The following is a 144,179-nucleotide window of genomic DNA, read 5'->3' on the forward strand; positions in this document are numbered from 1 at the left end:
GTACGAGGCTCGCTTTAAACTCAAACTGTCAAAAAAATATTAAATGAGGGACTATGAGTGTGAAGGCGCTGGAGTCAAACGCACGAGCGGAGAAACACCAAGTAGCCATAAAATGCCTTCAGCGGACACAACCAATTAGTGAGTTTTGTGCCTCACCCCTGCCGTCTTCCTCCTCAATGCCGGGCCCCTCCGTTCTCCAGCGCAATATTGCTGCTCCCTCGAACGACCTTCGGGGTACTTTTGGATCGACTGACACGTCGAAAGCCAAGGTGCTGTGGATACTGCACACAGTGACATCACTCATTTAATAGCAACAGTGAGATTGGCGATCTCTTCCGAGCAAGGGCTAAACCATGGTTTAGACATTGGGGGGGTCCAAATGAATATTCTTCCCCATATTTTTTCAGGGGTGCTAAATCATCAGGGATGAAAAAGCTGACAAGGATCCAAACCCCCTTGGGAGTCCGGGGCATGCTTGTCGGGAATATATATATATAAAATAATATATATGCATAGTCAGTGAACACTGAAATGAATTTCGGGTTTATAGGTCACATGACCAAAAAGCTATTGAAGTTTGAAGGTTTATTTTGAATAAATAATTTGTAATAACTTGAGTTGATAATGAACAAATAAAAAGCCTTTGCAGTATGAATGCATACATCTTCAACAGTTTAACATTATTTTGACGCTCCTAGTTCATGTTGTTGAGAAGCTATTGACTTTTGAAACGTGTAATTTGTTAATGGTCCCTAAACATACGCGTTGTTTAGGCATTGGCTTAGCGGCCGGTGTTACAAGCCAACTGGTTTCCCTACGCGTGCGCGTGCTGTGTTCCCTACACATCTGCGGCAGTTGTCTGTCTCGGTCACCAGATTCGTCACACATTCACAAACATAACTGGATGATTTGATAGGTTTTGATTTAGTCTTTAGACGAAAATGCTTATTAGTTTTAGTCACATTTAGTCATTTCAATCCTTCTTAGTTTTAGTCTAGTTTTCGTCGATGAAACCTCAAAACATTTTAGTCTAGTTTTAGTCGACGAAAACTAATTACATTTTAGCCTAGTTTTAGTCTAGTTTTAGTCACATTTAATAGCCATATTAGACTCCTTTTCTTCCCTTCTCAGTAGGGATGTGCATCTCCATCACTGAGGACGATGCAATACACATCTCGATGCACTGCTAACGATCCGATACATTAAAGATACATAAAAGCAACTACTAATCCGATACAATACGATTCACCCCTATTGCGATGCAGTGCGATTTGACAAGATGTGATTCCATGAGATGCAAATGAATATGATGCTATGCAATTTAATATGGTAGCCTACATAATTATGTATTTCTTTGTCAGACAGCAAATCATCAATTAACTAAACAAGTTAAAGTTTTACTTCACATATTAAACAAAGTCTCTGACAAAATACATAACATCAGACCTGGACCTTGCCTTAAACTAGTCCTTCTTTCCTGTTGTAGGCTATGTGTTCTCTGAATGTAAAAAATGGTTACATTTTACATACACTATTACTGGCAGTCACAAGCTGCTGTAAACCAGTGGCGTTTCTAGGATTCAAAGAAAGGGGGGGCTTTGCCCCAAGAGGAGTGGCATGTTTGTGTGCGGCAATTATTATTTTTTTAAATCCTCTTTTTTCAGATTGATGCTATAGTGCTTGGCAAGCTCATCTAAGTGTGATTCACTTAAGAAGTTCTGAGATTTAAGGCTGCATGCCTGGATGAAATGTTTGGCGCAGACATGCAAAACTTTGGGAAGTTGTGTCGGAGCATTTCCAGCGAAAATAAAATTGAGATATTGGTTGTGCAGAGGCTCGGATGAAGGAATTAAATAAAGATTTGTGCTTGCATTTGTACATCCAAGCACTGAGCAACTGTTGTGCTTTGTTTGTTTGCTCCCCATGATGTCTCTCCAGGAAAAACCGATATCGCACTTGCCCTTGCACGGTGGTAGCTCAGTTTCTCATGGGCGGGCCAGATGATCTGGGCGGGCAAAGCAGAGAGAGGGGAGGTAACCTTTCTCGTATCTACGTCACGTGGAGGAGATTTTTAAACAGAGCGTTTGAGCCTTCATTTTGTCAAAGGCGGAGAAGAACACCAAGGGCTTTGTTTAGACCTATCGAAAATTCTAGCCACTGGGGGACCAAAGGCAGGCTAGGGGAACTCATATTAATGTTAAATAACCTCATAAAATGACGTTTTCATGTCATGTCACCTTTAAGATAAGTTCAAACATTGAAACATAACTGATCGAAATCTAGAAGCCAATTTTATGACTTGGCAAAAAAATATCATGTAATAATCTAGTTTAGGCTATGCCTTGAAGTAGCCTAGGCCTGACAACAAATGCCTATACATTTCTACCACAGTAGAAGAAAATAAAAAAAACTCAATTCATTTTCTTCTAGACCTGTAGACCGCTAACCTCCGTCACACCGGCTCCTTCAGCCCTGTCAATCTCCTGCTTCTCTCTCTCATCTGACTGGGTGGAGCTGCCACCTCTCCTAAAAAATGTTCTTATATCCATCTTGTCAATGAATTGGATGATATACCGGCACAATAGCGTTATGAGTGATACTATGACATTTAGTTTTCACTAGCATTAACTGATTATAAATAACAACATTCTATAGGGACTGATAATATTGTTTTGAAATACTAGAGAGATATATCAATGCAAAGAATAGAGAGATGTTGGTAGTTATTTCTTGTATTTCGAATTCGCTTGTTTACACTCTTGCTAACTGGGGACAGTTTCTAACAAAGTAGTAAGCTAGCTTAGTTTTAACATAGCCCACTACAATATTCGCTTTCATTTGCCTCATATCAAGTAAACCTAAAGCAGGTAACACTCGTTAACAACTACAGATAGCCACATTCTGTAACTCCTTGTACTTACAATTTCACTCCGTGCATCATTTACTTTGAACTCCTTGGCTATAATACTGGCTGTTGACGTTGAGTCGGTACTAGTGCCCGGGGTTTGTATCGAAAAGTATGATGACAGGCTATTGGATTATAATTTGTTAGAGTTATAAATAACTTGTCCGTGTGAGAAACAATAGTTTAATTATTATTATTTTTAAAAATTAAGCCAATAATGCCAAATGATTTGGGGGGCCCCTAAAATAGGCCTAACGACGTCCCTGCTGTAAACACTCATTTAACACCACACACTAAATTGAACTCATGTCTTACTTTCAGGTTTTTCTCAATGACTCAGCCATCTCTCGTCTTACTTTGTCGTACACAACAGGGATTTGTTTTGTCGGAGAATAGCTTCCTATTCTTGCTAAGGGTACCGGTGGAGCTAGCCACTAACTGTAGCCATAGCTGAATCCGAGGGGAGGCAGACGTCTCCACACAAATACCATGTAGCCTCTTCAGGTGACTACCTAAATCAGCCGTGCTGCCTGTGTACGTTATAGCAGCACCGTGCACGACATATCTTGCCAATTGCATGGGTCGATAACACTCGCGAAACTTGGCCGAGAGACTTCACGAGAATCGGCCACTGACAGCAGTAGAGATGAGAGCGCGCTTAGTAAAACAGAGAGAAGGAATCTATCTAAATATAAAAACATTGGGAAAAAAAGTGTTGTGACTTTGTCAACTACCAACATTTCCGTCTCGTCTCGTTAACTAAAGTTATAATATATTTAGTCATAGTTTTTATTTTCAGAGATCCGTTTTCGTCACGTTTTAGTCTCGTTTTAGTCAGGGGGAAAAAGGTCGTTAACGAACATTTTTTGTCATAGTTTTCGTCGACGAAATTAACACTGCTTCCAAACATATTTAGCAGTTTCTTTCAAATATGTTCAGATTTTAATAATATAAATCAAATAAAAAAAACATTAAATAAAGGTATTACAGAAACTACGCCTTTAATTGACAATTAACAATCATGCAATTAACGTAAAGTAAAATGTGGCAGCTAATGCGACACTTCGTTTGTAGAAATAGGTTATTTCGCCAAGGACCAAAGAAAGAACGAAAGAAAGAAATATGGATCCCCGAAAGGTGGAAGAATTGCTTGCCTACAAGCAAAATACACCACATTTCACCAATAAAGAACGGTATGTGTTGAAAAGACGGGCACGGAGTTACCAACTGATAGTTAAGTCACTACTATCTTTTCCCAAACAAGTGTGTATAATAATTGAGGTATGTTGCTCTTGCTCGCTCTCAAATCATCTCTTAGATTATTGCAAATATTCAAATGTTTTCGATCATCCTTAAAATAACAAGGATTTTTGTTTAGATGTTCAGTTAAATAGTAGTTTCCCTTTTCAGTATTTACAGATTTTGTATTTAATATTTCAGCATTTCTAAACATTAAGCAAAATAAGCATTTCCTAGTTTCAAATGTTGACAATGTAATTCCTAGATGGCCAACTGTACTACATGTGCAGACGCAGGCAGGATGAGCAGAGACACCATTTCTCAAAGGTTGTGCTTACACCGGAGGAAGCCAATGCAATTTTCTGCGTGTTTCATGACAGTGCAATTGGGGCTCACTGTGGCATCGACAAAACGCTAGATGCCATTTTACAGAGGTACTACTGGCCTGGTATGAAGGCAGACATACAAAAATGGGTAAGTGTTTTATTGCTCCATTTTTATGGTGAGCTTATTATTTACATATTCAATATTAAAGTGTTGCACATGTTTTCACTTTCTTAGATTGCCCAGTGTGTTGCATGCCAAAAAAAAGAAGAGCTCCATCAAGGAAAAGATACAATACAAACCCATAGAGGTAATAGAATCAATTTAACATGTTAAATGGAAGTATTGTTAGTGTTTAGCTTTGGTCTGCATTCTAAAGGTGACTGAGCCCTTTGAATTGGTTGGGATGGACTTGGTGGGCAAGCTCAAGTCCACAGAGAAGGGCTATGTCTACATCTGCGTGATGGTGGACGATTTCACGAAGTGGGTTGAAGTGTATCCTCTCAAAACTAAAACGGCTGAAGAGGTTGCAGAATGTGTTATGGATTTCTTCTATAAATATGGTGCACCTAAAAGAATCCTAACTGACCGTGGCAAAGAATTTGTCAATAAAGTAGGTCCATAGTAGTATTCCTGTCTTTTTGGTCACATCAATGGAAAATTCACCATGGTATTCAAAATTAATTATACTCTCAATGAATATTCTAGATCAACCATGACTTGTGTGAGAAGCTAGGGATAGCCAGAAGCCTCTGTGCGCCCTACCACCCACAAACGAATGGCTTAGTGGAAAAACTCAATGGCACCATTCAAGGGTAAAAAAATATACACTTTTTTCACTAAATGTATTCTGATAACATATGGGGAATGACTGATTTCCTTTTTTCAATTCAAGGGTTAAAAAAAAATGGTGCAGGACCACCCCAGTAACTGGGATATTTACATCCGGTCGACTGTTTTTGGCCTAAGAACCAAAATGCAGTTAACCACTATATACAGCCCATACTACCTGATGTATGGGAGGGAGGCCCATTACCCCTCTGAAATTCCCATCAAGTGGCAGGTATGATTGTCTCTTCCTGCACTCAGTATGCATTTGTCTATGCCATAATTTGTTTCATTTTCTACACCAATGTTACAGATAAATGAGGACCACATTACTGCCCTTGCAAATAATGAGGATGTGAGCAGGCTCACCCAAAACCTACCTGATGTGTATACAAAAGTGGTGGAAAACATCAGAAAGGGACAAGAACGGGTGAAAAAAAGAAAATTGGCTAAGGGGGACAATGACAACTTTATGGTCGGAGACAAAGTGTTGCGCAAAAACATAAGGGAGGAGCAACGGAAAGGCGGGAATGTAGAGGCTGAGTGGTTGGGCCCGTAAGTAATTAGCAACATCGATGGGAAAAGTGCAGACCTGAAAAGTGCCAAAGGATCCACTGTTTCGAAAATAAACATTGATCATGTAAAGCAATATGTGGAACCCCAAGAGAAGATCCCTGCAAAATGGTTGACTTCCACACCTCAAATGCAGCAGCACAGCCCCATCGCACCTCCAACACAGCAGCACAGCCCCTTGAAGTCTCCTGCCAAAGGTGCACCATCTGACACCTTGACCGCACCTGCCTCCACAGAGGAATGTAAGTATACTGTAGATGTCAATACAAAGACAATTTAATGCTGGTGAGATTTTGGAACTGGATACTCAAATCACATCAAATCACAGATGAGGTATCGGTTAACAACTCTGTCATCTGATCTCAGTAATAGCTGACATATGGGCCGGGAAGCTCAGAGGGGTGCTGTGGAGCAAAGTGGGGCCATTTAAATGTTTTGCCAGCGACAGAAAATTTGGCTCCCGCAAGGGATCTAGAGAGTGAATGACAGGCATTTAAAAACATGCAGTCTTTTTGTTTGTTGTTTTTTTCTGGCAATTCTTTTTTTAAATAACACACAATTATCCCCTAAGGTTTTGAATGTATTCATTCATTCAATAATCACCAGCCATGCACTGGAGAGGAAGGTGTTCCAGGTGGACTCGTTCCAAATGACCGCCATGTGGCAAAGGTCGTTCAAAGGGTTAAAAAAGGTAACACATTTTGAAATAAGTTCAGATAGGATTAAAGATACAAGTCGCATTTTTAATTGTGTATGTTCTCAGCTGGACCCAATTGCCTTTGACATAATCATTGGACCAGTTTGTGACCAACGGCACTGGAGACTTGTGGTTAGTAGACCACCATAAAGAATTTGAGGACAATGTTTGTCCAAACTTCTGTGTGTAGTAATCTAGCATGATGATTGAATGTGATCATGAATCCTCTTTTATTGTATTTTGAAGGTCATTTATCCAAAGCAGACTCTCTAGGGGAAACCCCTGCTCTGCAGAAGAAATGCAAGGACATGACGATGCAAGTTTTGCATCAGCTGATATGTCATAAAATATGATTTGTTACAAATAGATCAAGAGCTTCATGAGACACAGGAATGTTAAAATTTCTCGGTGGACTTCTTTGAAAATAAACCATCCAAAACAGCCAGACTCAATATCCTGTGGGGTTTTTGTCTGCAAGGTAAGAGTGCAGCTGACATTTTGTCGCACACTGAATGTTGATGAATAAACATATCTTGTGTAGTTTGCAGAGCTAATACTGACTGGTGGGATGCTGGATTTTCCCACTGATGAGGCGGCCATCATTCAGTTAAGAAGAGAAATAGCTTCCAAACTGGTCACTGATTCAGGTTTGTCTTTTTTAATGTAAATGTTTTGTCATCATTTAATCATAAAAATATTGATGACACTTGTGTATATGTTAGAAAACCAGTCAGAACTATGCAGGGCATGCGGCAAATCAAGTCCAGGGAGACAAAGCGATGGCCATGATGACTGGGTAAGATTAAACTAACAGGTATATAATGTTTTAGATATAATATAGTAATCTACAGGCATGCTTCTCCTCAGATCCAATGTACAAAATGTCAGTTGTGGTTCCACTGGGTGTGCATTGGAAAACCGCCTGTGGAGCAGGACTTCGGCTGTCCAGCATGTTTTCTTTGATTTGTCTTGCCCGTCATGTTATATTTTTATTTATTGATTGCTGCCACATTTACAATTGAATTTTTATTTATTGATTTAGCAGACGCTTTTATCCAAAGCAACTTCCAAGAGGGAGCTTTGCAAAAGTGCATAGGTCACTGATCATATCAACAAGATAGCCCCAAAACATGGAGCATACATTGTGAACAACTACAATAAGTGCCTAAGGGAAGAACCATTAGAGCATGCAGTTAAACAAGTTACAATTAAACAACAAGAAAAAAACACGCAAAAAGTGCAAGAGTGTGCCTGTAGAAAAGCAAACAACAGTTTCAAATATTTCACAGCGAATACAATAATTTAAATCAGTTACCACTAAGCAAGAGTCATTGTGATCCTGGAGGAAACAACATTGGATCCAGCAATGAATTCTTAAGTACCGTTGTACTCCCCCGGAACAAGTGCACATGACATTGGATGTGTCGACAAAGTACACAGCCTGTCAAAGTAAGTTATCCTTCAATAATGTGTATTTTATTATTATCTAACTACAGAAAATGGTGTTTGTGTCTGTCTGATCTTTTTCATAGGTGAGCTTGTTGGCGTTTACTTGTTGAGTGTGACTGGGCAACCCCTTAAATTGCTCTCCGACTCAGAGAAGACAGACCATATGCTGTCACTGACTACAGCCCCCTCCCAACCTGTTGCGTCCTGGTTCCAGCCTGCTAAATACAGTTTATCATTGTTTTTATATTATTAAAATCTGAACATATTTGAAAGAAACTGCTAAATATGTTTGGAAGTGTTTTACTGTAATATTCGCCTGAGGAAACCAGTTGTCTCAGCTCACCTAAACCTAAAGGTGTCTTGGACACAGACGCGATGTGAAGTGATGGGTATTAGCCTATATGACTTGACATGCTCCAATATTTGTTGGCTCCACAGTACAAGCCACCGACCTGCTTATAATTACCATTTTGGTCGACAGGGTTCGAATCCAGGTCATTGCGATCTTTCTAAAAATGTATTTTCTTAAATGTGTTTCTTTATACATGGTTGTGATGTAGTGCTCACTTCTACAGTCATGATCGCGTGGCTTGGAGGTCTCCAAAAGTTGCTTCCCATTGTTTATGGGTACAACATTACTAGTATTTCACTCGTCCTGTGGCTAACGTGTTCACAATGTTTGTAGTATCCTTTCACAGTACGATCATTACTGTTTATTGGTCACACAAAACGCACATTTGTTTTCGTAAAAAGCGTCAATGGTGTCTGGTCGCAGCCTCGGTAAAAAGCCTCGCTAAATATGTTTGGAAGTGCTTTATGATCCGCCCGAGGAAACCAGTTGTCTCAGCTCACCTAGACCAAAAGGTGTCTTGGACACCGACGCGATGTGACGTCATGAGTAATACCCTAAATGACTCCACATACTTAATTCTTCGTTGGCTCTATAGGATAAGCCACCAACGGGAATCGAATCCAGGTCGTTGCTATCTTTTATAAATATATTTTCTTAAATGTGTTTCTTTATACGTCGTTGGGATGTAGTGCTCACTTATACAGTCATGATTGCCGCCATGGATATGAAATGTAGCTTAAAGAAATCCAGTAATATGTTTGTGAATGTGTGACGAATCTGGTGACCGAGACAGACAACCGCCGCAGATGTGTAGGGAACACAGCACGTGCACGCGTAGGAAACCAGTTGGCTTGAAAACCAGTTGGCTTGTAACACCGGTCGTAGCGGTGCTAACACCGGTTAAAATAACAAAATACTGGGCGTCCGAATATCTGTTGAAATCCAACTTCAAATTAACTTTCCCACGGTCATTCACCAGCCTATAATTCAATACAATCATCTCTGTCCATGACTGCACCTTTAGCATGCTCTGGGTAGCCCCACACAGGTATAGCAGAACTGCCCGCAATATAGTTAGGCTACGTCGTTATCCCCAAAATTGCATTTCGTGGCCACAAATTAGAATTTCCTGACCACAAATTTCGGAAGTCATGTTTGGGGCTCTGGGAGTTACAGATCCGAAGACTCGAAATGAAAAGCGTATGTCATGTTGACATATTGGTTGGCCAAACAACAAGCTTGGAAAAAAATATTCATGACAGTTGGCGTTCGCAGAATAGGCTACTTGGAGGAACCCATTTTTTTATTGCAGATCTACACAAATCACATAAATGACCTATTTTGGATCAAAAACAGCAAATTTCGCCAAAAAGTGACGAGTTTGCACTTGTTTTTGTTGTTGTTATGTGCATTGCCTACAATTTATATAGGCCTAGGAAAATGTGCACATTTAGAACATATTTTAAAGGAGTACATTGACCATTTGAATTCACATTTAAAGGAAGAGTGACATTTCTCTGAGACAGTGCATTGCAGTGCCTGCATTGTGATCACATGACATTTTATCAGAAAAACAGCGACATGCTTTTATGAGGCTACTGGTTTTACTTGCTTACACATTTAGCTAGGTATCAAGTTACTTACTGTCTGAAAAACGCATATACTTGGCTGCTGGTCAAGTTTTTTCGCTAACCTCAAATCCTTAATAAGCCTACTCTACGTCCTCTCCAACAAGTTAACTAACGTTACTTTCTTTGCGCTCAACTGACTGACAAAAAAGTTTTAGGTAACCATGACAACGCAGAACGACGCAAGGTGGATGACAGAAGTGTACAATTTAGGAGGGGGGGATTCACACACTTGTTTTTCTTAACAAACGGAAATACATTGAAAATAAATAAGACATAAGACTGATCCATTGACTGGATTCATAAAAAGAGAACATATATTTTACATATTTTCTGCTGTATATTGGGGGGACACAACCCCCCCAAAGAATGCGTGGTTACGCCCTTGCTTCCTTGCAAGCCCCTCGGCTTGAAGCAACGGCCCCGGTGGATGTAGGTGGTATTGCTTTTAGGGTGAAGTTTCCAACTCTTCCGGTCGTTTTTATTCTATTAACTCCAGTCAACATTTACAAAACTATCTCCCCCAATAATTTGTGTTCGATTTTCGAATCTGGCTCATACATAGCTTTTTCATAGAATAATTTTTCCAGATTTTTGCTAAGTGTGAAACCAATCCAAAATGTTTAAACTGGAACCCCATTTATTTGCCTACGTCAATAAAAGTTGCCTGCAAATGTGCTCGCGGATACTAACAGGGCATGAGCACAAAAGTTCACATTGGCCGATAGCCGATTAACATTGAGCTGAATGAGCCATAGACTTTTATTGAATGAGCACAGGGAGAAATGGCTTGAGTTGCCTGCTTTGTTGTAGCAAGTTTAGCAAATCGTTGTCACGCATACATGAAATGTTGTTAATATAGTTTATTCCCGTTAATTTAAAACAGATTCGATTTTTCGTAAAAACGTTCATGACATGATGGCAAATATATTATGTTAAGCGCGAGCATAGATTGTTGACATGTCTATCTGGAACAAAGACGAAGACGAATACTTAAACTGTTAACCACAATAGGACATGATATATATTTAAATAATCTTAGTCTTGCCTTCAGAAGCTTTTGTTAAACGGCTCCGGAACCGCAGGTTGCCGACCCCTGGTGTAGTGTGAGGGGGAAGGCTAAACACATACATTGTTGTCTTTCGTCCAATTCAGAAATTCAATGTTGTACACATGGGAGGAGTGGCCATCACCAAGGAGCAAATGGGGTCGTGGATCATCTTTGGGCAGGCTTTGGAGAAAAAACTTCCCCCATTCAGTGAATAATTCAGTGTTTATCCACCCGTCAGTGAATAATTCAGTGTTTATCCACCCGTTATCTGAAATCCTGAGGAAGGTATTCTCGGGAGCCCCAAAGACCCATTCTGCCTTCATTCTCTTTCCCTTGAAGATAATCAGGTTTGGCCCATACCCACCACCAGCGTTGATGCTGGAAAGGCAGGTTGACGTTTCTCCTTTCTCCCCAGCAGTGATTTCAAAACAAGGTTGACCCAACCTCAGCAACCACCCTGGTAGAGAGGAAGTGATCTTGGAGCCCAGTCTCATCCCAATTCTAGATATGATCTGGGACATTCTCCAACCCCAGTCTTTCAATTGTGTCCTGATATTTCTTGAAACATGTATTTACAACAATGGGGTTGAATCCAGCAGCTCTATTGGCTGAGAGACCTCGGGTTTCCTGATCCGGAGATTCCGGTTGTGTCTCAAAAAAAACCCAAACCGTTTGTAACTAGCCTTTTCCTGTACTGTACTGAATCCCCCGATTCCCTTCTTGGTGGCAAACTGGTAGGCCAGTTGCTGTATATCACCCATTCTCAGGGGAAATCCTTGTTTTCCTAATAAGATTATCATCTCCTCAAGCTCTACCTCATCCTCACTGCTGATGATTGGCTTATTGCCTATTGTATGCTCAGAGTGACCATTACCTTTTACCCTGCGCTGGAGAGTAGACTTGGGTACGTTCCATGCCCTAGCAAGCAGTCTCATGTTAGGGACCCCACCATCGTCAACGAACTGCCTGTACTCCTCTATTGCTCCTTTCATCCTGTCCTGCTTCCACTGATTTAGTTTCCTTGTCTTATCCTTGCCTGCCTTTCTCTCTGTGTCTGATGATCTATTTCTGTCTTTTTCGCCTTTGCCATTGTGATCTGAAATACATTTTATTAAAGTCAACACTATACTTATAACAAAAATGAAAGGGCCTTATTGACGTGCTATTTCTGCTCTTTTCTTTAAGAATCACAGGGTTTCCCGCAGAAAATGTGTTAGTTAAAGTGGTAGAGTGGGTAGGTTGTGCGACAGCCTAATGAGGGGAGACTGGCATTTTGGAATGGAGTAAATGGAATAAATAAAGAACATTATGCTACATGTTTTGCCAGGATAACTGGCTAGAGCTACACCATTGAATGTTTATGATGTTTGACTGGATACAACAACGCAATCAGTCAACCGACTATAGAGGGTTTTCACGGCGCGTCATCAGACAGGAAGTCGCCATATTGGAGGCACTCTGCATCACAACAAAGCACAGGCACTGAAGTATATACCGAACGTCGTCAAGGAAAATGGTTAATTATTGCCGTGTTTCAAGTTTTACCAATAGGACAGATCAAGAAAAACATTTGCAATATTATCGACTTCAAAAAGTTATTAAGAACCAGGGAGAGGAGTGTCAAAGATGATCAAAGTAAAGGAGGCGCTTGTGGTTGGCAATGCTCAACCAAGATCTATCAGGGGAAAAAAACCACGATTGAGTTACTTGGCTACACCTCGAGTATTGCAATGATATCATACAGTTAAGGTTAGGTTGGTTAAAGACGTTATTGCATTACTTACTTTGGCCTTCACAACACAACGGTCATTGATAACTTGGTACTGCGTCTCCCTCACCCATCCACACACCATCTGGTTATAGGCCTCCAAACCTTTGTAGGATTTAAGGTCTTCCGCTGTGTATGGGCTCGGCGAGAAAACCAGGTAGTTGACTATATCGGGATATGCAACTGAAGGAAGAATTACCGGGTTGTCACGGATCCAAGAGGGAGCTAACGCTAACTCGTAGGGATCTATACCGCTAATAAATCGTAATTTCTAGAAATATTGCACATTTTCTTGTGGTGCAAGACCTTCCCTAAATGCTTTTGCATCTTGGATGCGTTTTGATGAGCTTTTCGGTTGTTTGGACATGGCTACATTCACTTAAAGTATCCAAAGCGCTTAATACTCCACTGTAGTCCGTTCAGTTATTTACACGAGTGCCTCCACAATGGCCGCGCATCCGGGTTACCACCCAGAACGTGACGTCGGTGAAAACTCTATAATTAAGCAATAAGCCCCAAGAGGCCGTGGTTTACGCTGATTTTAGAACAGGTATGGGGAGTTGTTAGGCACGACACTAAGCGGAGTGCCGAAAACCCCTAGCCTGACGTTGTCACTCATAATTCTAGTCAGAATATGAGTCTGAAAACTCTCTGTTGGGCTGTGACTGGTGCGTGTTTCAACCGAACTTGTAAAACAAATGCCTCTTCGCTCAATTGGATAGACCTACAACCAATCAGAGCAACGTATTATGTTGTTTGTTGAAAACAAATTCAACCTAAGGGCTCTTTCGTGACGTAGTTGATTAAGTTACTGATGATCATCTGTCCATCATCGTATAAAGCCCACCCTGGTCCGCCCAGATCCTAGTTTTATATAGTTGTTCCCAAGACGAGACCCTCTGGACCCAACATCCCGACCAAATTATTTGTGGGCGGGGCGAAGTTGGGCTGGCAGCCAGGCTAGAAAACCCCCTTACCTGTTCCAAAATCAGCGTAAACCACGGACTCGCGGGGCTTATTGCTTTTCTAAAACTGTTACTACAAATATTTGATATGGTTTCATCAATAAAACCAATTAGAAACAAAATAGTTTAATAATAAACCGTCATTCTTCCGCTCCTACAAAGTTTAGTTCCCACATAAATTGTTGCCACGCAACAGCCAGATGGACATCTTTGCCGTTTTTTTCAATTTGAAATATCCGATGCGCAGTAATATGGAATGTTAAAGAATGTTATGAGGACAACCTGTGAGGTTATGCTGGATTTTACAACGGGATGGAATGCGATATAGCCAATCACAATCAAAAATGGGGAAAACCAGTTTTAGAAAACGTTTTTAATGACGGGATAGCATATAGCACAACTTCTGTCTGATAAGTACGTGTGTGGAATCCTTAGACAAATAATTAGCCTACATTTTGCTGAGATTGAAGGGCTAGACAACAAATGTTCTAGTGAATCATAGACTAAAGTCATCTTATGACATTGCCTTTGCTCCTATTAAATCTCCAAAATGATGAACTGTCATAAACGTTATAACTATAAATTTACTCTAAAATGTAGGCTACTTAAAAGTATGGCAACGACGTAGCCTACTTATCCAGAAGTAGTGGCGACGACGTATGCAACTTATCCAGAAGTAGACGTCACAAGACGTCTCCCTAGGCAGGTTCTCCATGTCCCTTTCCGCACCCCATAGCGGGTTACCAACTGAGCACTTACTGGCAACGTTGCCGCAACGTTGTGTGTTAGCTGGGAGGATTGATGAGATCCAGAAGAACAATGTTAGTCAACCAACAACGTGTACACCATCAAAGGCATCAAAAGTCTTACATGTCGGTGTCAGTCTATGGTTCTACTGGGTGGTTTTGCTGGTGGTAATAGCACTGGGCTGCGTTTCCCGATAACGATGGATCGTAACAACTATCGAGCAAAAAACTAAACGATCGATATTTTCTTACGTGCGTGTCCCAAACATGCTTGTAAAGAAGTAGGCTAATCTATGCGCTTTCAAGAGTTACACATTTTCAAGAGACACTTTAGCTACGATGTCTTTGGGAACAGCCCGTAAAACTAAGATTTGTCCTACGATGGATTCTACGATCAATTTAGGCTAACGACGCTTTAGGGAAACGCAGCCCTGATGGGTACCAGTGTTATCTCCACACATAAAAGCTGACCGTGGGCCTGGTAACCTACAGTACATAGAAAAGGTCTCAACTTGTCTCAGTCGTACAACATCTTGGGTTAAGAGCTAATACAAAACAAGCAAACATGCAATCAAAAGATTTGAGCAAAACTATAATTTTATGAATGCACAATAAAACCTTCCACATTTATTCATCTTTTTTCAAACATGATAGGTAGTGGACAGATAGTTATACATAACATACTCAGTTCTTTGTCTGGCTGTGTACACGGCAAAAAGTGTTTCTTTTCACATTTCCCTGTTAAATGAACACATTTCTAAATAACAGCAAAAATATGTATTGTGTAGACATAGAATTCTGACAGCTGAAAACAACAAAATTGTACTTTCATCCATTTTGCAGGTCCTGTGATGTACGGAATATGAAGAAAGTAATATTTTGTCTTTAGAAAAATAAAACGATCACATGAAAGGAGACATGCTTGAGGATAATCTCTGCGGCAATAAACCTTATAGACCATTCACTCTGTTATGTACAAACTCTCATTAACTTTGCCAATACTTTACAAACCACCAAATGACACTTAAAGAAGGGCAGGTAGATAAAATATTTTGGTTTGTAGCCAAACATGAAGACAATAAGCCTAGCAGTATAAATATAATTTTCACAATTTATATTGGACTTTCTATAATGCACAATATTTGGTTGAAATGTCCATTTCAGGCATTTTGAAGTGACAATATCCATGTGACAGGACGTAGCACTCCTCCGTGTAAACCAGGTTAGCTGTGAAGATAAAAAAAAAATAATAATAATTATAACAAAAGTCAATGGTTATCTGATCTGTTCTTAGTCTATACCCTGACTTGTGTGCGTGTATATATATATATATATATATTTTTTAACATAACACTTTTTTTTCCTTGCATCTTTTGCACTCTCTCACTACATGCAATATATTAGCTGCAACAGACCAGTTAACATCCTTTTGTCAAACTTCAAGTACCATGTGTCTTTACCTCAGTATTGACTCTTCTTGTTTGGTTGGAAGAGAAGTGGAAGTTTCAAGTTTGAGTTTCAAACCACAAAACCACAAAAACTTTGCACATTACAAGATTGTAGATCATTTCAAGAGGTTATACTATCCAAGCAACTCAAACATGCAGGCCTCAAGGCCTATGCATCACGCAAGCACTGCTGAGTTACCCTCAGTTTCCTTCTTTAGAAGTCAAACACATCGTCATCATCGTCCTCATCCAGTGACCAATTCCAGTCCTTAAGGCCAAACTCAAGCAACCTGAAACAGTCCATATTCACCCTGATCTCAATTTACTGCACTGGTTCTCAATCCTGGTCCTCATGCCCCTTGCCCTGCATGTTTTAGATATTTCCCTGCTACAACACACCTGATTCAAATGAATGGTTCAGTATCAGGCTTCTGGTGAGCCTGATAATGAACTATTAATAGGAATGATGACACAGTTCATGCGCAGACAACTTGATGGCAGGATTGAAACATTGTGGTTTGTTTTTTTACCAGTGAATACACTGGTATACACTACATACAACATGACGTTAAAGCTCACAGTAAGAGATGAGGAAAAGATTGGTTGGTTAAAATATAATACACAGCAGCAAATGAACAGGCAGACAGACAAACAGAAAGACAAGCAGGCAGGCAGACAAACTGAAGTCTGCTACTTACTTTCTGCCACAGAAACACAAGAATGGTGAGTGGTCAGTGAGATGAGGTTGTCAGTGCAGGATAATTCGGAGCATAGGGCCACAGCTGGGTGGGGGGGGGGGGGGTGACAGAGTTAGACTAGCTCTCTATGGAAGCAGTTAAGAGTACGGAGCAGCTAGTAAAGCTGTGTTGTCTACGGCATACAATGTTGAGCACATTGTCCCGGAAACTGAGAGAATGTATTTTATGTTCAGCCACATACATCAGACTGCTTGGTGTATTTAGCTTTCATGGTAGAGGTAGAGGGATATCTACAGTCAACAGATGTGTTAAACAGATGTGATGTAATGTGAACGCTGAATAATCAACGTGGCCATGACGTGCAATATTGGAGTGCTGAGTTGAAAAACATGGTGAGTCACTACCGTTAAAATTACAACATTACAACCCTTGTGTAGTCAAAACATTCTGTATACTCCTCATGTCCTAAAGGACATTTGTCAGGTAATTTTGAACACATTTTTGACTTAGGATAACATAACATTTAGTCATTTAGCAGACGCTCTTATCCAGAGCGACTTACAGTAAGTACAGGGACATTCCGAGGCAAGTAGGGTGAAGTGCCTTGCCCAAGGACACAATGTCATTTTACACGGCCGGGAATCGATCTGGCAACCTTCAGATTACTAGTCTGATTCCCTAACCGCTCAGCCATCTGACTCCCTACACAAAGATCAAATAACCACCCACTTTGAAAACCAACCACAAAGCCCTTCCCCTCACCTGGGCTTCTCTACAGGTTGTTGTCGGCTGGGCTGCAACTTGATAGCCATGCGGTGGGTGGACAGGGCAGGGGAGTTCCTGGGGGAGGGCCGGGGTGAGACCCGGGGAGATGAGCGGGCTGCCGGCTGCAAGGGGGATCTTCCGCCCGCCGAGACGGTGGTGGGGTGTTTTCGAGGTATGCGTTTGATCAGACGGCTGACCCATCGCTGCTGTTCCTCTTGGGAACCCGCCAACAGGAGGAGGTGTTTGGCTGTTGACATGTCGTAGTTCACTGAGGAGGAATGAGAGGATGAGAGTAGGAGAAGAGGTAGCCACGGTGAGAGAGGTTTTAGGGTTCAGGTTTGCATCATTGACGATAAGCTCACAAAGCTGTTCCACAATATTGGTTTTACATACTGTGCATGGATAGGTGTTATATAATGTCTCTATGCTAGAAGAAACATGACAAAACATAATTATTCATATGAAAACATGCTGTAAAATAAATTGGATTTTCTATGTGCTTATGTTAATTACAATCAGTATGTCAGCTGATATTACCTTATTAATTCATATATTCTCTCATTCCATTTATATGTTTTCCTACTGTAACCTACTGTGCTCTGATGACAGTCACTGTTCTAGGGTGCAGTATCTGCTTGCCTATAATAACAAACACCTATTGGCTGTATGTTATCTTGGTTTTTCTCTATCCACTCAACACCGAACTCTGGCTTTCAGAGCTGAGAGACATGATTGACTAAAGCCTGGTGTTGTGTTGTCATTTATTGTCAGAGGTCTAGTTTCCTAGTTGCAATCTGCAGATTGCTAATACTTACAAAACCTAGAACTCATTGAGCTTAGTCACTCTGTTAATAAAGAAAAGGAACACTCAATTGACTCATGTTCTGGCTGCTGCCAATGCCTCAAAATCATCATATCCTCGTGTCAAAAGCCACCGGACTATCTGCGTCGTGGGTACTTACCCTTACAGGGGGCAATGACCTCCTCCTTTCTGTCCAGGTGGTCTTTGTGGCACTTGGTGTGGCAGCGGCGGCACTCGAGAGCAGGCGGAGGCTTGAAGACATTCCAGAGGGGCCGTGTGCATGCCTCGCAGCTGGAGGGGAAGTGGTAGAGTGTGGGGATGAACTCGTGACCTTTGTGGCCAATGTAGGATGCACGCTCACTCGGAGGCAGGGGCTCCACTGCTAACTCCTGCTCCCGCTTGCTCTCACCCTCGTTGGCATACAGGATCTGAAGGGGTGGAGAGTGGAGAGGATGGGATCAGGTGTTAACAAGCTGGTTCTGCAGATGCTGATCGCGTTAGATCCTGGGCGAAGAATGTTCTCTAAACCATATATTTTTTACCCACCTGAAATATCCTTGGTATCTCTCGAGCATCAGCACGGTAAACATCTGTTTGGGTGACTGGTCGAACATGGAACAGCTTACTGTAAGAAATAGAGTAGTGACAATGTACAAAAAGAGGAGAGACGGAGTAGTGTGTGAGAAAGTACACACACACACACACTATACAAACAGCTCAGACTTGAACGTGAGGGATTACTTTTCTACTTTTGAACCTTAATTTTTGAATGCATTTTCTATATGCACTATTTTTACTGTATATTGCTTTGAAGAAAAGAATCTGCTAAATTAATAAATATAATAAGATCAAATGTAAACGTTAAAACAGCACAGGATCAGCAGTGTGATGCATTCTTAATGTACGCAGTGAGATCTAAAATTGTCAAGACCACTTGTCAAAATACTTCCATTTTACTTTCATTAAATATTTCATCTTCATAACTTCTTATGTTTTGAAATGTTTCTGTGGTACTCTGAATTATTTTCAGGTTAATGTGAATTCTTTTTAGATTTTCACGTGGTCTCAGAATTTGACCCTTCTGTACATAAGTGCACATATATACATGTGTGTTTGTGTATATTTATGTATGATGGGGTCAGAGGACTCACTCAATATCCAGGATCAAGAAGGGGTTGGACTGCTCTCGGTCTACCTCGCTGTTGTAGAACAGAATCTTCCTACTGCTCATAACCACGTACTTTAGAGCAACAGACCAACACGAGCTGTTAGTGTTACGACCCCACACATCATCCACCTCAGGGACAACCCAAGAGCAATTCTGGCCTTATGAGTTACTGCTGTTACCTTTCTTTCCCAGCCAAACCTCTTGGTGTTCTTGGAAGGAAGTGACAGCCAGCCTTCCAACCTGGCATCTGGAAAAAAAACACAAAAAAAACAGGAAGCGTGATGGTCTGTTTGATGCTGAGAAAGGATTCACAAAGCACACATTACTCTGGAACATTGTGCAACATATTACTCTAGAACAATTATAGTCCACTGACGAGGTAGTACGTTTTGCATATGCATTTCATGTTAACAATGCCATACAACATTTGAAGTGTGAGGGTTAACACACACAAAAACAACAAGCATTTGCAAGCTCACAAATTCACTCATTTGCGTGCATGCACACACACATACAGACATACACACACACAGTCCGAAGGGGGCGAGCAAAAGTGAGTGTGAGAGGGGACGAAGGGCATAGGTTCCACTGTTGCATCTGAGCCACCATGCTGGGTCACCTGCGTGCTGAGGCTCAAGGGATTGGTCATGGGTGAGGGCCAAGGGTAGGTGACCATGATCTAAGCGGCTACCCCCTCCACACTCTTCCTCATCATCAGAGTCAGATTCAAAGAGGGTGTGAGCGGCTCTGAGGTTGGGCCGGGTGTCGATGCAGACAGATTGGTGGGTGCGCTGGTATTTGAAGGACATGGACTCAGAGGTGTGGGAGTGAGTGATACGCACTGCACCACCCCAGAGGGAGGGGAGGAAGAAAGCAAAGTGGAGGGGAAAAGAAGAAGGAACAGTCAAAGCAGAAAGGTTTAGGGACAACAAAAGTCAGTGAATGGAGTGTGCAAAGAGCACAGAGAAGAGGTGGCCAAAGAAAAGGAAAAGGTCTTGAAGTTTTGACATGTATGTCATCATGGAGTTAAGAAACTGATTTGGATTTGTCTATCATTATGTTTAGTATGTATGTGTGTGTGTGTGTGTGTGTGTATGTATACACAAGTAAGCAGTGTGTCTGTGTACTGTAGATGTTGACAGTAAGTGTTTGTACATTGTTACCTGGGTAGGTGTCGTCCATGTCCAGGTCGTTACCACTGCTGATGCTGGTGGACTCCATAGAATGGACACTGAGAGAGCTGATCTGACAGCGAAGCTGTTCAATATCGCTGTCCTTACTGTCCAGAGCCATCTGCAGCTCCAGACGGACCTGGCTGTCATCTGAAATCAACTACAGAACACACACACACGTTCAACTAAGTTAATTTACTTTGCTTCAACAAAGTCGTTCAATTCATTTGGTGTACGTTGGGTCATAAGTTGGGTCATGTGACACAGGAAGTAATATACATATTTAAAGTGCAAGTAACCTTGCCAATTTAGGCTTTAACCTGCCCCTTAATATAAAACAAATGGGTAAATAATTTATTTTGGAGCTTCCCTTAAGTGCTCAAAGTATTACACAAACAGGACCAAATAACACAACCTGAGATGCAAATTTCATCAACTGTTTTTTGACCACTAGAAGCAAAACGTGCCAGGACTTACCACCAAAAATCTCAAATAACATCTTTGCAAAGATTTGTTTTTGCATGGGTATGGGGTTACCTCAATAAAGAGAGTTTGGAGTTTATTTACAATTTAAAGACAGACCCACTTATAAAAACTTCACTTTCAAACATGTGGAGGGGCATACACCAGATAATAACTAGAACTTATACTGTCAGTACCTGTGGAAATAACTTATTAAAAACAAAAGCATGGGCCAACAGACTCATTGGTAAGTGTACAGCATGTTTGGAGGTGGGTGTGTTAATACCGACCGCCTGCATGTCGTTGATCTCTTTCTGGTATTTGATGATGGTGCTGTTGAGTTTCTCACGCTCCGACCTCAGCTCCAGCTGCAGCTTCCTGTTCTCCTTCTCTTTCCTGTGGACGTCCGTGTCCACGCTGCTGACTCGGTGACCGCCACGCACCCCCTCCTTCCGGTTCATGACCTCCGCCAGCTTGTTGATAGCCTTGAAGGCATAGACAGAAGATACAGCTGATGAGTCCATACACCTGCAGTGTAGGCCTCAAACACAGACAGACACTCTCATACATACATATCTGTGCAAAAGTTACAAATTCAAAAATGTATACTAAAGTTAAAATGCTTTAAGAAATAAGGAAATGAAAAGACTAAACAAAAGGTTTCTCAACATTGCACTTTTGTACTGCAGCACAAACACAGAAGTCAAAAATAAATATTTAAGAACATTAAATATAATATAAAAAACCTTGGCTGCCTAAGACTTCCTTACAGTACATACATATGCACACCTGTATTTTGAGGGTCCTCTCATTCTGTAGCTGCTTCTCAAATGAGAGTTTCACAGAGTTCATCTGCCTCTCCTCCTCCTTGGACTTTTGGAGCTCTGTACCCAACAAAGGGAACAACTATCACCAAACCGAACCCCGAACATACTTCCACCACCCCTGTTCTAGATGGATAAACTAAGACAGCTCGAGGATGGATGAAAGCTAGGAAGGAAAGGTGATCCCAAAAAGCGAGAGGACACATGGAGAGAGAGGTAAATTCACAGAGTAAGGAGCAGAATGAATAGAGGTGGAAGAGAAGAGACTCACGCTGCTGCATCTCCTTCAGCTGGTTGTTCAGCTCTTCTTTTTCATTGGCCAGGTTGGCCACGTCCACTGTCAGCGTGCGGTTGGATTCTTCCAGCTGTAGGGGGCAGCACAGGACAAAAGAGTTGAGTGTAGGGTGTAGGGGGCAGCACAGGACAAAACAGTTGAGTATAGATCAACTATTTGTTTGTAAACATTCGGGATGCGCGTGCAATGTGGCTGCAGAAAACTGGGAAAGGATAGTATTTTAAATGGCAAAAGGACCACACGGATAATACAAATAGTTTGATTTAAAAAGACCAAAAGTGTCGAGGAGGACAGCCTTTAATGGGAGAAAGCGATTACCCATTGATCTGTCGCATCAGAATTTTGATTGGGTCACGAAAGTCTTGAAATTTGAGTGATAATGTCGCCTGGTACAGACCACATAGTCGAGCGGCAACCATGTATTCACGTACATCATGTCACAAAGTTCATCATTTTACAGTTTTACAGTCAATTCTACATCTAAAAAGTCGAGCAGGGCTTTCAAGAGATATGGGAATCCTGCTTTTAGCCAGCTGGTCCGATTATTTTTCAGATTTGTTTAAACTGGCAATCTGAGTGAGACTGCATCCCCGTTACACTGTTTTGACATTAGCCTCAGTCAGACTGGCTCACTTCGTTAGCCAGGCTAGTTTTGCCCGATCACTTGGTCAGGCTATTTAAGGGTATCGGGGTCAAGTGACTTTTGTACATAGACAAGTGAAACGTAAATGTATTTGTCCAAAGGCCAAGAGCCTCAAAAAGTTAATATCAAACCCTGCAATCCAGTGGCCAGAGATATATGATGACCTGATCGACACTCCAAGTGTAATAGACCGGGGAAAAGTTTGTCTTTTGCAACCGACATGCGCAGTTGAGCCTCCTTGACAGTTGTGTGACGTAGGTTAATAATTGGTCTATAGGGTGAATAATCTGTTTGCCTAATCCAGATGTACACACTGCACAGGCAGACATCATACATGTTTGAAATGACTACCAATGCAACTCTAAAGGCAGGTATCTCTGTCTTTCTGTGTGCGTGCCTGTGGCTCAATGATCTTGAGAAGCGGGCACCTGTGTGAAGTTGAAAATGGGACCCAAGGACATGCAGTGTGAAGTGGTTTGGATGAGCGCTGAAATGTGTTCAACACCATGTTGAGCTGCAATAATCCATGGAGCCTTTATGACTCATGAGACATAAATATGACAGCATTGAGCTGCACTTAGAGACAGATCCATGGATGTGGCGAGCCATCATCGGACACTGCACGAGCATTGGCACATGGCCACTACAAACGGGCATTGCACTCATGAGGTAACTTCAAGAAAAGCTCTTCAATCTCACGTCAATGTTTGTATCCCTAAAGTGGAGGACACCTTGTCTTCCAGTCTTTCTCTCTCAGACCAGATTTATGTCCCACACTCCCTTTGCATTGTTGCTTGCTAATATGCCGCTCTCACAGGCTTTTAATTACAACCTTTTTCTACCTCCCTTCCTTCTCTCCTGCATTCCTACTCCCAAGCCCCCTCTCCCTGTGTGCTTCCTACAGAGCTGATGGTGGCCTCCTTGTCTCCCAGCTCCTGTCGGTGACGGGCCATCATATCCTTGATCTCCAGCTCCTTCATGATCTTCTCCTTCTCCAGGTCTGAGTATTGCTCCTCGGCTATGGAGCGGGCAAGCTGCTCAGAATCTGCCTTGGTCAGGCTCACCTCCAACTGGGCAGCCAAGGAGTCCCTGTAGGCAGAGGAGAAAAATCCCAGTTCACTAGGATAAACCAGGAACGTGGCCAATCTGGGATTGATTGTGCACAGGAGCTGAACTTCAATATATTGCGCTAAATTCCATTACAATCAATGCAACTACTAAAAAGTTCAGGAGCAAGCTCTTGATGATCACTGAAAGTATCAAAATAATAATCACCTCATATATATTTATTATTATTTTCCCACCCTTAGAACGATGTAAATCTTTGCACTGCATATACAATGTCGGTATCAAAATGTTCGCCTTGGTCCCGATTGGGTTGCTTGTATCTCCTTGAATGATCCATTTGACGGTTTAGGCGTTTAGGCTAAGGCGTTTTCAGTTTTTGTGGCGAAAACTGAAGGTAACGGTAGCTAACTAGCAAAACAAACGTCCCTAACTTCACAACGTCACAAACCCATGTGCGATAACCTATAGTAAAACATCAGTTTAGTAGCTGTTAACTTCTGGGAGATCTTCTATCCTATGCAGAAGATCAGTTAAGTACACCCGTTGAAAATTCTCCAAATGTTTGGACATTTGGACATGTTTGGATATTAGCCTAAACAATAGGTTTGGAGGTGAAAAAAAAGAAAGAAAACTGCCCCAGGTGCAACTGATGCAACCACACCTCACAACTTCCCCAGAAATGATACCCTCTCTAGTTTTCCTTATTTTAGCATATTCTGCAGATTAAAATAAAACTCAAGCTACACAAATAAACACAAAGACAAGAGACCACAACAAATGTTGGACCCAGTATAATTTGAGCTCCTATTTATCTAATAACACCAAATCCTTCTTACTGGCTGTGAGGTGATTTACTTATTAGTGTAAGCTAATACCGAAGCTAGCTTTTAAAGACAAATCATGTTAGATCCTTAAAGTTTCTGTGGAGATTTTGTCAACTGCCAAGGTACAGTAACACTTCTAATCCTTGATCATCAGCTGTAATTTCTATATGCACTATTTGTATGTGGCTTTGGATAAAAGCATCTGCTAAATTGTAAAAGATTATATCAAATCTGATACAGCTGGCTATTCAAGTACACCCCCCACAGCACAGAAAGCCACTGTGAAGTGCCAAGCAGAGCATTGAGTCATTTTAACATGGATCATTTTTCTATGACTCCCCTACCTTTCAATGTCAGTCCTGTGAGTTGGTGACAGTATAACTGCTGAAGTATTTTGGGCACGCAGTACGTCTTGGATATTGCTAGTTTCTTACCTCTCCTCCTGATACTCTTCCAGTCTTCGCTGGGCGTCCTTATACAGTTTATTCTTCTCATCACAGTCCTCCTTTAGCTCGCGGATCTGAGTCTTATACAGGGTCTGGAACATAGAAACAACTGGGCTTCAACATGCTTCCAGTGAATACTAACTATTACACACACAGTAGGACTGTACGTTATTGACAATACACTGCTGTTAAATTACTGAATTGATTTGCTTTTGTAAAACGTAGCACCAACCAGTGTCAATGATATTTCAGATGTGTTCTCGGATGCTTTGCCCATCGATGATATAGCAGGTACTGCATGTTTATGCATTCATTCATTACTGCATTCATTTATGAAAAGTGAAAAGTACCGTGAAATACTGCTCTGCCTCCAACTGGTCTTTTAGCTCCTTCAGTTGTCCGTCAGCCTCTTGCCTCTTCCTGGGATTGGATAAGCCTGCCATCAATCACTGTCATCGACTAATTGTAAAGAACAACTAACCAACCAGTATCGCAAACAACAAGAGAAGAAATGTGTGTCTGTGAAGGTGAGAGTACAAGTGAGTAAGTGATTGTGTGTGTGAATATCCCTGTAGGACCCCTTGTTGTAAAATTACAACGTCACTTTTATCTCTTTAATTGCTAATTTCTTTTTTTTGAAAGACTACATTTAGCCAATAGCATTGCAAGACAATAGGACCTATTGGCTATGTAAATATGGTCTTTCAAAAAAAAATCTTATTGTAAATGTGTTTTTTGGAGGGCTAAAAGCTATGTTGTAATTTTAAACCGAAGTGATTAAAACAGACGAGAGAGTGAGAGATTGTCTGTGCTTATATATGTGTTCTCCATCTACCCTGACCTGCGTAGCTCCTGGTTCTGTTTCTCCAGGCTGTGCTTCTTGTCCAGCAGGTGATTAAGTTCCTGCTTCAACTGCTTCTCAGAGGAGCGTAGCACTGTGGCCTGCTGGGTCTGTACCTTCAGGTCAGTCTGGGTATGTCTATATTTCTGCATCTCCTGCTCCAGGAGCAGGGTCAAATTTGATGCCTGGGGAGATGGGCAGAAGGCCGGGGAGCCAAAAAAAGGTTGGGTTGAAACAAGAATGTGAAGGAAGCTATATAACATTTGAGAGAATGAGAAAGAAAGGGAGAAAGAAAGAGACAGAAAATGGTGAGAATACAGACAGACTCACAAACACAGAGATATGCACTGATACCCCCCCCCCCTTCCCCCACCTCCTCAGTGAGCTTGTCCTTGGTTGTGTGCAGTTCTTCCAGTTTGTTCTGAGCCTGCTTGTAGTCACAGACCAGCAGGGAGTGGTCTTTCTCAAGCTGCAGAAGTTGGCCCTCCAGCTGCAGCTTGGAGTTATGTTCCTCATGTAGGCTCCTCTCCATTGCTGCTCAGAGAGTACAGTTTACACATTTTATGTAGAGATATATGTTGCATATAATAATACAAAAAACATTTGACAGACACACATCCTTCTTTACTCCCTCTCATACTTTCACTCTACATATCACATGCTTTCACTCTACATATCAAACACTATCTTGAAGTATTTATGGTCCAATGTACTTCTCTCACCTTTGAGAGCTTCAGATTTGGCCTCCTCAATTGATTGGTTGATCTGGCTCTTGTCTGCTAGTTTTGCCTTTGTGGCCTTGTGCTCTGCCTCTTCCTGCTCCAGACATTGTTGGAGTGACTTGAGCTTGAAGGTCAGGTCGATTGCCTGGTTGCTTTTTGCCTGAGGATCCACCAGAGGTTTGGACACATTTGCTCATGTATGATCTCTCAGTTAAGGCAGGTGGATAAAACTGGTGATTCAGATGTTTTAAGTATTTCCTTTTCCAGGTAATTCTGCTGCAGCTTTATATTGACTTGAATTTGCCATGCCATGGTTATCAAATTATAATTATTTGAAGTTACAAGAAGGAAACAATAGTCTGAACCCTAACCCCAACTATTACTGTTTAACGAGAGGGGTTATGTTATTTAGGTATATAAGAAGATGATATGATTAAGGAGGCCTAACTCAGAATTGTTCTTACTCTTTCCAGGTCTGCAAGCTTCTGCAGTAGCCTTTTCTCGTCGGTCTGGGCCAGAGAAAGAGAGATCTTCATCTGCTTAACCTCATCCTCCTGAACTGATAAACGCCCTGTAGGACAGAGAAAGAAGTCACTCACTATTTGTCAAAACAACAAGCATCAATGTTTATTTTCACTGCCACCAACCACCAACTCCAACAAAAAGATGCTTGTTCAAACAAGCAATGTGCCTATTAGAATATGTGTTGAGTTGTGAGAGCAGGCCACACATTGTCCATGCAAAATGTTCAAATGTTCTCACAGTGGCTAACACCTATATGTATTGCAAAACAGGAAAAAGCTTTACTTTAATGAAAACTTGCTTTTTGTCAAGGCTGCAGTAGTCATGTGGCTCTTTGTGACAAGACATTTCCAGCTTTGATGCAATCTTTATCTTGTGCAAGACCAAACAGTGAGTCTCTAAACTTGTGTGTTTTTGTGTGCATTCTACTGTAGGGAACTAAATATTTTATTCTACATGTTAATCCAAGTTTATATCTGGTCTCATTCTTCTCCATAGTTCAATCCATAGTTCTGCTCTAAAACCTAGTCCTTTTTAAAGGGTCATCTTTTTATTCTGAGAAACGTTCTACACTCCCTGTCTAAACTCAGTTATACTGAAAGTTAGCCAGGGAAACAGACCAATCTGCAAGCGTATGGTTTACTTGCTCTGGCAGATAGGTATGGCTACCTACCATTCAAACTGATTTCAGGCATGAAACGTGCGGACCAATTGCAACCATGTTTGATATGGGCAGGTTTCATGCAATGACTGTACAGAGGAGCGCCACTGAGGCATTTTGTAAACCACCAAGATGATGTGTTGTTGCTCTGATTGGTTGTATTTATCAAAATCTACAATTGTGTCCAGAGGCATTTTGGTCAGCGCCTGTTGATAGTGCCCCTTGGATCAAGAAACAAACGGAGAAGTTCCAGATAAATATGCGTTTTCTATTTAGTCTATTTAATGCCAGGCTCACTCATTGAGGTCTGGACATTTTTATTTAAATGCCAGATTCAAAGCGTCAGGCAAACCTCTAGTCCCCCGACCTAAACTTGAATCCCCAGACTCACCCTGCAGGTCAGCAATGATCTCCGACCCTTGGCTGTGGTCTCTCTTCTCTGCCTCTAGGGCTGCCTGGAGGCTGATCAGCTGCTGCTCCAGTTCCATCTTGCTGTTCTCCAGCAGGCTGAGCTTATCCTGGTGATCACGGAGACTGAGCTCCAGAACTTGGGTCTGCTTTTGAGCCTCCATCTGGCTCTTTTTCAGCCTCTCACCGGCCTCCTGTTCCCCCTGGAGCAATGCTGTAGCCTCCTCCAGCTGGGGTTCGATTAAAAAGAAAAAGGGACGAAAAAGGAGGGACAGGAGATAAATAAGGGGGAGAGGGAAGAGTGGCAGAAGCTCTAAATAACCGTAATACTGTATGGTTCTAGAATAATGGATAGTTTGTCTGAAGTCTCGTTCTGTTTGACATGTAAGCAGGGCTTCCCTGAAAGCTCAGTCTGAATGGAACTACATCGATCAAGAAAGTAATAAAGTTTCAACAAAGATGTAATTCAAATCTCGTCAAAGTGTTTCTATCAGGGCGGACTGACCTGTCTCTGCAGTTGGATGTTTTTCTCATTGAAGACCTGAGAGCTGTGATTCCTCCTCTTTAGCTCCTCTAGCTGGTCTCGCAGGCTGTTGACTAAATATTGAGATACTAATGAGTTGGAATCAGAGTTGACAAAGAGATAAGATGTTCCTACATTGACCTGTGGAGTCTTAGCATGACCAGAATCAAGAGAGATCAAAACTCCTTTTCTGGTGGATATAATACAAATTTAGGATTATTACTAAGAACCTGCTTATTGGTTAATAAAACCTACTAATGTGAAACTGAATTGTGTTAAGTACGTGCAACTGTGGAGCCAAACCTTCGTTCTCTAGGGTGCGTTTGCGTTCCGTCTCAAGCTCAACCCTGCGGAGGTTCTCTGAGCTCTGGTGCTGCAGTAGGGCTCTCTCTCTCTCCAGCTGCCTCAGGGACAACTCAACCTTCTGTCTGCTACTCATCTGGGTAAGAGGATAAGGTAAAGATCGTAAGAATCCCAAAACGACAAATAGAACATTAATGAATGAATCTTGTAACTTATATCCATTCAGTGGTCTGTCCTTGCCTCCTCGTCAAGTTCTCTGACCAGTTTCTCTAAACGGCTGGTGGCATTTCTGGGGGACAGAGAGGGTGTATTGGGAGTTCAATGAGTAAAAAAAAGTGTGTGTTGAGTTGGACTTTATTTTTAGCAGTTTCATTCTTCAACTAAATACAGATGTTAAAGTGGATATGTATGTGATTCTTTAAGCATCTGTGTGTGTGTGTGTGTGTGTCCTATACCTGCACTTGAGCTCCAGATCGTCTTTAGCCTGCATCTCATGGTTGAGTTGTTCCTCAAGATGATGACATTTCTTCTGCAGATCAGGCTTTGAAAGTGTCATAATCAAGTCATATTTTATTACAAATTATATTCAAAAACACAATACAGAGTTAATTTACAGCATCCCAGATACAGTAGAAAATGTAATAAATGACGCATGTTGATTACTATACCTACCACTCACCCAAACTGAAGTAAACAATACCAGCATACGCAAGGACTAAGCAAGGAATAGTTGTGTATTTACCTCTTTGTCTTCAGAGAGGTCCTCTTGTTTCTTAAAGCAATCCACAACGTTATCCGTTTCTTCTAAAGTGCCCCCTATTTTTCCTCTTAGTAGCCTAAAAGACAGAAAGAGAGAGAAGACCAAAAATGAGAGAAAGAGCACGAGGGAGTGCAAGAAGTAGAGGGAAAACATGAGTAAGAAGTGGGTTCATCTGAGGAGCCCTGCCAACCCATGCCATCTCTCACCTCCTGATCTGATTGCTACTGCCACTGCCTGTATTCACATCCTTCCCAGCCCCATGTCTACTACAATCCCCATTCACTGGTCTCAGTCAGGCCTAGGACCAGTCCTGGGTATGCGACTGGGGATCTTAGTAAAAAGCCTCATCTGAACAAGGTGGCAGTGTAGGACTAGAACAGTCTTTCAGTGTCTGGCTGACTTCACAGTATTACAGGTTTTGGGAGTGAAGCAGTCAGACTCTACTGTAGCTCTCTCCTTCTCCTCACTGCGAGCATAGGGCCTGTGCAGAACACGTTTCCTGTACTGCATAAAGAGTCTAACAATTCCAGTTCAAATACAGATACACATAGAAACAAACACATTTATAGAGCTAATTTTTCCTCGCCATGAAACCTACAAGAAAAAAAAGAAAACAAATGCAGAGGTTTTGATAGGCCTATAATACATTCCCAGGACCAAAACATGCCAGAGATGACTGTTCCAAAGAAAATGTCATGCATGAAAACTGATTACATAGACATACGCCAATAAAATAAATTAAATGACATCTTACTCGTCTTCCTTGAAGTAAGTAAAGCCCACGAAAGGCAGGTGGTTTCCCACAAAGGCTCTGGGAGGAGGGAAGGTCTCTGCGTCTCCTTTATCATCCTCAATCTCATCAAAGTTGCTGGTGTCTATGTCACTGTTCAGCTCTGGCACCACTGGAGCCACCGCTGAGTGCGGCAAAGAGGGAGAGAGGGAAGAGGGAGAGAAGTATGAGTGAGCGAGAAAGAGAGGGAGAGAGGAGTGAGATGGAAAGTGAACGGGAATGAGAGGGTGAGAGGAGAGGGAGAGGTAGAGACGGGAAAAGAGAGTGATCGAAAGAGAGGAGTGAGATAGAAAGTGAAAGGGAATAACAGAAGGTGAGAGACTAGGAGAGGAAGAGGTAGAGAAGGGAAAAGAGAGAAAGAGACACAGAGAGAGAGAAGTGAGATGGAAAGTGAAAGGGTGAGAGACTGGGAGAAGAAAAGGTAGAGAAGGGAAAAGAGAGAAAGGGAAAACGAGGTAGAGTATGCGAGAGGAAAGAGTGGGTTTGGGAAAAATAGTCCTCATGTGACTCTCTAATACTTGCACAGTCCACGTGTGATTAAATCTAAGTGTGTGTGTCTTTTCCAAGCACCAGCTCCCAGGTGTGTATGCTGAGCCAACATAGGCACAAGCAGCAGGAGAGGTAGCAGTGAACAGCAAGCTGACGACACTCCTCTCCTCCTTCCCACAGTACACGCTTTGTGCCCTGCACACACTGTGCCTTTCAGACACACACCCACATACACTCAGAGAGAAAACTATCCTATTTGTCCCCACTCAAAAGTAACAGTGTATCTTTAATGGCGTTTCAACTGTAGACTTAAATGTGTCAAAGGTCCAGAGAGCAGAGATATGTTTTGGACCCAAATTCTTGTTAGTCCTGGGGTCAAATATCAAATTCGATGTTCATTCATTCATTAACGAATGCATAAGGAAAAAACTGAAAAACTGTCCATTAAGGTTTTTGTGAGATTTATAAACACAGCATACGTGAACGGTATGCCCATTTGTCTTCATAGATCCTTGTCCACAACCCTGTCAACTTCGATATTTTACACATGGTTGTTAAAACAGCCATAATTTGTCTGATTTAACAAATAACTGAACTGGTTCTGAACAATGAGTGATTCATGAGTGAAGACAAATTATTGAAGAAAAAAATTTGCAAAATAAAAAAATTTTGGGATGTGAAAAGTTGGAGAAGTGTCTTGTTTGGGGGCCTTAGGGTCACAAACAACATCAAGGAGATTGATTGACAAAAACTATTGCAGAAGTAAAGTTAACTATATGAAAAACAAATAGTACATTGGAAACTGGCATCGGCGCAATCGGGCAAGTGTTACGTCCACTGGTGGTCTATCTTCCAGGGAAATGGTATGTCCACCATTCTAGATGTGTGCCATTCTAGACAACACCGTTATCAGTGGAATAGTGGGAAAGGAGAGAATATTGCACCTTTACACACTGCCTTTAATAAATGACACGCTATAGAGCAGGTGCTTTTATCCAAAGCAAAGAGAGTACTGCACCTTTAAGTGCTGTATATGGTGCCATGCTAATCAACTGATACGTCTATCATTTTCAGAAGACTTCATTCTACAACTGGAAAGCAAGGATGGAGGAGGATCCCAGGGTGGATGAGTGGGAACCCTTCTTTCCCTACATGAGTGCAAATTAATGTCAATTCATTTGTCGTATTTAGTCATAATTCACCAGTGGCCCAAATGAACAAGAATTCTTTCATACTGTAAAAATAAATAGCTTATCACTATGTATGTTTTTAGCAGTGGCTTTATCGATACATTAACAACTAATCAGTGTGGACATAGTAAACGTATCTCTATTAAGCAATTCTCTCTTCACTTTTTGGCCATAGTGTCGTCTTGACACATGCGTGGAGTTTAACTGTGTCGAAGTAAGCAGATTCTTGCACCGTCATTGCATTGGGTAAAATACTTTTTTTTTTTTACACATTTGAAACTGTGTAGAAACAGCATGTTTCGGAGGATTTTTTTTGCAAACGCTGCTTCATACATTTGACCCATGCCCTCTTCATGTAAATGCTAATGCTGTCTACGAGACATCATTGGGATCTAAGTATCTAGGAAACCAGAAGCCATTTTTGATTTCATCTATCTAAAGTGGCTCCATCTGTCTCTGTCTGAAGACTCAAAGTATTCACGTAACTAAACGTCAATAACGTAATTTAAAATGGTACAACAGACTTGATACGGATTGGGGGAATAAAAGAAAACAGAATGAAGGGGAAAGAACTAAGAGATGCACAGTGTGTGGTGAGACAGAGAGATACAAGCCACTCCAAGGAGGCCCCTTGTGGCTCGGCTTTTCCCAGCATGCTCTCTGATAGGGGCTCGCTAATGACAGGCAGCTGTGGCCACAGTGAGAGTGAGGAAGAAGGACCAGCTCTCAATCTGAAGCACCCTTTCTCATTTTGCCAATCCACAACGCCAGCCCCACCCGCCACCCTCGCCGTCTCTCACTCACTCACTACCCAGTCACCCACATCCGAGGGCTTAATTTAGAGCAATAAGGAATGGGCTGGTTTACCCCGGCGAATGAGAGGACTGGGTTGCGAGCACCGTAGGCCTCTGTTGTTGGCTGTGGCAGGGCCAAGCTGTAGGCACCAGACACGTTCACAGGTGTGTGCGTACACATGTGCGCATGCAAACGGATAACATGTGCTTCAATAGTTGTTGGTTCTGTTTGAAGCACATTAAGAGAAAGTAATGATGAAAACAGTGGGGTTTGATAACACACACACATACATACAGGGGTTCAGTGGTGGTTTAGTGTTACGCCCGCCTTGGCAATGGTCTGGAGTTATGACTCGTTCTTAATCAGAGCCAGGTGAAAGAAAGAGAGCGCAAGAGGGAGAGAGACCAAAGAAATATACACTTCCTTTACCCTGTCCAAGGTGGCATGAGGTATTTTAAATAACAGGAGTAGAGCAGGCAATGTCTCCACTGCGGATCCCTGGTGTGCAATGATTAAAATAGGCAAACAACTAAGTGACGTAAGGAAAGAATGAAGGACAAAAGAAAGCATGAAAGGAAAGAAAGAAAAAAAGAAAGAATAAGTAGGGAACTGATTCAAACAATCCTACACCTTCATGTGCGTTATTGTAAAGATTTCAAGTATGTTTTACTCAGGGTGTACATAGTATCTATACAGTGCTGAGCAGTCTGGTAGGCATTTTTTTTTCGTCAATGGCCTCACTGGCTCCAGCATTGGGAATGAACTACGTGCAAAGTAGAGCAGAAGAAGAAGGTGACTGGTAGGAATATATGGAAACATGCGCAAACACCTGCACCCACATACGAACAAATGCAATACGGTCATCAGATTAACTGGCGTGCAGAGTTTATACATGCATAGAAGTACATAGACACACAAGAACACACACAAACGCATACTTACTCTCTCGGATGGTCTCGAAGGTCCACTGGTCGTTCCTGAAGAAAGGGTGTTTCTTGATCTCATCCACACCGTTGCGACCCAGACGCACCTCCCTGTACATAGCAATGGGACGGACCGGTCAGACAGTCCTAGCCCAACCGGCTCTGCAACCTTGACACAAAGAGCACTATCCCCAAGGCCAGTATAACCACTAGGTTCTGACCATTGACCAGGCTGGGCAATCAAATCAACCACACAATTGCAGCAATGGCAGTGAATGACAGCCCCTAGACTGACCTCTGTGTCTACTGCACAAACCAGGAAAGAGCAGGGAAACGAAAATAGATTTTTGATCCGAGAAGATGTTGAGAATAGATGCCAAAGGCTGGAGCAAGGGTAAGGTAGTGAGGCAGGACTAAGACAACATCAACACCACTGACTCTCTCTCTCTCTCTCTCTCTTTTTCCTCCTCCCTCCTCTGCATTGGGTAAAAGACTGAAGGGGTGCGGCAGTTTGGGCTGCCACGTGTGGGACATTCCAGCCCCAGCCAAGAGGAAGAGAGGATAGGGGGTGCGGGGGCTGCACAGAGCAGAAGAGAGTAGGGGGGGGTGTTATCCAGCTCAATAGAACTAAATCTGAACACCCAAGGTAGACACGGACAACTGAGACAGCGAGAGAGGGAGCAAGAGGAAATGAGAATAGGATAGTAATGAGTGAGTGTGTGAGTGAGTGAATGAGTTTGAGACAGAGATACAGAGAAAGGGTGAGAGAGCGAGAGAAATAGAGGAGTGGAAAACGGAAAACTTGAACACATTGAGAGGCAGACCAGAAACAGTAAAACCAGAAAAAGTTGAAAAAGAGGTGCTAAAACACAAGTCTTCTATAAGTTTAGAATACACTAAAGAACTGAATGTATGAAGGAGTGAGTCAGTGAATGAGTTTTTGCAGGTTCTGTTCTGAGAGTGTGTGGTGGGGGTGACTGAGCAAGTCACAATGTACACTAAATTAATACATTTGATTATTTTTACATTTACAAAAAGGTAAATGTACACTGTGTGTAGGAACAGATAGTGTGTGTGGGGGGGGTGTGATGAGTGATGGTGGAGTGAGTAAGAAAGTAAATAAATGGAGAGAGAGCGAGTAAAAGGCAGGCTTGTGCTGCAGCAGAAGGGCTCAGTGTTCGACCTCTCCAGTAGCCCTCCCACTTCCTCTCCTGGGGCGGGGCTACTAACGTAAACAGGAAATGGGCTCTACCTGAGGGCAGGGCTCCTGACCTTCCCAAACACCCCATTCAGTCTTCCTGTCTTCATTAACCTATAGCTGCTTCCAACACTACTGCTAGAAATACAGTTATCACAACATTTATTAGTAAACCATCTCTATCTTCACTACTATCACTAATGTGCACTACTAATAATCTACTATAACTGAAATTCAATTGATACAATCGCAGTCTTTATTTGATAAAACATTTTGTAATGTCACAGAACATACATAGCAAAAAAAAACTATTTTGGCCAGCTTTCCTTTCATCATCTGACCCTCAACTTTTCTCTCACGCACACCTCACTCTCCTTCCCCCTCACTTCAAGAAGAGTACTATGACTTCACAGGAAGGTGTGACTAAGGTCATCCTGCCGGTGAGAGAGGTCAACCAGGATGGAGCTATGGTATGCCATGTGAAAGTATTAATCTGTCCTAATTTGTTCTCATCTGGCACAACAGGACCATTGTGCAAATCTCTGCAGACACAAACTGTCACCTATGGTGCTTAACAGCCACCGTTACTCCAGTAACGTAAGTAAGTGCAATGAACCAGTAAGGATTTCAAATTGTTTTAGTTTTGTCCTGTACCTGTCAGATAGGAAGGCACAGATGAGGTCCTTGGCATTCTGGGACATCTCCATGTCTTCTGGGAAGTAAAGGGAGTTCTGATGGTCCATGATCTTTCCGTAGGTTCCCACCAGTGAATCTGCGTAGAACGGAGTTTCACCTGAGAGAGATGGAAAGAGAGAAAGTCTTATAGTAAAATCAAACAATCAAACAGGAAGCAATCATATCTCTAATCCATCTAACACAGATGATTTGGGACACAATATACAAGTCTTGTGACAAGAGGTGGAAGTGAAATCACTCACCGACTAGCATCTCAAAGATGAAGACACCCACAGACCACCAGTCACACTCACGGCCGTAGTACCCGTCACCACCCTGAGACTTCAGGACCTCTGGTGAAATGTAGTCTGGTGTGCCCACTGCCGTGTCACAGTGCACCATGCCCGCCTGAGACAGAACACACATACCCCAGCTCATTTGGTACTCCGTGTTGGTCTTGTTACTGGGTCATTCATACTGCTACGCACATTTTTTTTTAAATATTTTGACATAGTTTGTCCTGAATAGCTGTTATATGTTGTGTATGTGTTTTATGTTCATGGATTGTTGGCTGTCAGTCAAATTGGCCCATTGGGAAAAACAAGACTATCCTGTCTAAACACACATCGAAGGTACAGCCAAGGCTTAAAGCTATTTGCCATTACCTCTGTAAAATCAAATTTAACTTAAATGACATAACATAATTATGGGGTAAAGTAATGAGTATAGAGTAATTTCCAAAACACAACACAAGGGGGTAACCGGGAGCACTGGGAACCTGAGTTTACGCCTGAGTTCTCTACCCCCACGTGGGGGAGAGAAATCAGGCGTAAACTCAGGTTATATAATATATATATATATATATATATATATATATATAAAAAAAAAATCTAAATGCAAGGAATCCGCTGTGTCCTTTCAGAACTAGAAATTATATTAATATAATGTATATTAATAATATTCTAACAAAAGCTTTTGCCAAGTAGTACATTGAAGAGTTAGTTTAAAATGAAATCCTGTTATTTTTGTAAATGTTCTCTTGCGGCTGGTACTACGTCTGTAAAAGTGTAACTTGCCCCCCAATATCAGTCAAGTTTGATTAAAGTCTGCTCTACTCTCTCAGCATTTTAATATCTGGGGCCTGCCCATATATATATATAAAAGATACATTCTGAATTCACTCAGTTTTATTTCTGACCCCAAATAACTCACTGAGTCCATCTTCATGCAGGTACCGAAATCGGCCAGTTTGAGGTGTCCTTTCCCATCCAGTAGCATATTGTCTGGCTTCACGTCCCGGTGGATGAAGCCCATGGAGTGGATGGCGTCCAGAGCTAAAACCACCTCAGCAAGGTAGAAGCGAGCCCACTTCTCTGGCATTTCATAGTTCATCGTCAAGGTGACTAAGTCCCCGCCGGGCATGAACTCCATGACCATGTAGAGATAACGGTCATCTTGGAAGGCACAGCACAGCTAGGGATGGTACAGAAATGCTGATTGACTCCAGTCTTAGTTATATTATATGAAGGTAGATACTGTGTTGGGATATGTGTGTGTGTGGGGGGGAGGGGGAGGGGTACATCATGTCCCACCTGGACTACCCAGGGACTGTTGGAGAAGGCCATGATGTATCGCTCCTCCCAGAAGAAGGCAGAGTCGGAGCGTTTGATCATCTCAAACTTGCTGAGTTGTTTCATTGCGTACACATTTCTGGAGGCCTTGTGTCGTACCTGTCGTCAAGGCAGAGAGACATGATGAAACGCACACATACACACCCAGACAATGACAACATGGATCACAAACATTCACATGCCAGAATAGCAAAAACCCACATGGAGGACAGGCCCCCCCAACTCCACCACTCTTTCACGGAACACTTCAAACAAGGAATGAATCTCTCTTTTCTCCTACGTCCGAGGCCTGTTCAAACTAGTTTTGATTACAAGGAGAGACACGGCAGAGGAAAAGCAGATGCCCATGGCTCTACACACAAAAACAGGAACATGTCTCCTCCTCCACAATCATTTCATCCCTTTAAGAAGCTCCTTTAAAGGAGCTTATGATACTGAGAAAAAAACTCACCAGTTGCACCTCCCCGTAGGCTCCTCGGCCTATCAGCTTCACCCTTTCAAAGTCCTCCAGTTTTACCTGCAGCTCGCGCAGGCGACCCACCACCTTCTCATCTATGGGAAAGGAGACACACTGTGTCACACAGGTTACAAAACAAATGCATCCGCAAAATAAATGTTGGCCACCAACAACATACAAAGTAAGTCAATATATATTATTTCTTCAAAGAGCTTTGTTAGTGTGTGACGCTTTGTCAGATGGTATTACATATGGCCATTTAGAGGTCAAGAATACTGTAATCGTAGTTCAATACATCCTACTTCAGTACATATATATAGCCACAAACTGAGCACAATCACTATCTATATAAAGGCCGAGCTAGAAAGACTCCACTACATGCCCCCTTTCAGTCGAGCCAACCCATTCCATTTAAAATAAATGTCTTGTTTTCTACAAACTTGTTGATAAACAATGCCTATGTACTTAAGCCCCTGGAAACATTTGTGTCAAAGTTTTTTTGGGGGTAAATAGATTATGGTAATCTGCAGTTAGGGCTACTTCTGAAGCAGTGTAAATATCCTTAACAGTCTCTGAAGAATCTATGTAGACATGTATTTACATCTAAACATTGACATTGAGCATCTAAAATATGCTTAGGGGCAATACAAAATTAATGAGAAGAGTTACATCTGTTCAGAAAGGCCTCTATGTTTTTGTTTTTCCGTAGCGCTGGGTAGTCTAAGTCCACAGCCAAGGCATTCATAGAATCCTGAAAGAAAACAAAATAAAATGGACATGATCAGACTTCATACACTCACTGTGGTGTGGTAGGTCATGCATGCTGAAGGTGCCGTCATAACTTGGAATGCAAATGGAAGTCAGGGCTCTGAGAAAATCGCTCTCCCCTACACGACAGCACGATACGATAGTACTTACCGTGCAACAGTCTATCCAGCCTAGCACATCTATGCACGTTGTATCTAATGCATCGTTGCTAATGTGCCAAAGTCGTGACGTAGGCTAGCACTGAGTACCCTTCGTTGACATAAGGCACTTTTTGCTACAAAAACATGGTAACCTCCTAAACTGTGCAACGGAACGTAAAAACAAATAGAAGCAACGCAATCGGGACCAACACAAATCCTTTGACACTGGCATTGTCTATGTAGTCCAAATATTGACGGATCCTTAGGGGTGGGAAAATAATCAAAATAAATATAGCTGCAAGCAGCAATGAGGTGGCCAAGCAGTCAAATGACCCATAAAACATTTTAGACATCTTCAGAAGAGGGTAACGAGTAAATACAGCAAGTTTGGTATGAATCCATCAAAGATTTGCTGAGATATGACCCAATTTCCTGTTTGCTGGCTTAACTGTACATTTTGATTGCCTGTACCGGGCAAACGGATTCGAAAATCAAAATACCATGTTATACTTTTGTGAGGCTTGGTCTGAAGATAATCTGGTGAAGATTGGACAACGTGTGTAGGAGGAGTAGAGAAAAAAACGTTTTTCAATTAATTCCAAATGGGGCCCGCATCAATTCAGCTATTATCACAAATTATTGAGTCTCACATGGGATGTCCCAAGATATCATTAGACAAAGGAATCACTTAATAGAGGCAAACAAATCAATAATTATTGGCCAAAACTGATTTTTGCCTCCTGCGGCCACGCCCAGTCATCACATGACACCAAATTGTGTGGACATCCTCAGAAGAGGATTCCAAGTCATCTTACCAAGTTTGGTGTTGATATCTCAAAGATCTGCTGAGATTTCATCCAACTTCCTGTTTGGTTGCTTTGTTGCCAATTTTGATTGGCTGTACTAGACAAACGGTTATGAAAATCAAAAATCTTTATAACACCTGAGTTAGTATTTCTCTGAAGATGATGTGCGCCAATTCTAAGAAAGATTGGCCAACAATTGTAGGCGGAGAAGCAACAAAAACGTGTTCCCTTCAAATTCAAAATAGCGGAAAATCTATATAACCGGAAATTGACGTCATATGGTATGTTGGACTCGTCTTGATCCAGGAAATCCAACGATACCTCATTTTTGAAAATCGGTCATACGGTTCAGAAGTTACGTGTGTAAACGCTAGTCCACTTTGACCCGTTGGTGGCGCTAGAGTGCTCCAATGGGAGACATGAGACTTGGTGGAAATCAGATCAGCACGTACACACATGGACATGGGACACGCCCACATACACACAAACTTTTTAAGAACATTAAAAACACCCTTTGAAACAAGCAAACCCCCTTTGAAACAAGCTACTGTAACACCTAGGGTTGCAAAGAGGCGGAAAGTTTCCGTCAGACTTTGAACGCTCCGAGCGAGCTGTGCTGTGGTAAACATGAAGATGTAGCCTCAAGTTGCTAGTTGTTGAATGGTAAGCTAACTCTAGCTTACACACTACTTTAGCTGTAGGCTCAACAAATTCATCATCAACTGATCAAAATCCGAAATATTTCTAGACATCACTCTTTAGATATTTTGGGGTTACAATCATTTTCTCTGCTGCGGTCATAGAATTAATATTACTAGAGGAAGCAACTTTTGTCTTCCTAGATGGCATCCCCATTCATTTCTATGAAAAGTGCTCAGTGGCGCAGTGAGGCAAGAGAGAGCGCGAAACCGGACCGCGCCATCTTTCCACTTCCAGTCTAGAGTTAAACATTAGGTGCGGTTACGTTAGTAAAGAGGCGGAGTAAAACTTTTTCTTGTACACATTTTTTATTCAAATAAACAGTTTGGTCCGGATTTGAACATTGGTGTAACTGAAGGTGTCAGAATAATTACAAAACACGCATCAAAGTTGTCGCGTGTGAGTCTGGCCAATCATGAAATAGCTGTGTCGTCATTAGAACCTGTGAAGTTGCTCTTGACAAAAAAAAATTTGCTCCGCAACACAGCTGGCAGTTCTCGAATCAATCGCACGGTATTTTGATGGTGACGTCACAGTGACCTAGCCTCGGTGCCGTCTCAAGTTGGACAAAAAGTCTAACCAGAATTTACTGTTTCAAGTCGGCCGCCTGCATCCGGCTGCAGGGCTGCATGAAGTCAGTCCATGTCGAACACACCTATTGGTTCGCTTTTTTCCCTAGCTAGCTAGCGGTACACGTCATACTTTGCGACAACCAGTCGCTAGCATAGACTGATATGGTTGTGAGCGTGTGAGCTAAGGCATTGCAATGGCAGATGCTGTCACTTTGTATAGTATTCCTTTCACTTGGTTTTTAGAAATAGGCTTTAGGGCTAAATATAGGGCTATTGCAGATGGAACTCATCACATATGTTGTTTTTTTTCTTTGTGATTTGAGTATGATTTCCAACGCATTGTATCGGATTAAATAAACTGTTAACCTGAACACCTCGCTCCGTCGTTGTTCTCGCAGGGGCGGATCTACCGGGGTGGCAGGGGGTGGCAACTACCACCCTAAAAATAGCCTTGCCACCCCAGCTGCCACCCCAGTTGGCAGCTTTGAAAACAAAGAAAAGTTGTGGCTCATCTGACATTTGCCACAGCAAATTTCTAATATCCCACTGCAAGTGAATGCAGCACTACACGACTCAAACCCCCTACCCACTCGTACATTTGCGAGAACGAATTTCTATACAAGCCTCAATCTTTTTTTTTTTTTACATTTTCTGCGGTTATTCAGACTAAAAAACTGCGGAATTACGATAGCCTTCCTGTTCTTTTGTCGGAGCGATCGAAGCTGTTCCACAACAGTTTGTCGCGGAATAGGCTATGGTCGATTGAATGTTGACAGACTTTGCAGGAAAGTATTGCTCAATCCTCGTAAAGATTGCCTGAACACTCACTGTCCCTGTGTAATCCTATAATTTTGGTTGATAAGTGTGTCCGTGTCAATTCTTCAGGGCTGAATCTGAGCATTTTTTAATAAAGTTTTAATATTGGCCATAGTCTGACATAAACGTTACTGTATCAGTTTTAGGGTTGACAGATATCCTTTGATTGCTATCACAGACCTAGTCTACTACCTACGCTGGTGGAAATGGTCTCTGTTTACAGGTTAAACATTTTGAAAAGAATACAGACAATGAGTTGACAAGCTTATTTCAATTTTGCCTCAGACCAATGCATTCTATTTGAAATTCCGCGGGTTTTCGTAAAACGTAATTCACTTGTGAATTTTGGGCTTGCTAATATCCCACTGCAAGTGAATGCAGCACTAGACAACTCCAAACACCCTCCCCACTGCGCCGACTGAGACCGAAGTGAAATCAGTTTTATATTCGAGATTCAACAGACATTCATATTTGTACCTCTTTTCAGGCTCCGTGTCATATTTAAGGACAGGGGTAAAAGAGTAGATAGCCTGAACGCCGGAAATCTAGCAGCCATTTGAATACACACCATTTTCAGTGTTTCTTCAAAAAAATTGTCAATATGGACCATACAAACTTCAAACTTGTGGCACATTCTTCTACTACTAGCCAGCCAAGTTGTCCAAACTTTGGCTGGATGATACAGTTTATTTTGGATTAGCCAATAAATCAATGAAAACACTTTAGACATTTTTGTTCAGTATTTCCTCAATATCTTTGCTTTAATAATGTGCCATAATAATGTAGCCTTATGTTTTTGAGTTCAAATGTCTTAATTTGGGGGCATTCCAAATAAACATTGATTCCAAAAAACATTGATTAATACGACTGCGATTAAATCAGCAGCTATACTTCTGCCACGGAGGTGCCACCCGTCAAAATCTCCTGCCACCCTCTTGCCACCCCATGAATATTTTTCTAGATCCGCCCCTGTGTTCTCGCCAGCCAAAGAAAGCTTAATAGTTATTTTTGTATCAGAAATCTTCCATAATGCTGACTTACCATGGCTTACTGTCAACTTTATATTCAAACGAAATGCCACGAAATTCACACTGCCTTCAATTTAACATCAGTGTAGAAATGTGGCCTGTGTTTTATATGTTCAACCTACAAAACCAAACGCCTATTGATGGATTTAACATGATCTAACAAGACTTGGTAATAATGTAATAAATAAAAGCTTGAGAAGTGTATCTAAAATACACTTTATTTAACATTTGCCTTTGAAAAGGGCACAGAACTAGGCCTATATACAAGACGTTTAGATATAAGTGGGGGTGAAACATAGTCACTGAGGACCTTCGTTGTCCCACAAAAGCAAGCTTGATGACACAATAAAAAAATAATAATGGGTGTGTTCACCAAAAGCTTCTGAAGGCAAGACTAACATTATTGAAATATATATCATTTCCTATTGTGGTTATCAGTTAAAGTATTAATCTTCGTCTATGCTCTAGATAGACATGTCATGTCGGGAATAAACTATATTAACAACGTTTCATGTATGTGTGACAACCATTTGCTAAACTTGCTACAACGGGGCAGGCGACTCAAGCCATTTCTCTGTGCCCGGTTCATTCAGCTCCAAGTAAATCGGCAATCGGCCAAAGTTAACTTTTGTGCTCGTGCCCTGTTCGTATATGCGAGCACATTTGCAAGCATCTTTTATTGACGTAAGCAAATAAATGGGGTGCTAGTTTACCCATTTCAGATTGGTTTCAAACTTAGTAAAAATCAGGAAAAATTATTCTATGAAAAAGCTTGTAGTATGAGCCAGGTTCGAGAATCGAACAAAAATTATTGGGGGAGATAGTTTTGTAAATGTTGACAGGAGTTAATAGAATAAAATGACCGGAAGAGCCAGAAGTCTAACAATAATTGCAATACCACTTGTATTTATCGGGGTCGTTGCTTCAAGCCGAGGGGCGGGGGCCTGCACCCAAGCTGGATTCTGCACTTTTTGCCATCTTCCATGCAAGTCAACTGTCAGCAGTGACGCTCAGGTGCGCGCCCACCCGCAAAGCAGACAGATGCGCTGCTGCGGTTGTTTTTTTGTTTTGTTTTTTACATTCAAATATTAATTTTCACATTCGGAATTCTGTTTTTAACCACTATTCGAATATATATTCGAAGACCCTGAACCAGCTCGAATGAGTGGAGCAGGAAGGGGTTTATATTATTACCCCCGGATAGGGCTTAACTGGAATCAACCCGGGGATGTTGTATCGGCATGTGAGGGTCTGACCCTCATCGCAGGCAAGGTGAGAGTTTGTCCCTGGCATGTGGAACAATTCTGAGCTTTTAAATAGAGAGAGTGGAAGCCAGAGCTGGAGAGAGAAAAGACAGCTGAAGAATAATAAAGATTTAGGGGAAAAAGAGGGATGATTAGAAAGGGAATTGGAGATAAAAAATAGGAGAGAGAAAGGTCACTTGGTAATGGTGGCAGTTGGAAATAGACTAAAGAATCTGTGTCTAAAATGGGACAAACAGCTTCTCAGAGTCCAGACTTTACTGGGCATTCTGTTCTGGGAGATCTGGAATAGGATCCGTTTATGTGTGTGTGTGTGTGTGTGTGTGTATGTACATTCTCCACACAAATCCTGATTAAGTTACCTCCCAAATTCATACAAATATGAACAGTTTGACCTCCAGAAAACAGAAGACAAAAACAAACTTGAACAAACAGGAAATAGTATAGTGATGTCATGGGAGGTGGTGTTATCTACCTCAATTCCAGGATGTGATTTCAACTTCCTGTGGTAGTGTGTGTGTACAGTATGGGAGTGAGTGTGTGTGTGTGTGGGGGGGGGGGTTGTTTTTTCATTGTTAGACCCTTGTCTACAAAGGAGCTTTGACACTAACTCCTTATATCTCCTCAATCACATCTAACATCACTACGAATACATATTTCGCTTTTTGTCTCCATCTATGGCTACATTAGGTACAGTGGTTGGGTAAAGAGACGGAACAGAGTGATGATGATGATTAGCGGCTTTTGAGGTAGGGATAGCAGGCCTTGGCTAAAGAAGATCGTTTTACTGTCATAGTCACCACTACTGACTACGGAGGGCAATCTTTTCAGAGCATCACTGGTTTATTCTAGAGGGTTCTCTTGGCCTCTCTCAAGCAGTGACTCATGATGTCCTTTAATAACCAAATAGTCAGCTGTGTATTTTTGGAGGAAGACTTGTTTTCACATAGGACCCACATGCGTGAAGCACCATCTCAGCCTGACTCATCGTGTAAGAGTCCTCTCTAAGGTCAGCATGAGTCAGAAGTTGTATGACTATGGTGTTAATCTAGTTGGTCAGTTTCTGACTTGAATCCCATAACAATGTAATCTGTCTGACAATCTGTTTAACATTTTAATTTATAGCACCTATTTAAGATCCTTGAGAGCATTAATGGGGACTGAAGACATATTTAGCCTGATTACTTTATCATTACCTCAAGTCCCTTTTGTGCTGACAGAAACATGAAGTGAGGGGAACGATTTCCTCAAGTATTAGTATATTTGCAGACAAAGGCAGGAGAGTGACTACAGTGCAGTTCCGTACGGTGCAGTACATGACTGGCACTCGAAAATCACGTTTATCCAGTCTACATTTTTGTTTGTGGATTATTTCAAAAGGTATTTACAAAAACGTATGTTACAGGCCCCACAACAATTGCAGATGATAGAGCAAATACACACAGGGTTTTGTCCAAACTATGTAAATAGAGACAAACATAAAGGTTGACTTTAATGTGGCTGTGCTATTTGACTTCAGATTAAAACATATAGCTAACTCTAAACAAACAGAGCCTACATATCAGACAAACCCTGTTTGTTGTCAAAGCCTTCCAAAGCTGCACATGGGGTAACTTTGCTATTGGGACATTCTTTGAGGGGTCATGACTTTAAACAGCAACCAGCTTGGTATGCATTGGAGCAAGTCCACCCAAAGAAGGTATGTCTCTCAAAGATAATGTAGGTGCCAAACATATAGGGCTATTGTGTTTTCTTGTGTTTTCTTGTTTGAACTGTATAACTGCTGATCTAGGAATACTTTGGAATGAATGGGGAAGTTGTGGTTTGGTTGCTCTCAAATTATAGTTGCACTTGAAGTTTTTACAGTTGCTTTAAATCTTTTACCATTATTCTATGAAGTTCATTTATTTTACTTGGAAAGGTTTTCACTTAAAGACTGCCTGTCCTAATCAATACCTTGAGCGTTCATTAAGCTATCCTGAACATACATAAAAACTTACCAGAAGGCTTTCCAAATTCAACACAGACTTCGGATCAGTGATTATCGATTCCAGCTTTCTTAGCCGGCTTTCTAGTCTCCTCTCCGCTCCAGACGACATTGCAGCAATTTGATGAATCCAGGTCTTTCAACTGTCGACTGTAAAAATGTCAGAGAACAGCTTGGCAGTACCTGTAATCAACAGACGAGGTCTGTGTTCCTGTTTCACAGCTTGCTACGAGATTTGTTTAATGAGCAATACCACCCCCAAACGCGATTTATGACGGTTTAATGAACACATTCGGTTCTTATGCACCGGTCTCCACTGTAATGACCTAATCCGTTTTTGTTTGAGTCCTGGTATAGAATTGATTTTTCTCAAGTCAATTTCAAATCCAAGCTCTTCTTTTCACAACGTTGCCAACCTGAGTTCCAAATACATACAATAGCACTAGATCAAGGCAATTACACTTTATCTTTTCGAAACAGGTAGACTATATGGCGGTCGTAGGCTCAATATCGGTCTCACTCACTCACACCTCTCCCTAACAACTCCGCACATTGCTACCCACAAACCTTAGCGGGAGCAGGAATTCCTCTCCTCTTATCTCATTGATCTCTTTCACCGTCGGCTCGCCACAAGTCAGTATTTTTGGAACGTTGATGCGTTGCTTTTACTGGTCGCCACTCCGACTATAAATAGAGGATTGGTCTACATTGCAGAGCAAACAGATATTTCCTCCAGTAGCCTGTCCTATTGGTGGCATCGGTAGGCTACTTTTCATTTCTTACTACTGATGAATTTATTGATAACTACAGTGGCTATTTAGCATTTGTATCCTGGTCTAGGGATTATGCTGCCGTCAAGTTCATCTCAGATATATGACATCATTTGTACATTTACACAAATTAAACACAACGTGTGTTGCTCGTAACCTTTATTTACTTTACAAACGGTTCCCAGTTGAATTATTATTTAATTATTATTCAAAAATACAAACAATCTGTAAATGATCATACAATAGGATAAATGTTCAACAAGTCTTTAGAGATCGTACTGGTAACGTAGGTTGGACAAAGTGGATACGCTGGCTAATGGCGATGGCGATTAAAGATCGGTGCGCCACATGATAATGGCAGTTTGTGTAGTTTTCGGCCACATGAGGCATAGTTAACGTACCATCTTCTTACACTAGATAGCCTACAGGTATGGAGGAAGTCACAAAAGTCACTCCCCCAGACTGTGTTGTCTGGAATGAGCTGGGCTATAATGAAGTGTGTTGAATTCGCCGTCGCATTTCATGCATTTTGCCTGAGCTTTTGGAATGCGTTTTTTATAAGGTGAGAAATTGGATCTATTCTAGATCATGACTTGAGCACCGAGGACACCAATAGGCCTATGGTCACTTTTCGTCAAAGACCCGAATACACACGAACATGCATTTTCCGGTAATGTTGGAGCAATGTTTTATTTTGTCAAGACAATGGCAACAGATGGTATTTTTGGTGTTGGATCAAGGTGTATAAAACGTAATCACCTAACTGTCAAAGAAAAGAAGCAAATGTTGGCACTGAATGCAACGTTTTTGCATATGTGCATAAATGTCTACATTGGCGTGTATGCATGGTTTTTCAGACAGTTTGCCATTCAGGCAAAGTGCTGTGCTCCAAACTAAAGCAAACACTGCCTTCTAGTGTACACATGGTACTACAAGCAAACATTTTGACACTGATAATAAGAGCTTCGGCACTCATGAAATATAATCCTAAAACAACAACCACTTTGTAAAAGATCTTACAAAGGCATCGTCCATAAGTTAATACAGTAAAAGTAGTATCTTTGTGTAAGAAAACAGAAGTTAAATCTTGGGCTTTGTAACATGTCTTGGCAAATGCCTCTAGAAGGAATCTTGTCATACATCCCCATGCTAAGGGTATCTGTAATACTGATGGCCTTTGATGGTTCAAAATCATAGTAATACCATGAATGGTAAAATTACTACCCTGTTGTTGATAACCCTCAGGTGGGGTACTGGCTACATATTCTCTATAAAAGGTTTGGTGCAAGAAAGGTGAGAAGGATTGTGTATGCTCCCTCTTGTTCAAAGGCAGACTGCCAGTGTCACGGAATTCAGTACAACCTCTCATCTCTGCTGTCACAGGTTCACCCACTCCCTAAAGTTTTGGCATGATTGTTTGGGGAGTGGCAGGGATCTGTCTTGCACTCCATTTATCCTCCTCTTTCTCACTGTCTCTCTCTTACTGATCGTTTTTTACAACTTAATTTTCCCTCTGTTCACCCCAAGTGAATCCTCCCTACCACCGAACATCCTGGATGTTGTCTTCAACATGAAAGGGTAAGGGTGTGAGAGGGGACGGGGAGAAGGAATTGGGAGAAAGACGAGGGGAGAAAGTGTGTGTCTATGTGAGGGGAGGGGAGCAGGGGCAAGGGAGTACATATATTCCTGGCCTCTGCAAAATAAAACTTAAAAAAGAGCTCCTGAAGCCTGAACCCCCATTGGCCAGGCAACCCAAAACCTGGAGTGGGGAGTCAACGTGGGATATGTGGAGAGGAACAATGTAGCTCTTTGTGTGAGCCAGGCAGAGAAAACAAACCGTTTCCCCTGGAAAGAGATCATGTTCAGTCTCCATCTGAGAAGACCACACAAGGTTGATCAGAGTCTTGTCTGTTGCTACTGCTTGACAGAGGAGCGCATCTGGGAAGTCTTGTCACCCAAACACAAACAAAAAGATGCAGACACACAACCACATAAAGTCACACATATGCACACACAACACACTGGCTTTCTCTCTTTCTCTCTCACACACATACACAGAAGCACACATTCAGAGTGACTGGATGGCAGAGATACTGAGACATAGACAATGGACCTCAGTGGTGAACATAGAGGACAACTAGTGTTTTGGTCCTAGAATATATGCTTGTCTGGGTTCCATCTGACTTGTGCTGGATGTCCTTCTTGTTTCTTGATGATATGACTGGTGGAAGTGCTTCCTGGATTGGCACCCTTGTCGTCAAAGGGATGGTAGAGCAAGATCCCTCTGGAGGCTGTCTAATGGGTTAGTGCTGGTGATGGCCACTAGAGGGAGTGGAGCTGAATCTGGCGCCACTGTACAGTGTAAAACAATGAGTCTGTTCGAGAGAGAGAGAGAGAGGGGGGGGGGGGAGTGAGATAACAAGGAAGGGAGAAAAAAGAAATCACACATTAGCAGTCCCATTCTATTGAATTTGCATTTCCGATGTATCCTATGATGGCTGCTCCTACTCTGTCCTTCCTTAATCCACCCACTCAACATAAACACTGAGATGAGGCTTTAAGACATGTCAACACCCAGATAACTGCCATAAAGGGCAATATAAAACCAAGAACATCTGTTCTTTCTCTCCCTCGCTCTCTTTCTTTCTTACTCTTTCCCTCTATCTCTCTCACCCACACACACACATGCTCACACATATAGACACAACCACACACTCGCATGTGTGGTTCTTTCCCCCAGCACTGACCCCCTCCCATCCTTCCCGTTTAAGTTTCAAACTTTCAGCGAATACCCATGTTTAGGGGTCAAGTCAGAGAAAAGTGAGACCTGAACCCGGGATATTTCCTGAGGTGAAATTCTTGTTAGCCTCTGATCCTGTCTGATTCTGTTGGTGCTAGAGTGTTTTTTTAAATAATCTTTGATCCTTTTAGCATTGGATAGTATGGAAACGGACAGCCATGTTCACCTCTACGCACAGAGGCTCTAAATGAAAGTCACTGGAGTATGAACTCCGGCTCCCGTTACACAGAACACAAGATCATAAATCCGCCTGTGCTAGGCCGGCAACATGCTGTGATTTCATATGTATTGGTTACTAAGGTGCAGCTGGAAAGCATAACCAATGACAAAAGGCTGATGTGGAACCTCATCTAGAGAAAGGGGATTGTTGCTGCTTCGTCTTCGTATTAGATAGACAGTAATATGTTTCCCTCTGTGCCAACTGCCATGGTTCATCTTCCATTATTCAGTTGACCTTTGACCTTTGAAGGGACCTGGTGTGTTATGTCCCGCCAGGGGTAAATCAGGCCTTTATGTGTCACTTTGTAATCACTTGGTGAGCTATGTGAAATGAGTCAGCCACTATCTTGTTGAGATTCTTGGAATTTTACCTTTGAAATAGTATGCCTTCTTTGGACTTCATGTACCCAGCATTGCACAGTGGGCTCAATCAACCTGTGCAATACATACAGACAAAGAAGAAAGGAACCAGAATGGTAAGATGTCATCTTCTACCTCAAGTCTATAATCTTAGAACTATACAATTTTGTGAAATCCTCATCTGTCTTGTCATTCCAGGTTGAGCTCCATTTCAGGATATGAACTTGAAACAAGACCACATCATTGCAGATGGAGTGCTAATGATGTAAACAATGAGTTGTAAGTGCTATTCGAATAAACATTCGAAAGTGAAAACAAGGTTTTTAGATTGGTCAGAAGGGATGGGAGGTCAGGGTTATTTGGTCGTACAACAACATCTGGTGGGCAGAATATTGCAGGGAGTACAGGGAAGGGAAACCAGAGAAGGGAGAGCTAAACTCATACACGCGAGAGAAACACAGCTTAGCCCTGGTATAGCATGTCATTATGACACAAAACCAGATCGCTCTGGTTCTGCTGCTGTATTCTAATGAAGCCACAGAGCTGGCTCTTGTATTGGCCACCACCTCACAGTCTGCCTGACGATCGCTTCTGTCTCCACGGCAACCTCAGAAAGAGGGCTGCTTCATCGGAGGAGCTCAAATCGAGCAACAGTGCACTTTCTGTCTCTCCCTTTCTCTCCGTCTCTCTCTCACACACACAAACACACACACCTTCATGCCCTGACAGAGGATGAACCGGGCTGCCGTCGTCCAAACAAAGCACTGTCACAGTCAGACCTTGTTGTAGTGATCTCCTTTCAAATTGACTCCCACCGTCTGTGCTCTCCTCCTCTCTTCCTTTCCTCTCGCTTCCTCTGCAGTAACCCTAGAGCTGAGTGGAGTGCCAAGTTACTAGGATTCTCTGTCTTTGGCGCCTTTCTGTTTTGTGGCCAATCGTGTATTGTGGGAGCCCTCTTCTTGCTAGCCTCAGTATGTGTGAGAGAGAGAGAAGGAGAGAGAGAAAGAGAGTGAAAGAGAAGGAGAGAGAGGTCAAGAGAGTGTGTGCGTTCGTGTGTGAGTGAATGTGAGAAAGTGTACATATAAGTATTACTGTGTACTGTGTGTTTGCACACATGCTTTCACTGTAAGCATGTTTAACCTTTATGTATCCTACCACAAAAGGAAGTTCTGTTAGGACCAACAACAACAATGTGTCGCTCACTCACCTTTCCGTCCTCTACTTGTTCTGATCTCGGATGCGAAGGCAGCGTCTCTTCAGGGCAGGCTCCAGGTCCCCAGGCCCCATGCTGGCCACGCTAGCCGGGTTCCTCAGGGCCCCCTTATCTCTGAGCTTGGGAAGGAGCAACATGGTGGGGGTGTCCCCTGTCCTGGGTGCAGTAGGTAAGGCATAAGCATGGTCCTCATCAGGCACATGTGGATCATCTCCCTCTCTGCAGGCCACAATCTCCTCTGAATAGCCAGCAGTGCTATCAGCCCGCACCTGGCTCACAGTCCCAGAGAAGCTGTTTTCTTTAACTGCTTCTAGCTCGTTGAGGGTAGGGTCCGTGGGCAAAACTGCCCTCTGGGTATGGGTGTCCAGGCTGGGAGGGTCCGGGGGTGAGATCTCCGGGTCAGGCCTGCTTAGGGTACACGGGGTGGGGGAGTCGCGGTCACAGGGAGAGCCCTCCCCATGGGGGCCAGGGGGGCTGTTCGTGTTTGGATGGTTGGGTGTGTCATGTGAAGGGAACTGGGGGGATCTGGTGCTGTCGTAGAGCCCTACTCTGGTGCTCTGTTTAGCTTTTGGCTCCCCTGGTCCAGATAAGTCCACCACTCCCTGGATATTGGGCTCCTGCTTCACCTGGGTCCTCTGGAGCACCCTCTGGATAACCTGTCTCTCTGGCTGCTGCAGGGACTGATGAACCAGTTGAAGGTCTGTCATCCCTTCAGGCCCCAGGCCTGAGCAGGAGGAGATGTTATAAAGTGTGCTAGGGGAAGACTCTCCGCTGTGGGGTGTGGATGTAGAGGCGGGGTGCTGCCTTTCAGACTTCACCCAGTCCGTGTCCCACCAGGGCAGGCCTGAAGGCGAAGAGAGCCCCTGGTTGGTTCGGCCCACCCTGGTGAAAACCTGTCTGTTCTCACCTGAAGGTATCCCCAGATAGGGCTGCCGGACACCCATGGAGCTGGCCCTCTCCGCCCCCTCCGGTACAGGCTGGATGACCCCGCTGTGGGCTGGGGCCTCCGGGCCAGCCTTGGACCCAACTGGGATGGGGATGGGGATGGGGATGGGGATAGGGACTGGGAGGGGGACGATGATGGGGTAGGGCACCAGCACAGTGGGCTGGGGGAGGAGGGGGCCGAAGTTGGGGATGCTGAAGTTCATCATGGGGTGCATGGGTACATGGCCATGGGGCATTATGTTGATGGGCGGCGAATGCAGGCCAGGGAAGTATGCTCCAGGGTAGGGGTGCACTAGACTTGGGGGGTTCATGGAGGAGGTTATAGGGGGCTGCAAGTGGGGGGAATGTGGGGGACGGTGGATGGGGCTGGATGGTGGTCGTGAGTGTCTGGGGGGGTTAGAGAGGGGGCTTTTGAGGCCCTGGGCATGAAGAGGGGGCCTGATAAAGGACAGGGGTATTTGGGGAAGAGGCTGGGCCGGGTGGTGCTCCATGGGGGGGCGAGGAGGGTGCACGGGGTGGCTCATCATCTCCGGGGGTGGAGGCGGGGGCTGTGGGAGTCTCTCCGGGGGCCGGAATCCCGGGAGGGGGACCTTGGAGGAGGAGGATGAGGCCTCTGAGGGGGACACGGATGCCGACGCTGCCGTCCCGTGGATGGGCGTGGGTCCTTTCGGGGACAGGGTCCTCTGGCGGGTGTCCCCTCCTCCACTGTTCCAGGATTCAGGGGTGAGGAGTTGCTGGGCTCCTCCCTCGGGCCTCCCCTCTGCGGGAGGTCTGGCTGGGCTGGAGCTGGTGAGAGCAGCTCGGGCCTCCCTGTAAAACACGTCCATCTTGTACTGGTTCAGACACTTGGTGCTGCAGAACTGGAGTCTCTCTTCTCCTGCGCCAAAGTCCAGGTACTCCTTGGTGTGGCGGACATGCTTGCACCAGTCACACACCTGGGGTACAGGAGAGAGAGACTGTGGAGGGTCACCAGCTTGTCATGAAATCCATTCCATTCTAAGAGTCCATTCTTTACCATAAATGTTATCAAGACTTTATCTGTATTTTTACAAACCAGTGCTGTGCAGTGCCACAGTGTTTCCATAATAAAGATACAAACAGATGCCCATTAAGTTTCAGTGTCCGGCGTTTGGTAGCAACACACCCCGCTACATTAAGCACCCCCCTGATAAAATATGTTCCTGCGGCTATGATTTCATGTTGCCATTTGAATATATATTGATTGGGTGTAGGTAAGCGTTACAAAAAGTTGTGGACGTTGTGGTTTCTTACTCTGGCACTGCTGTTTTTCAGAACCACCCTTGGAGAATCCTCGGGGTGGGGGGGGTGTTGTGGGGACCTCTCCCCATGCAGGTCCTCATCTCGGGCCTAATGTTGGGACAGTGGGGGAAAAAGGGTGAGGATGGCACACATGACCACACAGATCAGTGACACACAATTTGTCTCCCGGTTTTATGAAAGTGTGCCTGTTGGAGTACCAGCGACTATTGGAAACCATTGTAGATGTGTGTGTATGTGTGTTTGTGTGTGTGGGGGGGATTGATATATAATAATTTTCTCCCCAATTTATGTAAGATGATCCACAATGATCCACCCCCCTCCCCCCTTGTTGTCTCTGTGACCCATTGAGTCACGTTGAGTTACGAAACATGAGGCAGCTGCAGGTAAGGTATGCACTGAAAGTGGACACCTCGCCCCCCCAGGCCCCCTCGCCGTTCCTCTCCACAGACAAGCAGGGACAGGCCGACAGCGGCGTGTTCATCCCTTCCTCAACAAAAACCCCAGAGGGTTTATTGCAAGGAGGGGGAATTCTCCACCATTTCCCTTACTTTCGTCTCTGTTGTTGTGTCAATGCGACGAACGTAGAGCAAACAACAGGTACGTTGAAAAGCGATACCCCTGCTGACATTGCGCGCCTCTAGCCTCTAAGAGGGGTATCCGTTTCGTAATGGAGGGTGAAAATGCTTTCGTAATGTGTGTTAGACAGTAGTAGACTCTATAGCTACTACTTCCCTGTCCTCTGTAACCAAGCCTCTTGTAACTTCTCAAACTGATACCAAGGGTCCCCTGTGAACTTTGACCTCACTCCCACCATCCCAAAACCGGCCTCTTTGTTATTTACTTTTTTCGAATAATTGTGATTTTAAATGAATATCACTGCATTTAGAACTGGGATATTGTGTGTCATTATTTGCCTGCCATCTCCTTTTATCTTTTAAGTGTGCGTTTGTGTCTGGACACCCATGGTGCCATAATAATAATTACTTGTACGTATGTCTATCAAGCTGTCTGTCTTTCAATCAGAACAGAGCTCAAACTGAGGTATGGATTGAGGGGTCCCCTATGAGAATTACTTAACCCTCTCCCCGACACCAACACCCTGGGACTGTAATGTAGGTCGAGGTTTCTCACCTTGTTGCGTTTGAAGTAGGCTCGTCGGCAGGCTGCAAAGCACTTCTCGCTGCAGAAACTCTTCAGCTCCGAGCCCATGCACAGAGAGTAGCGTTTCACACCTTCTTTCTGACACCACACGCACACTATCTGCACATTCTGCACATCATCCACTGCAGAGGGAGAGGGCAAAGATGAGAACCCAGTGTATGACTGGCTCTGTACAGTGTGTGTGTGTGTGTGTGTGTTGCGGGGGAAGGGACATGATGTGCACGTAATTCTCACCTGCGGAGGGTTTTATGAGTGGAACGATGACAGGGGCACTCTTGTGCTCCTTGGGGCTGGTCATGGAGGAGCTGGGGGAGGAGGAGGAGGAGGAGGAGGGGACGCTGGGAGACTCTCTCTCTCCGCTCCTCATGGCCAGAGCCGATGGACTTGTCTTATTGTTAAAACTCTTCATTTTTGGCACTGAGTTTTCTGCAGGATACAGCACAAGCAAGTATTTTTTATATATTTTAGAAACACGTGATTTTATACCATATGCAATACTGTAATAAACTGCAAGATCGTTTAGAACAGCATTACCTCAGGACAACAACAATACTTCCCTGAGATTCCCAATAACGACACTGGGTGAAATACAAGAGCCCACTTTGAATAACAACTATGTCTAGCAACCCTGTAAGGTGATTCAAGAATTCCACTGAACAACCTGTATTGTCTGTCGCAGGATTACTTGTGAATTCTGTATGACATCTGAAAGGACATGTTCTTATGTCAATGGCTGCTGACGTGGGTATATGGGACCCTCTTTTGAATAAGGGTGGGGTTTGTTGTAAATGTTTTTGGGCATAATTTCAATCCCCCCAAAATGCCCCTGTTTTCTAGTGAGGGGAGACTGCAACTAATGGAATGTTTAATGAATAAATTGAAACTCTTAAGATGGCAAGTTGGTGTGATCATTGACCAGGAGGTCCTTGGTGGCTGTGGGAGCCTTGCATGCAACACTGTTCTCCTCATAAGGCCTTTACTCTCACCTTTTAGAACCGACACATGCTGCCGTCTGTCTCGGTTGGGGTAGCTGCGGATCTCTGAGGCTTCGGAGTCTCTGAGCTCGACTTTATCGTAGCCATACCAGCCCAGAAGCTCGTTCATTGTGCTCTCTGCGAAAGTCTGCATGATGGAAAAAATATCCCTGAATATCATTAGATGTGAGAGGGGTTGCCAAGGCACCACCCTCCATTAGGGGAAACAGTGACCTTATATCTTAAGTTTGTTCGTGGAACTTTTTTATCCGACTCTTAAATATAAATCAAACCTTCCTACCCTGAATAAATGCTCTGCATTCTCTTTTAGCTGTGTCCCTCCCTTGGACATGAATATGAGCACAGTGAAGTACAGTGTGACACTTTTTCCATGATGTATTCAAGCTGTTTACTTTTGCTAAATCGGATACGGAAAAGTTTAGAACCTAATACCAGTGTGAAATCTATGAATCATCCTTTGTTTATCTCTCTGAATCGGGGAAAAAGAGGGAGAAAAGAAAACTGTTCTCTGCAGATGGGTTGCGAAGTTCTTTTTTTATTGCGACCAGATGAAAAAAACACAAAGGTCTCTCTCTCTTTACCCACCCACCTCACTCCGTACCTCTGGGAGAGCGTGATTGGAGGCGAAATCCGATCCGGACGGGCCAGAAATCAGAGTGGGACACCCTATACCTCTGCTTGGTCCCACGCTTCTCGGAAATGCCCCGCTCCCCCTCTACCCTCTACCCTCTCTCTCACACTCTTCTCCCTGATGAGCTGGAGCTCTCTCCAGTCCTCTCTGTCCTGCCGCCCCCACCCCTTGCCTTGGCCCACAACGCCCTGCCATAACCCTCCTCCACCCCCAACACTCACCCCAACCCGGCCTCCACCCGGCACCTACCAGCCCTGACACCCAACACGACTCCCTATCTCAGGTTTCAGCCCTTTCCAGCAGAGCCAGTCTGCTGTGGTGGTGTTGTGTAGTGCTGTAGTACCGACTGCACATTCTTTCCCCTGCCTTCCGTACTCCTACCTCAGCTCGGCACTAGGGCCTCAAAGAAATGGAGCTTGTGTGTAAGTGAGTGATTGAGTGAACAAGAGTGTATGTGTGTATGACTGTGCACCCATGTGTGTGTGTGTGTGTGGTGCACACATTGAGGTATCATATCCAGCTAAATATGCCTAATGATGATAAAGTCAAGTACAGTATCTGGTGTCTCCGCTGTGCTCTACGGTCTGGTGTGGAGGTACTGGGTCTGACTGTGGTGTTGAAACAGATCCATTACTGAGACAACACAAGGCCCTGGGCTCCGCCATAGCAGGAATCACAGTGTCTGTCTGCCTGTCTGTCTTCTATCCCTCTCCCTCCCTATTTGAGAACCTAACACCCTGCACTGGGACCTGGACCTCTGGGCTCAGACTCCCAGCTCATTAGCTTTGTAACCCAAATCCTGTTTCCGAAATTCACATGCATCGGAAATCATGTCCGCAAATCACAAAATAGAGTTCCCATCCTGCTACAGTGGGACTGTGGAAGGGAAGTCTATATCATTACAATTCTGCTATATTACATTTGACTGACTTTTGTTTTGTCTCCTCATTAGTGAAAGCCAGGCATTCCCTGCCTCCCTCCCCTTACTCTCCCAACAATGTTGTTTTTGTTTCTTTTTGGCAGTTCAGACAAACATCTGCTTTGTGAGAGTGACAAGCCATATCCCAAACCACAGAGAGGGTCCCAGCCAAAGGCAACAAACTGAGTCAACCCCCAAGATCCCGCCCCAGCAGACTTACATCAAGTACGGATAGCATTTCGCCTGTTTTGATTAAAATTAGTTAACTTGTCATCTTACACCCCCCACTAGATATCCAAATCTACTGCCCAATCCACTTATACAGAAAGAAAACTTTTCCTTTCTCATGAAGAACAGAAAACCTTAAATCTGTGTCTTTAAGCTTTTTCGGGTGGTTTGGGTGTCCATTACCTTTGACTCATGAGTCTCAAATTCCCAATGTCAAAACCCAAGACTGTTAGCAGAGAAAAACCTTGGTTTGTTCCATGGTTTGTACTGAGTAACAACACTCAGTCAGAGAGCATTTTATTATATTAACAAAATAGTGATTGGGAGAGGAAACGAAAGCACGGTTTTAAAATTGAATATATTATAGGCCTATATGTGCCTGGGTCACTTTTAAAGGTATACGTGCGTCTGTTACCGAGTTGGAAGAATAGATTACAACAACTCAAAAATAGTTAAACGTTAACACGCAAAGACCTTTCGATTTGAAACGTGTAGGCTAATGTAGCTACGTTCTTACAACAAGTGCGAAGGAAGATGTGATAGCATTCTTGCCGTCTGGTGTGACGCACATCTGGAACACCACTGGACACGAATGCGCGCGCAGTCAATGCTAGTCCGATTTGGCGTAACTTCGGGAAAGGGGTAGCCTAAATAGAGCTGGTTTGTCGTACACAAAGTCGAATTATATTACAAGTTAACTTAGTGTACTTATTTAACTAGAACCTCTCTTCTATTTGATTCTGAAATGTTTTTGTCGACCCAGAGTATGACACGCTTAACCCATAGCCATATTTTAAACTGTTTTAAAATCCTCGAAACCACTTTCATTTGCGAGTATTGCAGAGGCTTTTCAAGACTCGTGTCTTGAAAACAGAAAATAAAGAAAAAAGTTGCACCGCGTCTCCAGAAACACTCATTTCTGCGCGCAAAATACATTGATCCGAGATGGCCAGTTATTCTTCAAACTGTTCCCTGAACACGTAAATAGATATACTGAATACTGTCGAAAGTGACCTGGTTGCATGCGCTCACCTTCATCTCTTGGTTAATCTCCCTCTTGACGGGGTGTGCGGGTTTCCTACTGCGTTTATTTTCCGGTGGTCTCACTTTCTCCATCTCTGGCATAATTCTGACTGGATCCGTGTCACTGTATGGAGAACGAGGGACGCGTCACGTTGGGGCTAGTCAAGGGACAGAGAGCGAAAGCTGTCACTCTTGGTGACAGCGGCTGTCATTCCCAGACGTTTGCGTCCGTCACCCAGGACTTCATCCATTGAGTCCACTGAACATGCGTACACTGTGGGCTGGTGCAGCCGTGGAACAATCTATCTCGCTCTCTCTCTCTCTGGGTCCGGAGAGCAGGGAGGGGCCTCCGTTGTAACCCAACACCTGGCACTCACCCCTCCCAAATCTCAACAGATACATTTCACGTGGAATGCAAGGACTGTGTTTTATCTCTCTAGACACAGTACCAACACTGTCTGTTATATTCTTTAAATAAAGAGATGAAAAGCCTTGTGAGTAAACGATACCATGGCAGAATGTTTGGAGTTTCTCGAATGGAATTTGTTTGATCAAAGAGATGGAGAGGCAGAGAGAGTGAGAGAAAAAGAGAGTGGTCAAAATAGCAATCCCCAGCAGTAGGCAGTACCGCTACAGAGCAAAACATTTGAAGTCGTTAACCAAATAGACAGTGCAGTCTCTTTAGCGTCTGCCTTACACGCGGTAAGAAAACAGACGTCTGGTGGCCGAATACGTTTTCTCATAAACGACATGTGTTCTGTGTCCATGCAGAGGGAGACACACACACACACACACACACACACAGAGAGAGAGAGAGAGAGAGAGAGAGAGAGAGAGAGATATCTACAGATTAGCTTGCAGAGAAAAGAGGGTCTAAAAATGTGTCTCTAAATTACTTTTGAATGGTCTACTTTTACCCCTTGCTTTCTCCCATGTAAAGGGCAGACATTTTTCTCAGCACTACCACTCTTTCTTTCTCCACTGTCTCTTTTTTCCATAATGTCCTCCATTCTTGTTCTAACTTGAAACCTCTCAATGTAGGCTATTCTAAAACTGAGACTGGCAGAGAGACAGACCCGGGTAGAAGAAACGTTTAGTGTCTCTAAAACCTTCTTCTCTCTCCGCCACACTCTGATTCGAGGAATCCAGAGACCACGCTCGTGTAAACAGAAATCTGATCCAGAGCGCGGGGCTCCGGTTTCGTCCCCGCGTAGCCTCGCTGTTGACATACGATACGCCCGGGATTTGGGAACCGGGCTTATCTGATTCCTTTACAAAAGGCTCCTCTCTCTGCCTCTCAATAACAGAGCACATCTGGTGGCTCTGTAGGGAGTCCTGTATGTCCCCTTGGGTAAGGGGGTGGGTATAGTGGGGGGAATCAGAAAGGCTAACACTATCCCCACATAATCTGTTTACCAAAATGGCAGGGGACCACAGAGGGTATTTATAGGCATAAAGTTACAATCCCCAACATCTGGATCTAATAATTAAACAACCAGTTGAGCCCGTTACTTATCGTTTTTTGTAGTACTGCGTCCACAGATAATTATAGTTTATTAAGGGTGTCAATTAAGAGCATGATATATGTATTTTTTTCTTTCATTTTTTTCTTGTCATTTCTAAGCCTGAGTGGAGGATTGAGATGTCGTGACACCCCTACCCTCCACCAGGGGGAAACATTTTGCCAATAGTGCCTCAAAAGAAAGATTAGCTCCTAAGATCAATCTTCATGGATATTTTCATACATTATTCATATAGATTCAAGGGCAGCCGTTATCTATTCAAATACGACAACTCCAAACAACTTGAAAACAAGTGTATTTTATTAAGTATTTTAGGCAAATTAGTTTGAGGGTAACAAAAACTATGAGCCACGGGGAGAAAACTCTTATTTAGCTTCGGGAGAAATGCTCCAATTTACTTCATAATGTGGGCAATGTCAGACTACGGACGCCAGACGTCGCTGCTGTTTAAAATACGGTTTTTCAAGCGCAACAAGTTGTTGTTGTTGTTGGCTAAGCACGATCATGCGTCTGCAAATTTTCATTAGATATATTACATTTTCATTGCTTTTATGTTTTTTTCAGAAATAATGCAGGAAACCTGTTTTACACTGCTTTGTATTTTGTACGTATTTTGACAATAAAATCCCATTGTGCGAACATTTGCATTAAACATTTGCCTATGTCATGTTTTACACTATATAATATATTTTTCCATTGCTGTCCTACGCGTCTATGCTGTGTGTGCGCCCGCCCAACACGTCACATCGATGCTGGTATAAAAAGGTCCGGCAAATACAGTGGTCACTTTCGAGAGAGAGACGGTGTCCGAGACAGTGTGCGTTACCTGGCCAAATCATCACGAAAATGTCTAAAATGACGATGGTTTATCTCGGAGTGATTATGTTCGCCATATGTTTATCAACACAGGTAACGATTTATTTATTTTTTATTTGATTTTGGAGGATGGGAGAACATTATGTTTTATTGCTTTATATAGGCCTAGATCTTTATGATTATTGTTTAATTTAAAGGCTAATTGTTGTATGGAAGAAATTAAAGCGTATACTTCGGGTTAGATCTTTGGAAATCAGTTCGATTTTTACCCAATTCTTTATGAATAGGGCACATTAGACTGTTGCATTCATTCTCACTTGGGACCTATAGGACCAATGTGAATACTTAGGCCTATTGGCTGACACTTAATCTACTTTTTTATTATGTCCGTTTAATTACATTACAAACCACATAGCCTACACCATTTGAATTGTGAGTTTTAGAATCTTCATCTTCAAGTCATCATTAGAACACAAACGAATGAATGATTTAAAGCCACTGTGTGCTACCTGAGTCTGCCCGTGGGGTAGGCTAAAGTTTCTTTCAATGCAACGCTTCGAACGAAACCTGAAACGTACAACGAAGGCAATCCTTTTGCGTGTCTTATTATACGAACTACGAAACGTAGTCACCTAAATAAACACAGAGCACCTCTAGTTTTCATGCGTTTCAATTTGCGTGCTTGAGCTGTGACCTGTTTCACACCATTTTATACATTATTATAATGGTCAAAAACGATGTTCTGACTAAAAGGTTTTTAAGTTGGCTTGAATATGTACCACCAATATCAACCTATTTTTGAACAGATGTAGGTCTACAGTTGTACATGATCATATGTTATCCAGTGACATAAACCTAATTGTCAAAGCCCCAGACTACTGATTTAGGTTTGGAAATTTCTGAATGTGGAACAGAATGAACTCAAAGTCCATGAATCATAAAAAAAGCTTTTTCTTTTCATCCTCAGCCGGTGCTCTCTATGAACACAACCATGTCAGGGGGCAACCAGACCAACGCAGGCTCAAACGCCACTACCATGGCGACAGGCATCTACAGTAGCTCAGCCAACTTCATCTCTCCTACTGGTTCCGGTGTGTCACTGCAGTCAGCCCCTTTCTCCCTCTTGCTCCCAGTTGTCATGGCAACCTCTCTCCTGCACCGTTACTGTTGAACCAAGATACCACCTCCCCTGCCTCTTCCTGTTCCACCTCCACCAACCCACTCTTCATCTGCACTGAACCAAGACCACAAGACCAACATCATCCAGCCGCAAGACCAAGATGGACTCCCACCATGGACCCCCGCCCTAAATAAACCACAATTCAGACTTTTTTTTCTGAGTGAGGGTTGTACAAATTGATGGCTACTCCACAACCTCCTGTCATACCCTCATGGGAAGTAATGTTAGACCTGGCTCCAGGGATCGCCACCACCACTACAACATCAGAGCTACATTTCCCAAACTCGGCTATTTGACATCCTGGCCAACTGTTTTGGACATGCGCTGGGGCCCAAGTGTAACATCACACGTATCAAAACCTGTTGGACCACTCAAGAGTACAGGAGCTCTGGTACAGTTTTTATTTCATCTGGAAAAAGAAAAAGAACAGAGATGGTTTTGTACGTAAGCTGAATGTCCTGCATTGCAAAACACTATATTGTAAAAGAGAAAGTAAACCCTGTTCAGATTTAAAGTTTCAATGTAATTTTTTTCATTTGGTTCTGAGTTCTGTTATTGGAAAATATGTTCTATGTAGCAATTAGCTATTGGGCGTTTGTTGGTTTTGCCTCGTGATTTCTAAAGAGTACAGCCCCTTTATAAGGAGGGTATTACTGGCATCTTTCCCTTTTATATGCCTAGGTTGGTCTTACTGTGCTGTAAACTAATTAGAAGGGTTGATGTTACATTTCTATTTCCCCCGTATAGTTTATATTTTGTATACATGGAAATGTTATTGTGTCCTGTTAGTTTGAGTAAGACTGAGTAAAAATAAATGAGAAATGTACAATAAATTATTCAAAAACAATGGCTGGCCTGTGTCTCATTATTTGTGGTTGAATACTAGTGTTAGTAATGGCGATATATCGGGGGACTTATTAACTTTGTTACAAAGCCGTTACTTCCTGTTTTGTTCAGAAGATCCGTTCATGGTCTTCCACACAACATCAGGAAAAATGATTCCTGATCAATATCACCTGCACTCTGACTGAAATCTCCACTGATCTCCAGACCATGACCTCCCTTTAGTGCAGTTTGCAGTAGGGGCGTGGCAATGCATTCATTGATACCAATCTGTCAGTGAGTCTAGACAGAGCTGCTGAGCTGGGCTCTGCCTGTCTGCCGTGATGCCCCCTAGATCCCCTCTGGCTTCGATCTGGCACACACAGCCTGGCTGCTGCAGAGAGCTGTGACTTCTCCCAATGTATGAGGTTTCATTCCAAATGCACCAGCACTGAAAAATATGTGTCAACCCCCTTTCCATTATCATCCAAAACTTTTTCTTTACCTATGTACCTCTCTCTTACCTCCCATGCCCCCATGGTCCCCTGCCTCCTCTCCTTTGCAGCTGCTTCAAGCCCTCCACCCTCGACCCCCTGTTAAATGTCACATTTTGCCCTCTTACACTTCACTTGCCAAGTGAAGATAGACTTTTGCAAATGATGGTACATTGGACGAAGCAAAAACGATATACTGATTGTGCTCTTAGTTTGAAGCACACACACACGCACACGCAAACAAACATACTGTATGTCCTTGGTTTCACCCCAATGCCAATAGTGCATTGTGTGCATGAATTTGTCATTTTGTACAGTTAATAGTGACCCTATTCATGCCTGTAGTCTGCAGGTTTATGCAGACTGAGTGGATGTACATGCAACGAGTGTTGAGCTGGAACACTACCCTCCCCTTCCATCCCCTCCTTTCCAAACCTCACCCTGTTCAGGCCTCAGATGGACCTGGCTTCATCCTTAACCTTTCTTTTGGCTGTTGTCTAATGTAGGGCTGTTCTGGCAGCCCCTTTGTCACTGGTCACCCAGACACTCGTCTGGGACAGTTGTTGACTTGCATGAATGGTAAAATGACAATCACACCTTAATGACCCACCTCTGGAGAGGTGGTCTCAACAGTTGAAGAGGAAGGTGGACAGAGGAAGACTCTGAAGTTATCATTAAAAGTTGTGTTCTTGAAAATAAGGTTCTAAACAGCTTTAAATGTCATGTTTGATATGCTTTTGTTTCTTATTTTATGTATTATATGCTAATAATAATTACTGTAACAGGGTTTACAGAGTTTGTGCTTGCAGCAGACCAACATGTGTTTAACATACTCACTTGTCTTGCAAGGGCACCACTTAGTCTACTGCAGCCTTGATTAATGATCCAATTTGAATTTGTATGCATTAGACAACTTTTCAGTCACATGACCGGTCTCCCCATTTTAGTGAGGTTTGGGTGTATATAGGAAGACGTTTTTACCAATCACTTCGAGTTCTGTTTACGATACAGCTCCGGTGTGTTAGGCGCCTAGTCCTCATTGTGAATACCTTTGTTAACCATTGCTCTGAAGGTATGTTTTGTATTTGATGATATTTCATTATCATTGTATTGATTATCTTGCTATTTAGATAATAAACTATTAATGTGTGCATTTTAAAGTTACTTGTTCTCCTTGAAACGTATCTATCAAGCTACGGCGGTGAAAACTTTGATCTAGTCTGGTTGATGCGGCTAACTGATTATAAACATAGACTTTTGGAGTAGGTTTTAACTTAAGGCCTCTGAGTCACTTACAGTGGATCTCCACGCTCCAAAGGAATTTACCGGAGCCTCTGAGTGATCGATTACATATCCTACTAGGTCTACTATGGTTAAAATCCATATTATATGCATACTTTAGGGTCGGTGCTCTGATCAAGGAGACGATTTTTACCTACGTCAGAGTTTCATGTCATTAACTGTTTAGCGCTCAAGGTTACAGGTAACACACTTGTGCACATTGTCAAAAATTGGAGTCAGATATTAACGAGTCAATTATCTCCCTGAGAATCTAACCAAAGGTGAATTGTGGTTCCCAAGCCAGGGACAAACACCAAGCGGGTCTCTGGCCTTTCGATTCACAGCCTACACTAACAATTTGTGTTTGACTCTCCCTCTCTCATCCTTCCTCTCTTTCTCTCCATTTGTTCTCGTCACTTTTTTTATTTGCGGTAAATGTAAACTAGAATGACTTCCTTCAGTGTACAAAAAACTGCCGTACTTAGATGTTTTCCCCTTGACTCCACTTAACCTCTTTCCTACTCTTCACCCTCTCCTCCACCAACCCCTTACCCCAGCCATGCACACCTACTTCCCCCTCACACCTTCTAGGGCCTAGGCTCTACCTCACCTTGTAGGGCCCTACCTGCTCATTCTCCGTCAATAACACAAATCCAGCACACCCCCCACACTCACACACTCCCACGGGTGTAAGGTGTGACACATAAAATACCTTTAATCATTGATTAAGTTATTAATTATTCAAGTACTGCCTGAGTTTCTGTTACAGGGGCTATTATAGTTTTACACATAGTTGTGCAGGCACAAAAAACAGCACACACACAAACATGCACTTACACACACTGACACACACACACACTGAGCAGACTTCAAGTTTCCCATGCATGCCGCGAAGCAACAGAACTCTGAACTAATTGACTGCTTACTGTTACCTCAACAAAGAAGGAGTCTGTTTATCAGTAAGAATAGTTGGGCTGGGTGGAGTTAGTGTAGGTCACTGGCAGGCTACAGTGGGGTCATGAATAATCCAGCATCAGCCATAGACTGTCACACCTGTCCTGAGCTAGGCTTGTTGCCTAGCACCAGACAGCTGCTGCATGTTTGGGTTTGTTGATGGCCTCGGGGCTGGAAGATGGATGCCAAAGGCTGGGGATTAGAGGTTGAAGGCTGGTGTGTGTGTGTGTGTGGAGGGGGGGTTGTAGCTAGGGCTTTGGATGCTAGATGCTTCATGCTGAAGGCTGGGGATAAAGCAAGAAGGCTACATATTCTGGAGGTTAAAGGCTGGTGGAGGCTGGATATCACAGAGGTCTCCTAAGAAGGCAATTACCAGCTGCTCACACTGTTTTTCTGAAAGTGGCAAATCCTCTTTGCTTTCACAGTCTAGAAGCCTAAAATTATCTGAAAAAATAAGAAGAAAATACAATTTGTGCGTGAAATGGTGTTACAGGATTGTACCAATCTGATAAAAATCACCTTTCCTGAGTGTAAGAGTGTCTGGACGTCTAAATGACCATTGTGGTGGAATTTTATCATTACAAGTCTGGGGTCAGAAGAATTTGTCTTTATCAGTTTATTCTTGCAGCAACGAGGAGCAGTTCTAAAACTACCAAAACGATATCTGGATGAGAAGGCTCTCTGAGCATGATATTGTCTGAGCACTCTTTTAACCAGTTAGTTCCAGACAGTTATATGATCAGTTCAAAAGTTCATGTCAAACAAAAAGTGGAACTCCACAATGTGCAAGGCGAAAAAATAAACAGGCTGTAGAACTTAATACAGATGTTCAAACAGTCAAGTTGCCCAGACGATTGGTCAGTAAGCGGAAACTTAAGCAATACTGTCTGAGGCCAAAGATTATTCTAGCTTAACAGAAGTTAAAACCTAAGCAAAAACTGTTATAGGCCAACGAATATTATAGATGTCTTAAAGAAAGTAATTTTGTATTACACCTTCAAACCCAAAGCTTCCGGTTACAGAAAGCTTCATTGTTTAAATGGGAGACAAAAAAAGACAACTAATTCCAAAAGTGTGGAAAATTCACATTGAGGAATTTTCAAGTTTAGCTCAAATTCAAACGCACGTTTTGTTTTTGTAGTTTTTTCAAGCAATGAAGCAACTTGTAGTTCACAATTTCTGCATGTATGTAACACAAAGCCTTAGAGATTTCAATCCTGATTAATGTAATGTCCACATTGATACTGAATGTAATACAATCAAGGGAGTAAAGATAAAGAATTGCTGCTTGGAAGGTTCCAGGCTCTATCAGGTTAGTACAGAATGGGAGGGCAAAGCAAAGTCATTCAAATAGTGATGCATCATTGTGGAAAAACCCCAGACAGGGACAATGTTTACTGTTTGGATAAGGCTTAACTTCAGCGAGAATTTTGCATTGATTTACACATTTACAAAGTCAAATTTAAATCATTCTCTGTGTTTTCCTACATGAACCTCTCAGCAGGGTATTAGCCACAAAGACAAAGAGAGAAAATAAATAAAATATAAAATCATATATATAACTTTTTTTAAATAGGAAATCCGCCTGAAACAAAAAGGAAATTCTGAGACCACAGGGATTGTGTCCACCTCTCAGCTATAAAAAACAGAATGCAGAAAAACAGAAGTGTCTTCCTGCCAGATGGTTGTTTTTTTTTTCACTGATGTCATTTACATGTTTGGAAATATGTCGTTGTCAGACACCTTCTCTGTGTCAATAGACCATGCTCCATGAATCCTGAAATTGCCATGTTCAGAATGTACACAACATGATCACGTTAATGATATAACATGGTTTTATGTTTAGACAGGAAGTGATTAACGATCACACAATGATTCAATGTACTAGGTTCAGGTTGAATTAAACAATTAATTATCTTATTCTTATTAATCACACTTTAATAGAAACAAACAATTGCGACAAACAAAAAGAGCACATTAGTAGCATTTTTTATTTTATTACGACCACAAACTCGCAGTTCCAGGGCAGTTTCTCTCCATTTCACACAGTCTCCATGGAAACCTAAGGAAGTAGAAATATTAATGGCTCTTGTGGTTGAAATTGGCATCCTATCAGCTGTGTGTGTCCCAGTCCTTGGATGTGCTGTCAGGGACTTCTGGGTATTTATCATTACAGACAAGAAGCCAGTGGATTTCACATGACCATAAGCCCTGCCAGCAACAACAAGCACTAGTACCTTTAGAAATGGTTGTTCTTGGGCCCAGGTGATATTGACATGGTTGTAATCATTAATGTATGTACTGTATGTAACATGGTCATAGACATGGTTGTTCTTAACTAGTTGTGTTTCTATGTTGTTATGAATGGAACAACATAGAAACAACATGGAAACATGGCTGTCTGAGTCACCTGATTATTATGACGAGTGATATCCCTCTTGGTTAACCTGATTTTATAAGTAATTCAGGTCCCATCCCAGATTAAATTGACTACGGTTGCTCTTAGTCACTTGATTCCCTGCTGTGTGCCCTCCGAGATGCCTGATCCAGTAACTGCATAACTGGGACAGGCTCTACACTCCCCCGTGTGGCCCTAACTTTTCAGAAGTACATCTCATGCCTCCCGATGGCACCTGTTTGCTGGAAATAGCGTCCACCTACTCTGTATGGCAAAAGAGGGCCATTTGAGACTTTTACTCACCATGTATATGGTATATATCTGAGTGTGGTAAGAAGCTCAATATACATGGATGTCTGAGCCACTCTGTCCGACCATCTGCCGCAACGGAAGTTCTTCAGTAAGGCAACCTTGCTTGCCTGTCCGAAACAACTGACGGGTCTCTATACAACACACTCAAATGTCACACGTCAAACTAATCTGTGAAATATCTCCTAACTAACAAAGCTGTTGCCAAATAAACAAGCTATATGGATTGCAAATGAGTACATTGAAAGCACATAATTTTTACATTATCCGATCCCCCTCCTCTATCTTCATTATCTGCCCTCATTTTCTGACAGTAGTGACAGGATGTCCTGCATCACTATCTGTTCCATGTGACATTCTGCAAGAACCTGCTGTGACTGCTGTACGTAGTCTCCGTTCCAACATGGCAGAAGGCCTGGAGAATCTCATTTTCTAAACTGAGACACTCTCACAAGAGATGAACTGTAATTTTTGGACAGTGAAAAAAGAAAACTATGGTATATTTACAGTAACACTGCTGACAGACCTGAATCATAATTCCTGAAAATCAAACAGAATTATATTTCTTTGTGAGGGTATGATGAATTATGAAAATTGTCATGTTTTATGAGGTTGATCTATCAACTCACACAGAGACAGTTTGTCAGCAAAACAGTTGGTTCATTTTCACATGCACATGAAAGCCTTTCCTCTATCAACACAAAATGATCACTGACAGGTTACTTTAGAAATCAATATACTTCCTGTTCACGCCAAATGGATCACGCCCAACATCCCTTTCCTGTATAAACCGGACAATGCTTCATCTGGATTTGAGTAAACCAGGTTACACTTGGAAATCAAATGCTGTAGCAAGGAGACCCTTGAACTAAAAGAGATGCATGGAATCAACATCAGCTCCGTATTCCCGTTGAGAGACAGAGATAGGCGTGTGACGTACATAACAACATGGCTCACAAGCTGGTGCGGACACATCTGTCAGGTGTCTGTGCCAGTGAAGTAGTTGGCAGCACACACACACACACCCAGTCTGGAAGTGTGGGATGAGGAGCCTTTGCGCCTCGATGCAATCTCATTAGCGGTCTTGCTGCTTACTCTCCCCCCAACTCTTGCCTTCACCTCCTAGCACTCTGACGTGGGCAGCATGGCAGTGACATTTGTATAATGACTGTGGTGCGTTTTCCGACATGCACCCAATTAAGATTAAGATGTCTGAAAATGAAAGTTAAATGCATATTTTTGTATGTGTATTTGAATTAGATGTAGTATGTATGTATGTATGTATGTATGTATGTATGTATGTATGTATGTATGTATGTATGTATGTATGTATGTATGTATGTATGTATGTATGTATGTATGTATGTATGTATGTATGTATGTATGTTAATGTACTGTATGTAAGCCAGATAGAACAACACCCCCACTACCTTGTCACACACAAAAGACACACTTGCATTTAGGAAGTAATCTCTCAAACAAAAAAATACATAAAAGGAGAATAAGAGGTTGTGATACAACTGTTCATGGTATGTGTTGGGCTTCTGTTAGTGTTGAATGGGACTATCTGTTCCCAATCAATGTGCCGACCTAGGGCTTTTCTCTGTACTTCCAAACAGAAGGCAATAACTCACATCAGCATATACGGCTCACTAATCCACAGGATAAACAGAGTCAGGACGGTGTATTATATTCCTGATGCTGTCCTTGCACAGGGAGGAAGTCCTACAGATAAGATGATATCTCTCAGTTGAATGACAGACTACATTGTATTTCCTGTGGCAGAGTCCCTGAGGCACAGTAACAATGATTGTTTGTGTGTGTGTTTGTGCACCGAGTTTTTTTAAACACATTTTCAGAAGAAATAAAACCCTGATGCATCAATTTATCTCTCTGATTTTGACATGATAGCAGACTGTCTGTGAAGGAAAAAACATCAGTCTCAACAAGTGAATGAACATGTAAAGTGGCAAATTCCAAATAAACATGAAACATGAAACTTGTATCTCCTCTGAGTTCATCTATACTGTGATAAACGCATTGTTAACTAGTTTAGTGAAACTTAAAGGGGTCATTGATTGCAGAACCGAATTTACCTTGTCACAGTTGAATAATGACAGTTCAGTGGGTAAAATGGACATACAGTAAACCTCAAAGTCCATTGACACCTCTTTCCTGTGTAAATCTCACAATTAAAAAATGTAGCTGTAAAATGGTAGGTTTTGAAAAAGCCACCTTTTTTGGCTATGGTCTGTACCTTGGTCATGCCCCAAAATTGGCTGCGCGCTGCTCTGTGTGCTTCCACAGAATTATAAAGAACATTTTTCTAGCATATTGAAAATGGACTACGGTGGTAAATGCAGTGTTCCAGGCTATACAGGGAATGCTGACACTTTTCATAATCTTCCCAAGAAACCAGACACTCGAGGGGCATGGCTGATGTTTTTCTATGAGAAGATCCCTGTGAAGTTCGAAAATCATTTATTCATTTGCTCGGACCTTGGACAATTTAAAGAAGGATTTTCTAAGCCGCTGTTGCTGAAAAGAGGTGCAGTTCCAACCGTATGCTCCTCACAAACGCAAGCTGCAAGTATGATTTTGTCAGTAACAGTTAGCCTATTAGCAATGCTAACGTCTCCTGTATCTAGCATAGGTACAATGCTAAATACGTTTCTAAACACATCAACATACCTTACTTTGCAAATGACTCTAGCTAGACTAGCTGTAGTCGGCATTAGAAGGGAAGCTTTCCAAAAAAAATATCCAGAAAACAAATAGCAGTCTAGCCTATTGCTAATGCCTATCTAGATTATCTATTTGAAAGAACTGGAAAAATGCAGGTGCTACATACATATATATATTAGGGATGGAGATTTGAACTGATTTCACTATTCGAATAGTATCCGAAATTATTTTCGAATATCCGGATAATCTATTTTTGTTAATGTGGTTCCGTTAATTAGCCTGCCGTGACGCAAAGCATACAGTAAACACATGAACCACCACACATTCTGGCAATAATTGGGACTGTTCAGCTATTAGATTAAATAAGGGTTGAATAAAGAAAACAAATGAAAGATCAATTTATTAACATGACGAAAAGACAATGAACTTGAAAAAACGCTGCGTCTTCAGACGTAGGCTCTTAATTTGGCGGAAAAGCAATTAGCCTATTATGTGAAATAAAAAGTAGGCTACATTGGACTAAATTAAACACATTGGGAAGGCTATCCTCGATAAAAACGAAAGACACACATGGAGAAATATTGCATATTAACTTGGATATTAACTGGAACCGAAATCCTATAGGATACTGTGCGCCACCACAGAATGCAAACATAAACAGTGGATTACGCTAGCTCTACATGGCTACTGGTAAGAAAATAAATAAGCCACAACTGCATTAGCCATACGTATTTTCATTCAGGAAAATGAGCATGTAAACATGCTCAGGGGAGAGGCCAGTACGGAGTCGATTTACGAGCAGGCCGGCGTAGAAAAAACTGCATGAACTGAGGTTGCTGCGAGGTAGCCTACTGCTTAGCCAGGACACAATGCTTCTTGTAGCGCCAAATGAAATGAAAGGAGACTCGCAGCAGAACGCAGGCGTAGCCTACCTTTTTTGATGGTTTTCATCATTTCTAACGTCACAACTATTAGAATTCACAACACGACGGGTTTTCATTAAAACATTTTTTTTTATTAAACTACACTCATAAGTATTCGAAAAAAGTATTCGAATACTAACTTACTTTAGGATATCCGGATATTCGATTAACCACGCCCATCCCTAATATATATCCTGTATATAAATACAGGATACGTTAGCATTGCTAATAACTGTTACCACAAAATCATAGTACAGCTTGCGGTTGTGATGAACATAAGATCAGAACGCACCTCTTTTCAGCAACAGCTTCATAGCAAATCCTGCTTTACATTGTCCCAAGTTTTCAAAACGTTGGGTTACGGCTATAACTTTGGTTCTGTGAAGGAAAGAAAGGCTGCCAGAGGGCTGGAATATAATCTGTGCATGCGCGATTTCTGAGGAAGACTTATTTAAAAACATTACTCATGTGGGGTGTGCTGCGTCACTGTATATAAACTGAGCACGGCACACAATCGTCCTCATATAAATCCTGAACGCAAAGTCCAGAGTAGCAACAAAGTCTGGCAGCCTTTCTTTCCTTCACAGAACCAAGGTTACAGCCGTAACCCAACATTCTGTTTCAGTCAAGAAAGGTGGCTAGATGGCTAGCCCAGAGGGCTGGAATACATGTATGTCACAACGTCGCGGAGGACGGACCACCCAGCCGAGTTCAATAATAACAGGACAAAGAAATATCGTTCAGGCTTTTATTTAACGCTGCACACAAAAGCATCCACCTGGAACTCTGTAGGATACTCAGTTAGAACTCAAACTGCATTCCCGAATGACAAGCGGGATGTCACATTTAAGGAGTAAAACCTGGCAAAGGTCAAAGCTGCTTGGCAAATCTCATGCAATGGAACTCCTTTCAGGAGATCCCACCCCGTGTGTAGCAATACCCCGTGTCAAATGGGCCACCGCAGTTGTTGGTGCAGAAAGTCCTGACAGCTCATAAGTGCACTTAATAGCCTCCATCACCCAGTGTGACAATCTCTGTTTGGAAATGGCTTTCCCTTGCTGACCTGCACCATAGCATTCAAAAAGCTGATCTGTTACCCGGACACTTTGTGTACGATTGACGTAGCAGAGTAGGGCCCTCACTGGGCACAGACAATTCAGTGTTTCATCCTCCTCTGACCCAAAGGGAGGGGGATGAAATAGGTCCAAGGCAAAGACCTGGTTCAAGTTCTGGGCTGAGAGGATCTTGGGCACGAAGACAGGGTTAGGACGCAGCACAATCCCAGCCCCATTCGGCTTGACATAGGAACAGTCTGCATGCACAGACAAGGCGTGGAGTTCTCCAATGCGCTTAGCAGACTTGATAGCCAGTAGGAAGGCTACCTTCAGAGAGAGCCATTTTATATCAACATCTGCCAAGGGTTCAAATGGAGATTTTGTCAGTGCCTGGAGGACTACATTGAGTTGCCATGCAGGCACAGAGGGAAGCTGTCTTAGGCGTAGTCACTGAGCTCCCTTAAGAATTGTATGGACAGGGTGTTAGCCCCCACAGCTTTGCCCTCTATACGCTCATGGCTGGCTGAAATCGCTGGAAGAAATCCCTTCAAGGTCAAAGGGGACTTGCCCTGTTCAAAGAGTTCCTGCAAAAACTCAAGTACTAACATTAGTAAGGCTGACCTTGGGCATTCGTTCCGGCGTGTACACCAAGTCTTAAACATCTCCCACCTGTAAGAATACAGTGCTCTTGTAGAGGGAGCTGTAGTACTCTGCAAAGTCTGTGTCACCACGCTGGACAATCCTTGAGCCATGAATGTGTCCCTTTCAGTGGCCAGACCCAAAGATTGAACAGAGAGGGGTCTGGATGCCACAACTGCCCCCCTGCCTGGGATAGTAAATCCTTCCTCAGAGGGATTTCCAATGGCTCCTCTGACAGGAGGTTGTGAATCTCTTCAAACCATGGTGCTTGGTGGTGGCGTGGAGCTACCAGCAAAACCTCCAAGTTCTCTCTCCTCATGTTCTCCAGCACGGTGTACAGGAGGCCCTGAGGCCATACATGCGCCAGTGCATCTACCCCCAAAGGAGCCTCGTTTCCGCATAAGGAGAACCACAGTGGGCAGTGGCCCGACTCCTTTGAGGCGAAAAGATCTATGCGTGCCTTCCCAAAACAAGCCCAAATCAGGTGCACTGTGGCTGGATGCAGCCTCCATTCGCTTGGATGCGGACGGCCTCTTGACAACAGGTCAAACGCAGAGTTCAATGAGCCCAGAAGGTATACCGCTCTGATGGAGGAAAGATGTTTGTCCACCCAAAGAAGGAGTGTCTGAGCCACGTAGCGCTGAAGATCTCAGTCCCCCCTGGTGGTTTATGTAAGCTATTGCTAAGATGTTGTCTGTCCGCACTAGTACATGTTTGTCTTTTAATGCCGGCAGGAAATGGCAGATAGATAGTTAGATTGACCTACCACACTCCTTGAGCTCCCACACCGTTCAACACTGCTCCCCAACTTGAAAGGGAGGCATCAGTGGTTAAGACCTCTGAACTGCTCTGCTCAGATTTTGGGGTGTATTCCGCCAGTGGAGAGCTCTTAAGCACCTCGATGTTACCAGAAGGAACTTGTTCTAATTTTTCACAGGGTGGAGTGCCGTGGACAAGTACCATCTCTGTATGGGTCTCATATGTAACAGGCCGAGGCAAACCACCTGAGAGGCTGCAGCCATCAGGCCCCTTAAGCCTCTGGAAATCGTGGGACCGGACACTGCTTTGACCCAGAGAAGTGAGAAAGGCATTGATACAAATTGACAATCCTCTGGTCCGACAGACCTGCTAACATGGTGACGGAGTCAAGATTTACCCCCAGGAAGATAATTTGTTGTGACGGATTCAGCCCGCTCTTCTCCATATTGAGTGTCCCACTGTTGCAAGTGGGCCACGACCGCTGCTGTGTCTGACACGGCGTGCTGTCTTGATGGTGAACAAATCAGCCAGTCGTCCAGATAATTTAGCACTCTGACGCCTTGAGGGCAGAGGGCTCAAAGCTGCATCCATGCACTTTGTGAATGCGCGGGGTGCCAGAGATGATCTGAATGGGAGAACATTGAATTCGAAAGCTCTGTCTGTTAGTGCGAACCGGAGGAACCGCCGATGATCGGGGTGGACAGAGATGTGGAAGTAAGCATCTCAGAGGTCTATACTCGTGAACCAGTCCCCCACCTGAACTGACTGGATGATCTGCTTCATGGAGAGCATCTTGAAACGTGACGGCCGGAGGTAGTCGTTCAGTGGTCTCAAATCTATGGCTTACAGCTGCGGAGGAGTGTGCAGGACGTTTCTGTACATGCTCTCCTTCACCACCTCTTGTGCGGGGGCAGCAGAGAGGTCCTCTATGAGCTCCATTTGATACAGCGCCAGAACAGATGTACTGCAAAATGTCCTCTTAAGCCATTTGTCAGTCGTGCGATAATGCTTATTTGGGCATGAAGGATTCCACACGAGGGCTGTAGGCGGGTGTACAAGAACAACTATGGAATCATCCATTGCTGGGTATGCACCAAATCCTACCTCATCTGCCCCATTGATGTTGGCAAATTGTGCCCAGTGTCTCATGGGTGGGGTGGCAGCTTCGGGGTGCTGCCACACAGATGTAATTTCCCTGACACAATCTGGTAGCACAGGGAGAGAAGATTGTGTACAGGGGGTCAGATGGCTGAGCGGTTAGAGAGTCAGGCTATTAATCAGAAGGTTGTTGGTTCGATTCCCAGCCAGACGTTGTGTCCTTGGGAATGGCTCTTCACCCTACTTTCCTCGGGGAGAATGTCCCCATACCTACTGTAAATCGCTCTGGATTAGAGCGTCTGCTAAATGACTAAATGTATATGTACTTATCATCTCATGTACTTGGCATCTCTTGCCCTGTCAAATCGAGATGGTGGGGCCTGCGTTTTAGCTGGCATCTCCACCTTTATACACCTAGCAGCTGCGCACATTAGGCCAATGAACTCATCATCAGAGAGTGCAGCAGAAGCATCCGAAGGCACAGAATGTGAGGATGAACTTTGGTCAGAGCTCAGATCCGAAGGATGAGGGGATGTTGCAGCCAATGTAATTGTCTTCAAGGTTATCAGATTCAATCAGGGAAATACCTTCACAGTCATCAGTGGCCTCCCATGGGGCAGGCCAGTGAGAAGAAGAGGCACCAGCAGAATGCTCGCCTGAGGCGGCTGGGCGGCCAGTCAGCTGCTGCATCATCCACTGCTGATTCACAGCCAGCGACGACACCTCTTTAGCCAAATAAGTCTTTGTAGTGGCCAGAGCCTCGTATGTCTCATGCTTCCTTTTCCTGTGTTTCTTACCAGAGGGGGGTGAGGCAGACTCCTTGTTTTCACCGACTTTGGTCTCAAAAGAAGCTGCCCATGGTGAACGTTGTGAACCATCCTCAGAAGATGCCCTTGATGACACAGATCCATTGCCACCAGCAACCTGGTTCACTCGACTTGACAGGGTTTGAGTGTAGAATGAGGCACAGCTTCGACAGCTGGACGGGTCTGCCCTGGAAGCGACAGAATGCTCCGGGGCCGAGGCAAACCACACAGAGGGTGTGGCTATCCTCAATCTGCATTTTTCTATTGCAGTTCGTGCAATCGTGAAATCCAGGCATGGTATTTACGATTGTGTAGTACCTCTAAGGAGGAGTATTACCCCTAAATTACAAAACACAATCAGTGCACTTATCTGCAATGAGCACAGATGCAGTGGTACTAGACGTGGTACCAGCAATTCTGCCACAGTGGTACCAGAGATGGTACCAATAATAACAACGGTACCAGAGGTGGTCACCTCAGAGTCTGTGGTACCAGAGGCGGTACCAGCAGCCACAAGGCACAGATATTGAGCCCGTAGCAGCCGCTGAGATATATAGCCAGAGGGATGTTCTCTAGCTACTCTCTACCTCCCTTAACCAATTAGGGGAGTGACTCAGTCAACAGTGAGTCCCCTACAATAAGATGCTAGCCTCAATAGAGCGAGAGTCGCACACAATATGGGGAGAAAAATACTGTTTTCTTATTAGTAGCGACAGCTACCTTAAAAAACAGTAGAGCACAAGTAATCCTAGCGAGCGCAATAGCCTGGAAAGGGGTATATCTACCAGCTTTCAGACTACAGTCAGTAGGCCCCTCGCGCTGTCAGGGAAATATCTTACCTTATCGCATGAAGGATTAAAGAGGACGATTGTGTGCTGCGCTCAGTTTTATACAGTGACATAGCACACCCCACTTGAGTAATGTTTTGATATAAGACTTCCTCAGAAATTGCGCATGCACAGATTATATTCCAGCCTTCTGGGCTAGCCGTCTGGCAACCTTTCTTGACTGAAACAGAACAGTCCTTGGTGAAATGATTCGCGCAAATGTGTCGAGGGTCGAACTGCACAGGGATCTTCTACGCTACGGTATAGACAAACATTTTACTGGATGTATCAGGGGGCATAGAACCGCACCCCGGTCCATTTTCAGCCCAACCAATGTTACATACCTTAAGGAACAGTGTGAAATACCCCCAAAAAAACAGTCAATCACCCCTTTAAGTCCCTTAACAGTATTTTTGCCCTGGAAAAGATTGGAAATCCACTCCAATCCATTTAGAATAAGCCTTCCAGTGGTTATCCAGTGCCCTAGACCATGACTTTACTGACATCAAGTATCCAATCAGTGAGGCAGCTAAGTGGTTTCCAGGCAGAGCAACTCCTCAACCGCTCTAAAAATATCATTGTTCGAGACCCCAAACGATACACACAGCTGTGGTGCCTCTCTATCGCTCAGGCTTTCTTTAATAAAATGAACCTCCATTTTCCAGTTGTGTCTAGGGCATGGTAAATTGCTTTTTATGTCCAACCATGACCATATGCTCATTAAATGTATCTGTGTGGTTTGGTATAGCGGCATGGTGATTAGGTTAGTCTGGGACTGAGAGAGTAGTGTGAAAGCAAGATGATGGGGGAGGGAGAGGAAGTCACAGAGAGAAAGAGAGAGAGAGATAGATAGGAAAATGTGAGAGAGGAAGAGACAGGACAGACATAGATGGAAGAAGAATGCAATGAGTATGCAAAGAGCAGAAATGCATCATAGGAAAGAGAGCATGTTTAAAAAAGAGAGCAATACAGGCAGAGAGACAGAGAGAGAGAGAGAGAGAGAGAGAGAGAGAGAGAGAGAGAAAACCCTTAGGGGTCAGGAGGGGATTGTAGATCAATCCTTGGTCAGTGCAGGTGAAGTCCTCAAGAGTAGGCCAAGATATCCTTGATCAAATGGTGACAGTGCACATGTCATGCTGCTCTGTGCCTCGACACTAAATGAGATCAATGGAAAAGCCTTTTTATTTAGGGCAGAAGGACCATGTGATTTGGGTTATTGGTCCCAAGGTGGACTGAAGGCCCAGATAGCAAGCTATACCCTGCTGTTCTGAGAACCAGGACACAGATTGCCAACCTCTCCACGAACAGCTTAAAATGAGATGTTTTGAGAGACTGGCCTACTCCTGTCCATGGTGGCTAAGGAGGAAGGTCAAACTATTAAAGGCTTGTACAGTTGTAGAGAATAACAGCACCTCCACTCAGACAAACTGGGAACTGCCTGTTCCTAGTTTTGTTTTTTAAAGCGGTCTGCCTCACACACTTCATTAGGCAGCCCCACTGTAATGAGGGGGCTAAAACAAAGCGGCCAATATGAGTTGGTGTCTCCCCCTCCCCTGAGATTTGAGATAATAATGCTAGCTCTGTTTGCTGTTTGGTGTCATGCTGAATCATCATTATTCTGCCTCAGGGACCCTGGGGACTCTCTTTCTCCTCTCAGTCAACAAAACATTTATTGGAGACAGGCAGAACACCATGAAACTCTTTGTCCTAATTTGCCCTGACTGAATAAAGAATAGGTCTGGACTAATTTTACAGACTGTATAGGGGAGAGTGGGGTAAGTTGTGCCAGCGGGGAAGTTGTGCCAACCCCTGTTTCTAGGGAACCATAGAAGAAATTGGTCATGGGACCACACATTTTTAAAGAGTCAGTCGTTTTACTCATCCTGTAAAGAACAGACCCTCATTGCCTGAGAGGTAAACACATTTAAGTTCAAAAGTTTTTTGCCTTCCAAAGTAAAATTTCTATGATCAAGGTTTTTTGATTGTTGTGTCTGAACAGTTAAAGACAAGTTTGAAAACATTTCACACATGTTTTAGAGCTTTGGTAAGCTACACAATAAGTCTGTATAGCTAGCATGATTTTAGCTCAAAACTGCTGGATGATGCATTTTTCCAAAAACGTGGGTTTGGGGAAAGTTGTGCCAAAGGGCCTGTGGTAAGTTGTGCCAGATCTGTGAAGAGAATTGCAGTCAATTTGGTCTTCATTTAAATTTCATTTTTTTCTCATTTGAACTCCGAGAACTTGTTCTCATGTGTTCATGCAGCCCCAGGCCTTGTTTAAGAAAATTGACCTTTGATGTCAGACATCCAAAGTCTCCCGGTAGTTCGGGGAGTCTCCCGCATTTCAATAGCGGTTCCCTGACGCCAGCAAATGCTATACAATCTTCCGGAAATCTGGGATTTTGTATTTAGAGCGAGCGAGACTGTCCAATGGTCATTTCTGGTCGAGACAGGTGCATATGGCACGTCCTGATTGCGTCCCGGGGGGGGAGCTGGTTGAGTGGGGGGGGGGGAAAGCCACCTCCCTGAAATGAGTTTCTGCAGGTTGGGATGTCTGTGATGTGTTCATGTGGCGCAATTGACTTGTAGAAAATTGGCCTTTGATGTTGTAAAATAACTTTAAATATACCTTAAATAAGTCATTTTGTATTGAATTTGTCAAGCTTTTATATAGCATCACAGTTTCTGAGATCAAAATATACAGTTTTACTTCAGTAATCAATGGCACAATTTACCCCCAATGTATTCTCTCTAAAGGCACAACTTACCCCGCCTCTGGGGCAAGTTGTGCCACAAGACCACTTTTTTTCAGAAAGCTATATTTCTTAAATACTATATTTCAGATCTAAAGTGATTGTTCCCAGGGATGCACCACATCCTGAAATATATGTACATATTTTAGTTGGGAGCATTACTGTCATGGCCTTGCTTTAAAGTCACTTTAAGTAGAAACTGGCACAACTTACCCCACTCTCCCCCACTCTCCATTGATTAACTCATTCTCATGATAGTGTGTGACTACGTGTTTTTTTCTGAAAAGGGGTAGCCTTTAGTGATTCAGTTGAACAGCCTCTGTCTTAGTAAGAATGGTGGCGTTAAGACTATATGCCATGTCCTCTTTGACTTTTTTGTTTGTTTCAATATATGAGATTTTTTCTTGGTTTGGTTTTAAAACTGTTTGTTCAAGGCCAGTTTAGTCTCGGTGCAAAATAATCAAAGGTGTGAAAAGTGCTATCCAATTTATGAAAACAAAACACTACAATATTGCATGCAGTACTGCGCATACAACAGATTAAATTAATTCCTGGAAGTTGAAGACAAGTGTTACGAACCCGGCTCAGTGCTTTGAGGCAAAACGAAGGGAACACATGTGCAAAGGTGATCTGCTGTGACGATTTATTAAACAATACTAACAGAACATAACCAAAGATAAAGCATGCCAGTCAGTGAATCAATGATGTACATGGGTTTAGGTGACTCATGTAAGTGTGTAGTGTTGAAAGGTGTGTTAACCAAAGTCAAAAAGATTGCCACAACTTAAACAAACGTGCTGCGGACAAAAGGAAGGGGTTTCCTCTCTCCTTCCGACATCTTCTTAAATGGGAAGGGACACGCCGCCCAGGTGTATCCACTCAATCCGTAATGGCCAAGGAGAAGGAGGACGTCACACGCCCCCCCACAAGACGGGGACACAGGGTGTCATCGCAACCAACTCGGACCCCATCAGCAGCTTACCGAGTCACCGAGCGAACACACCCACACATGCAAACAAGGCTAAGCGACAGAGCATAGGCCACCACATTGTCCCTACCCTTGATGTGGTGCACATCCAAGGGTAGTGCGCCACATGCAAAAACATACACCACTGCATTATCCGCTGATTTGGGCACAGCATGGAGTGCAAAAAGGTCAGAGGGTTATGGTGTGTATAAACAACAACGGGGGTCACCCCAGAACCCACATACACCTCAAAATGCAGAAATGGCCCAAATAAGTGCAAGAGCCTCCTTCTCGATCACCGAGTAGTTCAGCTGGTGGTCATTCAACTTCCTCGAAAATAAACTGACAGGCCTCTTCACCCCCCCAACAACCTTGATGAGGACCGCTCCGGTTCCAACCTGGCTGGCATCAACCTGCAACAAAAAGAGCAGCTCAACCCGAGGAGCAGCGAGAACAGGGGACGAGGTTAGAAGCATTTTCACATCCTCAAAGGCCTTCTGACAGTCGGGAGACCAAACAAACGGTGCAACCACGGTAGAAAGGTTCCTACAGAACCCCCGATATTATCCAACCATACCCAGAAACTGCATAAGCCCCTTCTTTGTGGCCGGGGCCGGGAAGTCATCAATGGTCCAAACCTTGGCACGCACCGGCCGAACGTGGCCCTGACCGACAACCTTACCCAGGAACGTAACGTCGCCTTGGCAAACTCACACTTCGCCAGGTTAACGGTCAGGCAGGCGTCAGCCAGACGGCCAAACAACGCCTGAATACAGGCCAGATGTTCTCCCCAGGTATCACTGAACACCACAACGTCATCCAAATAAACCGCACAACCTTCCAGACCCGAAACAACCTTATTCATCAAATGCTGAAAAGTGGCCGGCATGTTCGTAACCCGAAGCTCATTACCGAGTAAGAATAGAGCCCTGACGGGGTCACAAATGCGGAGATGATGTCACGGGCCCTGGGGGTCAACGGCACCTGCCAGTAGCCCTTCAGCAAGTCAAACTTACTCACAAACTTCGCAGGACCAACGCCGTCAATACAATCCTCCATATGCAGAAGCGGGAACGAATCCGGCCTAGTCACACAATTACCCTTACGGTAGTCTGTGCAAAACCTAAACGCCCCGTCAGGCTTACTCACCAACAGACAAGGTGACGCCAAGGAGACTAGATGACAAGGGCCTAGCTATATCATTCTCCAACATGTACGCTATCTCCAAATCCATGTGGGCCCGCTTCTGAACCAAAACCCAATAAAACTGCTGACGAATCGGTTCTGCATCACCAACGTCAATATCGTGCACAGCCCAGTGAGTACGGGACGGGGTATCCGCAAACAAGGCCGGGTAAGCCCTAACCAACCCAACCAGCGTGTCACAACGGTCAGGGGACAAAGGATGTAGCAAGTCCGGCAAAGAATCCAAGGACTCTGAATTCCTCAACCGTCCCGAGGCACAGAATCGTCCACGCGAGGAACCCCCTCCTCATCACCCGTAGCCACCCCAGAGGAACCGGGAGCCCCTGGCACAGAGTCTACCAAAAGCATAGCCCGAACCTCCCCCGCATCAGCAACCGGCCCAGACCCAAGCCCACGCGTATAGTGGGCCTTCAACAGGTTAATATGACACAGCTGACGTTTCTTCCTCTGGCAAGGAGTAGCAAGCTCGTAGTTTTGAAACGAGTACTTCCGCACAACGCTATACGGACCACTAAACTTCGCCTGAAACAGAGACCCCGCTACTGGCAGCAACGCCAGAACCTGATCACCCGACGTAAACTGACGGGGCTACGCCCGACGATCAAACAGCCACTTCATCTTCGCTTGTGAAGCGGACAGATTCTTTTAAGCCATCTCCCCCTGCCAAACACAGCCTCTGCTGAAACCCGTTTACATAAGCCAACGAGCTCCCCGGCGGCTCAGAAGATGTCCAGTCATTCTGCAACATGGCCAAAAGCCCACGAGTGGCATGTCCAAACACAAGGTTGTTGGGGCTGAACCCCGTATTCTCCTGCGAGACCTCGCAAGCTGCCAACATCAACCAGGGCAACCCCTCCACCCAGTTTCTGCTGGACCCTAAACTGGGTCAACGCCTGTAGCACAGACTTTGTGGTGATAGTACGAAGGGGGATAAACGGCAGGATAACATCACTGTAAACAAATAACTAAACCCAGCCTTCGAACGAGGTAACGGCCCAACACAATCCACAGTCAAATACTCAAAAGGCAGAGAAACTGCAGGCACCGGAAACAACGGAACCGGCTTGATTGACTGATTCGGCTTCCCAACCACCCTACATGTATAGCAGGTCTTAATGAAAGGAGAAACATCTCGCTTTAACCGAGGGCAATTTTTTTTTTAAGGATACGATCTTAGGTCTTCCTCACCCCCAAATGTCCTGCCACGTCCCAACGAGAAACCCCCCAAACCAACCCCCTAATCTTCCCTGGCACTACAGTCTGGTATGTAGCCTCACCCACTAAACAATCACCAGACGGCACTCATTTATGCATTAGCAACTTAGGAAATAACCCTGCCTAACGCTTTCCAGGTCGTCGAAAGGAACAACCAGAATAAAACAACCCCTTAAGCTCCGGATCCACCCCCTGCTCCTCGAGCAACTCCGCATGGGGTAGATCCACCAACCACGGGATGGAGGGCAAGATAGAAACAACATCCTTATCCCGGCCTGAGGAAACGCCGCAGGACATGGAGCGCGTCACGACACACGCAAAGAACACCTTGGGGAAACATTGTTCACAGTGATTGGGAGTCCCCGACAGAGCCGGGTCAGGGCACACCACCAAGGACGGAGGAGCATCGCCAAAGACACACGCACCCGCCAGGTTATTACCCAATATCACTGACACCCCCTCAACGGGCAAGGAAAGCCGAACCCCAACCACCACCTCACCTTGCACTAGGTCCAACTGGAGAACCAACCTGTGTAAAGGACCGCAAAAGTGTTCAGCCTTATCCCAAGAACCAGTATCCTCGTCCCGGTATCAGATACCGTGGAAAAAGGCAACACCGACTGCAACACGAATGTCTCAGACACACCAGTGTCCCTCAATATCCTGACCGGAACCTGCACCCCACCACCCACCAGGGAGACAAATCCATCCGTGATGAACGGCTAATACTCCCCCCTACCAGAAGTGCAGGACCCCAGACCACCCGGGTTTTGAACACCCTTGGAACAACCAGGGACCTGAGCAGCCAATGCAGTAGGTCTAATATTAATGGAACCTCCACACCTCCCCCTCAAGGCAGGGCACTCATTCTTCCAATGCCCCGATCGCTGACAAAAGTGACAGTCATCTGAGCCACCCCCACCTGGCCGAACCCCACGGCCCCCAGGAACGTCGCCTGTGCCCCAAAATGACTCTAAGACCCCGCCACGACCCACGTCACCACAAACCCTATCATCCACAAAATCCCACAAATGGATCAAAACATAATCGTCAGCCAGCACAGCAGCCTCAACAACCGACCTTACAAACCCGACCTTACCTATTCGGACCGGAACCGATTGACGAAATTGCTCCAGCACAAGAAAATCACACAAACCGTCAAAGGTATCCGGACCGTCCCCGAAAGCACCACACCACCAGGAAAAGTGGGCTGTTAAATCACGTGCAAACTCCACATGCGTCTGCCATTAAGAGCAGCAAAGATCAATATCATGCCTTCAGTAGGCTCTGTCGCATTGATATAGACGTGAGTAGTAGGGGGAAGAGCGGTATGCCTGCGTTACGCAACGGCACAAGGATCATGCTAGTTCTGCCGGGCACTCTTCTTTAACATAATTTTTTGCTCCAAACACAACAACAGCGGATGCTCAAACAACCATTGCTGAATTGACCAAATTATATATTTTAATTTCTATTACAATAGAAATATTTTTGGAAATGGTACTGTCTTATTTTCTTATTTATCTTTTCACAACACTTGTCCTCCCTTTTGACCCTTTATCTTCCTTCCTGAATTCGAGTGTCCTTTTCAGTGTCCTTTTCATGCTTCTGGTCACCCTACTTCTCATTGACTTCTCAAAAGCATGCCATCAGAAACCCAAGGGAACAAATGAATCCCTAAATATTGTTTATTTATTTAAAAAAAGTAATACAGTAAATATTTATGTCAATTTGTAATTATTAAAGTAATTTGCAATTACTTTTTTTATAAATTGTTGACGCGCTCGAATCGGAAGCCACCTTTGGTTTGGCACTATACCATTGGTTCACAGACTTAGATGGAGAAAGCTGATTGGTCGTCAATTGAAAGGTCAAAGGGTGCTGTGAATGTTATGCAGTCGGGAATATGTGGTGTGGGTAATCGAGAAATGCGGCTATTTAATTGATACATTCGCAACAAAATTCGCATTTGCAGGTCAATGTGTCTTTGCTTCGAGACGTATATAATAGCACAACTATTTGGAGAAAACATTTTGCTGTACTTTTTTCTCCTGCATGTGCAGCAGGTAATCACTTTAGGGTGACTCGTAGCTAGCAGTAGCTTGCTAACCGCTGCATTTAGCAGACTAATCACTTCTTAGTGATATGTATGTTAGCTAGTCTGCCAATTTGAAAGTCTGTTGACATTTAGTCTGTTAACTAGTCTGCCAATTTGATAGACGCAACAGCAACTTCACGCTATTAACAACATGGGCTGTCTCAAAGCAACTAGACTAGCCTTGTCCTACGCAAGGACACTAAGCTTGTGCAAAACATCAGCTGATGTAGGAACAATGAGTTCTAGCTATCTCAGAAGATGTCACAGTTCCTGTTCGAGACTGCCTAGCAGTATGTCTGCTTGGGTGATTGACCAGTATGGCACGAATGAGGTTCTACGTTTTACTGAAGAGTACACAACTCCTAGTATACATTTTGACAGTGAGGTTTTAATTCAGATCCATGCTGCAAGTATCAACCCTCTTGACATATCCATGAGGGGTAAGTTGGGTTAAAACTCCTTTATTCAGCCGTCTTTTGCTGGTAGTACTGTAAATCGACTGCAAAAAAGCTGGTTATAAAGCACAAGTCTAGCCTAGAACTAATTCTGCCGATGCACTCTGTCTGTGCACTAGAAGTCACCTATCTTACATGCATGTCTTATGTTGATCTCAGGGGGGTATGGGGCTACAATCCTGAAACTGCGACGAGATCCTTTGAGCCTGGTGCAACAAGGCAGCTCTGAGTTTCCAATTGTACTGGGTCGTGACCTATCTGGTGTGGTGGTGGACTGTGGGTCTGCGGTGACACACTTTAAACCAGGAGATGAGGTACTGGAATATAGCACTCATATTGTCTGTTTGTTGAATACTAAAAGTCATACATCATAAACCTTAAAAAAGAATGTACCGGCTTAAATGTGCGCATGGAATGTGAAAATGCAATTCTAATGTCTGTCTAATATTTTTTCATTCTTTCAATAGGTGTGGGCAGCAATTCCACCATGGAAACAAGGTAGCCTTGCAGAGTTTGTGACTCTAACAGAACATGAGGTACTGCAACCATTTTAAGTAGGCCACCTTGTACTTAAAATTGCACCATAAAGTGTGCCTAAAGTTCATTGCATGATACGCAAACAATGTGACAAAGTGCATGTTTCAGATGAACACGTTATGTTGTTTGTTTGATTAATTAATTTGGGTTTAATTTATTTATAAAAATTTTAAAAACAATTTAACCACCAGGACAGGGTCCGTAGTTCTCTAACCTTTTCTCTGAACATAACTAGTAGAATCTCAACAATTTGGATTAGATTCAAAGCCGTTATCTAATACCACAATAGAGGGTGTATAATTAATCAGGGTTCAGTTCCACTGCTTTGCATGAGCCAGAGAAATATCAATTAGTCAGACAGTGGAACTGTCGTGTCTGCTTGAGTGGTAGTAGGGTGTATTGTTAGCTTGCTGCCCTCACCACAACTCCCAGGATGAACTTTTAAACAAAGTTTTCTTTGTTAGTCCAGGAAAATGCATTGTTACTGAATGTCAAGTGTGTGTTTTATTTAAGCGTTTTTGTTTTTGTGTGTTCACGGCCCCCCCCCAGGTCTCACACAAACCAAGATCACTGAGTCACACAGAGGCAGCATCCATCCCCTATGTGGCTGCGACGGCCTTGTCTGCCCTTGTCAATGCTGCTGGCCTCTGCAGAGACAACTGCAATAACAAACGGCAAGTATTCCACTACTAGCGCACATACACACAACCGTACATACGTGCACTCCCATACAAAGATATCTGTGACTTCATACAGCGACTTCAGAAAATCCTTTCATTTTAGCCTATTGTATTGTAGACTTAATTTAAAATGGATTATATTGCCTATTTTTTTACATGAATCTACACTCAAATACCCATTTTGACAACATGTTTAGCAAATTCATAAACATGTATATACCCTTTGCTGTGACACACAAATTCTGGTCAGGTCCTTCCTGGTTGACAATGACCCGAAGCAAACAGGCTTCAGGACATGTCTCTGAATGTTCTTGAGTGGTTTAGTTAGACTTAAACCCCTAGAACATCTGTGGAGAGACCTTAAGATGGCAGTTCACATATACTCTCCATCTGGCTCTGTCATTATAGATAATTGAGTACAGATTAATGGAGGAAAATGTATGCATTTCCAATGTAATCTAATTAGTGCTGTCAGTTAAACGCATTATTAACGGCGTTAACGCAAACCCATATTAACAGTGTAAATTTCTTAATTGCGAGATTAACTTTCTTTTTGGCCTAGCAAACTTAGTAGTTTTTTTTCACATGCTGTTGCAACAACTAGTAACGTTAGAAAAACGACAACAGCACACCGGATCTAGCTAGACCGGAAACAAAACAACAGGCACGCCGCACACACTTGTTTGGGCTTGCAAGCCGGCCATAGAGTAGTAGGCTAACGTTATGTTTTGAGTGGATGGCAAGCGCGACACGCCAAAATGGATGCCAATAAGATTCTGAATGGAAAGTTTACTTTTAAAAAGTTGCTTAAAACACAGACATACATACTAACAGACTTCTTGTTTCTTTGGCCGCATTTATAAATCATCAGTGTAAGCAATTGACTGTCGCTCTGTTTGTTCTCTCCCCCTCAGAGTCCTGATCATTGGAGGGTCAGGAGGTGTTGGGACATTTTCTGTCCAGGTAGAGACACTGCAGATCAGTAACCCACACACTGGTGCCGAACTACACCTTAATGGTAGACAGACCTTAGCCAATATCATACAATACAGTAACTATTAGAAAGGATTATGGAGAAATGGAGGCCTGTGTTATCTGCCACACATTTATAATCAACTTGTGGGGTTGATTCGTTTAGTTTTGTTGCACTAGCAACAGTGGACCAAGCGAAACCAAGTGCAACCCATATATTTGACCATGATATTTATCACTAGCTCAGGTCTGGTGGTTGACCTTTTACTCTTTCAGAGGAAGTGTGGATGTACCAGTCAGCTGTTCTCTTTCCGTTTCCCTTAGTTATTGAAAGCCTGGGGTGCCCATGTGACTGTTACCTGTTCCCACAATGCTGAGGGGCTGGTGCGAGGTCTGGGCGCGGACGAGGTGGTGGACTACACAGCGGGAGATGTAGAAGGACGGCTGAATCAGATGAACAAGTAGGTGTCATAAGGTTTCAAGGAGAAAAGGTAGTTTTATTTTATATTTTTTTTGTATCTTTTACATTTAAAATTTAAAAAAAGCTGGTTATAGTCAAGCCTCCGGTCTTTTCCATGTGATTTGACAGAATGAATGGTAAAAATGCCAGTGTCAGTACATTCTGTTCAACTGCTTTCAACTTTTCGGGGTGTGGTACTGTATCTAAACCCGGTTTAAGGTACAGTAGATCAGCTAATACTGACACAAAACAAATGTTTTCCTGACTTACACTGCAAGTCAGAATTATTTTGTTTCGAAGAAGCACAATGTCCCTGGCCTGAAATAAGCCTGTGCGTTGATCCAATGAGTCACTTTTTGATTTAATTGTCGGTTCTGTGAGACATCTCAGATCACACGCACCTCCTTCTGCCTAGCAAGCTGCGAGGCCTTGGCACACCTGCCCACTGATTTTTACGTCTTGGTTTCCATGGAGATGAGGGCTCAAGGACTGAGTGGGTGCTGGTGCCCGCCTTTGGTTGGGCTACTAATAATCAAAGCTGTGAGCCATGCCCTGCCAAGAGCACTGTTGGAAAGAACTGAGGAGAAAATAGTGAGAGAAAGACACACACACAAGCTTTAACAAACATGGAAGAAGTTAAAAACGTTGGTAGACTAGATTGATGAAGGTTGGTTTTCCGATTCCTTTAGCTTTATTGCATCAAAGCACTATTTGAAACTCTGAAATGAGTTAACTCTCAGCGCTTCCCACGTTTGCGAATTTAAGCGTGACCATCACTACTCATCACTCCTACTTCCACCCCCTAGGTTCGACGTGGTCCTGGACAACGTGGGAGGAAATACAGAGCAGTGGGCCGTGGGTCTGCTCAAGCCTTGGAGCGGTGCCAAGTTCGTCACCCTGGTCTCCCCCTTCCTGGTGAACACAGACTCCATGGGCCTACTGGACGGAGCCATGCGCTCAGGGCTCACCTTGCACGAGAAGGCCACACAGGTCAGTCAGCAGTAACACAAGACCAATTCAATAATTTCGATGGCTGTACCTTATCCCTTGGTTCCTTATACCAAGGGATAAAGAACCAAGGGATAAGTTCCACAAGGGCCTAATGTGAATCACTCTGAGAAAGGCGAGCAAATGAAAATGAGATATTTCACAGTAGAATTACCAGCTGAAGGTGAAGCTGTGCACTCGGCGAAACTATTTGTTTTCAGTACACAGGTGTTTAGCCTGAACATGCGATGAAAGGAAGGGTGTGAAGTAGTGAAATGCCCTGTCTTGTCTGTGTTTTCTGCTTCGGTAGAAAAGTAAAGTAAATCAGGGGGGTATTCCAGAAAGCAGGTTTAGTGAAAACCCTGAATTGGTTAACCCTGAGATGAGGCAAACTCAGTGTTTTCTGTTCCAGAAAGAGAGGTAACTTTGGAGAGGTAAATTGTGCGCCAGTGTCCATGGTAACTGACTCTGAACCTAACCCGCTTAGTGGCAGGTTTTCCTTAACATTCTGCATTTCTACCTATCCCTTCCCACTTTCTGAGCCTGATGCAGTTGGTAGACGGGGTATCCTTTCCTGGTTCAGCCGACCGATCTCAAACAAAATGTAATTCTCTTAGCCTTACATCAGGAGAGGATTATAAGACTGTGATTAATTCATGAATTCCCTGATGAATACCTAAGTAAACGTTAGCGTTTTCCATCACACTCCATAATTTATTTTAGCAACATTCTTAGCCCTTACATCGCTAATGTTACACACCGTGGATGTGCACTCTGAACCAAGCAAATGTTTTTTGGCACAGAAATAAAGACACATCATTGAAATGTAAGTCTCCTTTATTGCCTACAAATAGAAATCCAACAATGACTGATTAACATTATTCCTGTGTGATCATGTACCCACCTATAACTGGTGTTCCACCAAATCAATTTCAAGATCAGCCTTCCTAATCTTCTGCACTAAATACACCATCTCTTGGTCAGTTTTTTTGCACTTGCTTCATGAGATGCAGTTTGTACAACTCCTTTATTGGGAACTGGGAACACATTAGATGATTTAATTCCATACTGCATTGAATTCCACAGTTCTACATGAACTAATCTGCCACTAACAGGCTGATAGACCCCCCTCCTGGTAATGCCCACCCATGCTCTGTTCAACAGGATCAGAATGTGCAATTCGTTTTTCCATCCAGTGTACATTTAAGACTGACAATTCCACACAAGACTGTAAATAAAAGTAAATGGGGAGAGAACAACCATACATGTAGGCCATACTCTGCATCAGGCTCTGTGGCAGCAGTCAATGTCTCTTCGTCATCATAATCATCATCATCCTGTGATGAAAAGAATTCTGTTGGGGGCTACTCCTAGTACAAGTTGAAATAGGCACTAACTGATATTTAGTTTGCATCATGTCGAATATAGTTAAAACCAAAGTGACGAAGGCTACAATCATGAGCTTATAGGCCTAAGCTAGATATGCCTTACCTGTTTGTAGTATATTTCATTTTATACCATGGTTTGGGTGAATACTCGATTCTAATTGGCTGCAGGGGTGTCCATTATCAGTTGATATATGGACACCTACTAAGTAATTCCAGCAAAACTGTCTGTTCACCATTCTAAATTATTGCGCTGGCTACATAGTATATGAGCCTGTACTATGAAGTCAAATTAGGGTCAATAATATTTGGCATCCGCAGAAAAAGATTTGCATTAAACCTAAAAAAGATTTGCATCTGCAGACATAGTTTTGCATTGGTAGAAATAGTTACCATAACAACAGCATGTAATTACAACAATGAGTATTGAATATAGTATGAATATTTATTTTAACCTATTTGGAAAATGTTACTTTTCTGAGTTTACTGTCAGTGTCACGTAACCGCTCATCTCGAATCCTATTCACTATTTACCTCGCAAGTCAATCTACAGTACTTCAGACAGGCTTTGCCAACACGACATGCCGATTATTTTCTTCTTAAAAATCTTGATTTGATTTGAGGAAAATGACATGGCTGGATAGCTGGCTAGTCTTGTTGTTAAACATACTGTCAAATTATACTATTTGGAGAATGTCAACTTTGATGCGGTCATCTCACATCCATTTGCTGTTTTACTCGCTCCACATGCTGCGGCCATTGTTGTGTCCCAATTGGTTTCCAAACTAACTGGTTTCCCATCTGTGTGCGCACCTATCAGTCTGCCTCTATCACCAGATTCGTCACAAATTCACAAACATCTGGCAATTTTCAACTCGGATGTCATAGATTTTTTTTTTTCTAAATCGTTACGTATTTATTAACTACCTTCAGGGTAACATCTTGATTTGGCTTCTTCTGAATCAACTGGTTCCTATAGACACTACCCGAATGTAGGCTACTAATCACGTATTTGGGGTTGTTTCGAGGCAATAGCCATATTTACCCTCTGATTTTTGTCGCTGAAGTCTGTGCAAAACAGTCTTGCAGAAAAACAGGAACATCTGCTTGCATCTGCTAACCCTTGTGTCACAGGCACTTTTGCAGCCGCAGTGTATCACATGCAAAACACTGTCAGGGGCCGAATTTCTGGCCATCCACCTTACTGGTGTAGAACTATCATGTGTCAAACCGTGCCACCAAAATCCTATTGCGCTCTGAAGAAACTAGTTCTACATAAAACATAGATGCATTGACAATCAACTGGAATTTCAGCGACAAACTTTTTTTTGGTAGGTTATTACAACTCGTTCTTGTTCATGAGCTAAAGATTGTGTAGATGCCAGACTGTGGAGCGGGAATCATTTTCTAAAATACTTTTTGTGGTTCACCTTGCGGCCTAAAAGCCGATGTTGGTTCTATCAAAGAGTATTGACAGAGAATGTCTAATATAGAGAGAACTGCCACTCTCGGGAAACTTCCGGGTTCTGAACTGGTTGAAATTCCATGTGAAGGCGCTAACGAGCGAGTGCAGAATGAATGGAGGTCTATGGAGCGGTACCCCTCAAAATCCACTTTTCTCAGGATATAATTTTTTGTCCAGTAATTTTAATTCTGAATTCGAAAGGGGAGGCCAAAAAATACACACTGCCGGGTTTTAGATTTTTTGGAAGTCGCCTTTCTGTTCTAAAAAGCTTTTGAAAATGTCATTAACGTCATACACATCGTACGACCAGAGCTACTGCTTGACGGCAAGCTCTGGTCACTTACTTTTTTCTCTCAGGGCATCGACAACGCAGCTGACGGGTAAGGCTCTCCCTGTCAATACACATGCTAGAAAGAGTTTTGGCTTGCTAATGTTGTTGCTAATGTTGCTTATGCTCTGACATTCTGATTCTGCTTCGGATGCCATCAAGCAGGAGCTCTGGTCGTATCAGTCCTTCACTAACCAATCAGCATTCATTAGCAGAATGCTAGCGTGTTATGGGCAACAACGACTCACCATGTAAGAAATCAAAAGGACATGAGTACTCGTTCATTCAACTTTCAACCTATAATTCATGTTGAACATGCACAAACTACAATCAAATCTGAGATTTTTCAACGACAATCAGGCGAAAGAGACAAATTTAGACGTTTAGCTCCATAGACTCCCATTCAACATGCACTCGCTCGCGATCACCCCCAGTGGAACTCTGGTGGAACTGCAGCCAAATTCGGTACAATGGGGCTTAATAGGGAGTGGCAAGGCTCTCCTTAAACAGGCTCTGGTATTGACCTTATTCCGGAAGTCACGATGGGCGCGGCCATCCGCGTATTCACATTTCCGGTTTAGATACTTTCCACTTTATAAAGGTACAAAAAGAGAATGTCTTAAATAGGCTCTGGTACTAATGTATGGCTAATAGAGATGCCCAGCGTCAACTGCAGTTTGTGGCTGCCATAACAGGTGGAGAAAACAGAATCAGACCTTGTACTGTCATTGTTTTGACCATGGAAAGAAGAGGTCCGAGTGTTGTGGGCCGACATACTTTGCATCGACCTCCAACCAAAGTTGAGGATCTGCGTCCCTGGCTGAAGGCGCTGAATAAAAAAAGTTTCCTTTTGTCTGCTCGTATCAATAATGGGTGTAATAAGACATAAACTAGCTATATTTTAGTATGTTTTAATGTTCTCAATTAATGATACAAGATTATAACCAAATGTATGGGCATGGCTGTGAGCAAAACAACTGTTGTAGTGCATCTAAATTTAATGTAAAGCTTTTGAAACAACGCAGCTATAAAAGTATTTCATAGATGCGTCTTTCTAATTGCCGTTGCATATAGCTTGTACCAAAGCCCCTTGATGAAAAAGTTGTTACTATTTATTATTACAGCACAATTTGTCACTCATACATCTGCAGTTTATGGCTAATAGCAGAGACCTGATGTAAAAACTAGATATTGTATTTTATTTAATTACATTCCACCACCTTTTCACCTGTAATATTAACGGACAGTGTGGTTAAATGAATGGACTAGGCTACTGCATTCAAATGTATGCGTTGACTCTTCCAGCAATTGTCTCCCACCCCAATTGTCTCTCCTTTGCTGCTACAGTCGTGTTGCTTGCTTTGGGAATATGTGTTGAGATTCACCATAAACACGTATTAACACTTCTAACTGAAGTGGGGTGAAGTAGGAGGATGATTTTTGGTGCCGGGTGCCATGGTGGATCCTAGTATCGGAGTTCCATTGATGTTGGCTTTTAATAGACCTCATTCACATGCTTAATTCAGAGTGGACATACAGAGTGGACATACTCCAAGTTGATTGAATTTATTCAAATCAGATGTTCTGGAACCGAAAAGTCAAAATTTCCCATTTTAGGGCAAATCAACTCTGAGTTCAGGGTTATGCTCACAGTTTGTCAAACCTGCTTCCTGGAATACCCCCCAGAAGTGTAGAAAGAGATGCTTGTGTGCTTATGTGTGCGTTTGTTTCCTCAAACTCACAGATTCCCAGTTTGTGAATTGCATGTGTGGTGGGTCTGCGCTGAAATGGATGGATTACTGGTTTAGAGCTGGGTGGGGCTGTTTCGAGGAGTGTATGCATGTGTCAGTTGCTGAAACGGCAGAACTTTAGCAGGTCGGTGTGTGTATGGGTAGCGGGGTTGTCAGTAAATGCCCATTTATTTGTTTCCTGACAACCCCCCCCCAGACTCTTTGTCCCTGAAAATGTCTGTCTGACCAGTGTGTCTGATTGGACGACACACCCCAAGATCTGACCACTAGACAGCAGTCTACGGCACAGACTACAGGGTCCCCTAGTGGCACGGAACAGCTTTGCAGGAATAAGCAATATTCAGCAATATTACTTTGCAGTTCTTTCCCCTCAGTCTCTCTTTCCCTTCTGCCTAGAACATCTTGTGTAACGGGGTATTCTACCGCTGGGCTTTCTATGCTCCTGATGGTCCTGCTCTCGACCAAGTCACTGAGCTGGTGGACGCCGGAAAGGTAAGTCAAAAACGCTGCATGTACCGGTACTGTACCCTTTCAAATTCACCGAAGACAGGCTCGGTCAGACCACTCTTAATCTTGATTTCATCACAGTCCATTAAATCAAATCCCGTTTCTTAAACGAATTAGATCCCATAATGAGTTTGAATAACTTTGAACTTTGACTAAATGACAGTTGTAGAACTTTGACTAAATGCAGTCTATTAGATGTAGAGCCCCTCCTCCCCTGCCCCAGCTGGCAGTATGCATCAATCCAGTCTGGTTCCCTTAAGCGGACCCCTTTGTCCCAGGGCTGCTGGTGGTGGGAAACCGCCCTGTTGACACAAACAAACCCTGACACAATCACACCATACACCCATTCTCAGACAAGTGGCCGGTCTTTACTGTGACAAGTGCCCCACCTGCCCCTTATTCTTTGTTATTGACGAGACACTGACCAGAATAACATTAGAATATCAGGGGAGGGTGGAAGGCGGGGCTGCAATTGTCCTGCCTCATCACATTCTACCCCCAATCCCTCCCCTTCTCCCCTTCCAATGATTTTTGTTGACAAAGGTGGATTCAATTGGAGATTATCTGGCATTGGGAGCTCTCCTATAAACATAACCAGCAGTCTGGTTACAGCCAGCACATCTGTTTGGAACAATGGGATTGCCAAACCTCAAAGGCCTGTTGACTATTTGGATTGGATTGCATACTGGAAACAGAACTGCAAGTGATACAGCAGCTCTGTATGCAACCTGTAGATCACGTACCACATTACTATGTGTACATTTAAAAACATGCCCTGGAGTAGATTGTTCTAAATTAGCCTCTTAGCCCAGTAAGAATTTTCTAGAAACAAAACCTTTCTTGAAAGGGATTGAATCAGCTGTTTAGGTCATGTTTCATGTCACGATAGGTGTAGAAAACATAAAAGGGAACATGTTTATTTTTACAAGAACTCAAACCGGATGCCCCTCTCTAGATCTTGCCGGTGGTGGAGGCTCGCTTCTCGTTCTCCCGTGTGCCCCAGGCCTTATTGAAGGTGGAGCAAGGTCACGCCAGGGGCAAGACGGTGGTGATGCTGGTGGAGGAGGTGGAGCACGCCCATGGCGACACCCCTGAAACGCCAAAGGAAGTCGGGCAGCACAGAAAAGTCAACTCATTGTGATGTCATCATAAAGCGCCAGTATATCACAAATGGAATGTCTTCCCTAGTTGCCCGAATGGAACTCATCCATGAATTTTACAGTAAGACAGGGATTTTAAATGCACGTGGGAAGAGAAATATTTGTGATAAAGACACTCGACTGCTATAGAGTATTTTATGTTTTACTTGAAATTAAAAGGCACCTACATAGGGAAACTTTGATAAACCTCTATACAATTATATCATGTATTTACTGTACATGTAGCTATTTTTACGTTCTTTTTAGCAATTGAGGACAAGTTTTTATCTGTGGTTGAGTGATTAATGTTGTATTAGTCAACCTGATATCTCCATGGTTGGTTTTGATATTTGTCACAACAAATTATACAAACACTCGATGCATGACGTGAATTAATTGGTACCCTGGTATGAAATATGGAAACATTTATTTATTAATCAAAAATAATACAGTTTATTGCATAGTGTGTCAAGAGTCTAATTTCTCTCAAATGAGTAAACATACCACTATTTGGTCCTTTTTTTTTACCAAGCCATGAGCAGGTAATGTAAACCTTTAGATTTTTCCAGGAAGCTTTGTTGTCAACAACCTTAATGGAAATGTCATACTACTTCCTGCAGCCAATGTCCAGCATCCCACTGTGCAGCTGCACAACGGAGCACTGAGGGCTCCTTGTTGAGACTAGGTCCGGTTCCATGTTCTCATAAGCCCTTAGAGTATCTCAATTGTCCATCTTTGAGTCAGTTTGCTGGGAACAAATGTATTAAGAATGACATGGTTCTTGTCATAGTTCTGACCACCTGCACAGGGGGGGCGAAAAAAACACAAATTACAAAAATACTGCTCAAAGTTGCCATTACACAGGTAGTCCACCAAGTGTCATTCCTTCACAAGGATTATTCAACAAGCCTCTCCCTGTAAACCTAAACAACCATAGACTGAGAAACTACGGTCGACCGTGGGTAATACAACACAACACTGCAGCACCACGTCTCAATCATGCTGGCGTCTGACCTTTGACCTCCAGCAGCAGGTCGGGGGAGGGAGCATGGAGAATGAGGCCGTCTGCCGTGATGCTCCACAGGGCGGGCGGTTTCTCAGGGTTGGGGGGGGAGAGACCAAGACGACTGCCTGCCATCGCCATACTACTGGTGGGACTCAGACAACAGTCCTCCAGTAGCTAGCAGACATGCAAAGATGGAGAGAGAGAGGGAGATAAGAAGAGGGATACAAACATGATCGATTCCTGGATGTGTAAAATGACGTTGTGTCCTTGGGCAAGGCACTTCACCCTTCTTGCCCCGGAAGAGTGTCCCTGTACTTACTGTACAGGGACATTCTGTGTTATTCTGTGTTAAAGACTCCCAAGTTGAAGATATTTCAGGGCCGCATTTACACCGCATTCCAGTTATGTTAGTGGGTGTACACAGCGGGCACAGTGTTGCCATGGTGACGGTACCTTGGAGCGAAGCTGGCCGTCCTGATAGAGCCAGATCTCTTCCACTGCGCCCGTCTCCTCCATGGTTTGGATCCGCATCAGCTTCAAGTCGTCCAGCTCTCCTGTGGCGGCCATCACCAGCCCTGTCTGTTTGTTCCTCAGACGAAAGTGCACCTGTTTCTGTTCAGGGAACGCACACACAGTTATAGCCTTCCTTTACAGCCCAAAAAGTTAAGCAATTAAAGGAATGATATTTGGATGTGGATTACTTGGATTAGTGGTCGCAAGGATCCGATTCGCTGCCAGCTGCTGAATTTGTGCCAGTCAGCAACCTCGCCAGGCTTAAGCAGAATCTGCGCACCTCTGTAATTTATGCTTTCATAGATGACCCACCTGTCATTTGGAAAAGGAGACAACATTCGAAAAACTAATTTTTCTTCGATATGTGAAAATACCCGAGCCATACATAAACTGAAGAAAACATTCTCTCATAGATCACAGGTTTTATTGAACCGATTGTATGCTTTTCATCTTGTGTACACACTATGACTAAGAAACTCAATAAGCCAATAAGACAAAGAGAGATTATGCTATTTCCTTCCTCTATAAACTATAGATAAACAAGCATTAACTGATTGCTCTGCCCATTGGTGTGTTTTATGGACTTCGGTGGATCTCATCACAAAAATTCTGGGCTCAATAATCCCATTCATTGGTTTATATCCCTCCTCTCTCTGACAGTAGGAATGTCCCACTCTACAGACAGACTTGTTGCTGCCCGACTCTCCAACCTTCCTCAGACAGAGTTAGCACCCTTCGACTGAATCTCACACACCCATTTCAGCTTTCCACAGCGTCTGTTTCATCCATCAAACCACCATCGGAGTTTCTCTCGTCACTCAATATGAGATTTCTGCTGGCCTTGCAACCTGAATACTCATATTAAATGGATTACTTGCCCTTGGCCAAAAGACAAATAGATAAAAAGTTGTACAAGAACAGCATGTTGCACAGACAAAAACTCAATGGCCAAGTGTATTGTTCCAGTACAATGATTGGGACAATGAAGTACCCTGCCTGTAGCCTGACGTTGTCATACTCATAATTCTAGTCAGAATATGAGTCTGATAACTCTCTGTTGGGCTGTGACTATGGGGCATGTTTCAACCGAACTCGTAAAACAAATGCCTCTTCGCTCAATTGGATAGACCTACAACCAATCAGAGCAACGTAAAATGTTGTTTGTTGAAAACGAATTCAACCCAAGCGCTCTTTTGTGACGTTGTTGATTATGTTACTTTTGATCATCTGTCCATCATCGTATAAAGCCCGCCCTGGCAATTTCATTGGTCCGCCCAGCTCCTGGTTTTATATAGTTTGTCCCCAATACGAGCCCCTCCAGACCAAACTTCCCGACCAAGTTTTTGTTGTGGGCGGGGCTAAGTTGGGCTGGAAGCCAGGCTAACCTGCCTGAGTCACAACCAGATACTCGAGATGGCTCTATCGATTTCTTATGTTGCAATGTGCTCTTAACGCTAACACACGCATAACTCTCAAGCAGGTCTCTATTGCGAGCTAATGACAGTCTCTAAAGGTCACATTGGATTGGGGCTGGATGAAACGTCTTCTGTTGTTTCACACCTTGCTGTTGTTTTTAACAGTTTGTCTTCTCTGCATCGCTGAAAAATGGTTTTAACAGTGTGGTGGACTGTTCATCCCTCGTGGCAAATTGGCAATGAGTTGTTTAAAAAGTAAATAATGGATGTCATATCCTAGGGAACTCTTGGTTTATACATAAATACACACACACACACACACAGAAACGTGTACTCACATTCCCCCATCTACCATGATAGATTGGACCCTACTGCAGTCTCCAGCCAATTGAAGGTTGACACAGCCAGACGCCATAACCACCCTCCTGCCCCGTAGGCCCAACCTCTCAAATAGAGTGATGGAGGGTACAGAGAACTCCTGGAGAGAAAAAGGGGGAGAGAGAAAATATGTTTTTTGGATTTTGGGATTATTACTACCGGCATTCCCCACAAGTAAATAAATGTACTCTCTTTGCATCTGTTTGTTTAACTGAACTCTTTTCTTATCAACTCTTCTAGAAATATACTTCCTGACACACAACTCCTAACCAGAGGTTCCTATTACCCACCCAATATATTAATGTGTGTCTCAGTCGTTTATTTTTATTGCACCAAGTCATCTTAGAAGGGAAACAAATGTGTTTACTTAAAATAACAGTTCTCAAATTGACCCAGACTCAACCTTGACTTGTGGTGCACAGCGCAGATGGAAGGACACACATGAAATTTCAGGCTACTCACAAAGCCAGTCATTTGCAGAGACAGGATTGAGGCATTGGCTCGCGAACACCCCATGGATCTCAGATCCGGGTAGTCCCCCTCTTCTAAAACGTACATTCTTTCAGTGAAGCCCTCACCCTCGAATGCCAGCCAGCTACACATGAACACAGGACACATGAAGACACAAGACAGTGACAATTATATGTGGTTCTGTTTAGGAGTCAGGCTTTTCATTTGCCAGTATTTTGACTTTGCGGGATAATTTTAATACGACATATATAAAATAATGACATTTACATTATTTAACTTGTTTTAGATTTTCTACAAATGTATATTAGGAATGAAAGCGCAGGCTCTCAACTGCATCAAAAATAGAATCCATCAATACTTGTCATTAGTCATTGGTACAGCTACAGCCACAAAAGAGGACACAATGTCAGGTGTTATTTTTTCCCCACCATCATTTTGCCTTCTGGAAGAAAATATTCTCAATGTACGTAAGTCTCAATCCACAGGATACCACATTAAAGGCAGGGTAGGCAATGTTGTTGAAAAACACTGTCATATTTGCCAAAAGTAACTTTCCCCGCCAAACCCTCCATCTCCCACGATCTCTCAATCACCCTGGGATCTGCGACGGTGACCCCTTCATCCTCAGCCAGGAACCTCGGGGTGACTATGGATGATTAGCTCTCCCTCACAGCCCACATTGCTGCGGTCTCCCGGTCATGTAGATTCACCTTCTACAACATCCGGAAGATCAGGAGATACCAGTCTGAGCATTCCACCCAGCTGCTAGTCCAAGCACTTGTCCTCTCAAAGTTGGACTACTGCAACTCGCTGCTCGCCGGTCTCCCAGCATGCGCAACCCGTCCTCTCCAGAGGATTTAGAACACGGCGGCCCGTCTGGTCTTTAATCTACCCAGACGCTCCCATGTTACCCCGCTCTTCAACTCCCTCCACTTGCTTCCCGTCACGGCCTGTATCAGATTCAAGACCCTGGTACTGACCTTCTGAGCAGTGAATGGGACTGCACTCGACTACATTAGGTCTATGCTCCAGCCTTACCCGCCACCTACGGTCTTCTTCTGACATCCGTCTGGTGGTCCCACCGCTCAAGAGCGCCCGGTCCCAACACAAGCTCTTCTCCTGTCTGGCCCCCCAATGGTGAAATAAACTCCCCACCTCCATCAGAGACACTGACTGTCTCCCCACTTTCAAGAAAAGGCTCAAGACGCACTTGTTCCGGGAGTACAATGGCACTTTGTTTGTATATTTTGGTTGCTTGCTTTTTTCCGCAGATACATCCTTGCACTTTTTCGAAGTTCATATTGTTTAATTGTATCTTGTTTAACTACATGCTCTTATGGTTCTTCCCTTTTGGACTTAGTTTTCACAATGTATGCTTCATGTTTTGCTTACCCACAATGTTTGGGGCTATCTCGTTGTTATGATCAGTGACCTATGCACTTTTGTAAAGCTCTCTTTTGGAAGTTGCTTTGGATAAAAGCGTCTGCTAAATGCATAAATATAAATGTAAGGGGTACCCTGACTATTGATCGGATGGGCTACCTGTCTGTCTATATTACTGTCTATATTACTATATTACATTTAATCATTTAGCAAACGCTCTTATCCAGAGCGACTTACAGTAAGTACAGGGACATTCTCCCCGAGGCAAGTGAAAAGCCTTGCCGAAGGACACAATGTCATTTGGCACGAACCAACAACCTTCTGATTAGTAGCCCGACTCCCTAACAACTCAGCCATCTGACCCCCGTCTACCTAACTGCGCACACTCTGCCCCGCCACTCAATGCTCGTTACTAGAGTTTTTTTGGGGGAGTGGCTTTGAAGAGAGGAGGTGGGATACTTTGGTTTGAATTGTGTAAAAAAGGAGCTAAAATAGCTTCGCGCAACTTGCCTACCTTGCCTTTAGGGCTATTATACTAAAGACCATAATTTCTGAGTGGCTGACAACTTTCCAAGAATGCTCCTTAGTCTTACCTGCCAGCCTGAACCCTGCAGGAACCCAGAGAGAAACCCTGGGGAAAAGACTGAACACTATCCTCTAGAACGTGGATGGAACCCTGGAAGCCAGGCTCTGAAAACAATTGCACCTAAAACCATGGAAAACACACGGATGATACTTATATATTATACATGTAATATACTGTATCTAGAAACAGTAGTAGTGTATATGGCATACAATTATCATGACTGTGTTACAGTATGTCATATACCTTAACTTGTGACATTTTTTACAACAATTTAAATAATGTAATTTATACTTACTTTGAACTTGACCAACTTCCCAAAATTATCCTGAAAGACAACCAAGATGAGAACAGACATGAGCAATTTTAAAGGATAATTAGTCAGTTCAAATAGAATGTATTTAACTGGCAGAATTGATATTCGAGGATTTACCCGCAGGACAGGCATCACTGAGGATATTTTGGGTTGTATTGCCGCCCAGTCCTCTGGGCTTCCATAGAGCCCTTTCTCCAACACATACTGCTCCCCAGAGAAACCAGGCTCTTCGAATGCCACCCACCTGGTGAGGGACAAATATAAACTTAATAATGACAAAACAAGGTCAATATTCATTTAGCTTTGACATTTCAGATCAAATTCAAAAGATAACATATTTATAAAATGCTTTATATTATAAACCCTACCAATGTTAATACATTTGTGTTACTGTCATTGATGTATTTGTGTACCTTATCTACGGACTGTGTGTATAAACCACATTGTTTAAGAGCTGTTGCCGTTAGTGTGTCTGGATAACTTCCCATCAAATATAAACCAGTCTATATGGATACTCTCCAAGATCTCAGAGCCAAGTGGTAATGTACATTATGTATGCTCAGGGTGACATAACATATGCTATGTCTATATGTGTGGGTGTATGTGTCAGAGCAGTGTTTAACCACACACAAGTCATCATGGAGTATGCAGGGCTGAGTCAACAGACTTAACCACACAGATTAGTCAGATACCGATAAACAAGACAAGGGAGGAGGCCATCTGATTTAATAACAGGGTGGTACAATAGGAGTAGGATCAATTAGCCAGCACGGTGTCTCCAAAGACAGGATAAATAATCTAATATCCACCATTTTGTGAGTCACACCTTACAGGCCTTTTGTCTTTGGAGACAGTACACTCCAGCTGCATTATAAAGTTTCATTAGTGCTGTTTCACCTTCTAGCACACTTAGCTTGTTGTGTAAGTCACAATAATGCAATTATACAACTAAAAGATTTAGTGCTCTGTAAACACAACTTGGAGATTGCTCATTTAAAATAGTATGGATTCAAGTGGGTGATACTTTGATACATCTCAATTTACATAAACTATCATTCATCTTCTGCTAAATGAATACATGTAAATGTAAATAAATGTAATTAATCTTAATTTTTGTCATAATGGTAATTATTTCCTTCACCAAGGAGAGAGGGAATGCCGTGACAGAAAGGCGTGGCGAGTTTAGCGTCTGGGAGACGGGTGTACTGTCTCAACCTGTCAGTGCATGGACAGTTCCTGTGGGAGTTAGCTTTTCTTTTGAACTACACGCCTGAAGAAGACCCTATCAAAACACAAAGGAATTCAAATGATGGTTTATGTGTACTATACTGAGGCAAAAAAGAAAACATGTTAAGAGGTTGAAGAGTTTTGCAAGAATTGCCTGTTTAGGCTAGAGAAAGGAATGCTCTTTCTGTTTGAGAGAGACATATTTTCCAGTTAGGTCAGTTAGCCTAGCTAAATTAGTGATGACAGGTACTGCTAAAGCACTGTACATAAAGCATGTCAATAGCACACACTCAAACCCTCAGGTAGGTAAAGATTTCCAAGACATGTCTCTGCAGCAGGTGAACAGTTGAAGGTGAACTTGTCTACTTTACTCAGCCTGAAATGACATGATAATGGATTGAGCAGATGTCTGATTGTTTTCCTGTCAAAATACCTGCACCCTTCCCCTTGCGCAAACCCAACCTGTTATTAAGATTGCTGACTCACACTCCGCTAAAAACGTGAACCGACTGTGTCTTGAGCCCATAACCAGTCTCTTCTAGATTGGTGATGGGCCCTAGCAGATCGATGTTGGCGCCCAACTCATCAAAGTCTCTCTTGCTGAACATCTCTAGGTGTGGAGACATGAAATCCTGTTGTTTGGAATTAAAGAAAGACAACAACTTTCACTTCGCACTCCTCCAAAAGTAATAAACCAAGTCATGTACAAATCTGGAAATGGTTAATTACTATTTGTATCTGTTGCAAAGCAAACCTGCACCTAATTGAGAACGTCAACTTGACCAATTAATCATCATTTCAATCAGCATTTGTACCAGGAGGTCCCAAAGTGTACTATAATAATAATAATAGTAATATTTTGTAACATGCCTTTCTTGCACTCGAAGCTCTGAGGTACAGTAAAAATTACAATCATAAAGCATAACAATACAATAACAACATGAACAGACACAATTAAATTAATAAAAAAATATCTATATTATTTTTCTTTTATCGAAAATCAAAACAATTCTCAAAATGGGTAAGTGAAGGAGCATTTCTGATGCAAACAGGTAGGAGTTCCACAGTTTAGGAGCAAGAACTTACAGCCAGTATTGGTCGTATAGACAGCAGGTGCTGTGAGGCCCCTCCCCAGTCCCTCCAGTCCAGGTACTCTCCCTCCTCCAGGACATGCTGGTGACCTTCAAACCCAGGCTGCTCATAACCAACCCACCTGGGCCAGGAAGAGGGATTATGATTATGTTCAGGCACAGAGAGATCTAATAATAATGCTCACATTAAATGGTCAATGGCAATAAAGTCTTATAAAATAGTATTTTTTGAAGTTATATCTTTTGTTATATAACAAAATAGTAATAGATTTTTAATATTATATAATAGAATAAATAGCCAAATTGCTGTTTTGAAGAGAATAGATAAACCTACAGTCCTCCAAGGATCTTTAAAGAGCCCACAGATTTGAGTTTCAGATTTGGCAAGTCGGTGGCGTCCTCAAAACTAAAGACATCCCTTTCGATCTCCACACAGGCTCCTTGAAAGCCAGACTGCTCATACACCAAAGCCTGGACACACAAAGGTCATAGGTCAGAAAAAAGACAGACTGGAGTCACAAGTCTCAATGTGTTGCCTGTCATTGGTGCTACTCATCTTACTTTCTCACTTATCTTTTTCACTGGTGTGTTACCCTTCCGAAACTTAAACTAAGCTGCAATACTGTAGGTTTGTAACCTAATGGAAGAGGTGGGTGGTATTAAAACAGAGAGAGAGAGAGAGAGAGAGAGAGAGAGAGAGAGAGAGAGAGAGAGAGAGAGAGAGAGAGAGAAAGAGAGAGAGAGAGAGAGAGAGAGAGAGAGTGAAGACTAGAGAGAGATGAGAGAAAAAAGGAGGGAAGGGCAGCCAGAGTAAAAACAAACCTTTTGTTCATTGGGATTCTCCACTTTAAATCCACCCTGGAGAATGGAGAGAAAGAAATAATTAGCATCCAGCAAGAACCCCTCTGATTAAACACCGTGCCCGAAGGGTGCAAGTCAGCTATTATGTAAATACTGCCATTTTGCAAATTGCATAATTAACTGCAGTGTTGTTTCAAAGTGATAGCAAGGTGAAAGGGAGGTAGTGAAAGTGAGGCAGGCAGCACTGAGATGGTTGATCCCTTTGGAACATTTTAATGTTGAGAATGAGCTGACATCCTAGTGATCCTAATAGCCCTCACGTAAAGTGGCGGATAATATAAAAACCCGTCAAGGATATAAAAACACACTGGGGAAATGAAATGTTCATCTTATTTGCGCATCACACCATGTCAGGTATTCAAGCATTTAGCGATGAGCAATATATTCCATTACTGAACACATAATCACATATACCAGAATAAAGGACATAGGAGGATACATTTGGAAATCTTGTACTAGTACATGGACTGTAAATACTGTGAGATTAGATAGTTCTAAGACTAACTAGAATTTTTCCTCAGCAAAGTTGGATATCCAACAAGGCCCCAACAAATCTTTGGATGATTTGACAGCTCATATTATATAAGATCAAGAAAAAACTCTGGTCTACCCACCATTTTGAGTGGTCTAAGGGATCCAACGAAAGCAGATGGAAACCCCCAGGACTCTGGGTAGGGATATTCCCCCTGCTCCAACACTGCAAGCATGCCTTGGTACTCCGGATCACTGAACACCAGCCACCTATTTTAGGTAAGGGGCAGAGAAAACTCAACACTTAAAAAATAGTCCAAACCACTCACCAACCAAGACTGGGCTTGGTTCAACTGCTTGGTTCTTTTGATTGTTTACGAGTCGAATAAACTTCGGAATAAAAACACTCCAGACCCAAACCTTAGTTTCATAAGGAAACACCTGTATTGACTTTGGTTTCATGGAATGATATGCATGCGACTATACACCACTATGTTAGATACAGAATGTTTGAAAATAGCTGGGAAACTAAATGTGCAAACCAGACACCACTATGTAGATTTTCTGACAATGGTGGGCTAGGAGTCGGGCACACAATGTCTTATAAACCTTCACACAGACTTTTCTTTTTTTCTTTCTCTCCAACTCTTCCTCTTTGCATTGCTCTCTCTCTCACGCTCTTTTCCTCTCTTTACTGTGGAACTTTCCCTTCAGCTCGACCTCTCTCCACTTGTGCCAGAGCCTTACGGTAATGCTCACTCCGTCCTATTCTAGTTATCCCTCTATCCCCACCCATGTCTCTCCTCACCTTTAACCATCTCTCATAATATTTCCCTCTTTCCTTTTTCCCCTTGGGGGAAGCCATTGGGGGGGACAAAATCTGCTGGGGAGATTTCCTTTCCTTCTTTTTTTACGTTTAGTTATGAGTATGATTTCGGACAGCGTGCGTGGTTGCCTGTTGAAGCGTAGCACATTTATATTTTTATATCAATATCTTGGGGGGGACATTTTGACCCGATTTGAATATGGGTGAGGATGTCCCCCCCCCGATATATATTATGATTACGGCCCTGGGTTAGAGTGAAGAGAGCAAAATCATGATGCAAAACCATACAGGGGATGTACGCTGTTTAAATCCAAATATTAGTTCATGGGGGTTCAGATGGCTGAGCGGTTAGGGAATTGGGCTACCAATCAGAAGGTTGCTGGTTCGATTCCCGGCTGTCTCAAATTACATTGTGACCCTGGGCAAGGCACTTCCCCCTACTTGCCTCGGGGGAATGTCCCTGTTCTTACTGTAAGTCGCTCTGGATAAGAGCTTCTGCTAAATGACTAATTAAATGGGAAAATATGTCCAAACTTATAGTACCAGTCAAAAGTTTGGACACATTTAATGTGTCTGTAATTTAATGTGGTACTGTAAATGTAATGTAAGTTCATGGTCCCTTTTCCTCTTCTGTTGTCCTCCAGCCACTAAAACAATTATACCTGTCAAGAGTCAACTATACTGAGGAGCTCAAATGCTCTTCACAAACCAGAATTGAATAATAATTAGTTAATAACTTATTGCTTACAGTTCAGACGCTGTATTATCATGCACTTCTAAACAAAATTGGCTTCTGGAAAGACTGTGCCGGCCATTTCAATTAAAAATGAATGTTTCTAGCTTCCCATATAGTTGTCTCATTCAGCAAAACTAATAACTGTGCTTGTGGTTTTCATTTTTCAACTGAAATTCTACATTTGAGATAAGTTCGACACATTATGATCCCAAACAGATACACACACGCGCACACACAGACACTTACACTCCAGAGTGGACTTTGATTGATGCCGTGTTCTGAAGAATACCGAAAGTGCAAATCTCCAGTGCATCATCATGGTACGTGACCACTCTGCCATGCCCCTCCGGTTCAGTGAATAAGTCAATGTGAGGAATGCTGTAGTCCTACAAAAGTCGAGAGAGAGAAAGAGAATCAATAAAAACATGGATGGAAGAAAAAAGAAATATGTAATACGTGCCCCAGTTTGGATACACATGGACATCTTTCAACTTTTACATTCCTTAGAGCAAATTAACATTCCCTTCATTTTATTTTACATCAGTTAAATATTTATTTATTAATGAGGCAATTGGAGGGAGTACACTTACACACACGGCCAGCCGAATGGAGCCAATGACTATTGGGGGTTCAGCTGGTGGGTGTAGCTCTTGAGGTCCTGGTTCTGCCCACACATTTGTCAGGTCCATAGGTCCCTCCTCCAGGGCAATGCAACGGCCAGTGAAGTCAGGCTTCTCATAAAGCACCCAGCTGCAGGTTCAAGGTGTGGTCATGTTAAGTTGGGGACACTTGGGCACATGATACATTTGCAATACAAAATTATTTAAACACCTACATATCTTCCTTACTTTGCTGTATCAAAGAATGGATTCTGAACCTTATTATCACTGCAGCTTTTCACGCAATAAATCACAATCTTAATGTTGATTTCATGTTTCAATGAGTCTGTAGTATCTCATATTTCATATGAAAGATAAGACGACTAATTCAATTGCCTGATGAATATTAAAGGTGGTGAGGCAAGCCTCGCTGGTAGCTCCAGCAGCATTTTTTCATCTCTCCTCAGAGCCAGTTGGTCTTTGAGACATACCCTCTGTGACAGAATAAACTCGAGGTAGCAGACTCACCATCCTCTCACAACTTTGACTGAAATCAGTGGGGATAGTTTCAGTGAGGTGGCATTTGGCACATTCCGGAAGATTTCATAGGCCTGACCTTCAAACTGAGCGTACTCATATAACACCATCTACAATAGGATAGAAGAGGCCATATTGTCAGTCACAAACTGAGGAACATTAACTATTAACCTTGTTTTTAATTATATAGCATACTAATGTAAAAACATAATCAGTGACTCATTGTTGGTGGAATTAGAACAAGTGGTGTGGTCATTGTTATTCATCCACAGCCTCTTCCCTAGAGATCTAATCTAAATAAGGTTTCTAGGTTCATTCACTCAATAAAACATGTGTACAGCTGTTTAGAAATTCCCAGTACATAAATAGTACACGCAACAGAGATATTTCCCACAATGCATTGCGTCATCACAATCGCTGAAAGTCCTTGGCAACGCTACCTCTAATTCTTAATTATACCCATCTGAGAATGTGTACTGCTTTATCTCTAACACTCAGATAAAATAATTTTTAAATAGCAGATGCTAGTTGCCTACCTTTCCAGGGCGTCTATGTAATCCCTGTATAGCCGCCGTCTGCAAAACAAACCACTATCAAACCAGTTGATATAATTACATTGAACATTGAAGAGTAAAACACTACAGACCCGCTATTTGATGGCAACACATATTGACTCATAACATGTATTAAATCATCTCATGAAACACTTCAATCACTCAAACAACACTTGTTTACAATTAAACAAGCTGACATATTACATTTATTCACTTTCCCACTCACTCAGGTCACACACAGTTATTTTTGTACAGGCGAAATACACTATAGACTGGTATCCTTACGTCAGTGGCACAAACCCCTAGTGGGGAAGCCTTAGGGTGGAGGACCTGAGGAAGTGTTGGTAGAGGAACAATAGGGGCGGGTAGAGATCCCCCAGTACTCTTCAGGACCTCAGATTTAGCACTGGGCTCTGCTATATCTCCAGCAAGAGACCCTGTTGCTCCAGCCATCTTCTGCAGTGACAGGAACCCAATGAGATAAAGATCAATAAAATGGTCGCATGCAGCTTCTTTAAGAAAACAAAGTACTTGTAACACAAATGGAACAGTTGGTGATGGGAAACATATCAAACCATAGTAGCTAGAGAACATCGCTATGTTCTATGAGAATGCTCCTCAATTCATTTTTATAATAGAAGTAGTGGCAAGCAAGTGGCATGAAAGACAACTGTCCAAGGCAAAGCTAGTAGTACTATGTAAAATATGACACCATGGGCCCTATCTTGCACCCAGCGCAATTGACTGTGTCAACGACACAAGTATCATTCCTAGTTTGCACTTGACACAAAGCGGACTTTTCCCTCCACAGATGCACGTCGGTAAATTTGGAAAAAAGGAGGCGCAAACGTTCCCTGGTGCTATTTTGCAGTTTCGGAAAAACAATTCCGCCACAGACCAGTAAAAACGTAGTCTAAAGTCAATGGCGCGTTATTCAGATTTAACAATGTTAATTTTTTTTGATTTATTGTATGGCTGTATGTTCTTTCATGTCAATGATTTAAAAGATTTTCATGAGAAATCCCTATGTATGTGAACTTGATTTGTAACAATTGTGGCAATTTCCTCCCACGCCTGTTTAACCAAAGCTAATTTGGGTGGGTTTTTTCTCCCATCCCAATCAGAATCAGAATTCAGTTCATTCGCCATGTATGTTACACAAACATGGAATTTACTGTGGCAGTCAGGTGCAAACAATAAATATGTACGGGTCTTAAATTAAGTAAAAAAGTACAATGGTTAAACTAATTCTGAGAACTAAACAATTTAAAAATATAACAATTAAAAAAATTAAATATATATAAAAATAAGACTAAGAATTTGAATGAGCAGCATGAGTGGGAAACTTAGTGCAATAAGAAAAATGCTCTGCCTTTCCCATACAATAGGCGTGTTCGACATGGACTGCGGCTGCATGAAACGACCGGCCAGAGTAGCCGCTTGCAGTCGGGGAGGAGTTAAAAACGGCTCTGTGAAGTCGGACATTCCAGCTTCTCATGGTTTGCTGCGTTGACGTCAGTCATGGCCGATCAAGCGCTGTTTGCTTGCTTTACTTTATTTATAATTAAACTTAGTCTTTCTGTAAGTGAAGAGTCCAATCAAATCAATGTATTTGTATAGCCCTTTTTACGAACAGTTTGGTCCGGATTTGAGCATTGGCGAAACCGAAGGTGTCAGAATAATTACAAAACACAAAGTTGTCATGTGTGAGGCTGGCCAATCATGAAATACCTGTGTCGTCATTAGAACCTGTGCAGTTGCTCTTGAGCAGGGGTGTCCAAATCCGGTCCTCGAGGGCCGCTGTCCTGTATGTTTTAGATGTTTCCCTGCTCCAACACACCTGATTCAATTAAATGGGTTGTTATAACGACCATTCATTAGAATCAGGTGAGCTGGATCAGGGAAACATCTAAAACATGCAGGACAGCGGCCCTCGAGGACCGGATTAGGACACCCCTGCTCTTGAGACAATCCACTCAGCAACACAGGCGGCAGTTCTCGAATCGATCTCACGGTACTTTGATGGCTACGTCACAGTGACCTAGCCTTGGCGCCGTCTCAAGTCAGACAAAAAGTCTAACCAGAATTCACTGTTTCAAGTCAGCCGCCTGCAACCGGCTGCGGCGCTGCATGAAGTCAGTCCATGTCGAACGCACCGCACCTACTGTTACTTCTGTATCTTTTATTGCCCTGATGAAAACGTCGGTCTCCTCGGCTGTGAACCGCTCCTGGCATGCGCCTGGCAAATCCACCGTTATAATAGCAATCCGCTATTGAACAAGCGCACCTGCTCTTAAAGGGAATGTGAGATGACGCTCTGAAAGGTTTATTGCACGTTACGCCCAAACCACACCCATTAGTAATATAGCTACTTCATACCAACCCATTTTAGATTTGCGCCAGGCTCAAAGTCATTTATCCCGCCGGTAGGCTTATAATATAGCCACAACGCCGGAGTCCCGCCCACAAAGTAACTTGCGCTTTGCATTTTGATACTTGCGTTTCAGATAGTTTAAATAGGGCTCTATGGCTACTTGCCAACAAAATAAAACAGGAGGGCAACATACTGTCGCAAATATTGCGATTAAGCAGTTGCTTAATGGATAATGTATTGCAATGTATTTTCAGGTAATGATCATTGCTGGAGAACAAACTATACCATTCAACATGTATTGGCTAATCAAAGTGTAAGTTTTACCTTTGCTTCTAGCAACTAACCAACACATAGGTACAAGGTTGTGTTTGAAAGCATCATAAAGTTAATCCTATATATAATCTGGGCTAGCAAGCCAAACTGACTACTAGATGTCTAACTAGCCAAGAACACCATGACGCAAGTGTCATTCCTAGTTTGCACTCAACGCAAGGGCGACTATTCCCTCCACAGACGCACATCGAAATGACTTGGCGCTCCCGTGGGCGGTTCAGCGAAAAAGGAGGCGTGTTCCGGTGCAAACGTTTCCTGGTGCTATCTTGCAGTTTCCGAAAAACAATTCTGCTACTGACCAGGAAAAACATGGTCTAAAGTCAATGGCGCATTATTCAGATGCTAGTTTAAAGGGCGCAAGCTTGGTCCGTGCGCACTGCCGGCGAGGCAGCTTCTTCTTATTTCTGCGAAGCTACGTCACATTGTTTAGATTTATGGCGTGTTACATTTCTTCAATGATTATAAAAAGATTTTCATAAGAAATTTCTATGTATGTGAACTTTTTGTAACAACTGTGGCAATTTCCTCCCATGACTGTTTAACCGAAGCTTATTTGGTTAGGTTTCTTCTCCCATGCCCATCAGAATTCGGTTTATTCGCCATGAAGCTTATGTTACACAAATACGCGATTTACTGTGACAGGAAGGTGCAAACAATAAACGGGTATAAATTAAGTACAAAAGTACATTAGTTAAACTAATTCTAAGAACTAAACAATTTTAAAATATAACAATTAAAAAAAATACATATGTAAAAATAAGAATAATAATTTGAATGAACAGCATGAGCGTGCAATTTAGTGCAATGAGAAAACTGCTCTGCCTTTCCCATACAATGTCATTTGTCTATCTTTTACAGCTCTGACGAGAACGTCGGTCTCCTCCTATGAACCGCTCCTGACGTGCACCTGGCAAATCCGCCGTTATAATAGCAATTCGCCATGGAACAAGCGCTGCTCTTAAAGGGAATGGGAGATGATGCTCTGATTGGTTTATTGCACGTTACGCCCAAACCATACCCATTAGTAATGTAGCTACTTCAGACCAACCGTTTTTAGATTTGCGCCAGGCGCAAAGTTATTTATCTCGCCGGCAAAATAACAACCAAGCTGAAGTCACGCCCACAAAGTTACTTGCGCTTTGCGTTTTGATACTTGCGTTTCAGATCGTCAAAATAGGGGGGCATGGGTCATTCTTCACTTCCATGTCATGTAGTGCCTGGCGGTTTTATTACTATTTAAGCTACTAATATTAATTGATAGAGATGCTACAATACTTAGCAGCTAATCAGATTTAAATAATTTAACCAAGCCATTGTATACTTCCTTAATTAATTCTCATTATCACTTGCAAAATAAACTCATACAGAAGGACAATATAATCTCACAAAGGATTTCGCCAAGGTCCGTAGCCCCAGGTTTGAAAGATTTAAACAAAAAAGGGGATAAACAGAAAAGCTAAAACTGACCTCAGAGTTAAACTGTTGTTTCTCTTTTTCCAGCTCTGGCCTTGCAGGCTTCTTGGGGAGGTACTTCTCTAAATAATCTGGCAGCTTGATGTCGTTAAAGGAAACAAGCGGAGGACCTGAGTCACTGACCACAGCCTGTGCAGAAACACTGTTTTCTTGTGGAGGAATCTGGTCGGCCAACACCACATGGTCCGTAATGGGGGAAGTGGGCTGGGCTGGCTGTGTTATTTGGGAGACTGGGGAGAGGTTGCTAGGTGACACATCCCCACCTCTCTTAGTCCTGGAACATTTCAAGCTGTTAAAGATACAGCTTCCTTCCAAACGGGAAGGGCGGGGTTTCACCTTCACTTCTTTCTCTTTTGTCTCCTCCCCCTGTTCTTTGTCTTTTCCCTCCTCTGTGGTAATTTCCCTGTCTTGGAGGTGTTTGGAGCGGGTGTCCATGCTCCTGCAAAGTATACTCCTATCGGCAATACTAGTTCTTGCAGGCTTCTGTTCTCCATCTGTTCCTACACTTTGGATCTTGGTTGAGAGGTTGCTATGGGACTCTAAACTGAACTCCTTCTTCCTTAAGCCAAACTTAAAGTTCTCAGGGTCAAAAGACTTCTCGAAACGATCCTCCCGGATGGCGGGCATGGCAAAGGGTGGCTGAGGGGGTCGGAGGTGGCTGTGTTTGCGCGGGGGCAGGGAGAAAGGTACACCAAACTTCTTAATGTTCTGGATAAAGTCATCCTCCAGCTCCCCTGAAGTGAGGTTGCTTTCGCTGACTGAGCAGCTGAGTTTTGGCTTGAACTCAGGGCTGCGGAGCTTCTGTGCAGGGAACCGCTGGTCAATATCCAACCAGCTGGACGGGGTGTCCCTCTGTTGGGAGGACCCATCCCCAAAGGATCCACGGGGCAATAGTAGCTTGTTCAGGGATGGACGCTGGTCTTGAGCTGGTCTTTGTTTGGTGGGCTCTGTTAGTGGAGGTGGCTTTGTAGCTTTATTTGGGCTTTTCTCTGTGGATCCCCTATCGATTGGGGGTGGGGGCATTTCACCAATACCAATTGATGCAGGGTCTTTTGCCATCACCCCTGGATTTTTTCCTTCTGGCCTGTCTGCCCCTGTAGTAGTACTGGTAGTGGTATTGGTAGAAATAGATGAACTGATTTGCACAATATCCCTTCTCCAATCTGCTTCCTTGTCATTTAGCAACATGTCGTCCTTGTCTACCACCTCAGTTGGTAATTGACCACTTGCATGTGTCCCTACTTTAATATTCTCAGAGTTTTTGTCATTTGGGTCCACAGTTTTTACAAGGATGTTCATCGTCCTATTAACCATATCTAATTCTTCACTGGGTCTTGGTCCAAGCCCAACTAAAGGCTCCTCGGCTGGGGCCACAGGGTTCTGTCTCTCTTGTTGATTATTGGTATCTGCTTTGTTCACAGGGGAGCTTTTATTAGAATCTAAAGCTGAAGGTGTGGGAGACTTGTTCACTTTTACATAAGACTCTCCCTCCACTGTCGAAGTGGTTTGTTCTGCTGCAGTACTCTGTCCTTGCTTTAGTGTGTCATCACTGGATTTCCCTGTTTTCAGCATAGATAAATCCACAGGTGTCACTTTCTCCCCTTGAATATTAGTATTGACTGGACTTTTGGTCACTGAGGAGCTATTTTTAGAATCTACAGATGGTTCAGGAGACGTTATTGCTTTTACAGTAGACTTTCCCCCATTTTTGTTAGTTCTGGTTTGTTCTGCTGCAGGATCCCATCCCTGCTTTATTGTGTCATCTTGCATGTTTTTTTCTGTTTTCAACACTGATAAAGTCTCGTGCAGAGACTCTTTTGGAGACTTTGCAGAGCCTTCCTCAGGTGACTTTTTGATGTGTTTATCACTGTCAGTTGTCCTAGCTGTCTTATTACTGCCAGTCACAAGAAATTCAGTGGTTCTATTTTTCTGCTGAGTGGGTGTTGGGTGGACAGGTTCTGTGTGTAGTGGCAAGGAGGGAACAGTGGTTACAAGGACTTGGACAGCTTCCTTTGGGGATGTGACCTCAGATTTTGTTGCTTCTGCAATGGCCTCAGGCTCCATTTTGCCCTGGGCATTAACAGGGCCGGTGTGTAAGCTGTTGCCTGAGGGGTTGTCCTTTACTTCGCTCTCTGCTTTTTTATCCACATTTTCAGCCAATCTGTCATTTGGCTGATTTTCAATAGTTGTGGGTATCCCATGAAGACTCGTATTTGTCTGTGGTACAGACGAAGAAGAAAAGTCTAAGCTTTTGTCTTTAGAAACACTTTGTCCTTCATGAACTACTGAAGAGCTTTGAGCCTTCTCTTTGTGTCCCACTGTCTGTGTGGGTGGAATATCAATAGTCTTATCAGTCAGCTTGCCTGTTACACTGTTGGAATTGGGTTTGTTGTCTCCACTGATGATGGATGACATGACCGATTCTCTATTTTCCTCAACCAGTTTTCTGGGGTCATCTTTTTTAATTAGTAAATCAGTATGTTTGTCTGAGAGATCTGATGATTTACTGATTGCTTCCTTGTTAAGTGGCAGTTTTTTCGTTTCTGATTCATCATCTTTAGATTGTTTTGGTTGTGATGAGGACACTGTCTTCACTTCTTTCTCAGTTGTACAGCTGATGTCCTTAATTAGACCTGTCTTTTCCCGCATGCTCACAAGTCCTTGTTCTGTGTTTGGGAGCTCTGGTTTGATAATAATATTACTCACAAGGCTCGTTGACTCTTTGTTTTTCCTCCTCTTTGACCTTGACCCTGACCTACCAGGGGTTTTGGTCTGTAAGCCTACCTCAGGAGTTGGTTGAACCAAGTCACCTCGCACCATTTTGGGGTCTACTTTGGAAGGTCTATCAGCTACATTCTCAGTTTTAGACAACATTTTTGCCTTTGTTTTGGAGTCTGTCTGAAGTTGAGAAACAGGTGTGTCCACAACAGAGAGAGTTTCTCGCCCTGCAGGTTTGGGTGTTATCTCTGTGATTTGAGAGGTTGCTGTTTTGCATATAAAGGCCTGAATGTCCTGTTTCAATGACTGTGACGCAGATGTGGGTGAGGGGGTTGATCTTTGGGACATTCCAGTCATAGCAGACTTTTGAGGCAACACGATCTTGTCCTCCATTTTGCATGCCTCTGCAAAGTTCATCACTCGCTCCTTGACTGTCTGGCCTTTCCCCTTGACAGGGGGAGCGGAGCTGGACCTGGTATTTTCACGTTCCACTGACCTCACCCTCACATGTGGCCCCCCTTGCTCATGTTTGATGTCTGCTTTGAACTTTCCAGTGACTTTCCTGATTGGAGAGACATCGGCACTCCTGGGGTAGGTCTTACTAATATCTCTGTGCATCTTCCCTTCAAACAGGTTGATTCTGTCAGCAATCAGACAACTGGCAGCTGAGCTGGCTTTGGGGTCCTCATCCATTTTACACATGTCTTGTGGCCTGAGGGTAATTGGAGACAGAAAAATATTAAATCCCACATACATGCTTCCGTACTGAGAAACATTGTTTTTCTTCTTCAAATAACTGATGTAATATCCCCAAAATACTGTTTTGACAATACTGCTTTCTTGTATATCAACTTAGTGTTGAAAGTAAGGCTGGGCGGTATGGCCTAAAATGTTTATCATGGTATAATTTGTAAGCACTGGTATGTGCATTCTGGTAGATTCATTTTCGCGCACATGCATGGCTTTCAGGTGGTGAAAGAGATTGCTAGTGTTTCCACCTTTGGCTAGCACAATTCGACGACACAACTTACAGAGTAGGTTACTGTTTGTTGGTCGATGTCGGATAACTTGAAACTAAATCATTTCCAAACGACAGAGGCTCAATTTTCTTTTTACCAATTCTTCTTTGTCTGGCAAATATATGACGACTTTCATTGGCTGGCACAATGCGTGCAGCGTCCACACTGCATATTTTTTTGTTGTAAAAGATACAAATTTGAACTAGCCCACTAGGCTAGTATCACTTGACTTATATTTTATACCAAACAGAAACACTTTTCTAATACATTTATTAATATATTGTGATATCCATGATATGGCAAAATCCATATCATGGCACAACGCAATAACGGTATTCGCGTTCATACCAGTATACCGCCCACCCCTAGTTGAAAGGTTAAAATGTCAGTTAGCGTGGGAGAGACAGTAAGGCACAATATTGTAGACTGGCCTTAAAATATATGTAACAGCTACAATGTTTTAATTATGGTAACTTGTCAATCAAACAGTGCTATTAATAGTATTGTTCATTAAGAACATTAATGAGCATTGTTCATTAAGAAACATTACACAAAACAGGTACAATAATACAATAACAACATAACAATACAATAACGATGTAAAACTTCACCTTTTGTTTATTTCTGGTTTCCTTTTGCCTTTAGTTGTGTCTTCAGTAATCCCTCTTGAAAAATCCTGTTCTACATGGTTATTTACTTCGGTGCTCAACTCCGAATTGACTGTAACTTTCTTAGCAAATAACTTTTCACTGTGAGACACTTTCATACTCCTACGTTTGGACTCTGGAGTCTCTGTCAGTCTTTCCACCCTATAGAGGCTATCACCCACCTCCTCTATGTCTTCCATGGTGTCTGTTATGGATACCAGTGTGGCCAGAACAGGGGAGTCAGTGTCCTGCAGGTTGTTTTCCACCCCCACTGTGCTGAAGGTCAACCTATTGCTAGCTCCCTCAGGTGAGGTCAGGGAAGCTTTGTTTTTGGTGGGGGAGGAGTCTGCCTCCTGCTCTCCCAGGTGTGTTTCTGCCTCCACTGGGCAGGAACTGGTTCCTGAGTTTCTATCTGATGAGGATGAGCCTGAATTGTTTGGCTGGGTTTTGCTGGGCAGGTTTTCCTGGGACCTTCCATCTCCCAGGGAGGTCTTCCTTGACCTCCTTCCTGAATGTTTTCGCCCCATGGTGTCTTTGTTGACCTCTCTTCCGGAGAGCTCAGGTGAAGGCTGTGTTTCTATGGGAGACTTTAGTGACACTCCCACCAAGGCACTGTAGTGACCTTTGTCTCCAATAGCAGGGTTCAGAAGTGTTCTTTTGCGCTTTGATGCCTCAGTATCAGTGTTCCCACAGGAATCGATTCTATTTGCCCTGGAGACCACCTGGATGCTTTTCTTGACTGTGTGTACAACTTCCTGTCCAGAATCTTCACTGCTCTGGCTCACACTGGTTTCTTCCAGGTACACATGCAGCTTCCTGCTTGTCTGAGCCTGAGTCTGGGTGTGGGCCTGGGTTTGTTCCTGGTCAGAGTCCCCCACCACTCCCTCTTCTGCTGAAGATGAAAAATGTGTCAACTGACTAGCATTCCAGTCCAAGGCAGGATTTCTGCTTTCTGAAGCCTGTTTTTTTCCCTCCTCCTTCTCTTGTGGCTGCTCAGCATGTCCCTCCTCCACGGGCCCGCCCCCTGGCTCACTGCCTATGCCCCAGACTGACAGAGGTCTGGCTCTGTGGGCAGACGGCCTGGCGTCCTCCTCCTCACATGAGAAAAGATCCTTGGGTAGGCAAGGCTCGTTAGCTTGGGAGTCTTGGCCCCCTTCTTGTTCCTCCTTCTCCTGCTGCTCCTTTTCTCGGGACCCCCTCAGAGCCCCCTCCTCTCCTTCTGGCCTGGGGGCTTGTTCACTGGTTGGGGATGCATCTCCTGTGGGGCTCCAGGGGCTTCTTTGTCTCCAGGGAGAAAACCAGCTCCCTATACGGCCCAGGACCCCAGTATTCTGCTGTTCTGGGGACTGGGACTGGAGACAGGGAGAGAGAAAACTATTAGACATGTAGAGACACATGCCCATAAAATGACAAGTAGGAAGAAAGCGCTAAAAAACTGCTGGTAAACTTGAGAACATTTTTCATGGAATGCTATGTTTGGGAATTGTGGGAATGGTGCCCAACACTTTTATTTCTTGGTAATTTGAAGTTCAAATATAGTTAAATATATTTAAAGAAACAGAACCCATTCTGGTAAAATATAAAAAGGATACTGTTAATCAGACTACTTAGATTTTTGACATAATATTTAGGATGTTATTATAAAGTGGGTTGCAGCTCAGTAGAATATTTCAGAAAGAACCAAAACATATTTTTCCACTTTATAAGTCCCGGAATTGTACTTCACTGGTTAAAACACATGAAGTATAAGCATATAGGTTATTAAGTGCCCTGTAAATAGGAAATGGAAAGGGAAGAGGGGTAGTAGTTGGTTCTTAGTCCAAGGGTTATTTGGTGTGTTTTTCCGTCACGCTCTTGCTGTATTGCCGTGCAACTCTCAACATAGCAAAAACATGCAAGAATGCTTTTGAAATTCAAGCTTACCGTAGGAAAAACCATATCATTCAGACTCTTTACGTAGTTTGTGAACATGTTTTGAATATTAAAACCTATAGACCACAGAATAGAAACATCATCATTTCTGAGTTAATTAAAAGTATAAGAAATAAGATGGCCTATTGTCAAATATAGTCTATTATTTGGAAAAACTTACCTCCAATGTTATGCAAGAGTAAAAGTGTTCTACTCCAAATTGGAAGTCAACAGTCGTTATGTAGTAAATACTCTAATTACAACTTATCGCAACGCACCAGTATTTTTGCAGTCGCTGTATATGCTGTTCTCAAAATCTGACAGCAGGCAAGGAATGCAGTTTAAGCTATTAAATATACGAGTCGGAGGTATGTGCGCGGGGCTGAGTTGAAGTTGATTTGTTCCAGAGAAGCGTGCACACGCTGCCTACTGGTACAAACACGGTGAAAGTTTTCCTTTCCTGGGATGACGCACCGTTGAGTTGGCTGTTTGAACAGTCCGTTTCAAACTGTGCCCCTATTGTAAATTGGCGGCCCATACCAGTCTTTCCATGCCTCGTCGAGGAAAACTTAACTCTTAACCTACCAGTTAACTTATTAGGATTCCTCCGTAAGGAGGAAACCTATTGTTATTGGTGGTTTTATTATTAGGATTCCTCCGTAAGGAGGAAACCTATTGTTATTGGTGGTTTTATTATTTGTAATTCTTGTACCATGGGAGTCAATGGCAGCCCCTAGACCCCATCGACAACTTTTTGTGAAATTTGGCACACTCATTAAGGACAGTTTCTTCTATACCTACACCAAGTTTCATGTCTCCCATTAGACCACTCTAGCGCCACCAATGGGTCAAAGTTGGACTTGTGTTTACACACGCAACTTTTGAACCGTATGACTCTTTTTCAAAAATGAGGTACCATTGGATTCCCTGGATCAAGCCGAGTTCAACGCACACCATGGCGTTAATTTCCGGTTATATAGATTTCCCGCCATTTCCGGTTTTATCAAAAACCTTTGAAAGCCTACTCCTCCTACAATTTTTGTCATATCTTCTTCAAAATCACCAGAGATGATCTTCAGACCAAGCCTCACAAAAGTTATCAAAGGAATTTTGATCCTCATAACCGTCTGTCCGGTACAGCCAATCAAATTCATCAGAAAAGCCGCCAAACAGGATGTGAAGTCATGTCTCAGCAAATCTTTGAGATATCACCACTAAACTTGGTAGATCGGAGGAAGACACTACAACATGTTACCATGTGCAAAGGCAAATTCATATCTCAAAAAATGATTGATATAAAGCAAATTGAACTTATCGCTAACGCTAAAATTATGCTTTACACATCAGCCATTCAAAAACTGATACTCTGATTCAATCACAAGTTCATATGAAAACTCTTGAGAATGTTCATAACACAAATCTGTGAAAAAGTTGACTGTAAGATGAAAGGTCGATTTTTGGTGAATATTTGAAACATGCTTGCTTGGCTAATTTCTAGGCAAATTTCCAATGAATGTCTCCCTTGCTCCTCCCCGCGCGTGCTCCAAAATCTCACACACACTCAGCCTTCCCTTGACACACGCGCGGCCAAGACGCACACGCAACATTTCAGGAGAGTGTGGGCTGACCAAGCCCCCACTCATTCCTTGGTCTTTAGCAAAGGCCCATGTGGCTCTTGATGGTATTGCATTTCCGATTTTGTATGCAATGGTAAAAAGGTCTCAAATCCTGAAACATTGATAGTGTAGGCCGAGAAACACTTTAACAAAAGCCCATGTGGATCTTGTTGGTATTGCATTTCCGATTTTGTATGCAATGGTAAAAAGTTATAAAAATCCTGAAACATTGATAGTATAGACCAAGAGTAACTACCACACCACAAATGGCCCACCATTACCCATAGGTGGCGCTACAGGCCACGCCAAAAAGCACAAATATACAAGGCTTTCTGGAATGGATAGGCTCACCAAGCCCCCTCCCTTCACTTATTGGCTTGAAAAAAAGGCCCATGTGGCTCTTGATGGTATTGCATTTCCGATTTTGTATGCAATGGTAAAAAGGTCTCAAAATCCTGAAACATAGATAGTATAGGCAAAGAAACACTTTAACAAAAAGCCCATGTGGATCTTGTTGGTATTGCTTTTCCGATTTTGTATACAATGGTAAAAAGTTATAAAAATCCTGAAACATTGATAGTATAGACCAAGAGTAACTACCACACCACAAATGGCCCACTATTACCCATAGGTCTTCCCTTGACACACGCGCGGGCTTGGCAAGACGCACACGCAACATTTCAGGAGAGTGTTGCTTGGTCTTTTGCAAAGGCCATGTGGATCTTGATGGTATTGCATTTCAGATTTTGTTTGCCATGGTAAAAAGTTCTCCAAATCCTGAAACATTGATAGTAAAGGCCAAGAGTAACAACAACACTTTAACAAAAGCCCATGTGGATCTTGTTGGTATTGCATTTCCGATTTTGTATGCAATGGTAAAAAGTTAAAAACATCCTGAAACATTGATAGTATAGGCCAAGAGTAACTACCACACCACAAATGGCCCACCATTACCAATAGGTGTCGCTACAGGCCACGCCCTAAAGCACAAAGCACTTCACTTCTTGTGAAGATTAAAGCGCTTCACTTCTTGGCTTGAAATAAAGGCCCTTGTGGATGTTGATGTTATTGCATTTCAGATTTGGTATCCCATTGGAAATTCTGCAGCATTGATTTTTCTATACAGTTACAATTTGTCAAGAATATACATTTTTCAATGGTTCGCAATGCTTTACACGTAAGCCAGTCAAACAAGTTCATATGAAGACTCTTGAGAATGTTTAGTACACAAATCTGAGAAAAAGTTGACTCTAAGATGAAAGGTCGATTTTTGGTGAATCTTTGAAACATGCATGCTTGGCTAATTTCTAGGGAAATTTACAATGAAATGTGTCCCCTGCTCCTCCCCGCGCATGCTCCAAATTCTCAGACACTCATTCTTCCCTTGACACGCGCGGGCTTGGCAAGACACACACGCAACATATCAGGACTGTGTGGGCTGACCAAGCCCCCACTCATTCCTTGAATATCAGCATAGGCCCTTGAGGACCTTGGTGTCATTGCATTTCCTACTTTGTATGCAATAGTAAAAAGGTCTCCAAATCCTGACACATTGACAGTACAGGCCAAGAGTAACTACCACACTTTACCCAAAGCCCATGTGGATCCTGTTGGTATTGCATTTCCGATTTTATATGCAATGGTAAAAAGTTTTTAAAATCCTGAAACATTAATAGTATAGGCCAAGAGTAACTACCACACCACAAATGGTCCACCATTACCCATAGGTGGCGCTACAGGCCACGCCTTAATGCATAAAGATACAAGGCTTTCTGGAATGGATAAGCTCACCAAGCCCCCTTCCTTCACTTACTGGCTTGAAATAAAGGCCCTTGTGGATCTTGATGGTATTGCATTTCAGATTTGGTATGCCATTGGTAATTCTGCAGCATACATTTTTCTATACAGTTACAATTTGTCAAAAATAAACATTTTTCAATGGTTCGCAGTGTTTGGAGGAATCCGCCATTACTGCTTGCAGTTATATTTTGTAATTCTTGTACCATGGGAGTCAATGGCAGCCCCTAGACCCCATCGACAACTTTTTGTGAAATTTGGCACACTCATTAAGGACAGTTTCTTCTATACCTACACCAAGTTTCATGTCTCCCATTAGACCACTCTAGCGCCACCAATGGGTCAAAGTTGGACTTGTGTTTACACACGCAACTTTTGAACCGTATGACTCTTTTTCAAAAATGAGGTACCATTGGATTCCCTGGATCAAGCCGAGTTCAACGCACACCATGGCGTTAATTTCCGGTTATATAGATTTCCCGCCATTTCCGGTTTTATCAAAAACCTTTGAAAGCCTACTCCTCCTACAATTTTTGTCATATCTTCTTCAAAATCACCAGAGATGATCTTCAGACCAAGCCTCACAAAAGTTATCAAAGGAATTTTGATCCTCATAACCGTCTGTCCGGTACAGCCAATCAAATTCATCAGAAAAGCCGCCAAACAGGATGTGAAGTCATGTCTCAGCAAATCTTTGAGATATCAACACTAAACTTGGTAGATCGGAGGAAGACACTACAACATGTTACCATGTGCAAAGGCAAATTCATATCTCAAAAAATGATTGATATAAAGCAAATTGAACTTATCGCTAACGCTAAAATTATGCTTTACACATCAGCCATTCAAAAACTGATACTCTGATTCAATCACAAGTTCATATGAAAACTCTTGAGAATGTTCATAACACAAATCTGTGAAAAAGTTGACTGTAAGATGAAAGGTCGATTTTTGGTGAATATTTGAAACATGCTTGCTTGGCTAATTTCTAGGCAAATTTCCAATGAATGTCTCCCTTGCTCCTCCCCGCGCGTGCTCCAAAATCTCACACACACTCAGCCTTCCCTTGACACACGCGCGGCCAAGACGCACACGCAACATTTCAGGAGAGTGTGGGCTGACCAAGCCCCCACTCATTCCTTGGTCTTTAGCAAAGGCCCATGTGGCTCTTGATGGTATTGCATTTCCGATTTTGTATGCAATGGTAAAAAGGTCTCAAATCCTGAAACATTGATAGTGTAGGCCGAGAAACACTTTAACAAAAGCCCATGTGGATCTTGTTGGTATTGCATTTCCGATTTTGTATGCAATGGTAAAAAGTTATAAAAATCCTGAAACATTGATAGTATAGACCAAGAGTAACTACCACACCACAAATGGCCCACCATTAGCCATAGGTGGCGCTACAGGCCACGCCAAAAAGCACAAATATACAAGGCTTTCTGGAATGGATAGGCTCACCAAGCCCCCTCCCTTCACTTATTGGCTTGAAAAAAAGGCCCATGTGGCTCTTGATGGTATTGCATTTCCGATTTTGTATGCAATGGTAAAAAGGTCTCAAAATCCTGAAACATAGATAGTATAGGCAAAGAAACACTTTAACAAAAAGCCCATGTGGATCTTGTTGGTATTGCTTTTCCGATTTTGTATACAATGGTAAAAAGTTATAAAAATCCTGAAACATTGATAGTATAGACCAAGAGTAACTACCACACCACAAATGGCCCACTATTACCCATAGGTCTTCCCTTGACACACGCGCGGGCTTGGCAAGACGCACACGCAACATTTCAGGAGAGTGTTCCTTGGTCTTTTGCAAAGGCCATGTGGATCTTGATGGTATTGCATTTCAGATTTTGTTTGCCATGGTAAAAAGTTCTCCAAATCCTGAAACATTGATAGTAAAGGCCAAGAGTAACAACAACACTTTAACAAAAGCCCATGTGGATCTTGTTGGTATTGCATTTCCGATTTTGTATGCAATGGTAAAAAGTTAAAAACATCCTGAAACATTGATAGTATAGGCCAAGAGTAACTACCACACCACAAATGGCCCACCATTACCAATAGGTGTCGCTACAGGCCACGCCCTAAAGCACAAAGCACTTCACTTCTTGTGAAGATTAAAGCGCTTCACTTCTTGGCTTGAAATAAAGGCCCTTGTGGATGTTGATGTTATTGCATTTCAGATTTGGTATCCCATTGGAAATTCTGCAGCATTGATTTTTATATACAGTTACAATTTGTCAAGAATATACATTTTTCAATGGTTCGCAATGCTTTACACGTAAGCCAGTCAAACAAGTTCATATGAAGACTCTTGAGAATGTTTAGTACACAAATCTGAGAAAAAGTTGACTCTAAGATGAAAGGTCGATTTTTGGTGAATCTTTGAAACATGCATGCTTGGCTAATTTCTAGGGAAATTTACAATGAAATGTGTCCCCTGCTCCTCCCCGCGCATGCTCCAAATTCTCAGACACTCATTCTTCCCTTGACACGCGCGGGCTTGGCAAGACACACACGCAACATATCAGGACTGTGTGGGCTGACCAAGCCCCCACTCATTCCTTGAATATCAGCATAGGCCCTTGAGGACCTTGGTGTCATTGCATTTCCTACTTTGTATGCAATAGTAAAAAGGTCTCCAAATCCTGACACATTGACAGTACAGGCCAAGAGTAACTACCACACTTTACCCAAAGCCCATGTGGATCCTGTTGGTATTGCATTTCCGATTTTATATGCAATGGTAAAAAGTTTTTAAAATCCTGAAACATTAATAGTATAGGCCAAGAGTAACTACCACACCACAAATGGCCCACCATTACCCATAGGTGGCGCTACAGGCCACGCCTTAATGCATAAAGATACAAGGCTTTCTGGAATGGATAAGCTCACCAAGCCCCCTTCCTTCACTTACTGGCTTGAAATAAAGGCCCTTGTGGATCTTGATGGTATTGCATTTCAGATTTGGTATGCCATTGGTAATTCTGCAGCATACATTTTTCTATACAGTTACAATTTGTCAAAAATAAACATTTTTCAATGGTTCGCAGTGTTTGGAGGAATCCGCCATTACTGCTTGCAGTTATATTTTAATTTATTTTTTACTTTATGATATTTCATTGCATTTTATAACCGCTAACATTACCACACGGCCATAGACAAATTAAAATGATTCATACGGATTTTATTATTCAAAGTAAGTCCGTTTCAATAGATAGATAACGTGTTATCGGACGGGTTGGGGTCATCTTAAAAAGTCTGAAGCAGCGTTAATCAGTCTCTAAAAAAAGTACATCCAACTCAAAATGTCACACATTCTTCTGATCGTCTCCCTCTCCACGCCCTTTTGCTTTATGTTTCAAATTCAAGTTCAGACGTGATTCTATGATTAAATTGTTTGACATTCAAAGTTCTTACCATGATAACAACCGTAATTATCCTGTTAGATGTCCCACGAATCGGTTTGATTGAACCTGCACAGTCGACATCAAGGGAAATGCTCAAGAAATTCGGGAACACCGTCACCCGCCTCAGTGAGGTAACCTGTTCCTTCTCAGAGCACGACCTAATGGAATATTCATTTGTCCAAAGTTCCAATCGGTTTGAAACTGTTACATTAAATATAATTCATGGTATTGCTATGAACAGTGTGTCTCCTCCAACGTGGGTTGAGGTCGGGCTCAGATGGAATCTGCCAAGCCCAGGTAACACACCCCAGGGCAAATCCTGATGACACAGAAGGTATGGCGGCTGTTGTGTAAGACTTTTGTGTCAAACCTTTGCAAACATGAGCTTAGAAATGGACCTTACTGACACAAAAACACACTTCGGTGAACACACATTATACAAACTTACTGACTATCTCATAATTATGCACATACACACAAGCGTACACACTTACACAAGCTTGCTGTCTTTCTGTCTGACACACACACACACACACACACAGTTGTCCTCAGCCTCAAAGACATAAATTATTCATCCTTTGACGGATTTGAAACCTGCCCTGCTCCTCCCCATGAAAAATTTATGAAATGCTTTATTTATACCCCTTGTGGGTACCAAACTTACAAGTACAGTACCAGCACCTGTTAGACACTTCTTGTAAGGCTCACTGCTAACAATACTGTTTTGATAGTTAAAATAGTTAATAATATAAACCGACAACTTTCACATATCAATCACCCTTCCCAGTGTGTTTAAGACGACTGGCTGAGTTGTATCTGCATATTCAAAATAATTGATTTACCTACTTTCACAATGAAGTGGCAAGTCTATTATGATTATGCAAATATTTATAAAACATGTTCTTGACCAATCTGTTCCTTTTGGCCTATACACAGTTTTTCCAAGAGTAGCAACATCCTTGTGCCTTGATGTTTAGGATGACTGCTTAATTACCTTCCTTTTGGCTTCCAAGTTGATGAACCTGCTACACCTGTCACTAAGGTTAGTTGCTTACTAGCAGAATGGTTTGCTGACAAGTGATCTTTTGAGTTAATGGAGTTAGATTAACTAACTTAAAGCATGGAGGAATGTGACCAAACAAAACTCCCCGTTTTCAATTACAAACCAAGACTCTAATCAACCAGTACGCATCAGCCCAGTTAAAGCACGGACGAATGCAACCAAACTCTCCGTTTCGAGAATTACGAGTTCTGTATAAAGCCTCTTACCTTCGTCTGGTCCTTGTGCTAGAATGTTATTGTCACCCTTCCCCTTCTTCTCTGCTTCTCCCTGTCGTCTATCCAGGCTTCCCGGGGAATCTGCTCAAGCTGCTGCAAACTAGGACTCTCTGCCGAGCTCAATGCCTGGTAACTATGCATGCACCCTTCACATCATCATCATTCATTCATTCTGCAAATCCCAGTAATCACACTCTTGTCCTCTCAGGACCCCAGGCCTGGCTCTGCTACCGGCCTCCTCCATCCACACCAGGCTCGGCTCTGCTACCAGCCTCCACCAAACTGCATTAGGCTCGGCTCTGCTACCAGCCTCCACCAAACTGCATTAGGCTTGGCCCTGCTACCAGCCTCCACCAAACTGCATTAGGCTTGGCCCTGCTACCAGCTTCCACCAAACTGCATTTGGCTTGGCTCTGCTACCAGCCTCCTCCACCAATCAGGCTTGGTTCTGCTACTAGACCTTCTTCAATAAAAGCATATCTTATTCAATCGCTGGTGTGTTACTGAACTTTTGAAATAATTGTATTTTTATTGTATGATTTTGTATTTTCCTTTATCTTATAGTATTATATTTCTTATAAATATCAATGACATTGTGGCTTGCAGTGACTGACATATCATTGCACTGTGGGCCCTGTGTAGCTTATATGACAATAAAGAACTTGTGGCTGCTCAGCATGCCCCTCCTCCACGGGCCCGCCCCCTTGCTCACTGCTTATGCCCCCGACTGACAAAGGTCTGGCTCTGTGGGCAGACGGCCTGGCGTCCTCGTCCTCACATGAGAAAAGATCCTTGGATAGGCAAGGCTTGTTAGCTTGGGAGTCTTGGCCCCCTTCTTGTTCCTCCTCCTCCTGCTGCTCCTTTTCTCGGGACCCCCTCAGAGCCCCCTCCTCTCCTTCTGGCCTGGGGGCTTGTTCACTGGTTGGGGATGCATCTCCTGTGGGGCTCCAGGGGCTTCTTTGTCTCCAGGGAGAAAACCAGCTCCCTATACGGCCCAGGACCCCAGTATTCTGCTGTTCTGGGGACTGGGACTGGAGACAGGGAGAGAGAAAACTCTTAGACATGTAGAGACACATGCCCATAAAATGACAAGTAGGAAGAAAGTGCTAAAAAACTGCTGGTAAACTTGAGAACATTTTTCATGGAATGCTATGTTTGGGAATTGTGGGAATGGTGCACACTAAACACTTTTATTTTTTGGTGATTTGAAGTTCAAATATAGTAAAATCTATTTAAAGAAACAGAACCCTTTCTGGTGAAATACAAAAAGGATACTGTTAATTAAACTATTTCGATTTTTGACATAATATTTTGGATGTTATTATAAAGTGGGTGAAGTTATTATAAAGTCCCGGAATTGTACTTCACTGGTTAAAACACAAACAGTATAAGCATATAGGTTATTAAGTGCCTTGTAAATAGGGAATGGAAAGGGAAGCGGGGTAGTAGCTGGTTCAATAAAGAACTTGAATATTATAAAGTATGCCTTTTATTAGGTTGTATTGCCAAAAATAAACCCTGGTTATTTGATTCACTGAATGTTGACCATCCCACTGTTTCAGTATATTGATTGGGAGCTCATCCCCCTACTTCTGGCTGTCTCACTTTCTTTCGCTCACTCACCACACATGCACATAATGTCATCCACCTACAAACACACACAGTTCTCCTTTGCATTTACATTTAGTTATTTAGCAGACACTTTTATTCAAAGCAACCTACAAGAAAGAGCTTTACAAAAGGTACATAGGCCAATGATCATAAACAACGAGATAGCACCAAAAACTATGTGGGTAGCCAAAACATGAAGCATACATTGTGAAAAGCAAATTAGAGCCGATGGGTATAACCAGAAGAGCATGTAGTTAAACAAATTACAATTAAACAACATGATCCTCAAAAGTGCTAGTGTAGCAAGCAACAATAATATAATTCACAGCGAGTACAAGTAGTTAAATCAGTTACAACTAACCAACAAGTGCAACAAGTCACTAAATAAGTGTCATTGTGTTCCTGGAGGAAATAAACTAACATCTGATGTAATGCTGTGCTGTAATGCCACTGATCTGTAAACTCAACCAATAGACTATCAAGACAATTGTATGCAGGCCTGGTGCATTTGTGTCCCCTCGCAATTTCCTCATAAATAATGGGGTTACCGCCCTGTGTTAACCGTACAAACCTTTCGGACCAACATGCACTGTATGTGTAGCCTGACGTTGTCATACTCATAATTCTAGTCAGAATATGAGTGTGATAACTCTCTATTGGGCTGTGAGTATGGGGCGTGTTTCAACCAAACGCGTAAAACAAATGCCTCTTTGCTCAATGGGACAAACCTACAACTAATCAGAGCAATGTAATATGTTGTTTGTTGAAAACAAATTCAACCCAAGCGCTCTTTGGTGACGTGGTTGATTACGTTACTGTTGATCATTTGTCCACCATCGTATAAAGCCCGCCCTGACAATTTCATTGGTCCCAATAGCTCCTGTTCGGACCTCCTTTTCTCCAACCAAGCTACCCCAGACCAAACTTCCCGAAATGTTTTTGTGGGGCGGGGCTAAATTGGGCTGGCAGCCAGGCTACTGTATGTGCTCATAATTGGCAAATTTTCTCAAATGCGTTCTGATTGGGCACCATAGCCATACAATGTATTCCGTTGGAGCTTGCGTCGGGATCACTGCCAGCCGGATGAGCAATTGTTGTCGTCGTCGTCATCTGCCGCTTGTCCGGGGATCGGGTCGCGGGGGCAACGACCTAAGCAGGGAGGCCCAGGCTTCCCTCTCCCCGGCCACTTCCACCACCTCTTCCTGGGGGACCCCGAGGCGTTCCCAGGCCAGCCGAGTGACATAGTCCCTCCAGCGTGTCCTGGGTCTTCCCCGGGGCCTCTTCCCAGTGGGACGTGCCCGGAACACCTCACCAGGGAGGCGTCCAGGAGGCATCCTAATCAGATGCCCGAGCCACCTCAGCTGGCTCCTCTCGACGCGGAGGAGCAGCGGTTCTACTCTGAGCCCCTCCCGGATGACCGAGCTTCTCATCCTATCTCTAAGGGAGAGCCCGGACACCCTGCGGAGAAAGCTCATTTTGGCCGCTTGTATTCGCGATCTCGTTCTTTCGGTCACTACCCATAGTTCGTGACCATAGGTGAGGGTAGGAACGTAGATCGACTGGTAAATAGAGAGCTTCGCCTTTCGACTCAGCTCCTTCTTCACCACGACGGACCGATGCAGAGCCCGCATCACTGCGGACGCCGCACCGATCCGCCTATCGACCTCGCGCTCCATTCTTCCCTCACTCGTGAACAAGACCCCGAGATACTTGAACTCCTCCACTTGGTTCAGGATCTCCTCCCCGACCGGGAGATGGCACTCCACCCTTTTCCGGTCGATAACCATGGCCTCAGATTTGGAGGTGCTGATTCGCATCCCAGCCGCTTCACATTCGGTTGCGAACCGCTCCAGTGAGAGCTGAAGGTCACGGCCCGATGAAGCCAACAGGACCACATCATCTGCAAAAAGCAGCGACCCGATCCTGAGGTCACCAAACCGGACCCCCTCAACACCCTGGCTGCGCCTAGAAATCCTTTCCATATAGGTAATTAACAGAATCGGTGACATAGGGCAGCCCTGGCGGAGTCCAACCCTCACCGGAAACAAGTTCGACTTACTACCGGCAATGCGGACCAAACTCTGGCACCGGTCGTACAGGGACCGGACAGCCCCAATCAGGGAATCCGGAACCCCGTACTCTCGGAGCACCCCCCACATGAGCCCCCGAGGGACACGGTCGAACGCCTTTTCCAAATCCACAAAACATGTGTAGACTGGTTGGGCGAACTCCCATGTACCCTCCAGGACTCCGCGGAGGGTATAGAGCTGGTCCACTGTTCCACGGCCAGGACGAAAACCACATTGCTCCTCCTGAATCCGAGGTTCGACAATCCGGCGGACCCTCCTCTCCAGGACCCCTGAATAGACTTTCCCAGGGAGGCTGAGGAGTGTGATCCCCCTAAAGTTGGAGCACACCCTCCGGTCCCCCTTTTTAAAGAGGGGAACCACCACCCCGGTCTGCCAGTCCAGAGGCACTGTCCCCGATGTCCACGCAATGTTGCAGAGTCGTGTCAACCAAGACAGCCCTACAACATCCAGAGCCTTAAGGAACTCCGGGCGGACCTCGTCCACCCCAGGGGCCCTGCCACCGCGGAGCTTTTCAACCACCTCGGCGACCTCGGCCCCAGAGATAGAAGGGCCCCCCCCGATGTCCCCAGACTCTGCCTCCACGTCGGAAAGCGTGTTGGTGGAATTAAGGAGGTCTTCAAAGTATTCCTTCCACCGATCCAGGACGTCCCCCGTCGAAGTCAGCAGCGCACCGTCCCCACCGTACACAGTGTTGACAGAGCACTGCTTCCCCCTCCTGAGTCGCCGCATGGTGGTCCAGAACCTTTTTGAAGCCGTTTGGAAGTCATTCTCCATGGCCTCGCCGAACTCCTCCCATGCCCGGGTTTTTGCCTCCGCGACCGCCAAAGCCGCGTTCAGCTTGGCCTGCCGGTACACATCAGCTGCCTCAGGAGTCCTACCAGCCAATAAAGCCCAATAGGCCTCCTTCTTCAGCTTGACGGCATCCCTCACCTCCGGAGTCCACCACCGGGTCCGAGGGTTACCGCCGCGACATGCACCGACCGCCTTGCGGCCGCAGCTCCGGTCAGCCGCTTCAACAATGGAGGCCCGGAACATGGCCCATTCGGACTCAATGTCCCCGGCCCCCCCCGAGACATGATCGAAGCTCTCCCGGAGGTGGGAGTTGAAGCTCCTTCTAACAGAGGGTTCCGCCAGCCGTTCCCAGCAGACCCTCACATTACGTTTGGGCCTGCCAGGCCTGACCGGCGTCCTCCCCCACCATCGGAGCCGACTCACCACCAGGTGGTGATCAGTTGACAGCTCCGCCCCTCTCCTCACCCGAGTGTCCAAGACATGCGGCCTCAAGTCCGACGACACGACTACGAAGTCGATCATCGAACTGAGACCTCGGGTGTCCTGGTGCCAGGTGCACATATGGACACCCTTATGCTTGAACATGGTGTTCGTTATGGACAAGCTAAGTCCAACAACAGAACACCACTCAGGTTCAGATCGGGGGGGCCGTTCCTCCCAATCACGCCCCTCCAGGTCTCACTGTCATTGCCCACATGAGCATTGAAGTCCCCCAGGAGGACGAGGGAATCCCCGGGAGGAGCGCTTTCCAGCACCCCCTCCAGAGACTCCAAAAAGGGTGGGTACTCTGAGCTGCCGTTTGGTGCATAAGCACAAACGACAGTGAGGACCCGTCCCCCCACCCGAAGGCGGAGGGAGGCTACCCTCTCATCCACCGGGGTGAACCCCAATGTACAGGCACCGAACCGAGGGGAAACAAGTATTCCCACCCCAGCTCGACGCCTCTCACCAAGGGCAACTCCAGAGTGGAAGAGAGTCCAGCCCCTCTCAAGGAGACTGGTTCCGGAGCCTGTGCTGTGCGTCGAGGCGAGGCCGACTATATCTAGCCAGAAACTCTCTACCTCGCGCACCAGCTCAGGCTCCTTTCCCGCCAGCGAGGTGACGTTCCACGTCCCTAAAGCTAGCTTCTGCAGCCGAGGATCGGACCGCCAAGGCCCCCGCCTTCGGCCGCCGCCCCTCTCACACTGCACCCGACCCCCATGACCCCTCCTGCGGATGGTGAGCCCACTGGAAGAGGGTCCCACGTTGTCTCTTCGGGCTGTGCCCGACCGGGCCCCATGGGAAAAGGCCCGGCCACCAGGCGCTCGCCATCGAGCCCCACCCCCGGGCCTGGCTCCAGGGGGGGGGGGCCCCGGTGACCCGCTTCCGGGCAGGGGCAACTGAGAACCATTGTTGTGTTTCTTCATGGTTGGTTTTTTTGAGCCACGCTTTGTCTGGTCTTTCACCTGGAACCTGTTTGCCTTGTAAGACCCTACCAGGGGCATAAAGCCCCGACAACATAGCTTCCAGGATCACTAGGACACACAAACCCCTCCACCGCGGTAAGGTGGTGACTCAAGGAGGAGCAATTGTTCATTTTGGGAAACATTCAAGTGACCAGTGGTTTGGAGTTGGAGTCTGTTGATCATGTCTAGCTTCATTGTGGGAGACTAAGGAGAGGAAGAGAAAGCTTGAGGGACAACTTGTGGGGGCAGGGTATAACAGGTCTATCTGTGGTAGTCCACAGATAGTACATTTTTACTAATAATGACAATAATTGTTTATTATATGGCAATATGGCAACGACGGTACGAGCTTTCTGATTGGCTAATGGGTACTCATGCCAGACGCGTATTGCCCTCCTCGGCGGTCAATACGGCTCCGTATTGCCCTCTGATCTTCAAAATGAGCGACGAGTCAGCTGCTGAGTTTTACTATCCAGATGATGCTGAAAAGATTTGTCATCGAAAGTGAGGATGAAGACTAGACTCTTTTAATCACTTTAGCAGAACCATGTTGTCCGCTTTCTATCAAAAATAATGAGTTGCTAGGCAACACATGAAACACAGCGTGAGAAGACTTGAGAGCTAGCTACAATTAGCCTAGAGGTACCATTTATTTTCGTTTACAAAATGAAAAGAAGCTAAAAATGCCATATAATAAACTACTTACTAACCTCGACCGTTCGGTCATGCCGGGAAATATCAAACCTCGGCTTTGCCGTATCGATACGTTCCAGCCTCAGTTTGATATTTCCCGGCGTGACCTCACTCTCGTTTAGTAAGTAGTTATTAATAATAGTTAATGCTGTATAGTGATGTGTGATGACAGCAATGTGATGGAATTAATGGTTTTCTCAAATTATTTGAAACACGATATTGTCCCACCTGCTGGTCACACACACTCATTACAGCCAGGTGCACCTAATTGCCCCCTGGAAACATTGATTCAAAAAGGGATCATGGATAGACGGTATGTTTGTGGGGACCAGGCGCATAACCAGTAATGGGCCAGGAGGGCACTGGCCTGCCCACATTACTCACTGGCCTTTTAATATAAACAAATTAAATAAAATTGAACTCTTGAAGCAAGTTGTAGGAAGCCTCCGGAGCGTAATTGGTTGCTATGGTTGCTAGGGGTTACGACAGGAAGACTCTCTTGGCGGCCTGCTTTTTAGCCAATGTATTAACATCGCCACAAAAACTATAGGCCCACTCACTTTTGGACTGGCCTGCCCAAATTACAATTTCTGCCTACGCCACTGGTGGGGACCTGACCTGCAATTTTAGCAGGCTGACTGTTGTATTGTACAGTCTGTACACTCAAGCCCATATTCAGTAACCATAGCATTTCGAAGGATAGTTTTATAAAAACATGTGACTTTGTGTATACAGTGAGTCAGTGGATTGAAACCTTAAGTCTCCCCTTTCTTCCTAACTTCTCTCCACAATCCCTTCTCCTTCCTACTATCCAGGCTCCTTCCCAGCCCTTTCATATCTTCATTCTTTTTCTTCCCCTTCCCCAATTCTATAAACCGGATACTCTTCCTCAGTCCACTCCTCTCCATTCCACTGATTCTGTTCTTCCAGATTTGTCTTACTAGGACAGTATATTTTAGGGAAGAGGGTGGGGGTAAAGTGGTACCAAAGGAGGACTGATTCGATTTGAGAAGAACCAAGGCCAAGAAAGTGACTAAGTTTATCTCCCACTCACTTTCCAGTCACCATAGAAACATTAATCCTACAATTGTAAACTGACGTTTTTTTTCCTGTTCTATATACAGGGCTGCCAACTTTTCAAAAAACCTTGGAGTAAGATTTGGTGGGGCCATCCAAAAAATGTTGCTGCGCACAGAGCAACCTCTGTTCATCATATCAAACACAAACAACAACAATACATATACACACACCCACATCGGAATAATAAGGTACTATAGTCTGGTGGAATGACCTCCCGTTCAGCTACCTACCTCTCAGTCCTGACGTGGAAGTTTTGAGAGAATCAATCGTAAAGCTGAAGACGGGTACAGAGTTAATGTTTATTTGACGTATGACGTAATAACGTTACCAACATAACATCATCGACACGCAAACTTAAGACAATAACACAAGGAAAATTCCATACAGCTCCATCTAGCATTCTAGAATGGAACAGGAGAATCCAGCCCACCAGCAATACCGAGGTGATGGTCCTGAACCCCCAAGAACATTCTTCAACAGACCATTTTATAGATACCACAGTTCTCAAAAGTCATTGGTTCATCCTACAGACATGCAGCTATACCAAATATATTCTGTTATTGGTTAACTCTTTAAATAAAACAGTTGAATCCACATTGTCTTCAGATCGACCTAGGTGACAAGAACTCTTCCAGGTCACCCAGACTTCCCGTGTCTCTAGACTTCCCGTCTCCTAGTTAGGTGTCATAAAACTACAGGTGGCTTCTCTGGAGGGAGGAAGGGAACCTATTGTTTTTGTTAGTATTCTTATTATTTATTAGGGTTCCTCCGGTAGGAGGGAACTTATTGTTTTTGTTGTTTTTCTTATTCTTATAAGGGTTCCTCCGGTAGGAGCACTCTATCTGCGGTCTCTCGATCCGAGCTGCAACTTGCAGTTTCTAATAAGTGTTTCTACCTTTTCTTATTGTAAGTATTGTTCTTTGAATCTTTATTGTTGGAATGCTGCTTCAGCATTCAATCCTCTTAAACTTCTTCAACTTTGAAATCCTTTTTCTTTCTCAATCTTTCAGCTACAGCCACCATTTAAACAATAAAAAAGTTGACAAACCCTTAAACTATTCAATTTTCTTTTTAGCTTTTTGATATCTATTCAACTTTTTTCAATATCACTGATTATGTTTCATGAGTTTTTCAAACCGTTTCTGAGATTTACATGGGTGTGTATGTGGAGAGCCTTGAGTGCTGACTGAAACGCTTACACCGTGTCCTAACTAAATTCGAGTGTATGATTGTCACGTAGCATCGGACGCTCTCTGTCAACAACAAAATGTTTTTGGTTGGGAAGTTGGGTCTGGAGAACCTCGGTTGGGGAAAAACTTGTTGTGGGCAGGGTTAAGTTGGGCTGGCAGCCAGGCTAGTATGGGGTAGCTCGGTTGGGGAAAAACTATGTCCGAACAGGAGCTGTTGGGACCAATGAAATTGTCAGGGCGGGCTTTATACGATGATGGACAGATGATCAACAGTAACGTAATCAACCACGTCACCAAAGAGCGCTTGGGTTGAATTTGTTTTCAACAAACAACATATTACGTTGCTCTGATTGGTTGTAGATCCATCCAATTGAGCGAAGAGGCATTTGTTTTACGAGTTAGGTTGAAACATGCCCCATACTCACAGCCCAACGGAGAGTTGTCAGACTCATATTCTGACTAGAATTATGAGTATGACAACGTCAAGCTAGACACTTTCTGCACTGGCGATGTAAAATCAAGTTTTGCCTGCTTAACATGTGTTGTTGAGGTGTTATCTGTGGATGCCAACATAAATTCATTGTCTGTGCAAACTTTCATGGCGATTAAAACCCTTTCTTCTTTTTTTCAAAATGTGTTTATTGGATTTATTAATTTTTTTTCTTCCTTTCAGGGAAGAACAAGTTACAAATACAGTAAACATAAGAAACAAGCTACCTGACAAAAAAATTACAAATAATAGTAAGAATACAAATAAAACTAGAAAAGGCTGTTCCTGCGAAACAGCAGTGAGAATGCTGAAAACCTGAATGGGGATAGCTGACCATGCTAAAAAAGCTGAAAATTGTCTTATATGTCTGTGCTGTCAGAAATACGACTCTACCGGCAGTTTAGAAACACGTTGACTTTCGAAATTCTCTGACGAATTTTACCCACCTCTCCATTGAAGTTAGTGAGAGAATTTGAAAGGCTGCTCTCGCTTCAAGTCTCAAAGCTGAAAATCTGTAAATGTGAGCTCTTTAGTAGTTACATTGGCTGAAAGAGGACAAGTTTTCCTACATTTTAAAGGGGCAATTGACTGCAAAACCGATTTTACCTTGTCATAGTTGAATAACGACAGTTCGGTGGGTAAAATGAACATACCGTTAATATCAAAGTCCATTGACACCTCTTTCCTATTCAAATCTCAATATTATTATTTTTTTGCTGTAAAACGCTAGCTTTTCAACAAAGCTACCGGTCCTACGTAGGACCGGTGATCGCCCTCTTAATGGCGCTGGTCTGTATCTTTGTCACGCCCCAGAATTTACATCCAGACCAGCCCGAGGTAGAGTCTATCTTCAGTACTAGTTTAGCTGCGCGCTGCTCTGTGTAAGCTACTTATAAGGAATTACAAAGAAGAATGTTTTGAATTAAAGCAAGGATATTGAAAGGATATCCGTAATGCCCTCCGAAGAACATTTCTAAATGAGCGAAAGCGATCAGTCTGAGTTTTACTATCCATATAACTTTGGTTTCGGTGTATCAACCTCGTTAAAGCCTTAGTTTGATATTTCCCGGCATGACCTCACTCTCAGTTAGTAGTTATCCTTCACTAGTCATCCTAGATCAAGAATGCTAACAACACCACCAGTGTAATTTCACAATCATTTTACAGACATACATTTTACAAGACATAAAACTTGAACAACAAATCGAATTGGTTACCTGCAGAATGGGTCTTCACATATATAATTAATTAGCATCGGCATGAATGTGGTCCGCTTAGACAAAATACACTCCACATCGAAAATTCCGTCAGACCAAAACAAATGTGCTTCAAGGTCAAACGAAAATAGCAAATCAAATAATAGTTAAACTACAATTCTAACGCAATGCGATTTGCAAAAATGCGATTTATATGATGGCTTATATACAATACAACAACCAGACATTTATTTGACACGTGAAGTACAAAAATATAGTATAAAAGTATATCGCGGTTGAAACGGTATAGCCAAATCTCTCACGGTAGACACATTTCTACTATTGCACGGTATATACCATCATCCCTCCCAGCCCTAATTGCCACCTATACTGCCCTTTTCAAAACATGCTTTACTAATCGTCTTTGGCCTATTCACCCTGTCTGAGTATTTGTAAGGAAATGAAGAAATTATCCTATTCAGTCTGTCCAAAGTAATATAACCTTTGGTAATCAATTTCTTTACACACAAACACAGTTCTACCAGAATAAGACCTTCAAAGAAGTTGTGCAATATGTCTGGAGGAAAACCAGTTACAGGATGAAAATATGACAGACGCTTACTTAAAACACACTCTTAACACCATTTATATGAGTAACATTTTCATTTTTAAGTTGCACCAGAAATGCATTATGCTGTTCATTGGTGCGTAGCTGGAAATCAGAAATTTCAGTGGTTGGTATTTCACTGCGACTTGTCAAACAATATCTACACTAAAGCTTTTCTGAAAACCTGCTGAAGCTTTCCTGAAAACCTGCAAGTCCATGAGCTCCTAAATTATCAGCACTGACACAAAATAGTCTTATTTTCACATAGCTATCAAGACTTTGAACAAATGCTCCTACATGTTCATGTGACTTTAAATCCTTAATTAATGGAGCAAAACATTTTTCGTCACCAAACTGCTTCACATCAGAAGTCTTTCATAGAAAGGCTACATTAATTGAATGTAAGCTGGAACAAAACTTTGAAGGTAGATTAAGAACCACCCAATAAACTGCAGTAATCTTGTGAATATTCTTTGATGTCCCTAATGGGTTGCACAGTTCAAAATCATCTATGTAAAGCCCTAATGAAATGAGCAGCTCTTGTTCTCCAAAAATGTGATTTTCTTTAAAATAATGGCCATCGTGAAAATACTTGTAATGCCCTAGTAAACTCTCCTTATTGAAAACAAGCTTTTCCAGAAACTCTGCTCAATTGAGTAAAAGTTCCATAACCTTACTTACAGAAACATAGACAAAGGTTTTCCTTGAAGTTCTGTCATAACACAACTCAGTTGGCTCAATAATGGAGAAATAATTTTAAAAAAATCTGTTTCTTCTAAAGTCAGTTCATAATGTCCCTTTTACTGACGTTTAAATAAGTAATGGATTTGTTCGAAACACACTGTAGGTTATCTCTTGAACAATATTGTCCTCAACTTCAATGTTTGACAAGACCTCTTTCAGAACCGCAGACGTATGAAACTTGGATAACGACAAAATATCATGAAATTCTTTTATGATTGACTGTATTGCATGTTTAGACACATTTAACATACATTGCATACGTGGAAAAAGGGATGCTAGTTTGTGCTCGAGTATTTCAGCATCTACATTCTCTAAACACACAGCCTCAATTTTCTGTAGAGTCTAATCCAGTACTACTGGTCAATGAGCATCCAGTCTCAGCTTCTTCATTATTTTGTTGGTACACAAAACACCACTAACTACTAATTTATTTCTACAGCAAATGTCTTTAATCTCACACAACAGGCAGGAAAATGTCTTGCCTTGGGACAGTCCTGTGTAATCTTGAAAGGTGGGATTTCAATGCACCAAATGTTCTACAAGTGCACACGCAATCTGTGTGGATGCAAGGCCAGGCTGCTCCTCTGTGATACAGGTGGTAGTGCTTCAGGAGAACAGCTTGAGGTTGGTGAACTTGCAAAACTTGCATTCCATTAAACTCAATTTGAAAGACAAAGGTTACACTATATTGTTAATAAACAAAGCACGCATAATAGAAACAATTAAGTTGTTTTATCCGCTGTATCACTATCGTTGCTTGCTATCTGTCTTATAAAACCTAATTGCTTCTCTCCTGAATCAGAAGACGGGGAGATGCAGGTGGAAGTCTGTCCACGTGTTGGGGCAGCATGATATAGCTAGCGCAATCTATTCTTCTTACCTGTTATTTAGACATACTGTAATGTGAACTCACGTTACTGTAGTACTAACGTTACTTTAAAACACTATTTCACAACACTGATTTGAATTGAACCCAACTAATAGCTTAACTGTTGGTAGGCCTACTTGGTTTAAGCAATCGAAAGCCAACCTTGTCAGAAATGTATAGCACTAACGTTAGGCTACTAGCTAGCTAACGTTCCTGCCAGTATTTTAACTTACCGATCTGAAAAGACTTTTCCGAAGTTTAAACGGTAACATTAGCTGAGTTACCTGCTTACACAAGCAGGCTACCGCATTTATCTAGCTAACCTGCTAGCTTACGATTCGCCAAAGCTAGTGGCGAGCGTTAGCTTTGGGCCAAACTGTCAATAAAGTAACACTGCCTATTTTATCAACTAATTTATCACACAATTTATATTTTAATTGATTTTTTTTTTTTTTACTTGCCTGTGTGGGCCAATTGTAGTGTGGGCATGGTTCAGCTCCGCTGCACACAGCCAGTGGGGATCTGATAACTTCAAGTGACTCTTCAACTTGGATGGAAAGTTGGCTTTCCCGCATTTCACAACAAAGACATATGAGTTATCATAGCCTTCTCAGTGTTGCTAGATGCACAATAATTATCCTCCAAATACGATCATTTTGAGCCTTTGGTACGACACTTTGCTATTTCCAATCTGGCAACACTGAGCACCTTGCCGCCTCCACTAGTTGCATTGTTTATGTGACGGGTATGCAACGGACGTGGTTTTACGAGTTCTGTCAGGCTTTTCCGGACCGTGTCCACCCTTCACCGAGGGTCGAACACGCCATCTCTTCCCAAGCGCCACCACTACCAGCTACGCCAAAGAAAAGCTAGCTATTCGTTGACGCGGGTGGCCCATTACATACCTGAGGAGTGAGTTTCACCAATTTACACCGGCTACATTCACCCCTCTGAAACTCACTCCGGCGGCTAGCTAAGGCTAACCTAGTGAGCTCCGGGTCACGGCACCAATGTGCGGGTATGCAACGGACGTGGTTTTGCGAGTTCCATCAGGCTTTTCCGGACCGTGTCCACCCTTCACCAAGGGTCGAACACGCCATCTCTGACTTCCCAAGCGCCACCACTACCAGGTACGCCAAAGAAAAGCTAGCTATTCGTTCACGCGGGTGGCCCATTACATACAGGAGGAGTGAGTTTCACCGATTCACACCGGCTACATTTACAACAGCATATGACATCTGCAGCCATGCCAAAACGTAAATGCAAGTTCACGGATGAACTTTAAAAAAAAAAAGCGTTTTTGCCTCGGCCGTGATGCTTTGGAAGCTGAGTGCATGACATGCAAACCAGGCACTTTCGTGTCAGTGGCAAATAAACGTGCCAGTGATTTGGAAGCTCACATGCACTCTGCAAAACACAAAATTGCAGCAAGGGGAGAGAGCTCATCGAGTAAAGTAACTATATAGTGAGCAAAACAAACACTGCTGTTACGGCTGCAGAGGGAACCCTTGCATTTCATACAATAAAGCATCACAACAGCTACAGATCAATGGACTGCACATCTAGTTTGCTAAGAAAGGTTTTCACTGATTCGGTGAGAGCTCAGAAAATGTCAAGTGCTCACACCAAGACAGAAGCCATTGTTAATGCCGTGATAGCCCCACATTCTGTCTAAGTTGCTCTGGAAGCACTTGAAGAAATTCTGTACTGTGGCGTGTCTACTGATGGCAGCAATCATGGAGCTGAGAAACTATTCCTTCTGCTCATTCAGTATTTTGATTGGAAGAATGGTGGTCTGCAAAGTAAATTAATTGAAATGGGAGTCAGATGGCTGAGCGGTGAGGGAGTCGGGCTAGTAATCAGAAGGTTGCTGGATCGATTCCCTGCCGTGCCAAAATGACGTTGTGTCCTTGGGCAAGTCACTTCACCTTACTTGCCTCGGGGGGAATGTCCCTGTACTTATTGTAAGTCGCTCTAGTGAATGAATGTAATGTAAAAGCACCCCAAATGAATCAGCTGACACTATTACAGAATACATCAAAGAAACACTGGAAAATAAAGGGGTATCTTTGAAATGTATTGCTTTTACAGGCGACAACTGCAATACAAACTTTGGGGGGAGCTGGTGTCCCGAGGAATGAAGGAATGTTTTTGCAAACTTAAAAAAGTCCTTGCAGAACAAGTCTCTAATTGGCGTGGGCTGTCCAGCACACATACTGAACAATTGTGTTCACCATGGAGCAGACACGCTGGATGTTGACATTGACAACATCATCTTTAAAATGTATCAACACTTCCACATCTACACTGAGCGCACAGAGAGTCTGAAGGAGTACTGTGAGTTTGCTGAAGTTGAGTACAGAACTCTCCTCTCTCACAGCAAGACACGATGGCTTTCATTATTCCCAGGAGCCCAATGGAGCAAGGAGATGAATTGCTTGTCTGTTGAATCACTGTAGGGGATTCTGGGCACCCAGTACAATTTCAAACACATGACCTGCAAGGACTTTCATGCATACTTGATAGGTAACCGTCAACTGTTGGGAAAGATTGTCTTCAGAAAAATATGCCAAACCACGAGGAGGACTGAAGGTGTCTTAATTTTCTTTTGTGGCCATCTAAAGAATTTATCATTTATCATTTGTTATATTTAAAGCCGCAGAAGCACTGGACTAAATGGCACAAAAAATGAATTTACATTTACACTTTTAGCAGTTTTGTTAAGGTCCAAGAAATAAATGATCATATAGCCATCAATGTCATTTCATTTGTATGCATTTACATGGTCATGGTGGGGCATGCAATACCCCCCCCCCCCCAGTGTTACAGTGTGGCTGTAGAAAACTGACTTATAGTAACAGCGTTAACAGATAAACAGCAGCCTTAAAAACAAACAGGAAAATAACAAAAGGCATTAGACTACTAATTGTCACAGTTGTGACATGTTCTGCACCTTCAGTGCATGCCTCATGTGATCAGAGCTGGTAAAAGGGACACTTCACCCACACTTCCCCAGGAAAGGATGAGCTGAATGCTTTCCCCACACACAAGACATTCCTCATCCTTGTCCTGGGAAACTGTGGGTGCAGTGCCTCTGCTAGCGAGGAGCCTTTTCTTTGGTGCGGACGGCTTCTTCTGGACCCTTTTCTGTTGCTCCTCCTCCAGAGCTGCCCTCACCGAAGAGTCCCTGAGGATCACCTTTGACCTCCTTTTGCCTCTTCGTTTTGTGTCCTTTCTCGGACCAGCCTTAGGAAAGGGACGTACATTATCTGGAATGAATGCCTGGACAGAAGTCCTGAAACTCGGGCCTAGACTACCGTGTCTGTCGGTTCCCCCCTGGGACATCAAGCCGACCTCTTCCCCCTTCTTCAGGTGGGACAGCCAAACAGACAGCTGGGTGGTCAGGGATGACAAACTCTAAACAGGTGTCCCTGGTTGAACCACCAGGATACTCTGGCAGCAGCTCTACCTCAAACAGGCTCTGGCTGAGTGGTGTGTAGGACCACATGGTACCAGTGAAGGAACAGGGCAGTCGGTGACATAGGCAGGTGAGAAGTCTTGCTCATCATAAATATCTGGGTTGAAGGGGCAGATGCCAGTGCACACAAAGCCAGATGTTATGTTGCTTGGTGTCATTGCTCATGGCAGAGCTGTTGGCACTAGGCTTAGAACGTCATAGATTATCACAGTTTTTCCAGG

General features: G+C 43.3%; 4 protein-coding genes and 2 long non-coding RNA genes across 28 annotated transcripts; 3 read left to right on the forward strand and 3 right to left on the reverse strand.

Annotated features, from left to right (window-relative positions):
* The first annotated feature begins 1,936 nt into the window (after window positions 1–1,936).
* On the forward strand, window positions 1,937–8,289 carry LOC146286464 (uncharacterized). 10 transcript variants are annotated; one of them, XR_014758390.1, is made up of 10 exons: window positions 1,937–4,618; window positions 4,706–4,778; window positions 5,177–5,283; window positions 5,364–5,531; window positions 5,610–6,111; window positions 6,441–6,560; window positions 6,633–6,698; window positions 6,813–7,044; window positions 7,108–7,213; window positions 7,289–8,289. It is a non-coding gene; the product is annotated as an uncharacterized LOC146286464 (long non-coding RNA). The 10 variants fall into 10 exon arrangements; XR_014758388.1 differs by having other exon boundaries at window positions 6,813–8,015; window positions 8,099–8,289; XR_014758384.1 differs by having other exon boundaries at window positions 6,813–7,213.
* Window positions 8,290–14,133: 5,844 nt separating this feature from the next.
* Window positions 14,134–46,659, reverse strand: LOC146286465 (rho-associated protein kinase 2-like). Of its 7 annotated transcripts, none has more exons than XR_014758555.1 (34): window positions 46,120–46,659; window positions 38,698–38,779; window positions 38,023–38,123; window positions 37,533–37,670; window positions 37,153–37,413; window positions 36,204–36,348; window positions 35,920–36,058; window positions 34,087–34,178; window positions 30,635–30,794; window positions 29,863–29,956; window positions 29,576–29,661; window positions 29,361–29,409; window positions 29,121–29,256; window positions 28,800–28,891; window positions 28,278–28,524; window positions 27,168–27,274; window positions 26,704–26,863; window positions 26,355–26,515; window positions 25,982–26,166; window positions 25,491–25,560; window positions 25,129–25,232; window positions 23,705–23,891; window positions 22,136–22,229; window positions 21,830–21,924; window positions 21,331–21,525; window positions 20,570–20,738; window positions 20,026–20,247; window positions 19,586–19,653; window positions 19,390–19,478; window positions 18,785–18,863; window positions 18,399–18,666; window positions 17,434–17,704; window positions 16,672–16,755; window positions 14,134–15,752 (listed from the first exon to the last, which is right to left on the reverse strand). XR_014758555.1 is itself a non-coding variant. In XM_084700864.1 (34 exons), the coding sequence occupies exons 1-33, from the start codon at window positions 46,216–46,218 to the stop codon at window positions 16,188–16,190; spliced, it is 4,509 nt and encodes a 1,502-aa protein (XP_084556990.1). In that variant the 5' UTR covers window positions 46,219–46,659; the 3' UTR covers window positions 14,134–15,752; window positions 16,173–16,187. The 7 variants fall into 7 exon arrangements, 5 of the variants coding, with proteins under 5 accessions (XP_084556990.1, XP_084556989.1, XP_084556992.1 ...); XM_084700864.1 differs by lacking the exon at window positions 16,672–16,755 and adding an exon at window positions 16,173–16,263 and having other exon boundaries at window positions 29,576–29,649; XM_084700863.1 differs by lacking the exon at window positions 16,672–16,755 and adding an exon at window positions 16,173–16,263.
* Window positions 46,660–47,020: 361 nt separating this feature from the next.
* On the reverse strand, window positions 47,021–58,956 carry LOC146286466 (sine oculis-binding protein homolog). Of its 7 annotated transcripts, none has more exons than XM_084700872.1 (9): window positions 58,661–58,956; window positions 55,842–55,977; window positions 55,090–55,281; window positions 54,826–54,977; window positions 53,686–53,781; window positions 51,463–53,348; window positions 50,969–51,217; window positions 50,267–50,330; window positions 47,021–49,251 (listed from the first exon to the last, which is right to left on the reverse strand). In XM_084700872.1, exons 1-6 carry the CDS (start codon window positions 58,751–58,753, stop codon window positions 51,474–51,476), a joined length of 2,544 nt encoding a protein of 847 aa, XP_084556998.1. In that variant the 5' UTR covers window positions 58,754–58,956; the 3' UTR covers window positions 47,021–49,251; window positions 50,267–50,330; window positions 50,969–51,217; window positions 51,463–51,473. The 7 variants fall into 7 exon arrangements, with proteins under 7 accessions (XP_084556998.1, XP_084556996.1, XP_084556994.1 ...); XM_084700870.1 differs by having other exon boundaries at window positions 50,969–51,128; window positions 51,463–53,369; XM_084700868.1 differs by having other exon boundaries at window positions 51,463–53,369.
* Window positions 58,957–60,909: 1,953 nt separating this feature from the next.
* On the forward strand, window positions 60,910–63,017 carry LOC146286467 (uncharacterized). The gene is made up of 2 exons (XR_014758557.1): window positions 60,910–61,083; window positions 61,958–63,017. It is a non-coding gene; the product is annotated as an uncharacterized LOC146286467 (long non-coding RNA).
* A 22,212-nt stretch (window positions 63,018–85,229) lies between these two features.
* Window positions 85,230–96,591, forward strand: LOC146286468 (NAD(P)H oxidoreductase RTN4IP1, mitochondrial-like). Of its 2 annotated transcripts, XM_084699525.1 has the most exons (9): window positions 85,230–85,899; window positions 86,074–86,228; window positions 86,382–86,450; window positions 87,001–87,125; window positions 88,046–88,094; window positions 88,428–88,564; window positions 89,370–89,553; window positions 94,876–94,971; window positions 95,942–96,591. In XM_084699525.1, the coding sequence occupies exons 1-9, from the start codon at window positions 85,611–85,613 to the stop codon at window positions 96,125–96,127; spliced, it is 1,290 nt and encodes a 429-aa protein (XP_084555651.1). In that variant the 5' UTR covers window positions 85,230–85,610; the 3' UTR covers window positions 96,128–96,591. The 2 variants fall into 2 exon arrangements, with proteins under 2 accessions (XP_084555651.1, XP_084555652.1); XM_084699526.1 differs by lacking the exons at window positions 94,876–94,971; window positions 95,942–96,591 and adding an exon at window positions 90,103–94,869 and having other exon boundaries at window positions 85,238–85,899.
* LOC146286469 (uncharacterized) lies at window positions 96,536–119,640 on the reverse strand. Its single transcript, XM_084699524.1, has 22 exons — window positions 119,580–119,640; window positions 117,621–119,008; window positions 113,267–116,702; window positions 109,378–109,548; window positions 109,075–109,113; window positions 108,530–108,648; window positions 107,993–108,152; window positions 107,649–107,788; window positions 105,984–106,110; window positions 105,331–105,366; window positions 104,843–104,979; window positions 104,504–104,630; window positions 103,904–104,049; window positions 102,308–102,434; window positions 102,173–102,202; window positions 101,885–101,997; window positions 99,900–100,032; window positions 99,398–99,537; window positions 97,833–97,956; window positions 97,585–97,743; window positions 97,140–97,305; window positions 96,536–96,925 (listed from the first exon to the last, which is right to left on the reverse strand). Exons 1-22 carry the CDS (start codon window positions 119,625–119,627, stop codon window positions 96,837–96,839), a joined length of 7,155 nt encoding a protein of 2,384 aa, XP_084555650.1. The 5' UTR covers window positions 119,628–119,640; the 3' UTR covers window positions 96,536–96,836.
* Window positions 119,641–144,179: the final 24,539 nt, after the last annotated feature.

This window comes from Hypomesus nipponensis, chromosome 6 (assembly GCF_054491055.1).
Source record: "Hypomesus nipponensis isolate SF chromosome 6, ASM5449105v1, whole genome shotgun sequence".
In the NCBI taxonomy this organism is placed as follows: Eukaryota; Metazoa; Chordata; class Actinopteri; order Osmeriformes; family Osmeridae; genus Hypomesus; species Hypomesus nipponensis.

Bases quoted from the DNA above. Each gene is read 5' to 3' on its own strand.
- LOC146286465 (XM_084700863.1), bottom strand. From the start codon at position 46,218: ATGTCGTCTGGAGCGGAGAGGAGACTAGAAAGCCGGCTAAGAAAGCTG. The intron at 36,059-36,203 runs GTGAGTGATTTC...CATCTCTCTCAG, and splicing joins CATCTTTGAGATGCTAGTCG to GTGAAACTCCGTTCTACGCA. The intron at 27,275-28,277 runs GTGAGTCTGGGG...TCTGTCCTACAG, and splicing joins GATCATTGCTGACCTGCAGG to GGCGTTTATCAGTTCAGGAG.
- LOC146286466 (XM_084700871.1), bottom strand. From the start codon at position 58,753: ATGCCAGAGATGGAGAAAGTGAGACCACCGGAAAATAAACGCAGTAGG. The intron at 55,978-58,660 runs GTGAGCGCATGC...TCCATCATGCAG, and splicing joins AGATTAACCAAGAGATGAAG to ACTTTCGCAGAGAGCACAAT. The intron at 55,282-55,841 runs GTGAGAGTAAAG...TGTATCCTGCAG, and splicing joins GCATGTGTCGGTTCTAAAAG to AAAACTCAGTGCCAAAAATG.
- LOC146286468 (XM_084699525.1), top strand. From the start codon at position 85,611: ATGGGCTGTCTCAAAGCAACTAGACTAGCCTTGTCCTACGCAAGGACA. The intron at 88,565-89,369 runs GTAGGTGTCATA...TCCACCCCCTAG, and splicing joins CGGCTGAATCAGATGAACAA to GTTCGACGTGGTCCTGGACA. The intron at 89,554-94,875 runs GTCAGTCAGCAG...CCTTCTGCCTAG, and splicing joins TGCACGAGAAGGCCACACAG to AACATCTTGTGTAACGGGGT.
- LOC146286469 (XM_084699524.1), bottom strand. From the start codon at position 119,627: ATGTTCACAAACTACGTAAAGAGTCTGAATGATATGGTTTTTCCTACG. The intron at 101,998-102,172 runs GTAAGTATAAAT...CCATGGTTTTAG, and splicing joins GGAAGTTGGTCAAGTTCAAA to GTGCAATTGTTTTCAGAGCC. The intron at 97,744-97,832 runs GTAATCCACATC...TTCCCTGAACAG, and splicing joins CCTTGCGACCACTAATCCAA to AAACAGGTGCACTTTCGTCT.